Here is a 102,563-nt window from a genome sequence, read left to right as displayed (position 1 = left end):
CGAGGTTTGAAACTTTAATTTTTCCGCACACGCGCCCAAATTCAAGCGACACTCGATAGTTTTTATTTTTCACTGTCGGGGTTTGCACAGGGCCCGCGCACTGATAGGTTAATCGGAGAATTGCGTGACAAATTTGAATATGGGATGAGAGGCAGTTTGGATGGGAAAAGGAATCGGGATTGGTCAATGTTTATACATTTTCGCCCCACTTGAAATTCACCAGGATTTCATACTGAAGACCTCCCAATATGAAAGTTGTGCTCGAGAAGTTCTGAAATTAATAAACTTACAGTACCTTAAATATGCAACAAATTAATATTAGAACTAATATTATTTATTCAAAAGGTACAGGTTAAAACTCTAAGTTTTTCAGGTAGGTTTTGAATGTCCATTCAATGTGACTCCACCATACATTTATATAATACTCTTTATGTACTGCTAGGGACTCTATAACTTAGGTGGTAAAATTTACTTAATATAGGTAGTTCTAAGTTTATTGCACAAGTAATGATGATGATCAATCCAGGAAAATGCTCGTCATCTTTAACCCCTAGGTAAATCACACAATCTACTCTCTGGATAGGTTTGCAGCTGCAATTGACCGTGTTTCTATGAATGCAATCAAACGGGTCTACCTTTATTAGTAGAATTTTTTTGGTCATAATTTTATTTTGCATAACAACGCATGGCAGAAACTTCATTTCGCAGAAAATCATTTGGTATACCATCATTTGTAATACATTAAAAACGCATAATTTTGTAAGTCAGAATAATTTTTAGGCATAAATTGATACCCATAATAATTGAAAGGTAGAACCATCATATTGCAGAATGATCACTGTTCACAATCGTCTTTTGGCATAAATTTCATAGCCATAATAATTAAAAAGTAGAATCATCGTATCTCAGAAAGTTCACAAGTTAAAATCATCTTTTGGCATACTTTTCATGTCCATAATAATTGAAAGACTCATCTATCACGCAAGCATGCAGCATGCAAGCAAGCATGCAGCATGCAGCATGCAAGCAAGCAAGCATGCAGCATCCAAGCAAGCATGCAGCATGCAACAAGCAAGCAGCATGCAAGCAAACATATTTTCTGTCATGGCTCCGGCGCTGCGAGGCTCCGGCGGTCCCACGCGCACTAATCGTCGCAGACGGATTTCGCTCACCACCGCAGCTTCAGCTTGTTGGCCGGCCAGCCTCACCAGCGGCGGTTAGCTCGTAGCCGCCTGCTCCTCAGCCCGCGGGCCGCCTCGCCCCTCCGCGTTTACGCGATTTTAAATTGCACTCTAGGGGTAGGGCAAACAAGACTACGTGCAGTCGGTTTTGCAGCGAATCGGTTCTGTCACTTCACTAACTTTTGTAGTACAACATATTGACTGTTTAAGACAATATTTTAAGGTTAAGAATATGATTACACTTTATAAAAAGGACAATAATTATGCCTAATAATTATTCCAAATGATATTCTACCAAACAATCGTCGCTCTAAATAAACGTTATGTGAAACGATTTAACGATTATGCAAAATTAAGCTTTGCCAAAAGTAATTATGCCAAATAAAATTCTACCATCTTAAAAGTATGCCTTTGTAAATTCGGACATATAAACATTCGGCAAAACAATAATAATATTAAATGATTTTTATGCCATATGTATGTTCGTTTAAAGAAGATTCTGCCAAGTGTGTTGCCAAACAAATTTCGGAGCATTAAAATTCTGCCAGATAGAGGGAACCCGTAAATTGACAACTAGCATTTTGCACCGGTCTGTTTATTAAATAAAATTTATATAAAAATAAAGATTATTTCATTACGAACACGGTAGTATAGGGTTGCCTGCGAATAATCCGTCCAGAATCCCGGTTATCGAATTTTGAATGTTACAGCATTCATCTCGGTGAAGGTGAACCTCCTTTTTAGAAGTCTATTCATTGTCTACCACGTTTGTGGAAAATGTTGAAATAAAAAGCTCGCCATAACAAAACACAATAAACTTTATTTTTACAAATAACTTACCTCTTACTTATATAAAAGTATTTACAATATCACTTTTTCAAATATCCTTGAGTGTCGGATTTTCGATACTTTACCTATATACATGTAGTTAAATTGAAAAAATCTTTACAGAGGGAGTTAGTTATCTTCGCCAAATGATCATACGCCGGTATTTTCCGTTAAATTTCAATTAAGTAAAATAAAAATAACGGCTTACTCACATAAATAAGGTATACTTTGTCAAATTAGTTTATTACCTATAACCGTTGCGCTACAAGATGATACCTGAGCGATTACAGTAGGATAATTACAAAGTAAATAATACAAGTCCCAACTCTAGACAACGGCCATATCACATTATACTGAGACCGGTCTATCATCACTGACAGGACTATTGCAGCCAACAAACCAGGGGCCTTAGTCTGCTATTATAATATTACAATTGTGTCAGAATGGTGGAGCATTTTTTGGTGCGGGAGGGACGGAGCTATGTCGGTTGTATAGCTCCTTCCCTCTCGCACTGCTCAATGGTCGATCATTCTGACACAATAGGGATGATGACTGGGTCAAAAATAAATTATTAAAACTTTTCAATACAATAAAATATTCAAAAATAATCACACTCTCATTCATAAATGACAATGCCAGAATCTCTATAGAGCTTTGCCCCACCAAAAATATAGTGTACAGGCATGCCAAATGTAGCATTCTATTGCTGCTCTATTAGTGATAACTAAAAACATGATTAAACGCCTTTAGATCTTGCGGTTTCTATATAAATCTAAGAACTAGATATTACATTTAGGTTAGGTTAATTGCAGTTACAATGGTAGAAATAATTAAATTAAGTGCTTTATATTATTACAATGCTATCATAGGGTGTTTAGCTATGAAAGGCAGGAATGTCATCACCAATATCACCTTTAGTAATCCTACTTTTAATTCATAGTCATAACGAAACAACAATGTAAACAGAACAGACAGAGCGAATGTCAAATAATGACCTTTTGGACATAACTGACACACGCACGCCAATGACGTTTCGTTACATCTAATCACCAACGTTCAAACCCGAAATAATAATTAGAATTTATGCATTCATTATAATATATATTATAAAAAAATTAAATTAACTAACAGTATGTATTAAAACCAAATTCATATTAAAATCCGTACACATTACATTAATAAATATTTTTTTATTGAATGACTTGTTTTGTTCCTTGTGCAAGCGTACTAAGAAACGCAGATGGTCGCGATAAATACGGGAATTAGGCCTTGAGTTATTTAAATACTTTTTATTTCCAAATTTTTATCCGCAAGCTTATCAGAGTAATAATTAAGTAACCAAGGGTCTTATTTTCATTGCATAATTTTGATTAATTTACATTTCTTGTACATCGATGAAATTAAGTGGGGCAGGATCTGGCATTGTCATTTGATGAACTACTTAATTTTCGATTTTTTCTAACTAAACTTCTAAAAATAAGTCTGCTATTTGACGTCAAAAACTTATGACGTCATAATAGAGTATTTCATACAAAATTCATAGAAAATATCGTTTTTGACGTTTCGAAAAAAATATGGTTGACTAGTAGGAAACATGCCTATTGTAATAGCAGACTCAAGGCCCCTGATATAGTGGTGATAGCCCGACAAGCGCGCCGCACGATGATAATCGATGTCACCATCCCCCATGACAACAACCTCGTGAAAGCTGAACAAGATAAACAAATAAAATATCTTGACTTGGCTCACGAGGTTGTCGACATGTGGAATGTGTTATTATAACATTTACTTTGCTACACATTCCACGGAGGTCTCGACTTGTCGCGCACGGGTAGTACATATATAATACAGGTTTTTATTTACTTTTATTGAAGTGAACATTACCTGTAACATTTTATTGAATACAAATTAATTTTATAATGGTCATTAACCTTACAAAGCGTGAAACAAAGATGACTACCTCTGTTAAGAGGGCTTAATACGAGTTTGTTTTACGTTCAACGAAAACGAAACGAGCAAGATCGGCACTCTGATTGGTTGGTTCTTTGCCCCGACCAATCACAGCGCCGAACGCGGTCTCGATTCGTTTTCATTCAATATAAAGCAAACTCGTACTGAGGGTAAAGTTTTAACTAAATATTTAGTATGTATCGAAAATCCGATACCAAACTACCGTAATATAAATCAACAACCTGGCACATTTTAACATCTTTCAATACATCCTTTAAATATACAAAAATAACATAACATTGAACTCTTTTATGTAAAAGATAGAAATATACTTATTAAAATATCCTCTTATCTATGTATTTTACGGAACCCTTAAGCTAAGATAGGTGACACTTAACGACAGTTTGTTTTCAATAACCTGTAAGATGTAACATGTAACACCTAACAGTATAAGTAAGGCATTAGTTTAGGTGCTGCACGCTAAATTACTCTTAGGTAGTGGAGATGGTATAGGGATGGTTGGTAAAATGAAAGTGGCAGAAGCGGGAGTCGAATCCAAGTCCAGGACATACATATAGACACTACACTTTGATCTTAGCCAAAAGGCCGAGAAGATAGGCAACGCAAAAGGTTACCGGGGGTGGATCATCCCTTGACTTCTCCCGCCTTGGCTGAGGCGAGAGGGAGTGTCAAACTCTTACTGACTAAAAACCACTCCGGCAAAGCACGAGAAGGAACGGGGTAGTTTTTAGTCAGTAAGAGTCCGACAGTCTCGCCTCAGCCAAGGCGGGAGAAGTCAAGGGATGATTCTCATAACTCAAAAAAAAGGGACATACATATCGACAAATCAACATTGAATGTGTGAGAAGGGGAAAAGTATTTGTTCGTGTGTGTTTGTGCATTTTACTAAATAATTATAATTATTGTATATAGAATAGAGTCATGCGTTACTTTGCGGAAATCCATGCTACACTTTGTTAGTGTAGCATGCAGCATACAATATTTTTAGTTTTGATTCCGCTTGTAGATGTATTGTCAGGCTGCGGTGTGTGTTGGGTAGTTTCATAGGTCAAACAATTTTTTTTTGTCATTTCATTACAATAGAATATCCCAATATAATCGTACTTTCATTCATTAATTTGATGACATACTTAATTTTTCAATTTTTCTTGCTATTTTTTGCGAAATAAGTATGCTATTTGACGCAAAAAATTATGACGAAATAATTTGCAATCTCCTACAAAATTCATAGAAAGGTATCATTTTTGACATTTCTATAAAAGTATTGAATTTGACTAGTTGGAAACAACCGTATTAAATGCTCACGCAGCACGAGGGGCAACACTAACCGCCGTACTCAGTCATTTAATAGTTACTTAACCCAGTCCTTAGCGATTGTTTTCGGAACAAAATCGTTACTAAGGAATAGTTTAAGTGATCATTAACCTGTCGTATGCTGAAGCACTGAGCAGTGCGAGACACAATGTGTATTCTATTGTTGTCTCATATACTCGCAGACGAAAGGTTAAATGTATCTAAGTGCGGCTGTAACACACGATCCTAATCTTTAATTTTATTGTAACTTTCGTGAGACATACTAAATTAATTATTATGTCATCGGCTTACTCACGTAATGTTTTGACACACGACGCGGCGATTGTCGTTGTGTGTCGCGGAATGCTGCTCATGAATATGAGCCTCTAGCATGGCTTGAAACTAGTCGAGTTCCTCGTCAAACAGTTACGTGAGTAAGCCGATAACATAATAATTAATCCTAATCTTTTGTCTTCATTCGAGCTGCGAGAACCGCCGAGTCAACAACTGAAGATGCTCCGTGGAGGAGCGAAACATGTGTCGAGTGTATAGTAAAGTTGACCTTAGTGCTGCTAGTAATTAAAACTAAACATGTATTATATTGTTAGTGTAATCATACATGTGCAAGCTTGTGTATGTTGGTTACTCAATCACGTCAAAACGGAACGGATGGAGATGAAATTTGGAACAGGGGTAGATTATGGTCTGGAATAACACATAGGTTTTGTATCCTACATTCGATCTGATATTTGGTACACACTCTTAGTCTAGATGACCATACAATATTATAATGTAATGTGTCCACGACTGCCTCCGTTATGGATATCAAACGTAAAGGCTTGATTGGTGGAATAGAGTTCATTAAACACATAAAAAATATGCATTACTTTCTGTCTGTGTGTAAGCTCGTCTCCTCTAGGTCATACATTCTGTATTTGTCTGTATAATTTGGATTGCCATTTTGAATTTCAGTGTCGTGTACTTCTTTGACCAGCTCTGCCAGCTCCCCCGCGCCGTAGCCAAGTAGCTGGCGGAGATCGCACACGAATTTATACACAAATCTGTAACAAACAAACATACATACAGTAGGAACTCGATTATCCGGCTCCCGGTTATACGGATTCGCGATTATCCGGACTACCGACTCATTATATTAAAATTACCTACAAGTCGAATTTATACAAGTATTTTTACAAAAACGATCAACTGAGCAACCGATAACCGGTCCTCTGCTCTGTGAAAAAGCATTACAGTTAAATAAAAGAGTACTTTAGTATGTACGTACATGTATGTATGTAATCTAAGAAGATGTATCTCATAATAATTATTAATAAACATTGATTTTCATTCATATGTGTTTGTTGTTTTTAATAAATACATAACATCGTATTTACAACATAATATGTATGCACAAAATTCGCTTTTCGTAAAATCGATTATCCGGATTTTCGATTATCCGAATGCCTAACGACAATAATATTAGTCCGGTTAATAGAATTTCTACTGTACATTATATATCAAATAAATTAAAAACTGCTTCGTTGGTCGAGTGATTGCAAGTAAGACTGCTGAGCATGGGGTAACGGGTTCGATTACCAGTTCGGGCATAATACAACTAGGGCGTTTTTATGTTTATCGAAAAAAAAACAGTAGTAGCACAGAGTCTGGTCGGGATATTTTTAAGGGGGGAAAATCATCAAATGGCTTCTCCCACCTTTGGCGACGCGAGAGGGAGTGTCAGACTATTACTGACTAAAAACCACCCCGTTCCTACTGCTTTTCGAGCCAGAGCCCCGGTAAGCCCGCTAGGCAGTCCGCAGCTCCAGGAGTAGAAGCTAGTCTAGTAGTGTAACAAGTATGTGTATTCGCTCACCTCTTTCCTGAAACTTTAGCGATCATGTCGCCGTCATAGTAGTATCGCAGAGCTCGCGATAATTTCTCGTAGTTCATGGCAGGTTTGTGTTTCCGAGCGCCCCATAGCGAGGCCACTCTCTCCGGCTCCAACAACTTGAACTCGCCTTCCGTACCTGGAAACAAGTAATCTATAAGAAATATTTGTTTTGCTTAACGGTTTCAATCACCTGTATATTCTACCAATCAAGCCTTTATGTTTGATATCCATAATGGAGGTAGTTGTTGAAAACATTAAATTATAATAATGTATGGTCATCAAGATTAAGAGTGTGTACCGAATATCAATATCAAATAGATTTGAAGAAAATGCTACGTTGCTGTGGATACATTTGGCTTCCACCAATCATTTTTTTTTTTTGTATGGGACGATGCGTCCTATTGATGCGTGTTATGGATGGCTTCTCTACTATCGATATATCGCATATTCGAGCTGTGTATCTTCCTCGCACAGCTACATAGCCTAGTGGAAACGATCACATAGTTTCACAGCATAGCTACATAGCACATCTCTGGTAGAAAAGCACCGTAAAGGTTTGAAATCATAACGTTGGCCTTTCAGTATATTATGTTTTGTGGAACCCAGTTAATAATAGCTGTGCACACTTACCGTGCCACCTGATGACGTCATAGTACTCCGCGCTCGTCAGCAGTTCCAACAGAAACTGCCACAACTGGATCTGGCCGTTATTGCCGTTTCTAGATGTCACGTATGATGACCAGTCGTCCTCTGATGGTCGTATCACCACCTGTCCAAATCAACGATTATCATCATCAAACTAAATCTAATTACATATTAATTACGGAGAGTAGCGCGTTCATTTTTTTTTTTATGGAAGCGTGCAGACGTATTACCTGATGGTAAGCAATCGCCACCGCTCATGGACACTTGAAACACCAGAGGCGTTACAAGTGCGTTTCCGGCCTTTTGGGGGTTAGGAATTTGTAGTCCAGTCAATTTAGTATTTCACCTCGGAATTAGAGATACCCAGCTGTAATTTTGTATATATTTGTATATTGACCCCCTTAAACTTGTATCAAAACCTACATATGGTAGGGTGTAAGCAACTCTTAAAATTCAGGGTCAAAGGTCCCAAAAATCGGTTTTTTGGAAATAACTCATTTCCTATGGGTTTTTGGTATTTGTATTAATTATCAATATTGTAGAATACAAAATTCTCTACAACTTTTGTCTAAAATTATTTTTTTATACGGTGAACCGTTTTCGAGATAGAGGGCGGAGAGCGCGCGGCCACCGGTGCCTCCGGTCGAAAACGCGCCATATATAGTTGATGCACTATCGATCATTCAATGATTACAACTATTTGTCAATTTTTATTAAATACTAGCAAACCCGGTGAACTCCATTTCGCCACCAATGATTTTCCCTGTTTTCCTGCTTTTCTCTTGAATTTTTTGCTGAATTTTTAACCTCACGTAGCCCGAGACCTATCTAACGAATGCAAAACCGTGGAAATGGGTTCGTGCGTTCTGGAATTATAGCGCCAGGGTTCCGTAGCCAAATTGCAAAAAACGGAACCCTTATAGATTCGTCATGTCTGTCCGTCCGTCCGTCCGTATGTCACAGCCATTTATTTCCGAAACTGTTGGGCCTACGTAGTTGAAACTTTGTATGTTGATGTATTTCGGTAACCGCTATTCGAGATTTCAAATAAAAATTGATAAATTTCAAAATTAAAGGGGCACTCCATACATGGAACTGATTAAAAAAAAATTTTTATTTCATCTAACATATCCGTGATGGGTGTCTATGGATAGGTCTTTAATTTTTTTATTATTTATTAATATTAATTAGGTTAAAATTCAAACATAATTCCTATATTTTCATTAACAATTCTGCAATAACATGGGCAGGTAAGTGTTGTTAAATAAATTAATACTGAATAAAAAGTGGATACGTCAGGAAAAAATTGTAAAATATAATAAAATAGTTAATAAAAATTGACAAATAGTTGTAATCATTGATTTATCGAGAGTTCATCAACTATATATGGCGCGTTTTCGACCGGAGGCATCTAGTGTCGCTCTCACCCTCTATCTCGAAAACGGTTCACCGTATAAAAAAATAATATTAGACAAAAGTTGTAGAGAATTTTGTATTCTACAATATTGATAATTAATACAAATACCAAAAACCCATAGGAAATGAGATGTTTCCAAAAATCCGCAAAAAAACGATTTTGGGACCTTTGACCCTGAATTTTAAGAGTTTTACATACCATATGTAGGTTTTGATACAAGTTTTACAGGGTCAATATACAAGTATATACAAAATTACAGCTGGGTATCTCGCATTCCGAGATTCTTACCTAATTTAAGCTTATTTGACTGGACTATTTAAGGGTTGTTGGGGAATTGGGGATTGGAAAGATTGGGAATAACTAATTCTTGTTAAAATATAATTAGTATATAGGGTGACTGGTAATTAGTGAACGATATTTAAACACGTGATTGTACTCATGATTACAAACAACTTTCCCAAAGAAACTTTTTGTATAGGATGGCTATGGATGCAGGTGACGGCTTGTCGTTCTACGTGAAGGACTAAGAGCCTTTGTTCAGCAGTGGACGTCTTTCGGCTGATGATGATGAAACAAACAAATGAGGCAAGCTTCAAAATTTTTAAGTGTGGGAGATCCATGTTTCGGCACTGCTGGGCCGGCTCGACCGGAGTGATACCACGGCCTCACAGAAAACCGACGTGAAACAACGCTTGTGTTGTGTTTCGTTGTGTGAGTAAGGTTACCGGAGGCCCAATTACCCCCTTCCAATCTTCCCAACAACTCTTAAATTCCTAACCCCCAAAAGGTCGGCAACGCACTTGTAACGCCACTGGTGTTTCGGATGCCCATGGGCGGTGGCGATTGCTCACCATCAGGTGATCCGTCTTCTCGTTTACCGGCTTATACCATAAAGAATTAGAACTGTTTAAAAATATGATGGTATGTTAACGTACCTGCTTTGGTTTCTTCTTTATCGCAGACTGTGGAACTTCTAAAGGGTCCTTCACTGTTTGCTCATCACTTTGGATAACGGCTGCAAACAGAGAGTAGATAGTATCATAGATAGTGACAGGGTATGGACACAAAACAATATATTAAACACGTGTAATGGCGGATGGGCGAGTCTATCAGTAGAGCTGGGGCTTCTCAGGGGCGTGAAATACGGGAGTATTTGTATGTGGATTATACAATAGGGATATTGTATAATCCACATACAATAGGGATGATGACGGGGTATGAACATTAAAAATCTATTTAGTCCATCAGTTCGATAAAGATAAAATTAATATTAGAAATGTATTTTTTTATTTTGTTTTGTAAGATAACAATACTTAGTTTAGGAGTGGGAGCAAATACGTCATTTCTACGTATAAACGTGATTTATATTTATCTTCGAAAGTATTTGTTTCCGTAAGAATATAAAAAATACGTGTCTAGTATTTTAAAATAATCTATAAGACGGACATTAAAATAAAAATTAGTCATCTACCCTATCGCGAAATTTCATGATTTTTTTTTTGACGTTCGGCCGCTATCTCACCTGATGGTAAGTGATGATGCGGCCTACGATGATACAACAATTCGAAGTATGTGTCATTGAGATGCTTAGATTTTATTACAGGTATATCATATTTTTATTAGATTTTACTGGATAGCAAAGCAAACACATAGATAGTAAGGAAATAACGCGCGCAACACACTTGTAACGCCTCTAGTGTTGCGGGTGTTCATGGGCGGCGGCGATTGTTTACCATCAGGTGATCCGTCTGCTTGTATGCCATAAAATAAATATTGTTATATAACTTACCGATAAATTTACATTTCCTCAGTAATTCAAAATGTGTCCAGAATATATCACCAGGGTCTGAAGGTACCTTTTCTCTGCAAAAAAATATCACTTAATATAGTTTAAGTAATTTAAAATATTGTATTTTTTTTTCTTTGTTATCAATTTTCAACACTTTAACTGTATAATGTATTGGCTTAAGCTGTACAATTATGTATGTTTTTCATAAATAAATATAATATAAATCTCCCGATCGATTTCGATCACGGTGGCGAGTCTATCTAGTCTGACTTAAAAAGAGGACATTAGAAGTCGGTATTCATGGAAATTACTATTAATAAGATTCGCATAATATTAATAAGATTCATATTGCTTCGTTGGTCGAGTGGTCGTAAGTGCGACTGCCGGGCAATGAATATCAAGTTCGATTCCCGGGCCGGGCAAAAACCGATGAGCTTTTTTCGGCTTTTCTAAAAATGTCTGTTGTAGTATGGAGACTTATAACACAATTAATGGTGATAAGTGGGTGTACACTGTACAGCGGCATTACGTGTCGTAATGTGCACCTCTGCCTACCCCTTCGGGGATAAAGGCGTGAAGTTACGTGGCGTCAACGTAAGATTCTTACTCACTTGAATTGTACATTGTTGATGGCACACAACTCCTCGCCCGTAATGTTCCAGTCAGACAGCTTTATGCCGATCAGGTTGAACTGGCGCACCGCCCACTGGATCCACAGCTTCACATGCTGCACCGACCTGCGGGTGTCCAAGGCGAACTCACAATATTCATTTTCTAATACTTCTCCTCATCAAAATGTCCTGTCATACTACAAGTAAATTAACCATGAAATTACAAGTAGTACTCGTCCACAGAAGCATAATACAACTAAATATTTCAACGAAAACTAAAAAAATATATATATATGTTTTCAAACAAAATAAATAATTAATTTAAACAATTCTGTATGAACAGTTCCATGCTCCTTGACCACAGAAGAGCTGTAATGTTGTAGGTTGTCTAGGAATGTTACGGACATGCGGCGCGGCTGTTATAATGTCGTATTTGTAAAGAGTGTTCAAATTAGCTCAAAGAGAATAATTAAATTTTTGGCTTAACCGCTCAACGAAATAGGCCCCTATTTCGTTCATTTTTCGTATATAAGTCAGTTTTAAATCAAGTCAATAAGTCGGTTTAAATTAATCAAGGGGTTTCCTTATACGGTACATATTTTATTATTACATATTTCGATTTAAAAAATAAGAAGTAGTACTATAGCACTAACCATTCAGCAGGGTCGTCCGGCACTCGAACCCGGTGCTCGCTCTTGAACTGCGCGTCCACTACCCACTTGACCGCCGCGGCATGGGACACTGGCTCGGATACTTCCTCTGTCCGACTGGAAGCAGCCAGGGGTTCTTCAAACTCTAATACTGTGAACAAATCATCATCATCCTCACCATCTTATACTTAGAGACCGCCATCACAACTTCAAACCTTCAGGTTGGTTACCATAGTGATGTCACGTGACAATTGTCCTATTTTAGATCTGCTATAATTGAATAAATTTTGTACACTTTTATTTTAATCAGAATTTTTTAATTAGGGCTTTCTTCGTAATAGGAAAATGACAGCCCCATAACACAACAATAAAGCAGCTACACCTTTAACAGGTTTAGCTTGCCTCCCTCCGGTAACCTCACTCCCACAACGTAAGTGTTGTTTCACGGTCTCTCCGGTCGAGCCGGCCCATTCGTGCCGAAGCATGGCTCTCCCACTTAAAGTTGTGTGAGGAGTGACTGCACGGTTGGTGCGGTGGCTGGGCAACTGGCTGCCGCGCGACGGGTAGCGGGTTCGATTCCCGCACGGAGCAACTCTTTGTGTGATCCACAAATTGTTGTTTCGGGTCTGGGTGTCATGTGTATGTGAACTTGTATGTTTGTAAACGCACCCACGACACAGGAGAAAATCTTAATGTGGGGCAACGTTTAAAAAAAGGTGAAGGTGATAATGTTCTCCCCTTAAAAAAAACACTCACAATCATCGTCCATCTGGTTCGGTAACTGCACCAACTCCTCGTCAGGTTTCAACACGTCCAGGATATTTATCTTCCTCTCGGCAGACCTGATCTGGATGTTCACTTGTACCACGCCCTCGCCTCTGATACACTGCTCAACTAAGGTTTTGTGGTTTTCCAACTGAAACAATATAATACAAAATATATAACTAGACCGCTGCTAAGCTCCTGTTGGTCGTAGCGTGATGTTGTATAGCCTTGCTTGGGAAATGGACTATCTAACACAAGAAGAATTATTAATTCGGACCAGTAACTAGCTCCGGAGATTATTGCAGTCAAACAAACACACACTATTCAGCTTTATAATATTACCCAGTATAGCCGATAGGTAATACATAACACTGTCTTTTATTTTCTTTACCGCCTCTATTTTATTTTTTAAGTCGGGTAAAATCCCTGAAACTTATGTCTGAATAATACTATGCTGAAAACCGCATCAAAAGCGGTTCAGTCAAACTCGCTCGCAAACATACATACAGTCAAAAATAAAGAATTAACAATAACAGTTAAAAATAAAGTCGCTTTATCTGTCTTTCTATATGTGTGTGTCATCTTTATGACGTCTACAAAGAGTGAATAAAAGGAATGTTCACATGTACCTATAGTACATTTTCTACACATGTGCTAAGCTGCGAGCGGAAAATAGTATAAAACAAAGTCGCTTTCTCTCTCCCTATGTCCCTTTGTATGCTTAAATCTTTAAAACTACGCAACGGACTTTGATGCAGTTTTTTTAATAGATAGAGTGATTCAAGAGGATGCTTTATATGTATAATACATGCATAATATATCACCATTGCACCCACAGAATAGCTAAAGAGAGTAGAAGGGCGCCGTTTCTCCCACCCTTTAATTTCACTACAAGCAAGAGACCAATGCCTGAGCGGATTACCCCCACAAATAAATAACACACATAAAAACTCATGTATGCTAGGGCGACAGAAAGGTCGATTGTTGATATCGATAAAATTGAAGTAATCTTGTTTTTGTTTCAGAAGTATTGTTGAATATTGTGAAATTGTATTCATGCGAAATAGAAACCAAGTAATAAAAGTGAAATAAATAAAAAATACATAACTGAATTTTAAAACCAATTTTATTACTTAATAAGTTAAAAATAAGTAAAAAAATAAATCAAAGGCACTTTTGAACGTCAAAGCAAATATAATAATATTAATAACGTCTGTCTGTCGGTCAGTCCTCTAGTGAAGCTATTTTCTCGTTCCAAAGTGTAGATTCCTATGGAGAAGAACGAGCAAGAAAATCCATAGGTTATCTTTTTCAATCAGATTCACAATACAATTCATGGTTACATTGCTTTTCTTTGCATCGATTGCTTCAGCTATGTGAGAACAATGTAAAACTAATATTCAGTCAAAGCGATAGAAAAAAAAAAACCTTAAGAACAACAAAATTAATGCAGTCTGGAGCTGACCAGTCCCAGTTGACAGCGCCCGTTCACGAACATGACACGTACACCAGCACCGCCCAACTCAACCATATTGCAGGGAATCGAGCGATCCAATGCCCGTGCCACCGCCAATGAGACCTTTGAATGAGCATGACAACTCCAAGCTGACACAAATGCATTCTACTAGTCTAATTCAATTTTAGCTAATTACAGGGCTCTCATATTTACAATAATTTGTATAAAGTACAGAACACATTAAACTGATATGGTTATATTATTAAATTTTTTCGTTTTTTAAATTTTCGCAAGATGATATTTTTAATATCGCCATTTTTAGACAAAAAACTAATTTAATTTTAAGTTTCTTTTCCCTGACTTTGTTATTATGTAATAATCAACATCGAAATAAATGTTGCGAACAAATTGTGCTACATTTAGTAGGAATCCAATTAATTCTACCAGTTGTGTCAATCCACAATATTTTTCCTCCTGGATCTGTTGGAAACCTAAAACATATTAAAATAAATCATATGTCACATTCCATAAAAAAAAAATCCTAAAACTCACTCAAAATCTATATTACTAATTAGTCGTAATAAATAATATTATTTTAGTTATAATTATAATAGACTGTATCATAGTAACAATCGACATTGATTACAAATTTGCCCAACACTATCGATGTCATAGATTTTGAGGAAATGAACTTTTGTTTCGGTACTCGGGACTCTCGCAATGGACGTAATACATTGCTTGATTGCTCACGTAGTGCAAGATTGTACTCATCTATCGCAAGCAATGTATTACTATTAGTCTGCTTGCGATTATATCGTTTTTGTCTATAAAATTCATAATGCTAATGTTATAATTACAAATATCACAAATATTTTAATGTTTTTGGACTTACCGGTGAAAAGAAATTCCTTCTCGTGCTATGCTACACCCCTGGCTTCTTTTCCGACACGTTATAATAGCGTAAGACGGCATAATATAATATTTTTGCGGAGATACGTACGCTGTCAAAACATGACAGCGACTGTTAGCCGGTAAGTATGAGCATTTGAGCGCTTTGCGCGTTCGCTCACAAGTCACAACCTCGGCGCGCGTGGCCCGCCCACAAGGCCAATCCAGTCTTTTATTTAATCCATGATTGCACTCATGCGAGGCGGGGGCGGGTCGCTAGTTAGTGACATTTTAACTTACCATTTTAGCATTTTGCAGCCAAAATGTGTAGTCTGAGAGATCACATCCGAGTCTCCGCTCCAACATGGCTCGCAGACGGGACAAGTTCGTTCGGATGTCCATTAACTGGACTATCACCTCGTCTGAAACAAATTTTACGAGAATGGGTTATCTACTTATTAGTGTGTATTTTATTGAAAACTAACTCTGTGGAATTTAGGGTGGTTTTCGACCAGAGATGTGCTATGCTACATTGCTGTGGATGCGTTTGGCATCCCTACTATCGATACATCGCATACCTTTTTTATAAGGGGAAAATCATCCAATGACTTCTCTCGCCTTGAGCGAGAAGGAGTGTCAGACTTTTACTGACTAAAAACCACCCCATTCCTACTTCTGTTTGTAGTTTGATTATTGCAATGTGTCAATTCTTTGTGTGATCCACAAATTGTGGTTCCAAGTCTGAGTGTGATGTGTGTGTGACATTGTATGTTTGTAAACACAACCACGACACAGGGGAACTACAAAAAAAAAAAAACTAAGTGAAACCTTACCACTGCTTTCTGTACTTTGCATAGTGTCATCTTCATCAGGAGTATCGGAGAAAACTGCTAGGGGAGTTTGCAATATCTCCCCACCAGCTTGCATGAGACCTGTAATGTAACATTTTTTCTATTAGATAGAGCTACAAATGAGGACACGGATAACGAGAATGGTCGATCATTGAGCAGTGCAAGAGGAAAGGAGCTATACAACCTACATAGCTCAATCGCCCTTGCAGATAGCAGATTAAAGTCCCTGATGGTAAGCAGTCTCCACCAAAACCACCACTAAAGAAGTTAGTTATATTTGTTAAGCAAAGCCTCTTCTCATGTGGAGAAGGATTGAGCTTTAATCACAACAGTTGCTCAATGCGGGTTGATGATTTCAGAAATTCATCAGAATCAGAAGCCCAGGTATCCTCATGTTTCCCTTTACTGTTTGTCAGTGGTGTCTAAATAATCTTGGAAAATACATATAACTCGGAAAAAGTCACATTGGTACTTGCCACTGCACTGGTAGGTTTCGAACCCACAACTTCATGTTCGAGAAACGGGTCTCTTAAACCTCTGGGCTACCGCAACATTACATTTAATTAGAGGGCATTATTCATTTTAGTCAGATAATATGAGACAAAAAAAAAGGATAGTTAGGTACTATCATGAAGGAAGTACAAAGAGGAGATACCATAATGGATTGTGCACTGTGACGAAACATAATACTAGGCCCTGCCCAATGATATTTTATTACAAGTAAGGTGTAGAAAGATTATCAGAGCTCAGAAAGTGGCCATTAAAATGTGAACAATTGGTAACATTTTTGGAATATGGAACCGCTAAATGGAAAATAGGGAGGGGTATGATTTGTAACATCCTGCACTCTCCGTAAAGTGTCACTCACGCATTATGTTAAAGGGACCTCCAGTTATGACATCTCCTCTTTGTATTTCCTTCATGGTTACAATAACAAGATATTGTTTGTGTAATCATTTCTCAATTTCATATTAAACTATATGACTGACTGAGACTGAGACTGCCTCGTTGGCCGAGTGGTTGCAACTGCCGGGCAAGGGGTCTCGGGTTCGATTCCCGGGTCGGGCGAAGTATTACTGGGCTTTTTTCGGTTTTTCGAAAATTTCTCAGTGGTAGCGCGGAGTCTGGAAATGTGCCCGGTATATGGCAATAGGCTCACCACCTATTACATGGGACTTACAGCATAAATTGTGAAAAGTGGATGTACATTGTACAGTGGCATTACATGCCATAATGTGCACCTCTGCCTACCCCTTCGGGGATTAAAGGCGTGACGATATGTATGTATGTATGTATGCATTATTTTTATTAATTACTAAAGAAGCTGTTCTTTCTTTTCTTCTCTTCTCTTGCCGTGCTTGAGGCGAGTCGGAGTCAGACTCTTACTGACTGAACACTATCCTGTTCTAACTGTTCTACGCGAGGTCATAATTAGTTAATAGCTAGCCTCGTTTGTGTTTACTATAGCACTAATAAGAAATTTATATCTATTTCTTTTAAATATATAGTAAAATTATTTTAAATTTAATAAATACACGACCAAAACCGCAAGAATAGAAAAACATTCGAGAACAACAAAATTGAGGTTCTTGATAGAAAAATTCACAAGTTTAGTGTATATTTGTTGTTTTAGTACCCGTATAAATACAATGTATCTTACCTAAGTCTGATTCAGTAACGTACTGAGGTATTATAGATAGAGGATCAGAACTTTCGACCGTATTCTCATCAAATGCTGAATCTCCTTGTTCCATTTTGATAGAACGTACATTAAGCAGATCGTTTAGATCGGTCACCTCCATTTTCACACACAATAACTCACGAAAACACTAAAATAATATGGAAAACTATAATAAACAAATACAAAGCAATAATATATCGAACTTTTTATAAGTTTTGAAATTTTAGGAAAAGGAAATCGCTTGAATGTCCACTTCCGCGTGCGCCTAAAATGAAAATCCATAGACAACGTTCATTAGCTGTCACTTTTTGACAGTACATTACAATCGTCTATGCATTATCAAGTGTTGACCTATAGGAAAATTAAATGATATTATAAAGAGAGTCTCTTATGAACTTGTTATAAATTTTATAGAATATAAATGCGACTTTATTTTATAGTATAAAGAAAGCAGCCAACAGTCAATCCTAGTATTAGTCTTAGAATACTTTATTCTTTTAAACTTTATTTAACTGTCTCCTTTAATCTTTAGTTATGTACGAGTATGAAAACCATACCTAAGTAGAACTCTTCCATGTAAGAACTTATTGGATTTCAAATCTAACTGGCCACTATTACTCAATAAACTTGGGATGCCATTAAATATTATTTTTATTTATTTTTCTTCGTATTTTTTAAGGCTTTTGATACTTTTTTTCGACAATTATGACCTGTTTTAAAACTATGAATTGTAATAAAACCTTTTCCGTTGAAAGTATCATTCAAGCTTGTCCTAGCTACTAGTACTTGTAGCTATTTTTGAACTTTAGTTAACTTTTTGCTTTCATCAATAAACTTCCCTTGAGTGCGAACGAAACGGTTCGAATCCACGTTCCTAATCCGTCCACCCAGGGAATTTAATTTTCGTCGTGCTCTTGCCTCAGCCGGCGTATCAGCCGTATTAGAACCTAATGGTTTGGTACGTGATGATGGCAAGAGACAAGATGGTATGTCGTTGCTGCCTTGGAAGATGGGTAGGCCATTGGTGTGAGACGCTACATGTGAAGACACCCTTGCGCCATCTCATCTTTTAAGTACCGCTGCATGCACTGGTGCGGCCGTTTCTGCAGCAGAGAACCTCAAACGGCGTAAAATTCAAATCTAGTTGGCATCTACTGTTTTGTGCCTTTTTGTGTGGAAACACTAGGGCCATGGGGTCCTGGTGTACATACTGTTTTTAAAGAGATTGCACGTAACTTAATCGATTCTACACGTGAAGGCTGGCTATTTCTTCGGTCAGAAGATAAGCATTGCCATTCAACGTGGCAATAGCCAGTCTTCTTGGAACGTCCCCATTGATAGTGATGCGGACGAGTACTTCGACGCCCAAAGGAGAGACGCCTTTTTTAATTTATTTTTCTTTATCTTTCTTTTATTTTTAAGTTATAGTAAGTTAGGTAGAGACTTTCCAAGTCGGTGTGCTCCATTTTCTGCCACATCTTCGCTTCGCCGTCCTGGCAGTAAGCAGGTTGGTGGCCTAACGCAGTCTTTTTATTTTTTTAATATTTTTTTAATTTTTTGAGGGCTTTTTGTCCAACAAGGATATGCCAACCCCATCATATCTTATAATAATAATAAATTCCTTTGTTATATATATACAATGTGATAGGGGTGGGACTTCTAACCTGTTAAGGCTGAGTACTACATCTAATTTTATCGACAAAAAAATAATATGGGGTTGAACCCCTAATTGAAAATATTGAAAAATAGTGATTTTTTCGGTAAGATTAATTTACAAATGATTTTTTTTCTCACCAAAACATTATCAAACATATGAAAAAAGTAATGAATTAGTTAGCCAAGGTTATTAGCTACCGTTTGTCGTTTTTTTTTTTGTTTCTACGACGCATACAACCTTTGATATCAAAAAAAGTAAAAAAAATATTAAAATAGCCATAATTTTTAGGGGGAGGGGATTCGACCCCTTCGACCCCTGACTTTTGTCGATAAAATTAGATGTAGTATTCAGCCTTAACGGGTTAGAAGTCTCGCCCCTATCACATTGTATATATAACTTGTTTAGTATTATAAATAAAATTATAAATAAAACTATGAATCTGATCCTCACTGCTGAACAATTAACATTAACCTACACAATTTTTTTGCAGCTTTCGATTTAGGGTTTGCCAAAATGTTTTGAATCAAGCTTTAGAGGGTGGTAGTGTGTGATCTGAGGTGTAGACCAAATGAAAGACCGATGACGACTGAAAGTATATTGTTCCTTACTAAGACGGATACACAGTGCGCGTGTTCACATAATGAACAAAGAAATGAATAAACAATACCTATAATTTATTACATCCGAAATATAAACAGTAACTTTGTTTACGTTGCAACTTGACACGCCTTAAGTAGTACTTATACGCTATGCCGCTACACTACTCCCCCCCTTTTTAAAAGAAACACTTTAACAAAACAAAGCGGGGTATTGATTTAACAATCACTTAAAACAATATTATAGCTAAAACTAACAAACTAACAATAAGTATATTTATTATCAAGTACACTCTAGCTTAACAATTAACAATGGTTCGAAATTTAATAGGTTTATACAAATACACTTAAATCACTAATAAATCTTAACTCTAAATTAGACAGGAAATACAAATAACATTAACTTATTACTATAATATGTTTACTTAAAAATTAAAACGTACAGGTTTTTTACTGACTCGGCCGCTGCGCGTTGTAAGCAAAGGCGCAGATTCATTAGCGAGCGCGGAACGATTATCGCTAATCGCTGTTGCCGGACCTGTACTTATATCTATATTCTTATTATCTAACTTATTTTTATTACTAACTATGTTATTCGTTAATTCTTTACACATGTAAGCAGGTTTGAGTCGATCAATGGATATGTATGCCGTACGGCCAGAGAAATCTATCAAATAAGTCTTATCTTTTCTACCTAGGACTCTAAAGGGACCATCGTAAGGAGGTTCTAGAGGTCTCCTTACCCTGTCGGATCGTACAAACACATGCGTGCACTTGTCTAAATCCGGGTATACAAATAATGTGCGGGCGTCCCTATGTCGCATCGGCTTCGGTTTTAAGTTTTTAATAATATTTTGTAATTTCTGTACATATTGGGTATTGTCTAAAATTTTAGCGTCTGTATCGTTATAGAAATCGCCAGGTAAACGTAAAGGTGTTGCGTAAGTTAACTCTGCAGCACTAACACCTGTATCATCGCGATTGGCGGCACGTAAACCTAACAAAACTATTGGTAGCTCGTCTACCCAAGTCGTTGAATTTAGCCTCGCCATTAGAGCTGCTTTTAAAGAACGGTGCCAACGCTCGATCATCCCGTTCGACTGAGGATGGTAAGGCGTTGTTCTTTTCTTATCGATGCCTAAATATCGCATAAGTTCTTTAAAAACACTGCTTTCGAATTGTCTACCCTGGTCGCTTGTCAGCTTAACAGGGCATCCAAAACGTGCAATCCATCCTTCGAATATTACTTTGGCTACAGTCTCTGCTGTGATATCCTTTATAGGATAAGCTTCGGGCCAACCCGTTTGGCGATCTATTATTGTGACTAAATATCTATAATCTTGTATGGAGGTAGGTAAAGGGCCTACTATATCGACATGGATATGAGAAAATCGCTCTGCTAGTGAAAAATGTCCTAATTCAGTTTTTACATGTCTGGATACTTTTGCACGCTGACATTTAATGCAACTTTTTGTCCATTTGCCTATGTCACTATTCATTCCTTCCCAGAAAAATCTTTCCTTGACTAATTTTCGCGAAGTACGGATTCCTGGGTGACTTAAGTTATGAACTGATTCGAACGCTTGTTTCCTAAAGCTTAGCGGTATATACGGGCGAATCTTATTTGTTGACGTTTCACACGTTACCGGAAGGTGGCTTGTCGGTATCGCTATGTCTTTGAAAATTAAATTACATTTGTTATCGTTACATTGATTACGCAATAACTTTAAGTTCGTATCGTCCACTTGAGCTTGGGCAATCGCGGCGTAATCTAATACTGTAGCGCATGTTATTGTTTCAACCCGTGATAATGTGTCGGCTACGACGTTCTTGTCGCCATCTATATGCCTTATGTCAGTAGAGAATTCGCTTATATAGAGAATTTGTCTAACGCGACGCGGTAATTCATTATCAGAATTGGATTTTTTGAACATAAACGTCAATGGTTTATGGTCCGTATAAATAATCAAATGTCGTCCTTCTACCATGTTCTGAAAATATTTTATGGCTAAATAAATTGCTAAAAGTTCTCTATCGAAAGTACTATATTTAGTTTGCGGAGTTGACATTTTCTTTGAAAAATAGCCTAAAGGTATCCATTTATTGTTTATAAATTGTTGAAGAACGGCTCCTACGTAAGTGTTCGACGCGTCAGTCATGAGTGCTAAAGGAGTATCAGGTTGTGGATACGATAACGTCACTGCGCTTTGTAGCGCAGCTTTACACCGTAAGAATGCCTCGTTTGCACTTTCCGTCCATTCTATTTTTGTTTTATCTTTTTTCTTTGATTTTACTAGATATTGGTTTAAATGACTTTGATATTCTACCGCGTGAGGTAAATGTAAACGATAGAAATTAACCATTCCTAAAAATCGTCTGAGTTGTTCGACAGTTGCTGGTTTAGGAAAATTATTTATAGCGTCCATTTTTTCCTGTAGAGGTCGAATACCTTCCGTGGAAACTTCGTATCCTAAAAACTCGATTTTTGATTTACCAAATTCACATTTTTCGAGATTTATAGTTAAGCCAAATTTATTTAAACGACTAAAAACTTCTCGTAAATGCTGCTCATGTTCAATTTTATTTTTACTAAATATTGCCACGTCATCGATGTAGCAGTAAACGTAATCTAAACCAGATAGGACTGTGTGGTTCATAAACCGCTGGAAAGTTTGCGCTGCGTTCTTAAGTCCAAATGTCATTCGGGGAAACTCAAATAAACCGAAAGGTGTGATAATTGCCGTCTTTTCCACATCGGCAGGATTAACCGAAATAAAATGATATGCACGACAAATATCAACACGTGAAAATATTTTAGCGTTAGCTAGCGAGTACGTAAAATCATGTATTCGCGGGATAGGATAGCGATCGGCCTTTGTAATTGCGTTAAGCGCTCTATAGTCACCACAAGGACGTAACTGACCATTTTTCTTACTAACAATATGTAAAGGACTAGCCCACGCACTTTTCGACGGTCTGCAAATTCCCAATTCCTGCATTATTCTAAATTCTTCTCTTACCTTAGCGTAGCGATGAGGCGGCAGCGGTCTGCATCGTGCGTATACCGGCGGGCCGCTGGTTTCGATGTAATGTAATACAGAATGTTTCGGTGGCTCTTTAAACGAAACAGGTTTAGTTATATCGGGAAATTCAGCGAGCAGATCATGATACGGGTGACTTACATCAACAGTTTTGATCGACGACTCATTACTGCTTACAACGGAAGCTAAAACTTTTAAGTTTGTGACTTCGTCAATTAATCTACGGGCACTTATATCCACTAAAAGCTTAAAGTTCGCTAAAAAATCGGCACCTAAAATAGGCGCATTCACGTCGGCTATCACAAATGTCCACCGTAATGCGCGACGTAAACCTAAATATATCACTAAACTTTTGACACCATAAGTCTTTATTTTAGTTCCGTTGGCGGCAAATAGGTAATAGTCTTGACACTCACTATTTTTATTGTTTTTTAACACTAACTTACTAGGTAGCACTGAAATGTCAGCACCGGTGTCCACTAAAAAACATAAGCCACTGTTGCGATCCGTGACTCGGAGGCGGTGACTGGGTATGATGGTACAAACCTCCGCCGCAGTTGGTACCTGAGCTAGTTTTCCGGGGACGATTTCCAGGAACAAGGCTCATTGCATTTCTTTGCCTTTGTTCTGAACCGATAATGATAGAAACACAACCAGTCAGGGCTCTCAGGAGTTCTTCGTGACGCAGATCGTGCTCGGCTACCGGTTCTGGATGCTGATCTCGAACGATTCCAATTCCGTTGCTGCGGTCTCGATCTTGCGTTTGATCTTTCTAGTTGCTCCACCTTCATCGTAAGTTTGGCTATTTCAGCCATGATGAGGTCTGTTTCCTTGGACGTGCTTGGCTGCTGTTGGCTCACTTCGCTTACGTGTGTTGCGCGCGTGGTCTCAAATACATTGTCTGCAAGGACGGCCAAGCTATCTAGATCTTTTGATTCCGTGGCCGCCAAGACTGCACGTAACGGAGAAGGTAGATGACCTTGCCATAGCATTCTTAAGGTGTCGTCGGGAATCTTTTCTTTCGCCAACTCTCGCATGCGACGCAAAAGTTGCGAAGGTTTTTGGTCTCCCAGGTCCATCTCGCTTATCAACTTTTGTAGTTGTCTGTTTTTAGATTCCTCGTAAATAGAGAGAAGTCGTGTCTTTAGCGATTCAAACTTTTTACCTTCGGGTGGATCCATTAGAAGGTCTGTGACTTGCTGGATGGCCTCCTTGGTTAATTTCGACACGACAATGTCGAAACGCGAGTCGTCCGATAACTTTTGCGGTGCCAGCATGGCCTCTATTCGGTAAAACCAAACGCGGGGCGAATCGACCCAAAATTCGGGGATCTTCGATGTAAGTGTAATTGCTGCGAGATCCACTGATGACTCTACTGTACTTTTAGCCATTTTGTGCACTGTTTACACTATCACAACTACAGAAAAATAATCACGTCGGGGTCACCAATTTAGAGGGTGGTAGTGTGTGATCTGAGGTGTAGACCAAATGAAAGACCGATGACGACTGAAAGTATATTGTTCCTTACTAAGACGGATACACAGTGCGCGTGTTCACATAATGAACAAAGAAATGAATAAACAATACCTATAATTTATTACATCCGAAATATAAACAGTAACTTTGTTTACGTTGCAACTTGACACGCCTTAAGTAGTACTTATACGCTATGCCGCTACAAAGCCTACATCCAGCAAACGCAGACTTATCAACGTTAAAAAATCTGTAATTATGATTACCGTCCGTACTAGAAATTTTTCTATAAGTGCAACCTTTTTAGATTTCAAACCATTACTGGCCACCATTAGTCGATAAACTTCGGATGCCATTAACCCTTAATTTGGCACCGATAAAAATATTCAAAATATATGAATTTGACAAATGTATGGCTTCGGGGGTATCTTATAACGTCCTAGAAAAATGAAAAAAAAAAATCTACAATAGCCCACTGTTGGGAAAAGTGGTGTCCGTCACAGCGGACATTGCCAATTACTGAGAAATTAATGGTCAGATTTATATGTTCGCTGAGGCGGACACTGCCAAATTACGGAAAATAAAAACCATAATTATTTTTATGTTTTTTTATTAAAGACAAATACAAAAACGAACATTTTAGTACGAATTGATACATGATACATAATGCATACATTTTTGTGACCAATAATCAAGATAAGAAGGCATTACAACAATACCCCTAAGAACATGGATAGCTAAAAAGTCTCTAAATTCTTCGTCGGTTAGTTGAATTGACTTGCCGGTTTATTGAACTGAATATAAGTTGGTCTGCTCTATAATACTAGTAAAAATATCTTGAGAAAAAAAAGGTAAAAGAAACTCAAAGGTGAATCATCTTCTGGCAGATCTATGTATTTATCATCCTCACCCTCTTCTATTGTCGCTTGGTCTGTCTGCTAAAATTTTTTGGCGTTTTTTGTTCTTTTGGCTTGGACTATGGGTGCCTAGATATTGTTTTTCAGGGTACTAATAAAGAAGCTATTGTTGTTATAGGCGTTGCATGCAATGAAGGAATAGTAGATAGGGATGGAACATTTTCATAAATGGAGTTGCCAATTTCACGGACGTCAGAATCTGGTATAATATCAGCATCTTCAGAGTTTAATTCTTCATCGGATGTATAGTGTTAGGCTAGCAAGGGAATATGCAATTGATGGTGCAGGAAAAGACAGCGGGGTGGAAGAATTAGTATGTGCATCATGCAATTCAGTTTCCGAATCTGATATTTCGCTAGCATCGGAAGGTGCATGTTCCTTGGGCACTAAAGCAATAATTTTACTTGCGCTATTAGGCTGTTGGCAAAGAAAAACAATCAAACTCAGCACCATAAGCAAACAAGCAAAAGCACACACATTTTGGCGTTGTCCGCTGCAGCGGACATAGTGATAAAGTCGTACTTTTCTAAACAATTGGCAATGTCCGCTGTGACGGACAAAACATTTTAGTTACAAATAAACATCATAAAAATGTAATAAAGTGCGTATGTTTTTGTAAATAATGATTGACATGTTTATTATCTAATAAATAAATCTATATTGCAGTTTATTTTTCCACAAAAAATAAGAAAAACAATTATAAATACCTTGAGCAAAACAGGAGGCCGCCTTTTCACAGATATTTTGCGTCCCAACTGACATTTGCAATGGTGCCACTATCATTATGTATTTTTTTACTATTAGTTTATGGTATGAACAAACATGTAGTCCATTAGAAATCGATGAAAATGAAATAAAACCTTGGCAGAATTTATTTTAAATAAGTGTCCGTCACACCGGACATTACCAAATTAAGGGTTAAGTATTATTTTTATTTATTTTTCTTCTAAGTTCTTACGGCTTTCAATATTTTTTTTCGACAATTATGGCCTGATTTAAAGCTATGGATTGTATTAAAACCTTTTCCGTTCAAACCACAGAGAAACAGTTATAAACTTGTAATAGAATTACAAGTTTCAAGTTTCAATTACAAGTATAAAGTTATAAACTTGTAATAGAATTACAAGTTTATAACAGTTTCTGTGGCTTGTCCTTGCTTCTGGTTCTAGTAGCTGACTACTGAACCGATGGGCGGGAAATTGTGAAAGATGTCGAAAAGTGTACACTGTGTACAATCATAGAGCAACGCGGGCCTCGTACAAGGTCCGCGTTGCTTTATGTGTACAATAGTATTTTGGCCAAGTTTAAATCATATTTTTATTACAAAATAAAGGTGACAACGACTCATTGAGTGATAAATAACTATGAACGATTAAACTGTGAAATTTTGGATACCTAGCACTGAACAAGGCATCGAGTTGGAATTCTCAGGTAGGTAATTGAAGTCTTATACAATATTAGTTCTTTGTTTCTTCAATAGTTTCTTGGGAATCATTTGGATAGTATACATACGTGCCAACAAAATGGTAGGTAATTCTAAGCAAAGCAAATACATAATATAATTATATATACATAACAGTAACTGTTGCAACTTGCAACCAATTACTGTTATACTTTTTATGTTTGTTTATTAATCTTATTATCATCAATCATCATTATTAATCACAAGACATCCATTACTGGATAAAGGACTCTTTATTGAACTAAAATTAATGGATGGACACCAAGAATGAACGCGATACAACGTCACAACGTCCCAAAAGCCTACAACTCCAACTTGGAAACGAATAAAAAAAACCATTTGTCGTGTTGTCAAAAGAAATTGTTCAATACAATCCAAAATTGTATGTGAAAAATTATTTAATAAATGAAATTAACTGTAAACGGTTTTATTAATCAACCGGACCATGTAAATTAAACATGCGATAGCGTGCAAGTACATTTTCCAAGTCATATATTCAGTGTTAATCGTACATATAGGTTGTATATTATTAAAAATACATTTGCTAAAATGGATGGAACATTGGTCCTTCTTTTGCTCGCCCTGGTGATGCTGGTGGGGTCCTATGTAGCTGGGAGTATACCTTTGAATGTGGCCATGTCTGAGGTGAGCCTTTTCCCACGTTTACCACCTTTTTAATGATGAAATTTGACTAAAAATACAGACCAGCTGTGATCTACGTTTCGCTCCACTTTGCAATATTTTGCGAAATTAACATTTTTTTATAACCCTTTTGTGTCGTGTTTAGACTGTTTGTTAATTTCTTACCATGTTTTAGTGAATTTACACATATTACCCGAATCAAATAACAAAAAAATAATGTTATTCCAAACTATAATCTATCTTTTTGCCCAATTTCATTATGATCCGTTTAGTAATTTTTGCGTAATAAAGTACCTAACTAATACACACATTTTACAAAGTCACATTTACATTCATTGTATTAGAGGATAAGGTTTTAACATGCTAACATGTAAAATTATTTGATAATATATATTTTAGAAGAATTAATAAACATCTGGTTACATTACTATTGCATTAATAGTTTATATTATTGCATTATTAAACTGATAACATAAGATTGAGATAAAGCATGTTTTATGTGTATTATACCACCATACTCAGAGTCATTTAATGGTTACTTAACCCAGTCCTTAGCAATGGTTTTCAGAACAAAATTGTTACTAAAGAATAGTTTAAGTAATCATGAAATGTCTCGGACTATGATGGTTAATGTTACAGGGCTAGATAGCAACACTTTTAACCCATTACAGCATAAAGTTTATTATAGCACTTTTATGATTTTATTTGAATTAATTATTATTTCATTAATATGCTACGTCACTCCTTTAATCCCCGAAGGGGTAGGCAGAGGTGTACATTCTGGCACATAATGCCAATGTAGACCCACATTTCACAATTTATGTTGTAAGTCCCATGCAATAGGTGGTGAGCCTATTGCCATATACCTGGCACATTTCCAGACTCCGTGCGACCACTGAGGAATTTTCGAAAAACCGATAAAAGCCCAGTAATACTTCAATATTATTTCATAAATTATTTACAATATATTAGAATTTTGTAACATCCAATTTATATGAATGTTATGCTGTAATGGGTTAATAATTCAGTTAAAACCTACTTTAATTTTATAGTTTTATTATGGAATCTTGAAATTGCTATTTTTTTATTTGTAATTAAGTATTTTACTGCTGACACAAATATTGTTGAAGGCTATTTCTCCAGTAAAGTTGGTTGTCGTATTGTTGTAGTGTTGTCCGACATGCCCTCTAATGTTATAACTGCTCTCTTGTGGTTTCATCCACTGCTTGACTTATTTACATTCACATTATGATTTATAGCCTATATCGCCTACCTCAATAAATGAACTATCTTCCAATATTCAATTCTAAATTAACATTAATTATAGTTTACTCACATACATTAATGGAGAAAAGCTATACTAGTTTCAAGTCATAGAGGGATTTTTCATTATGAGCAGCGCACACAGACGTTAGTTGATTTAGTTTGTCTCACGATAGTTATTATAAAAATATTCAATTCTACTCAGTAATTCGGAAGATTAGTGTGTTCAATCAAACAAACTCTTAAGCTTTACAATGTCAGTGTAGACAAGGGACTACGCTTGGTCACCAATTTGGTGGTAGCAACCGCTGATATGCCCAAATCTTATTACCCCGAAGGGGTAGACAGAAGTGCTCATTACAGCATTTAATGTTCAAGTTCCACGTAATGGGGGGGGGGGGGGGACTCCGTGCTACTAATGACAAATTTTCTAAAACAGCCCAGTAATACATTCCCTGACCCAGGAATTTAATCCAAGACCCCTTGTCGGGCAGTCGCACTTCCAACCACTCGACTAACGAGGCAGAGATGTGGCCTACAATGATTTAACTAATAAAGATAGTTTACTGATTTTCCCTGTTTTCCCTGAATTTTCTTTGCTATAAACCTCACGGAGCCCGAGACATTTCCAACGAATGCAAAACCGTGGAAATCAGTTCGTGAGTTCTGGAGTTATAGCATCAGGAAGTAAAACCCGCCTTTTTTTATGAAACACGTATCACCTGATAGTAAGCAATCGCCGCCGCCCATGGGCACTTGAAACACGTTACAAGTGCGTTGCCGGCTTTTTGGGGGTTAGGAATTTAAGGGTTGTTGTTGGGAAGGGAAGATTGGGAAGGGGGGAATTGCGTCTCCGGTAACCTCACTCACACAACAAAACACAACGCAAGCGTTGTTTCACGTCGATTTTCTGTGAGTTCTCATCACTTATTTTTTATTATAGATAACATTTTTGTTTCAGGACAAGCTTCAAAAAGTAACAGTTTTTGGAGCCGGCCTCCTCGTGGGCACAGCTCTGGCGGTGATCATACCTGAAGGAGTTCGTTCCCTGTTCAGCGAACGGTCACATCCTACGGTAGTAACAAAGGACTTTACAGCGGAGCCACCGAGCCATGACGATGACTTACATTCAGTTATCGGAGTATCACTCGTTCTTGGTGAGTGCTTTTATTATTTGCCAGGTTTTGGGTAGGATAGGATGGCTAAGGAGTAGACGGATCACCTGATGGTAAGCAATCGTCGCTGTCTATGGACATCCGCAACACTAGAGGAGTTATAAGTGCGTTGCCGGTCTTTTGGGGGTTAGGGATATAAGGTTTGTTGGGGGATCGGGGATTGGGATTGGTAACTGGGTCTTCGGTAACCTCACTCACTAAACGAAACACAACTCAACCGTTGTTTCACGTCGGTTTTCTGTGAGGCCGTGTACCTACTGCGACCGATTCGAGCCGAAGCATGGCTCTCCTAGATTTAATATTTTCATAACTAACCACTCCGTCCTTATTACATTTGTTTAAACATATTTAATTATTTACAATAAACAGAACACATTTTATAAACATAGCGGTTATTTACTACATAAACATAATATATTTTATTGTTTTTTTTTTTACATTATCCATATTAAAAGTATTTAACTTTGCAAACACCTTAGACCAATTGTATTGTCATTAACGTAATACTAAATAAACAAAGAAATAAATAATTGTCAACACATATACGTCAGACCCATACCGATCATTTGATGATTTACCCCTCAAGAAACATCGTACTCATATTTGCACCATGATGATTTTACTAAATCCTGTACCATAAAAGCACAGATAAAAGTTCCAAAATATAATAAGTAACAATGTCCATTCAAAATCAGAAATATGCGTTAAATTGTACCTAAAATCCTGATATATGCATGAAAAGTGCGGGAGAGCCGTGCTTCGGCAAGAATGGACCGGTTTGACCGGAATGATACCATGGCCTCACAGAAAACCGACGTGAAATAACGCTTGCGTTGTGGTGTGCGAGTTACTGGAAGCCCAATTACCCATCTTCCTAATTCTCCAACGACCCTTAAATTTCTAATCACCAAAAGGCCGGCAACGCATTTGTAACGTTTCTGGTGTGTCAAGTGTCCATGGACGGCGGCGATTGGTTACCATTAGGTGATCCGTCTGCTCGTTTGCCGATTAATACCATAAAAAAATGAGCCAAAATATCTAAAATTCACCCTAAATCTTTGGCTCTTAGATGATATGTATCCGTTCCAGGTTTCGTGTTCATGTTGCTGGTGGACCAGATGTCCACGAGATACAACGACCAGAGTAATCCAGTGGAGAAGAACGTCACCGCCACTGTTGGCCTCGTGGTCCACGCTGCTGGTGAGTGAAAACATTTTCTTATGACCAAAATCCTATAAAAAATACGTATTAAAAAAATCTTGCCACGCACTAAGATTGTCTCCTGTGTCGTGCGTGCGTTTACAAACATATAAACTTCCATACACATCACACACGGAACAACAATATTGTGGATCATAATAAAAGTTGCATAAACCCGCTACATGTTGCGCGGCAGACGCTTGCCCATACGGGTCTGCGGATGACGAGAACGGGTAGCTCGCCGTCTGACTAGAATCAGATCTGAGCGTAGGGCGCCGAGCATTCTGCGCGGGCCTCTAAGATTCATCAGACTATTACAGATGAGGTCCAGTAAGGCTGAAGCCGGATACGAAGAACTGACGGGTTGCCGAGACTCCGCCTCGAAGAGCAGCAGTAGGAACGGGGTGGTTTTTAGTCCTTAAGGGTCTGATACTCCCTCTCGCCTCGCCCAAGGCGGGAGAAGTCATTTGATGATTTTCTCTCCTTAAAAAAATATTAAAGGGAACTCTTCGTTAGCGTGGCGTATCACCTAAACACACCCCTTACTGACACTGTTAGGTTAGGTGTCGGTCACTAAAACGCCACAAAAACCGATTGCCCAGCCACCGCGCCAACCAGTCAACCGTCCAATGCAACTGAACGTGGAACGCGCCGTAGATTGAGCAACTCTACTAAGAAAGTTGCTCACACAAATTGTAATAAAATTGCATAGTTATTGCATTTTTGGCAACAGTTAAATATTGAGGCAATATCAATAGCTTGATACATTCAACTACTGGTCTATAGACCTCTACATAATAGGTGTTTGTCTGCGCGGTTGGCACGGTGGCTGGGCAACCGGCTGCCACGCAACGTGTAGCAGGTACAAGTCCCACACGGACTCTTCTGAGTTATCCACAAATTGTTGTCCCGGGTCTGGGTGTCATGTGTATGTAAACTTGTATGTTTGTAAACGCACCCACGACACAGGAGGTAAGTAATCCTAGTGTGGAGCAATCATCACCATCATCATTATCAGCCGAGAGACGTCCATTGCAGAACAAATGCCTCCCCATTAATGTGGGGTAATATTAAAACAAAATTGACATTCTCTCTCACCCAAGGCGGGAGAAGTTATTCAATGATTTACCCTTCTTAAACAAAACATAAAAGATAATATTAGTATTCTTATGGCGGTTTCACCAACATCTAAGTTTCTGAGCGTATCACCTAAACTAACCCCTTTTTTTTGAGGGGGGAAAAAATCATCCGACAACTTCTTGCGCCTTGAGCGAGGCGGGAGGGAGTGTACTGGAGCTTCGGCTCGACTAGCAGGAGTAGGAACGGGGTGGTTTTTAGTCAGTAAGAGTCTGACACTCCCTTTCTCCTTGCCCTGGCGAGAGAATTTATTGGATGATTCTCCCCCTTAAAAAAAACTGTACTAACTATTTGTATAGTTAGTGAAGCCAGTCGAATGTGTTATAAAAGGCTTGTTACGGCTGGTGTAATCAGTGCTCTCTTATCAGTCCTGTGTTATCAGCAATTTTAACGTTACACTTGATTTTTTTAGCACGCACATTCGACTTCATGTAAAGCTATACATAACCAGTTTATCATAGCCTCACTTTGTATGATCTTTCATATGATAGTATACGTCAAAGTAATATTTTTACCCGACTGCCAAGGAAGGGTTTTTCGCGCGTATCTTGTATGTATGAGCCTAATATTCTTTATTACCTCATTTCTTCGAAACGGCTTGATGAATTTCGACAATCGGGGTATCGTTGGATTCGTCTTAATTACCCAAGTGTTCTTAGATATGTGACGTAAAACAAAAACCAACATGGCGGCCGTGAGGCGCCCTAGATAGGAGTAAAAAAAAAAAAATTTTTATTTGCTACAATATGGGTATCAAATTAAAGAGCTCATCATGAGGATTCCAAAATGGTATATCACTGACATATAGAAAAAAAATACTATGTGCAATTATGCCCGACCGCATAAAAATCTTTCAATATGGGTCCCGACTGTTGCACTCAATTATGTTTCGCATAAGATTATTATTTTTTGTGTATTGATTATGAAATTATTTAATTTTGTGGTAATAGCATTGCTATCTACACTTTTAGACTAAGCTTGTTTTTTACTTTTCAGTTTTTATTTAAAGTGTTTTTTATGCAGTCGGGTTTTTTAATTTTTTTAATTTATTTATTTTTTTACAATATTTGTCTGTCTGTTTGTTCTGGCTTATGTCTGAATTGGTTGGACTGATTTTGATGGGGATTTCATTGGTAGCTTAGCTGATGTACTAAGGTGTAATTTATTTTGATGCCGGCATTTTGGGGGTTAGGAATTTAAGAGTTGTCGGGGCCTCCGGTAACCTCATTCACACAACGAAACACAACGCAAGCGTTGTTTCACGTCGGTTTTCTGTGAGGCCGTGTTATCACTCCGGTCGAGCCGGCCCATTCGTGCCGAAGCATGGCTCTCCCACACTTGGAAAAATCCTTAACCGACGAGTGTGCATGAAAAGACTGATGACTGTTGATGAAGCGAAAGAGTACATAAGATTCGTAGCAATTGGCGTTCCATTTTCTCTGCCTACCTCCATGGGAGACAGGCGTGAGGTTATATATGTATGTATGTAATCTTTATATATATAATTCTTCTGTAAGTGTGTATGTCACTGAACTTCTCTTAAACGACTGGACCGATTTTGATGAAATTTTTTGTGTGTGTTCAAGGGGATCTGAGAATAGTTTAGATTCACATTTTTTTCTGCTGGACAATGGTTTTTACCCGACTGCGCCAGAAGGAGGGTTATGTTTTTCGAGTGTATGTATGTATGTATGTATGTATGTATGTATGTATAATTGTTTGGCACGCTCTGCAGCCTAAACGGCTTGATGGATTTTGACTTGAGAGGTGTCGTTAGATTCGTATTTACTGTGAGAGTGACACTGGATATATCAAAATTAAAAAAAAAACAAAATGGCGGATTTTTGGCGCTAAATTCGAATATTTCTCACTCTCTAGCCTAAACGGCTTGATGGATTTTGACTTGAGAGGTGTCTTTAGATTCGTATTTACTGTGAGAGTGACACTGGATATATCAAAATAATAAAAAAACAAAATGGCGGATTTTTGGCGCCAAATTCGAATATTTCTCACTCTCTAGCTTGAACGACTCGATGGATTTCCGGTTGATAAGGGTCGTTTGATTCGTGTTTTCTGTGAGAGTGACACTAGATATATCAAAATGAAAAAATAATAAAACTAAAAATAAATAAATAAAAAATAGTAATTTAAAAAACTAAAAAACCCGACTGCGTTTCTTTATAATATTAAAATGAAAAAACCCTAAAACAAGAAAGTCATCGTAAAATTTAAGCAGTCGGGACCCATTCTAGAAAGCCAGCCGTATGTGCCCTCACAAAGTCTTTATATTTAGAATGGGTCCCGACTGCTTAAATTTTACGATGACTTTCTTGTTTTAGGGTTTTTTCATTTTAATATTATAAAGAAACGCAGTCGGGTTTTTTAGTTTTTTAATTTAATTAATTTTTAATTTATTAGTAGTTGTTGATTTTGGATTGTTTTACATTGGATCCGACAGACGGCGCTAACATCGCAGTGTCAAATATTAATGACGTTAGATATTGTCATAACATTTGAATAATAATTTTCATCAATATAAGTTTTTAAACTGACATGGTCACTAACACTATGAGAGATGAGAAACTCATCAAAACTAATAAACATGGTAAATATCCCGTAATAAGTTCTAATGATAATTTTCATCAAAATGGTCCAGAATGTTATAGTTAATTAAAAAAAGTTTAAAATTTTCAAATTAAAGACGTGTAGACAGGACAACGTCTGTCGGGTCCGCTAGTGATACATATAAGAATGTTGTTTATTTCCCCACAGCGGACGGTATAGCTCTGGGCGCGGCGGCGACCACGTCGCACGCTGACGTGGAGCTGATAGTGTTCCTGGCCATCATGCTGCATAAGGCGCCTGCAGCATTCGGGCTGGTCACCTTCTTGCTGCACGCCGGACTTGAGCGGTAAGACTTTATCGACAATTGGGCAGTATCCTACTAGTCAAATTCAATACTTTTGTGGCGACACTCTGACAAGTGACGGATGACAGAAGTCGCACATAGACTATCGACGAGTTTTAAGTTTACATGCGAATTAAGACGGATAGAAAATCCCAACGAACAACAGTTGGGCAGAAAGCCCGCCAGGCATGATCACCTCGCCTGGTCGGAGGATCCTCCTTTTCTTAGGGAACTTTACTCGCTGTTCCCTAAACTTTTAACGAAATGTCATAAACGTTACTTTTCTATGAATTTTGTATGATATTGCAAATTATGACGTCATAAATTTTTTGCGTCAAATAGCATACTTATTACGCAAAAAATTGCAAGAAAAATTAAATAAATAAGTATATCGTTAAATGAATGAATGAAAATACGATTATTTTGGGATATTTTATTATATTGAAATATCAAAATAATTTATTTTTGACCTAGGAAACTACCCAATTGGGCAGTATCCTCCAATTAAATATTAAAACATAATCACACTCTCATTCATAAATTTGATGAACTACTTCATTTTCGATTTTTTCTAGAAATAAGTCTGCTATTTGACGCCATAATAGAGTATTTCATACAAAGTTCATAGAAAATATCGTTTTTGACGTTTCGAAAAAAGTATTGAATTTGACTAGTAGGAAACTAGCCTATTCTCCCGTTTTCCAGTACCACGTTTCTTGTTTCTAATTACCGTGGCCATCTTTATTTTAACTTAAACACATTATCTACAAAATATTTTACTATTTTAAACAAAACGTTACCCCGCATTAGGATTGTCTCCTGTGTCGTGGGTGCGTTTACAAACATACAAGTTAACATACACATGACACTCAGATCCGGAACAACAATTTGTGGATCACACAAAGAGATGCTTCGCGAATCGAACCCGCTACAGCTAGTTGGTTGCGCCCAGCCTCCACACCAACCATGCAGTACTGGTCTGAATGTTATATGTGTGTCTGTGAACTTGTATGTTTGTAAACACAGCAGAAAATCGTATTGTTTTTCTTAAAAAAAAAAAAATGTTATCTACTTATATTAATTATTATGTCCTCGGCCTATGTCCGAATACTCAAACGCTACTCAATTTGAAGACGCTCTCAAGACTAGTTCCTTCCCTATCAATTCTTTATAAAATGACAAAGATAGCACGATATTTAAGTACTACTTAAAATTGAGTAGCATTTCAGTATTCGGGCGTTACACACGTAACTGTTTGACGAGGAACTAATAATTCATTTAGTATGTCCCACGAAAGTTATAACAGAATTATAGGTACCATAAGAATTAAATAGAAAAAGAACGATAGATTGCCAAATCAATGAATGAAATTAATTATTGCGTTAAAAAGTTAAAACATTTTACTTTAGCTGACAAAAGTACCCAATGTATGTTACAGGAATAGAATCCGTAGACATCTGCTGATATTCTCGTGCGCAGCTCCACTACTAGCTCTGCTTACCTACTTCGGTATTGGAAACGAAAGCAAGCAGACGCTAAGCGACTTCAACGCTACCGGTAAGTTTAAAACAAACTCCTATGGGGTAGGCAGAGGTGCACATTACGGCACGTAATACCACTATACAATGTACACCTACTATACCTACACCATTTGTGTTATCAGTCCCATGTAATAAGGGGCGAGCCAGACTGCCGTCGTTGGTCGAATCGCAAGTGTGACTGCCGGACAAGGGGTCTCGGGTTCGATTCCAAATTTGAAATGGTCGGTCAAAGTATTACTGGGCACGGAGTCTGGAATTGTGTCCAGTATATGGCAATAGGTTCACCCCCTATTACATGGGACTTATAACACAAATGGTGAAAAGTGAGTGTACATTGTATAGCGGCATTACGTGCCGTAATGTGTACCTCTGCCTACCCTTTCGGGGATAAAGGTGTCACATTGTATATACATATATACTTATTAAATAGATCGTCAATTTTCTTTCAATGTGATCTATAACTTGTGTAATCCTTTTTTTTTTAATGGAAAATAAATAAATAAATAACATATTTTTCTGTATTACTATATTTTATATTTTTCTGTATCAATACATTTTATATTTAACACGTATTTTATCTTATTTTCAGGTATCGCGATGTTATTTTCAGCCGGCACATTCCTATACGTAGCTACAGTCCACGTGTTGCCAGAATTGACACACCCCCAATCCCACACACACACACTCCTACCCATGCAGGAGGGGGTACCCCCCAAAAAGGGTTTCGGGGGCCTCCTCCTCTCGGAAATGATAATTCTAACCGTGGGCGCGTTAATGCCCCTTCTCTTAACGATGGGTCACAAACATTGATCTACAAAAATGCTGGAAGGATTATGATTAGATTGTTTTTAAATTATAGGTATTTTTTTTGTGTTGGGACCATTTTTTCTAGGGGATGATTCTTGGGTGGACATTGTTTTTGGATGTTTGAAATTATATTATTGTTGGTTATCAAAATTATCAGTTATATACTGTTATATTCTGTGTACTTTCGTCTTATTACATAGAGACTCCCGACAGTCCACTTCTGGACTATGGGCCTCCTCTACATAAGATTGTCATAATCGACTGTATGGTTGCAACTGGCTGCCGCACAACGTGTAGCGGTTCGATTCCCGCACGGAGCAACTCTTTGTGTGATCCACAAATTGTTGTTCCGGGTCTGGGTGTCATGTGTATGTGAACTTGTATGTTTGTAAACGCACCCACGAGAGACGGAGAAAATCCTAGGCAACGATTTTTTTCTAATCTCCGCACTTGGCAGACGGGTTGGAGATCAAAATGGGTGCTACATACAATAATATATGCATTTCGTGCTACTCAATTGAGAAACCATGTCAGGTATACAATAGAAAATTATTTAAAAAAAATACATATTTTTTATGAAAAATAAGTTCAGTATAATTATCCCCAAGGAATCACCCCTGTTGTTAGCTTTTTGTATATTTTTGCTTTACACAATTTGACTTAGTATCGGTCTAATCAAAAATGATTTATTTATTTATTTGGAAAAACATGCATAATTTTACAGCTTAAGCCAATACATTATACAGTTAAAATGTTGAAAATTTACAACAAAGAAAAAAGAAATACAATATTTTTAATTACTTAAAACTAATTCATCAGCCATCCATCTTCTCTCTAAACCAAACATTCGCGACATACATCCTTCCATCTCGCTGCGAACAAATCACACTCTGGTGCGGACGTCAAGAGAGCATGATTGTTTTATATTTAAAGTACTAGTTTTTACTAGTTGCTGCGCTTGTGTTATCGGAATAGAATGTGTTATTCCAAACTATAATCTATCTTTGTGCCAAATTTCATTCAAATCCGTTCAGTAGTTTTTGCGTAAGAGTAACGAACATACAGTCTCACATTTATAAATAACTGGCTACTTCCACCCGGTTTCATCCACTCTGCTCGACTCCTATCGGGTCTGGGTGTCATGTGTATGTGAACTTGTTTCTCTGTAAACGCACCCACGACACGGGAGAAAATAGTACTACGTCAAAAAACTATGATATGAGATTAAAAAATCTAATATTTATATGTGCACTATGTATATGTTAAAAATATAAAACAATCATTTTTGATTAGACATAAGAAAAGACAAGAAATGTAATACATATACGAGTATATATTGCAACTGATTATAATTATTTTTATAATAATTATACATAATATAATAATATTATTGTAATAAAGGTGCTTTTAAACGAGCAATATAATGACTGACAATATTGCAAATATTGCCAGCAATATTGCAATTTTTATAACTCGGTTATTGCAGATTGCAGATTTAGACACCACTGACAAACGGTGTAGGAAAACATCGTGAGTAAACCTAGGTTTATAATTTCTGATTATAAGTTTGAAATTGACAACCCGCATTGAGCAAGCGTGGTGATTAATGCTCAAACCTTCTCCGTGTGAGAAGAGGATTTTGGTCACCAGTGGCCACTTATAGGCTGCTGATGATGATGAGGTATCTATAAATTGCTCATTTAGAAGCACCCATTAAAGATCAACATAGCAATAATAATTCCCTACAAAATATGAGTAATTCTTATTAATACAACTTAATATCTAAAATGTATCGTCGTGAGCTAATGTTCACATGTAAACAGCAGCTCATGTAGTGTAGATGTCCAGTCAACAAGGATGCAGCGAGGTTGACTGTCCAGGCGACACACGTACTTAGGTATCGTCATGAACTAACGGTCACATGTAAGCCAAAAATGTTCCCTACTCATAGTACTCATGCCCCAAATAAATTGACTGTTTTATGAAATCAAATGTTTTTTACAAATTGCGGACAAATTGTTGTGCATAGTATAATTTAGTTTAAGTAATTTTAATATATCTTGGTACTAAATAAACTTTTTTTTAAGATTCACATATTGCTTTGTTATAGACTAGCTTCTGTCACCGGTTTCGCTTGCGTTTCTATGGTAAAAAGTAGTTCCTGTATTATTCCAGACTATAATCTATCTCTGTGCTAAATTTCATTCAATTTTGTATAGTCATTATTGAGTTTATCACTACTAATAAAATTCCGTTATCTGTCACCATGTATGCTTAGATCTTTAAAACTGCGCAACGGATTTTGATGCGATTCTTTTTAATAAATAGAGTGATTCAAGAGGAAGGTTATATGTATAATTATCACGTGAGAAGCCGTAGGAAAAAGCTAGTTTATATTAAAGTAGTATGTGTCTACAGCAAGCTCCGAGCTCTAGAGTCTCTGATTCAATTCCAGGTCGAGCAAAATATTATTTGGGGTTTTTAAATTTAGGTAAATTATTTTTAAGTAAAATTGAGATTGGAATTAAAATTTTTGTTAAAGAAAGTTTAAAATTTTAAAATGGAATATTATTTTATAATTCGTTTTTAGACATACTGGATTAACTAAAAATCACGGTTTACTCACGTATGTTAATGTAGAAAACCTCTACTAGTTTCGAGTCACAGAGGGACTCTTAATCATGACGTCGCGCAGCCTACTTTTACTAGAAGAGTGTCGAGACGCTTTTCTCCATTTATTTATGTAAGTAAACAGTGATTTTCAATTAATTTAGTTTTTAGTTAAATTTTACTAGTTAGATGAGCCGTTATAGTTTGTTTTATGAACAGTACAAATGTCTATTCTATTGTAATAAATAATTAGCTAAAATATTAAATTTTATGCTAAAGTGAAAAGTGAATAAAATCAAGATCGTAATATTCAGATTTTAATGTACTGAATAACATACTTTTTTATATTATATCGGATAGCTCTTTTTTAGGAAGGAAAATCATCCAATGGCTTCTCCCGCCTCGGGCGAGGCGAGATAGTGTCAGAATCTTACTGACTAAAAACCACCCCGTTCCTACTCCTGCTTTTCGAGCCAGAACCCCGGTAAACCCGGTAGGTTGTCCGCAGCTCCGGAATATCGGGTAGCTAATAGAAATATAACAATATTCTTTCATAAAATCGCAGGCGAGTTCGAAAAAGCCTTTCAAATTAGTATTATGTGCGTTGCTGTAAAAATGGCCTAAATGTTATTCCAAATTTCATCTCGATACCTTCAGCCGTTGTGACGTGATTGAGTAACAAACATACACACCAAACTTCCTTTGATATTGGGAAGATTAGCTTTCAAATAATTTCATTATAAGTAGCGATCTGACTTAGATCGATATAAATACGAAAGTATTTGTTACCGTAAGAATATAAAAAAAATCGTGTCTAGCAAAAAAAAAGCAACGTCACGCCTTTCATCTCCGAAGAGGTGCCTCTTGAGAGGCGCACATTACGACACGTAGGTATTGCCGTGTACACCCACCCATATATACAGTGTACACCCACATTTGTGTTATATTGAAAAAAATACGTGTCTAATGTTTTAAAATAATTTACAAGACGGACATTTAAATAAAAATTAGTCATCTACCATTAAAATATTTTAATACAATTAGTAATAAATAGATATTTGTACTGTACATTTTAAATGTAATAATAGTTTAAATTATATAAAAATTAATAACAGTTGTAATTATGTCAGGCTGTGTATCTGAAAGATTATTATTTTTTAAATAGACATTTTATTTTCCCCCCTCCCCTTTTTTAGGTTAGTTTTTTTAGAACAAAAACTTGTGTTATTTTTGATTCTGAAAATTAAGTTTTTTATTTATATCTAGAAACATCTAGATTGGAATTGTCTGCACCATTTATTGATGGGACTACATGTTTATGGGAAAAATTTAATTATATATCAACTTTATCAGTAAAAATAAATAGCGTTTATAATATATTACAGTTATACCTACAATAGTGATTGAATTTGTCTTGTCGCTATCAAATTTTGAACTGACTATATGTTTTTATAGTCCAAAGACTAAAAATTGTTTAAACGGAACGCTCGCAAACGCAAAAAGTTTAATTTTCAAAAAATTAAGGAATTCTATGTGGTAATTTTTATTTTATGTAATACAATAGTTGTAATCAACTCCTTATAGGTGCTTTTCCACCAGAGATGTGCTATGCAACGTTGCTGTGGATGCGTTTGGCTCCTACCAATCATATTTATTGGTACGCATAGCATAGCTGAGTTCGTTTCCCCCATTACGGTGGAAACGAACTCAGCTAAGTTGTATTATATCTATAAGATGCGTGCTAAGGATGGCTTTTCTACTATTAATACATCGCATACTCGAGCTGCGCATCTTCATAGCACAGTTACATAGCTTAGTATCAGTGGAAACGGTCACATAGTTTCACAGATTAGTTATTATATTTTCGTAGCTTAGCTACATACTCTATATAGCCATATCTGGTAAAAAAGCACCGTAAAGCTGATGTTGCATGAATAACACGAAAACTAAAACTATTAAAATTATAACCTTTTTTTTAGCGTTTTTCGGGAGCGTTCCGTTTACACTCTGTATAAAATATTTATATCTAATCTAAAAAAAAAACAAATCTGCTAAATCGAATTTGGCTCTACCATCGTAAAGAGGTAGGTGAAAATTATTCTCGAAATAAAATCCCCAAAAGGCTGGCAACGTACTTGTAACTCCTCTAGTGTTGCGGGTGTCCATGGGCGGCGCTGATTGCTTACCTTCAGACCCCATAGTACGAGTTTGTTTTACTTTTAACGAGAGCGTATTCGGCATTCTGATTAGTTGATTAATTCGAGCCGGCCATGGGCGGCGGCGATTGCTTACCATCTGGTGATACGTCTGCTCAATGATAAACTCAATGATAAACTGGTTTTGTATAAACAGTTGTGTGTAATCGTGTATTTTGGAGATTGAAAAATTTAAATTAAGTTACATTTCGTTGATGTGTGTATGTATGTATCAAAAATATGTAGTTTTATGTAATGTACATACCTTTTTGTATATCTGCACTGTATTAGAATGTAAATATAAATAAAGGCTATAATTATTTATTTTTGTACTTACTTACTATCTAATCTCGCGCGGTTTTAAGGTACGCGTCCACAGGCCCGCATCGTACGCATCGCACGCAACGGATTTTAGTTTGTTTTGTATAGAAACTCATATAACTGCGTCCACTGATCCGCAACGTACGGACCGCATCATCGTCAATGCGATGCGTGCTGATGACGTCATACGGAATGCGTACGATGCGGGCCTGTGGACGCTTACCTTTAATCGCCGCTCCTTTTGATTGTATCGTGTCAGTTATTTGGCTGGCTCCGTGAGGTTTATAGCACAAAAAATTCAGAGAATAGCAGGAAATCAGGGAAAATCATTGGTGGCGAAACTTAGAGGAACTTTAGTAAATATATGTTCTAAGTGTACCTACCTAGACTAGGGAAAACCGGGAGACTTGCCCAGGTAGGAGAGTTGAACCACCTTTCAAAATTGTATTTGGATTTAGTGCGAACGAAACGTCAAAACATTCATTGGTCGCACTCAAGAGGCCAATCATAAGTATGCAACCATTTTGCATCCTAGTGGTGTGGTGCGTCAGTGACAATGTAAAACGTGTTTCTGTTGCTGCGGAGTATATTTTTTTGTTTTAAGTAGTTTTGTGATTGCTGTCGTATTTATTGAGGTACGTATTGTATGTTGATATTATTATATTGCCAAACAAATGTAGTTTGACGTGTGCTTAGTGTTTTTTCTCTACGATCAACGGTTTTTGTTTGTCATAAACTAAATTGGGAATTAGTGTGAGCGGGAGAGTTGCACCAGGGTGGTTGCGGGAGACTTGCTCAGTGGTTCATGTCTCCCTGTGCAGGGAAATTATACCTAATTAATATATTTTTTCTGTCTTAATATAATTTATTGTTTTTGCAGTGCCAACTTGTACGATGCTCGCAAACGAAAAAAACTCACAAAAATGGAATTGCAAAATGCCATAGATGAAATTAAGGGAGGCGCTTCTATTCGACAAACTTGAAAAATAAATATGGCATTTTTGAAACAATTTTACAAAAAAAACCGGCCAAGTGCGAGTCGGACTCGCCCATGAAGGGTTCCGTAGTAGCAAGTAGATGCCACAATATAAAAGTTATAAAATAACTTGGTTTTGCATAGTGTTTGTATGAACGACAAAGTTATATTTGCGGTTTTTGAAAATGTTTTATTTCTTAAAAACTAATAATGATATCTCGTTCAAACCAATTTTCGTTGTTAGTTTCTATTGAAATCTACAGCATATATTTTTTTTAGTTTTCTCACTCTCTTATTTTAAAAGTTAGAGGGGGGGGGCACTAATTTTTTCACTTTGGAAGCGTCTAACTTTCAAACGGTTGATTTTGACGAAAAATGGTTTTAGGGACCTTAATGCCTTTTTTAAAGCCCTATCCATAGACACCCATCACGGATAGGTTAGCTGAAAATTTTTTTTTTGAATCAGTTCCATATAAATAAATGTATCCTTTAATATTTAAATTGCCCTTTAATATTTAAATTTATTAATTTTTATTCAAAATTCGGATAGCGATTATCAAAATACATCAACCTACAGAGTTTCAACTATGTAGGCCCAACAGTTTCGGAAATAAATGGCTGTGACATACGGTCGGACAGACAGACAGACATGACGAATCTATAAGGGTTCCGTTTTTTGCCATTTGGCTACGGAACCCTGAAGAATGTTATGATGTTAATTACATTTTCTTTGATAGCAGTATTAAAAACAAGTTAATTACTGTATAAGATAAGATATTAAAACTATGATTGAAGCCGAAAATGATTTTTATTTTCCACAAAAACAATATGGTCAACTCTCCCCATACCTCGGTTCAAGTGTCCCTGTTGGTAGGGAGACTTGACTCATTTTTCATTTTTTAGTAAAATGCCAATAAAATGTTACTAGCGCATTTATTAGCAATATAATTAAGCACAAATATACCTACTAAAGTAAGGTATCACATAAGTGTATAATCGATTCTCTAAACCCAATAAACAAATAATTATGGTATTTTATATTAAAAGTGGTTCAACTCTCCCGGACTTCCCCTACGGTGTCTGCTGACTACAAAGCCAACAGTTAGCTTTGTTGATACCGATAGTAATATAAAATATTAAGTGTGGGAGAGCCATGCTTCGGCACGAATGGGTCGGCTTGACCGGAGTGATACCACGGCAAAATCGACGTGAAACAACGCTTGTGTTGTGTTTTGTGGTCTAAGTGAGGTTCCTGGAGGCCCAATTACCCCTTTCCAATCTTCCCAATGCCCGTATCCCCACGAACCCTTGTAATCCTAACCCTCAAAAGGCCGCTACGTATTTGTAACGCTTCTTTTGTTGCGGGTGTCCATGGGCGGTGGCGATTGCTTACCATCAGGTGATCCGTCTGCTTATTTACCGGCTTATACCATAAAAATAAAATAAAACAACCATCTTAATATTTCCTTAATATAATTTTGTATAAACAAATATAAATCTCAACCAATCACATAGTTTTTACATTTACTATTCTTACCTACATTATAAACTGATTATAAATAATAAACATAAATACATTATAAGCCGGTTTTACAATCTCATAAAGTCTGACAGTAGTGACTTAACAGGTGGAGGGGAGATGTAGAGGCGAGTCGAGGCTTCCACCAATCATATTCATTAGATAGCTTAGCTTAGTACTGGTGGAAACGGAGGCAGCTAAGCTGGAAGTAAGATGCGTACTATGGATGTGTGCTATGGATGTTTAAATCTTTTAAACTACACAACGGATTTTATGCAGTTTTTTTAATAGATAGAGTGATTCAAGAGGATGGTTTATATGTATATAACAGGCATAATATATCACTATTGCACCCATGCGAAGCTGGGGCGGGTCGCTATTTTATAATATTTTTTTACATGTAAAAAGAATACAATAAAAAATATCTTTCAGGTTTCATTTGGACGGACTACATTTCTTTTTATCCCCGAAGGGGTAGGCAGAGGTGAACATTACGGCACGTAATGCCGCTATACAATGTACACCCACATTTCACCATTTGTGTTATAAGTCCCATGTAATAAGGGCTGAGCCTATAGCCATATACCTAATAGTAAAAGTAACAATAAAAAACAATATTATCGCTAAATTAATATCAGTTCTATGTCTAAGCACCAAAATTTTTAAATTGAGCATGACTGAACCAGTTTCCCCTGGTCTCGCTTTGTATGATCTTTCAACACATTCGACGGTCAGTTTATTCTGGTTTTTGTATAGCTCAATAGGTAGAGTACACTTATAAAATCATACTAATTTTCATTACTAATTTCCTTTCAAAAAATGTTTAAATAAAAATTCGTTGGACGTATTTTACAATACGGGCTACTGTTTTTATTTTGCCCACCAGATGGCACTTAGGTAGTGTTAGGTGTGTTGGCCCAACCATTGCCTCTAGCTTACTGTCAAACATAATTTAAACATTGTTTTTTTTGGGAAACCGGCAAAACCACTACAAGTCCTGTACACCAGTATCTACAGTAGATACAACCATGAAAACACCGGAACATTGAAGTCCGGCGCGTCCCAGGGACATGAATGACTGTCTTGGATCCCGCAACGAAATAAATCAGATGATATCATTACAGAAATAAACAAAATAATTTCTTAAACATAAAGTAATCACTCTTACCAAATTTACAATTTGACAAACGCTACTTCAGTTCCATCTAGTCTAGACCAAAGAACGCAGTATCAAGTTAAGCTTATAAATAACAAATTGCATACCAAACTAAAGCGTCGTGTAATTTCAATTGAATACAAGAGCGATTATGGGTTGTAGCACAAAATAGGTTAAGTATAGAACTAGAGACAGTGTGATGATTTTCAGAACTTGGTGCAGGTAAAATAGTCTGAAACAAATTAAAAAACATATTAATTGATGTTTTTTTAATAAAGCAGATATTTTAACCAACTTCTTTTACTTTCTCAATCTGAGTTATATCTACACACTTCTGCAACCGGAGAACAAGAGTGAGTGAACAAACGAACAAAATAATATACTTATATACCGCATATGTACATATTTCAACGATCACTATCTCTGTCATAATTTCATTCCGATCCCTTTAGCCATTTTTCGTGATTGAGCAATACTTATTAATATTCACGTGTGGGAGAGCTATTATGCTCTACTGCTGGGTCGGCTCGACCGTAGTTATACCACGGGCTCACAGAAAACCGACGTGAAACAACGTTTGCGTTATATTTCGTTGTGTGAGTGAAGTTACCGGAGGCCAAATTACCCCCTTCCCAATCTCCCCAATCCCCAATTCCCCAGCAAAACCAAAATTCGTAACCCACAAAAGGCCGGCAACGCAATTGTAACGCCTCTAGTGTTTTGGGTGTCCATGGGCGGCGGCGATTGCTTACCATCAGGTAATCCCTTCAGCCGTTTTGACGTGATTGAGTAAACAAACATACACACAACCTTTCATATTTATAGTACCGACTTCATATAGACTTTCTATAATAATTTTGACGTGTAAAAGTGCTCTTTTGTAGCCTATTTACAAAAAGAAATTCATTGTTTCAGTATTAGTACCTAATATTACTTACTTGTTCCACTTTTTCCGGGCTTCCGGCAATGTTGAAAGATCGTCTTTAATGAGGTATACTCGCAGACCGACTAGGAAAGTTTCGCACATGTATTCCCAGGACATTTCGCCTATACTGAACGGAAACACGACGCGGTCGGCGTCAGACAGGGAGTTCCACATGTTTCTCACATTCATGTCAGAAAACTTCCAATCTTGTGTCGAGAAGTAAAACAAAATGTTGGCCAACTTCATCACTTTTGAGTATAATTTCAGCATTCTGAAAAAATATATAGCAATGTTAAATTTATATGGTGTACAACATCAACAGTCTGTAAGTGGGTCACTGCTGAGCAAAGGCCTCTTCTCACACGGAGAAGGTTTGTGTCACCACGCCTGCTCAATGCGGGTTGGCGATTTCAAACTTATAATTAGAAATTATAAGGCCAGGTTTCAACACGATGCTTTTCACCGTTTGTCAGTGGTGTCTAAATAATGTTAGTAAGTACATATAATTCGGAAAATGTCATATTCGTACTTGCCGTTGGTAGGTTTCAAACCCGCACCACCCCGCACTCTCAATTAGAGAAGCGGACGTCTTAAACCTACTGTGGTGTACAACGCCATCTAGTTTTTGTTTCGTGGAAACAAAGTTAAGTTTGTCTGAAGGGTATTGATTTTTTTAATGTATGTAAGTAGTTTCTCTGTCTGTTTGTCTGTCCGCTTGTCCGAATGTTTGTAACTATGTACTTACGCTCGTCTCTTCCCGGTGACAGCGCAGTAGGTGTCGATCATCAGAGCAGGCAGGTAGTGCAGGAAGAAGTTGTAGAAAAGGAACATGTAGTAGTTATTCGTTGGATTTAGTCCGTAGTACCTGAAATGAGTATTTAGATAAATAATCTAAAATCTACATTTAACTATACTTATGAATGCCTCATTGGTTGAGTGGTATCAAGTGCGACTGCCCGTCAAGAGGTCTCGGGTTCAATTCCCGGGTCGGGGTTGATTAATCGTATTGATGATAACTTTGCACCCAGGGTAATACATGGTAAATCTCTTAGCTGTAATTTTAAGATTCATTTGGTTTTAAAAACATATCATTATAATCGACTTAAAAAAAGAGACTTTTTTTTTTTTTTTTTTTTTTTTTTTTTTTTTTTTTTTTTTGAGGGGGGAAAATCATCCATTGACTTCTCCCGCCTTGGGTGAGGCGGGAGGGAGTGTCAGACTCTTACTGACTAAAAACCACCCCGTTCCTTCTCCTGCTTTGAGCCGGAGCCCCGGTAACCTTTTACGTTGTCCGCAGACTTAAATCTACTACTGCCGTCGTAATGACTGCAGTAGTAAACGTTTATTGAATTAAAAATATTATAGTCCAATTCCCCCCTTCCCAATCTTCTCCTTCCCCATTCCCGAACAACAATCCTTAAATTTCTAACTCCCAAAAGGCCGGTAACGCACTTGTAAAGCCTCTGGTGTTTCAAGTTTCCACGGGCGGCGGCGATTGCTTACAATCAAGTAATACGACAGATCGATGCATGTTTCATAAAAAAAAATAGGACTTACCAAACAGCCTTCGTAGTTGGTTTATCGATGCCATATTTGCGGTTCCTCGCGATAAATTCTCCCCAAGTCAGAGGGTTTTGTGCTCCAGACACGAAGTTATAGATCGGGATGTGTGACGTTTGACTGAAAATACAGAAAAAAAACGACTTATGAGTTAAGTAAAGAACGATTTCCCCTTTATCCCTGATCCTCAAAAGGCCGACAATACATTATTATTGTAACTCTCCTCTGGTGTTACGTGTGTCCATTGTCATTGGGCGTAGTAGGCGGCGCTCTGTAGTTTCTGTATACCATCAGATGTATGAATGTGATGGAAGCTAAATAAGTATGTAAGGAGCGTAGTAGGCGGCGCTCTGTAGTTTCTGTATACCATCAGATGTATGAATGTGATGGAAGCTAAATAAGTATGTAAGGAGCGTAGTAGGCGGCGCTCTGTAGTTTCTGTATACCATCAGATGTATGAATGTGATGGAAGCTAAATAAGTATGTAAGGAGCGTAGTAGGCGGCGCTCTGTAGTTTCTGTATACCATCAGATGTATGAATGTGATGGAAGCTAAATAAGTATGTAAGGAGCGTAGTAGGCGGCGCTCTGTAGTTTCTGTATACCATCAGATGTATGAATGTGATGGAAGCTCAAGAAGTATGTAAGGAGCGCAGTAGGTGGCGCTCTGTAGTTTCTGTATACCATCAGATGTATGAATGTGATGGAAGCTAAAGAAGTATGTAAAGAGCGTACTAAATACTCACTTTTCCTTGTAGTTTCTGGCAGTATACCAGGCTGAGGCGAGGATGGCATTGACGCAGAGATCCACTGGCACCATATCAGCTACTTTCTCCTGATCCATGTACATTGTTCGAAGAACCTGTGGGAAACAATACCTGAATTAATTCAACCATTTATAGTAGGGAACTTACTTTCCACAGGAGTTGGTTACGTTTGAATTAATCATGAAATAAGATTACACCAAAATAAGGTCGCATGAAGATTGAATCCTGAAAGATTTGGCTCTAAATCATTCATTGATGCTTAGTGAGATAGCGGACGTCTTGCAACTGTTATATTATGATGATGATGATGAAAATAGAGAGTCCTGCTTACCCCCGTTCCAATACCGATGACAAGTCCCGTAGGTCCGTACACACTGTCAGTCCACCCTCGCACAGGCTCCTCATAAGTAGATACAACTGTAAACAGTAATGTTTAGATGAAAGTCCATTCCATCAGGCTAATCAGAAAGCGGTCTCTGTTAAATTTAGAGTCTTTTACGCCCGAATACTGAAACGCTACTCAAATGTAAGTTGTGCTTAAATCTCGTGCTATCTCTATCATTTACAAAGAATTAGTAGAGACAGAACTATATTTGAGAGTTTCTTAAAATTGAGGGACGTTTGAGTATTTGACCATTAGTCGGTAAACGACACCCGATGACCCAAGGGAAGGTTAGTTTCGAGCTACTAGTTTCGAGTCACAGAGAGACTGTTCATCATGAGCAGCGTGCGCAGACGTGGCGACATCGCGCATCCTGTGAAAGTAGTAGAGCTTTTCTCCTTTAATTTACGTGAGTAAGCCGTGATTTTTAATTAATTTATAGTATGTCTCACGATAATTATACTAAAAATATAGTTACGTTTTCTCTCAAATCTTACCTATGGAAGGTCTGACGATGCAGATGGGTAGTCCTTCTCCATAAGTCCTGACAGCCTCTTCAGCTACGGCTTTGGTAAAGCAATAGGTATTCGGACGGGTTCCTAGAAGTCTGAAATTTAAGAAAATATGGTTAAATATTAGGAAAATCCATTTAAAACAATATTATAAAGAGGAAAGATCAGGGGGCTTACTCTTGAATCCAATTCCGATCGATCGACATTGATATTGTGAAATGTCATACTCTTGAGTTGCAACACTAGCGCCCAATGCATCCGTATTGCGTGGATATTGAATGAACTAAATGGTACTGAGTTTGTCTTGTATACTCCGTACTCTGAATGCTATTGTAACAGCTACGATTGGGGTTGTATAGGTTTGACATTGAATTAATATTGAGATTATTGTATTGACATTGAGATTGGTTTCAAGAGTAAGCGCCCTAGTTTGTTAGCATTGAATTTGGCTCAGAAACTACTGAACCAATTTCAAAAATACTACCACCATTGAAAACCTTACTTTTCAGGGAGTAACAACACAGACTGTTATGTACAGATATTATAATCAAGAGGATAATTTAAAGTATAAGTAAGTATACACGACTACAAATCAAGATATAAACAACCAGTTTATCATGACCTCACGTTGTATGACCTTTCCACACATTCGACGGTCAGTTTATACTGGTTGTTTAGATGGATGTGTAGTCTATGTATACCTTTGCCAGAGATATTTTGTATACTTACGTTGGCAAGATGCTTTCTACCAGTTTCTCGTCAACTTCTGAAATGGCTTCCAGTGCTTCTACCGACATTGGGGGCTCGTAGAATCTGAAAATAAACATGCGGTATTAGGTTCATTCCTAAATCTATTTAATGTGTATCACACATCTACAGCCTATATATTGCCGCTGGTGACCAAAGGCCTCTTCTTGTAGCTTAGCGTAGCTTGTTTGAAAGTCAAACAAATAAAAATATACAAAGAAAGAAAGAAAAAATGTTTATTTGCACCGGGCACGATGCACCAAAAAAAAAAAAACAAAACGAAAATTAAAACAAATATAAAAGTAATAAAAACATTCACGAATTATTCTTATTTATAAACAGGAAAAAAAGTACTACACAATATGAGAAAATAAAAAAAAGAATAAAAATAACATAAAAAAAATAACATAATTATCGGTCTGGTGAAGCACCCTAAAGGTTGCTTTTCCACCAGAGATGTGCTATATAGCTGTGCTACGAAGATGCGCCGCCGCAAAGTAGCTGTGCGAGGAAGATGCACAGTTCGAGTATGCAATGTATCGATAGTAGGGAAGCCATCCATAGCACGCATCTTTCCATATAAAAAACATAGCTTAGCTGAGTCCGTTTTAACCAGTGCTAAGCTATGTGTACCAATGAATATGTTTGGTGGAAGTCAAACACAATCACAGCAACGTAGCATAGTACATCTCTGGTGAAAAACCACCAGTATACGAATATTTTACGACATTCCTAAGAAAAAATGGGAAATCAAAGCTTTTACTTTTTAATAACAAAAACCTACTATATTTCAAGGTATTCCCAATCTAGACACACGGCAGTGTGTCCGCCAAGTTCGAGCAAAAAAACCGACACACCGGCCGTGGGTTATATTACACGAACCATTTCGGGCCAAGTTCGACCCACCTATAACTCAAAATCTATTTTATCTACGCATATGAAATTTCTAGTATCTGTCGAGATCTACTTACTTATCTAAAATACAAAATTTCATTAATGTACCTATTGTAGGTCTTGAGATATTGACGTCAGAAAATCGCTATTTTTACTATACACTCACTGACTGACTGACTCACTCACTCACTCACTCACTCAAAAATAGACCACTTCCAATGGTCGTATTGACTTGAAATTTGGCATGGAGGTAGGTCTATAGGTCAAGGTAAAGAAAAAAATCTAAAATGGCCAAGTGTGAGTCGGTTTTAAAAATAATGAAGGTGTAAATTCATACCCCTAAGGAACTAAAACAAAAAATTTATCTATATCTTCCAATGGTCGTACCGACCTAAAATTCGTTACGAAGGTTTGTATTTAGTCAAAGTAAAGTAAAATAAGAAAAAAAGAAAATAAACCTTACAAAAATAAATGAAATCCCACCCAAAACATAAATGTGAAAGGCTGCCAAGTTCGATAATATTGGAATGCTTCGCCTATAAAAGAAGTGAGATCTAAATAAGTACCAAGTTCCATACACAGACCTCATTTAAAAATGATATAACTTGGCAAGTTTTAATAGAAAATTATATACTTGCCAAGTTTGTTTTACTTTCTATGTACAAGTTTTCACAGTCAAGTAAATTTTCTATTAAAACTTGCTAAGTTATATCATATTTAACTGAGGTCTGTGTATGGAACTTGGTACTTATTTAGATCTCACTTCTTTAATAGGCGAAGCATTCCAATATTATCGAACTTGGCAGCCTTTCACATTTATGTTTTGGGTGGGATTAAAATTACTGGACAACTTTGCAAATTAAAATAGGCCGTTTTTGCAAGCCTTGAAAATATTTCATAATGCCGTATGAAGTTGTAATCCAATCCAAGTAAGTATTACTGAAGGTTACAAACAAGTAGAATGGTATAATAATCCTTATTTAGTCATTCAGAAAGCCAAAACGAGAAAGCTACTATTAATTTTTGGGATTTTAGACTATAAACATGCAAATTTTATACTCGAAAACGAAGTCATTATTTCAATGTCAACTAGTTTTGAGCTGCATATTATTATGTATGTAGAAAATTAGATATCTTTTCCTATTTTTAGAATAACTCTCTAAATCAATGGGTTGGTGGTTTAGCTGTGTTTATTCTTTAACTTTCTAACTTTTAAAAGTGCCATTATGACAAATGATCCGTCCCGACCGCAGTTATAACACGATCTATTAAAGTCAAGTCAAATTATTTATTCCAATTAAACCATAAGTAAATAGGTACCTTTGGAGAATGTCAACAAATAGAGAAAGTCTGTCAGTCTGTCCAGTGTCCGTAGCTAAATTACTCGTTCCAAAGTGTAGCTTCGTTACTCTTTTAAAAAATACACGTAATTTTTTTTAAGAGGTGAAAATCATCTTTAGTCTTCTCGCGCCTTGGGTGAGACGAGAGGGAGTGTCAGACTCTTACTGACTTAAAACCACCTAGTTCCTACACCTGCTTGTCGAGCCGGAGCCTCGGTAAACCCGCTAGATAGTCCGCAGCTTCAGAAATCCCCAATCCTTAACAAGGCGGCTAACGCAATTGTAACCCCTCTAGTGTTGCAGGTGTCCATGGACGGCGCCGATTGCTTACCTTCAGGTGATCCATCAGCTTATTGACATAGAGAAGTTTAATGTCACTTACTTTTCTTCAATGTGTTTGACTTGTGTGTTCGAGAAGGCAGTGGACACATGAGTGATTGCCTTCAGGTTCCGGCACTCCTTGGCCAACTTCAGAACCTCTTTAGTACCTTTCACGTTGATAGCCGTGGAAACTGACAGTTTCTCATCAAACTTCACCGTTGCAGCAGCATTTATAATTATTGTAACCTGTAACGACGTCTCTTGGTGAAAACTGTGAACTTACATTAAGAACAGTGCCATCTGTTGTTGATTAAAGTAAAATATATTGACTTGGCGAGGTTGACTGGACATCTACACTACATGAGCTGCTGTTTACATGTGAACATTAGCTCATGACGATACCTAAGTACGTGTGTCGCCTGGACAGTCAACCTCGCTACATCCTTGTTGACTGGACATCTACACTACATGAGCTGCTGTTTACATGTGAACATTAGCTCATGACGATACCTAAGTACGTGTGTCCCCTGGACAGTCAACCTCGCTACATCCTTGTTGACTGGACATCTACACTACATGAGCTGCTGTTTACATGTGAACATTAGCTCATGACGATACCTAAGTACGTGTGTCCCCTGGACAGTCAACCTCGCTACATCCTTGTTGACTGGACATCTACACTACATGAGCTGCTGTTTACATGTGAACATTAGTTCATGACGATACCTAAGTACGTGTGTCCCCTGGACAGTCAACCTCGCTACATCCTTGTTGACTGGACATCTACACTACATGAGCTGCTGTTTACATGTGAACATTAGCTCATGACGATACCTAAGTACGTGTGTCCCCTGGACAGTCAACCTCGCTACATCCTTGTTGACTGGACATCTACACTACATGAGCTGCTGTTTACATGTGAACATTAGCTCATGACGATACCTAAGTACGTGTGTCGCCTGGACAGTCAACCTCGCTACATCCTTGTTGACTGGACATCTACACTACATGAGCTGCTGTTTACATGTGAACATTAGCTCATGACGATACCTAAGTACGTGTGTCCCCTGGACAGTCAACCTCGCTACATCCTTGTTGACTGGACATCTACACTACATGAGCTGCTGTTTACATGTGAACATTAGCTCATGACGATACCTAAGTACGTGTGTCCCCTGGACAGTCAACCTCGCTACATCCTTGTTGACTGGACATCTACACTACATGAGCTGCTGTTTACATGTGAACATTAGCTCATGACGATACCTAAGTACGTGTGTCGCCTGGACAGTCAACCTCGCTACATCCTTGTTGACTGGACATCTACACTACATGAGCTGCTGTTTACATGTGAACATTAGCTCATGACGATACCTAAGTACGTGTGTCGCCTGGACAGTCAACCTCGCTACATCCTTGTTGACTGGACATCTACACTACATGAGCTGCTGTTTACATGTGAACATTAGCTCATGACGATACCTAAGTACGTGTGTCGCCTGGACAGTCAACCTCGCTACATCCTTGTTGACTGGACATCTACACTACATGAGCTGCTGTTTACATGTGAACATTAGCTCATGACGATACCTAAGTACGTGTGTCGCCTGGACAGTCAACCTCGCTACATCCTTGTTGACTGGACATCTACACTACATGAGCTGCTGTTTACATGTGAACATTAGCTCATGACGATACCTAAGTACGTGTGTCGCCTGGACAGTCAACCTCGCTACATCCTTGTTGACTGGAACAACTTACCTTGCTGGCTAACATCTTCCTATCTTCTTCGTTGATGCCTAATCCCGGCAGTTCCATGTCTCCTAATATCGGGACCACCTTATGGATTCCCTTTGGATTCTCCTCATGAGCTCTATGGAAAAGCTGAAAAAGATTTTATTAATGCATTAAAATGGAAAAGAGATCAAATACACGGAAGATATTACCAATTTGTAAACTTTCCAACGTTAAAGTATAATTACACTGAAGTATATTAGGGTTGGATAGCTATTTTACGTACTAGGTCTCATAAGTTTCAACCAACTGAGTGTTATTCCCGGTCATAGTTCGAAAGTTATCAATCACCTCCGAATCCGAATATGGATTAAACCTAGAGAGCGCCCTAAGCAAGCACCTCATAAACACTTCTAGATTTTTTGCGCCCTCTCCCCCCCCAACCCTCTATAGGCACGCGCGGGCAAAACCATCCAATGACTTCTCTAGCCTTAGGCGAGGTGAGAGGAAGTGTAAGACTTTTACTGACTAAAAACCACCCCATTTCTACTCCTGCTTTTCGAACCGGAGCTCTGGTAACCAACTAGGCAGTCCGCAGCTCCGGGTCGGTATCACCCTTTCTGGGCCCCATCTGTACCCTGGCACCCTGGGCACTTATCTAGCTCGCCTTAGGGATAATAGGGCTCTGGTTAACCATATGTCTAACAGTATAACAAAAAGGCAGATTATACTCACAAAGTCATCCATCATCTCGTGCAGTCGAACCCTGGGATCCTTGCCTTTCTTATTTCTTGCCAAAACATAAATCGTGTTGATGTCACCACAGGAACGAATCAGTTTTTCTATTAAAACTGAAAAAAAAAAACAAAATAAGGTTAAACAATGTACGTAATAGATAAAAATATGACTGTGTGTGTGTATGCAACAACGTTAAAAATCTATATTATAAAAATAAGTCGGGGTTTTCTTTCCTGACGCTATAATTCCAAAACGCATTGCATTCGTTGGAAAGGTCTCGGCGGGCTCCGTGAGGTTTATAGCAAAGGAAATGTAGAAAAACTTGCAAGAGAAAAGCAGGAAAACAGGGAAAATTATTGGCGGCAAAACGGAATTCGCCGGGTTTGCTAGTATGATATAAAACTTTTAGTATGCAGAAATCAGAGAACTGATAATAGGTGTCGCTAGTTTAGCGTCGGCAAAAATTGTTTTGCTATGAGTTAGCCATTTTAAACTTGGGCCCGGAAAGAACATACATACTAGTAAAAAGCAACGTCACGCCTTTGATCCCCGAAGGGGTAGGCAGAGGTGCACATTACGGCATGTAATGCCGCTATACAATGTACACTCACTTTTCACCATTTTTGTGTTATAAGTCCCATGTAATAGGGGGTGAGCCTATTGCTGTATACTGGACACAATTCCAGACTCCGTGCTACTACTGAGAATTTTTCGCTAAGCCCAGTAATACTTTGTCCGACCTGACAAGTGACATGTAATTATTTATACATTATATTTGACTAAGTGATGACGTCAGTAGATATATGTGTGTATATTGTATACTCTAATTATACATATGTCGACATTGACGTATAGCTAGCTATAAATATTTTAATTGCAACTGTATACAATGTGATAGGGGTGAGACTTCTAACCCGTTAAGGCTGAGTACTACATCTAATTTTATCCAACCCAACCTAACCCAAACCTAACCTTTACGTTTTTTTTTTTTTTTTTTTTTTTTTTTTTTGTCGGGGGGAAATCCGGAAAGGCGGAGGGGTATGCCGGACTCTTACCGGCTAAAACCCCCCGGTGTCTACTCAGCACGTGATCGTGGGGGGGGGCGCGGGAGTAGATTCGTCCGCAGCCCCATCACATGCCGGCCAGGTCCGCCCTGAATCTCTTGCACGGGGTAGGTAAGTTTGGACTACCCCGTGCATCGTCTCGGTGGCGCGCCGACACCCGCGCACGCCATCACCTCGGGTCTATGGAATAGGGGGCGGGGACTTCCCCAAGTCCCGCGCCCCTGGACCCATTCATGGGGGCTGGAAGAGGGCGTTGTCCGCCCTCTCCTGCGCCCGGTGCGCCTACTGCCGGGGAGGGGAGTCGTGATCTCCCTCTCCCGCTCCGCAGTTTCCTTCTGCGACATCACGTCCTCGCAGAAGGACACCACCGCGTCCCACGACTCCGCGCTGTCGACCATCTTGCGTACGACGGCCGGCAGCGACAGATCGCCTCCTATTTCGTTTGTGAGGGCACGGCGCTGCTCCTCCCAAGCTATACACTCGGCGAGCGTGTGTTGCGCCGTGTCCTCCCCGCAATGGACGCAGTGGTGGCACCGAGCGTTTCTATGCGGCACAGGTACTTGCCGAAGCATCCGTGCCCAGATAGCACCTGCGTCACCCTGAACGACAGGGAGCCGTGCTTCCTCCCGAGCCAGTCGTCGAGTACTGGCCGGATCGCCTCGACGGTAGCGAGGCCGGCGGTAGGGCGCAGAAGCCTTTGCCGCCAACAAGATCTGACGGAAAATCGGCGTCGAGCCCCGTGCGCGCTCTTCCTCGCGCCACGATACAATGACGCGAGTACTTTCGCCTCTAGGTCTCCGGCCAGAACGCAACCGCCTCGTAGGATCGTGCGATACCCGCGGACGACTCTGACGGCCATCGCCCTCTGCGGTTTACGCAGAATGGCGAGGGTGTTGGCCGTCAGGTCCATTGCCCAAACAGGGGCCCCATACAGGGCCATGGATCGCACGATTCCCACGTACAACCGCCTACAGGCGGCGCTCGGGCCCCCCGAGTTGGGAAGCAACGTTGAAAGCGCGCCCGCGGCGCCCATCAGCTTGGGCGCCAGTCGCCGGAAGTGAGGCCCGAATTCCCATCGGCTGTCGAGCAAAAAAAGACTCGACAGCTATTGACCACGATGTGCGAATGAAACACCATGGCCTCCGACTTGTTCAGGGCCACCTAGGCCCAGGCGCCGGATGCGGTTCAAAAATCAACGTCGCTTCCCTGTGCGAGCTTCACTAGCGTGTCATCCGCATAGCAAGTCAAGTCAGCGCCCGGCGGGAGTTCGCCTCGCAACACCCAGTCATAGCCGATGTTCCACAGGAGCGGTCCCAAGACCGATCCCTGTGGAACACCGCAAGATACGAGGTGCCGACCTGCACCGTCACGTCCCCGATAAATGACGCATCTACCCTCTAGGAAAGCCCCTACTGTGCGGCGGAGGTAGGAAGGCACGCGATGGTAACTTAGTGCCTCCCTAATACAACTCCAGGGTAGGGTGTTAAATGCGTTGGAGATGTCGAGAGACACCGCCAGCACCACCCCACCCTGGGACACCGTCTCCTCCGCCAGGGTCCTCACGCGCATGATGGCGTCTATGGTGGAGCGCCCCTGACGAAACCCGAACTGGTTGTCGTCCAGGTTCGGCCCCTCTCTGCACAAGTGGCTGACGAGGCGATTCGCGATAATGCGTCGAAAAGTTTGCCCGCCTCGTCGAGCAGCACTATGGGCCGGTACGCGGATGAGTTGGGCGCCCCTCCTTTCTGAGCAGAACCAGCTTCCCCTCCTTCCATACACTGGGAATATGACCCTGCTCGAGACATGCCGTGAAGATCCCTCTCAGCTGGGGCTCTAGCTCCTTCAGAGCAAGGACGAGAGCACGTCCAGGAACTCCGTCGGGTCCGCGCCGTGTTCTTTGCCCGGAGTCGCAACACGGCCGCTCTCATCTCTGCTTGCGTCACCTCGGGGACGTCGGTGCTCTCCTCTGCTGGAGAGTCTGTGGCTGAGGGCGGAGCCATCGCCGGGGAACGTACTCAGCTCGCTCAGGGAAGAGAGCCGATACCACCGCCTATGTGGATCCATGCTTTGGGTTACCCATGGACGCAACTTCCCCGTACCCAGCGGTGGGGCGTCCCCACGGATCCCTATCTAGGGACCCAAGCCTCCTCCCTGGCATACTTTGAGTCGGCGATGGCCCGCCACAAGTCTCCTTGGACGTGCGGTACGCTTGGTACAGCGCGTCCTCCTCGACGGGATCCCGTCGTCGTTTCCGGTATCGGGTGTACCGGCGGCGAACCGCGACACACGCTACGCGCAATTGCGCGATCTCGTCCGTCCACCAGTACACCTGGCGCCTTGCGGACTGTGGGCGGACGCGGGGCATGGACGCGTCACAAATTTGCGTCATCGCCCCGCGAAATCGCAGTGCCATCGCCTCGACGTCGACGGGGCCGGTCGTCGTCGACTCCCAGTTCCAGGACTGGACTAAGGCAGCTTCTTCGAGTATTTCCCTGTCGATGCGCTTGAGCGCCCAGCGCGGGCCGTCGTTAATCGGGGCTGTTGATTGGCGGCCGCTCGCGGTCCGGGCAGAGACGTCGAACCGGATGTATCGGTGGTCCGAAAGCGTCTCCACCTCCACAGCGACACGCCAGTCGCGGACTCGGCCGGCGGCAGAGGGGCTAGCAAACGAGACGTCCACTATCGACCCGCCCCGCTGCCGCACGCAGGTATATTCCGAACCCCGATTCAGGACGACCAAACCAGTCGTGATCGCCCACTCTTCTAGCACCTCGCCCCGGGGGTCAGTGACTGGAGATCCCCATGCCGATGACTTGGCGTTGAGATCACCCAGTACCAGAACGGGACGAGGGTGATGGCGACCTACGACGGCGCCCAGCTCGACAAGGAAACTCTCGAAGTCGGCGAGACTCTTGTTGGGGGAGAAATACGCCCCCACAATGGCGATGCCGCCCGAGACCGCAGCAACCCAGCCGCGGCCACGAGACGGGTCGATCAGAGTCCCGCCAATAATGGCCACCAAACCATCAGCGCATCCCAACCAGTTGTCACGGGCAGGGATGAAGTATGGCTCGGCGACCACAGCGACGTCAATCGACCACTCTGCAATGCTCTGGACTAGGAGGTCCTGAGCTCTGGCACAGTGGTTGATGTTGCCCTGGAGGAAATGGAGTTGTGCCATTATTGACAGTCCATTCCCTCGGCAACAGTCCTGGACCGGGAGTCGGCCGCGGAGTTACTGGCCTGCGGGGGTGGCGAGGTTTCCCCGGCAGGCTTAGAGCTCCTCTTCTTGTTCTTTTTCTCCTCGTTTGGGCCTTGTTGGTGGCGGGTGCACCACAGGCCCCTCCGCCCACTTTGTGTCCCGCCGGTTTCCCTGCAGCCGAGCAAAGGCTGCAGTTGAGCGCTGCGGAACACTGGGTCGCTTTGTGGCCGGGCTGACCGCAGCGATAGCAAAGATCACTACGGTCGATCTCGGCGGTGCATTTTGCCCGGACGTGCCCCTTCTCCAGGCACCGGAAGCACTGCAGAGCCCGGGGCTGCAGCAGTTTTACCCGCGCTGCAACCCAGCCAATCAGCAACCTGCCACTTTCAGCGATTTTCTTCGCTGACGCCACGGGGCACCGAATCCAGACCACGCCGAGTCCAGAGGCGTCAGCGCGTATATCGCCGGCCCGCACATTGTCTGGCGGACACTCACCACTTCGGGCAGCGGCCGCCACCACCTCCTCGGTGGTCACGGAGTCGTCCAGACCAGCAATCCGCAGCTCTGCGGTTTAACCCAAACCTAAACCTAACCCAACCCAAACCTAACCTAACCCAAACCTAACCTAACCCAAACCTAACTCAAACCTAACCCAAACCTAACCCAAACCTAACGTCATCGAGAACCGAAACAGACTTGTGTCTGAAATCGAGACTTCTTTGCGGAGAATCTCAGATTGGGTGAACTTAATTTGTTTCAGTTTAACCCTACTAAGACACAGGTGTTTAGCCCGGTATTAAAATTGGGTTACTTGGCATCAACATTTCGAGCGACGTCCATATCTGTGGCCTTCTAGAGGATAAGGCTAAATTATCCTCGAAAAAGCTTGGTTTGCTCAACAGATCAAGGCAGTATTTCACTCCAGCCTCCTCCTTCTATATAAGGCGCAGGTTCGGCCCCATATGGAATACTAGTCTCATCTGTGGGCGGGGGCACCCCAGTACCAGGTTCATCCTCTGGACCGCGTTCAGCGGCGTGCGAATCGGATTGTTGAGTGGCAGGAAATTTAAAACCGACTTGACACTTTGGCAATGCGTAGAGATGTAGCTTCGTTGTACATTATATCGCCTATACCACGGGGAGTGCTCTGATTCATGACTGTTCTCGCCGAAAAGTTCTTTATTATGAATGTATGTAATGTGTAGTATACATTAAATTAAAATACCTAAATAAGGGGGCGGCAAAATTGTCTTCCGCCCCGGGCGGCCGACACTCACGCTACGCCACTGATATGTCACAATTATTATGTTAAAGGAAATAGCTTTAACAGTTGTATATAGGTACATAGGAAGATAATTATCTTAGGTTTTATGTTGATCTAGGTCATACACTGTGTACAGTCATCCAAGGTAACCGGTATCCTTAGTACGAGTTGGTTTTACGTTTAAATTAATTGAAACTTGAGCGCATTCGACGGTCTCATTGGCCGGCTCGAATAAACCAACCAATCAGAGCGCCGAATGCGCACGTACGGTATGCACTAAACTGTAAAAACACTACACTTTTTAGAGAAGCGCAAATCATTCAATGCCTTCCCCCGCCTTGGGTGAGGCGAGAAGCAGTGTCAGACTCTTACTGAATAAACATCACCCCGTTCCTACTCCTGCTCTTCGAGCCGGAGCCCCGGTAACCAATCAGGTCGTCCGCGGCTAGAAACACTACGGTGTCGTTGTTTCACGCCTGGTGTACTGTGAGGCCGTGGTATCACTCCGGTCGACCCGGGTGCCTAATTTCTACATATTATGTACATCTTTATGTAAGTATATTATTTTATAAGCTTATGCTTGTGGCTTCGCCCGCGTTTCTATAGATTAAAGCGTTATTCCAGACCATAATCTACTGCTGTTCCTTTCATCGTGATCTCTTCAGCCGTTTTGACGTGATTGAGTAACAAATACATACAGACTTTCGCATTTATAATATTACTTATTGTATAGTAAGATAAAAAGTGGGATTTCTTAAGCAAGGTAGAATCTCTTCAATGATTGCCTAAAATTATAACAACATTAATAGACTTAGCAATCGGACTCTTATTAGGCAATCAAATATATGAGAGTATCGGAGGAGGTTTACTAAGAGGACTCGGTGCCCCTTACAGGTGTAGAGGGTGGCCACCGGGGTGGTTTTAGTGAGGTAAAAATCCCACACTCCCTACTCTTTTATACCCAGAAAGCTAGGCGTCTTTTGAAGGCTTCCAGTTATCAAAAAAAGAGGTAATTAAATAAAAAAAACATTCTTATCAATAAAATTACTACTTTATTTTAAAACTAAAGGAAAATAATGTAAAAATAATTGTAAAAAAACATACAAAAAGATATGATTCCGGCCAGGATCGAACTGGCGGCCTTCTGCGTGTAAAGCAGATGTGATAACCACTACACCACGGAACCACTTGGTAGAAGCGTCAAAATAGCTGTCCATTTACTTTGTATTACTTTTCTTAATTCTTATTTTTTGTTTCGTATTAATCAGATAACATAGAAAGATAAGAAGATTTATTAATAGAGTTTCATAGTATGTAACTGTATTGTGTACTAGTTTCAGCCAGCGGCTTTGCTCGCGTTAAATAAAAGTATCTGCCACAGTGTTAATGGGAGGTAGTGTTGTGTTTGAAGATTACAGTAGTGAAGAAATTTCGTACCCCGGACCAGTTAATACAATTTGAGAACATGAAGAAGTTAAATGAACATTGACTTTACTCTTCATAACGTGGTTCACAAATAACAAAGCGTCATTTGATAGCAATTGTTTTAATTGACGAAACGACCGAGATAGTGAAAAATACCTACTCTCTTCAGACTCTTTCATAACAAACGCAATAATAGACATTTTTTATGAAAATAAATTTTTTTCTATTGTAATCTTCAAACACAACTACATACCTGTAACATAACATACGGTATGGGGATCACTCATATGCATATGATTTAAATGAAACTACAAGTAGTATATGACACAAGCATAATACAACTAAATATTTCAAGGAAAACAAAAATTAAAATTTGAAATTTTCAGACAATATATTAAATTAATCAAGTATTAAATTCTGTATGAACAGCTCCATGTTCCTTGACCACAGAAGAGCTGTAATGTTGTAGGTTGTCTAGGAATGTTACGGACATGCGGCGCGGCTGTTATAATGCCGTATTTGTAAACAGTGTTCTTTTTGGCTTAACTACTGGGTCTATTTCGCTCATTTTTCGTATATTGTTAGCCAAGATGATAACAAATATGTATGTGGTTTAAATTAAGTCATAAATAAGAGGTTTCTCCATACGGTACAAATAAATTAACAAAATAAATAAAACAAAAAAAGCTTCAAATTAGTTTATTTCAATACAATACACACACACCACGAAACTGTAGGTTCTTTATAATTTTTATTAAAAAGTTGAATAAATTAATTTATATAATTTATAATATTATTATATAATTTATATAAAAGTAGTAAACGACATCACAATACAACTTTCTCGACGACACGACTCGCTTTCAAACTTATTCTGCCATCTGGGAATACGAAAAAAAAACATTAAAAAATATAATTAAAACATCATAAAAAATAACCTACATACATACATAACCTCACGCCTATCTCCCATGGGGGTAGGCAGAGACAATGGAACGCAAAATGCTACCATTCTTAGACATTTCTCAAAATAACATCATTAGATTAAAAACGTCTACTGTTAAGCTAAAGCCTCCATTTTAAATCGGTTTGCTATAATCACCAAACTTGGTAAATGGCTTTGGGGATTAGTACCTATCATCATCAGATGAAAAATGTATACTGTTGAACTAAAGAATCGGTTTGCTATAATCCCCAGACTTGGTAAATGGCTTTGGGGATTAGTATTTACCTAGGTCACCAAAGGGCGCAAAGAAAATAATACCTATATAATTTTCAAATCAAAAGCCTGATAGTGAAGTATCTACATTTGATAATTATAAACAAAAATACTACTGAGAAATATTCGACAAACTAAGAAAAGCCTAGTAATACTTTGCCATATTCGGGAATCGAACCCAAGACTTGTCCAGCAGTCGCTTCTTTATCGTTGGTCGAGTGCTTGCGACCACTCGACCAACGATAAAGAACCAGTATATCATGGCCTCGCTTTGTATGATCTTTCCTCACATTCGACGGTCAGTTTATACTGGTTATACATAGCTTGCAATGCTTGCCTTGTGTACTATGAAATACTTAAGTAATTGGTTCTTTTCTCAAAAGACCACTACAGAATCAACTTGCACGGTTCTCCGACATCTTTAATTGATTTTGTCTGGACTTTAAAAGAGACTATGACCTCTGAGTTTGTTTCGGCATTTCTTCTCAGAGTAGTCCGATAGGAAATGCCGGCCTCATCTAGTTATTCAAGAGATTGACGTGTAAAAGAGTTGCATTGTAACCTATTTGCAAAAAAAAAATCATTTATCATTAAAAAATATATATCTACTTACCTCATTTAAATACATACCACCGATCACCAGAAAACATGCTTCGAATACGTAAACACGTGGAAAATCACGATAAAAAAAAAAAACATGCATATTACAAAACACACATTCATGCTAAAACAATATATATTTTGGTATATTTTTATAGCTCGTAAGCAAGTGTCCCACTGCTGACTAAAGGCCTCGTCTCACACGGCGAAGGTTTGAGCATTAATCACCACGCTTGCTCAATGCGGGTTGGCGATTTAAAACTTATAATAAGGAATGATAAGCCCAGGTTCCCCTCACGATATCCGGAGCTGCGGACAACGTAATTGGTTACCGGGGCTCCGGCACAGCCTCCGGCTCGAAGCAGGAGAAGAAACGTGGTGGTTTTTAGTCAGTAAGAGTCTGACCGCTTTGGGTGAGGCGAGAGGGAGTCTCTCGCCTCACCCAACGCGGGAGAAGTTGAAGAAGGATGATTTTCCCACCTCAAAATAAAGATTTCCTCACGATGTTTTCCTTCACCGTTTTTGTCAGTGGTGTCTAAATAATCTTAGAAAGTACATATTATAACTTTGAAAATGTTACTTTGGTACTTGCTATACGAACCCAAACGCTCTTTCCGAGTTATATGTACTTTCTAAGATTATTTAGACACCACTGACAAACGACGAAGGAAAACATCGTGAGGTAACCTTTTTTTTTTTGAGGGGGTAAATCATCCAATGACTTCTCCCGCCTTGGGCAAGGCGAAAGGGAGTGTCAGACTCTTACTGACTAAAAACCACCCCGTTCCTTCTCCTGCTTTTCGAACCAGAAAACATGCCGGGCGCGAGAAAACATCGTGAGGTAACCTGGGCTTATAAGTACTAATTATAAGTTTGAAATCGCCAACGCGCATTGAGCAAGCGTGGTGATTAATGCTCAAACCTCCGTGTGAGAAGAGGCCTTTGGTCAGCAGTGGCCACTTGTAGGCTTTGGATGAGTGATGTGACCTTACCCATTGTATCCATTTCGACCCATAATTTAGCACAAAAAACACAATAGGTACATAACAACAAAAAATATCATAGCACTATCAAACACGTTTAATCATGCAAAAACACCAAGCAATCAGGATTCCTCCGAATTATGTCGATTTAATAGGTGTAGAAAAACAAACTATTATCGTCGTATCATCACGCCTTTTATCCCCGCAGTGGTAGACAGAGGTGCACATTACGGCACGTAATGCCGCTGTACTATGTACGCCCACTTTTCACCATTTGTTTTGTTTTCAAGTCCCTTGTAATAAGGGGTGAGCATATTACTGTATTCTGAAGACAATTCTAGACTCCGTGCTATTACTGAGATTTTTTTTTTAGGTGTAGATACATTTTAAAGTAAGGTTAAGTTAATGTAGTTGCGGTTTATTAATAGATGGGTGAAAAAAAATCAGTCAAGGATTAGGTACTATGCGAGAGTCAAAAGTATGGATTAAAAATATTTGTCGGTTAGTCCTCTAGTGGCTCTATTTGCTCGTTCCAAAGTGTAGAGAAGAACGGCCAAAACGGCCTGATTCGGAGCTGCGGACTACCAAGCGGGTTTATCGGGGCTTCGGTTCAAAAAGCAGAAGTAGGAACGGGGTGGTTTTTAGTCAGTAAGAGTCTGACACTCCCATTCGCCTCGCCCAAGGCGGGAGAGTCATTGGATGAGTTTCCTTTCATTGAAGAAATGCAGTGACCGCGTGCTCTCCGCCCTCTATCTCGAAAACGGTTCACCGTATAAAAAAAAAAGTTTACACAAAAGTTGTAGAGAATTTTATATTCTACAATATTGTTATTAAATACAAATACCTAAATCCCATAGGAAATGAGATATTTCCAAAAAACCGCAAAAAAAAACGATTTTTGGGACCTTTGACCCTGAATTTTAAGAGTTGCTTACACCCTACCATATGTAGGTTTTGAGACAAGTTTTAGGGGGTCAATATACAAGTATATACAAAATTACAGCTGGGTATCTCGCATTCCGTGATTCTTACCTAATTTAACCTTATTTGGCTGGACTATAATGCAGTTTGGGATTTTACCATTATTAAAATTGTTGCTATAAATAGTCGTCTGGCTCACTAATGTCAGGTAGGATATGCTAATATGTAATAATTATTTATAATTCAATGCAATTATTATGCACATACAAAAGTTATAAAAAGTTCTTGTTTGGTTGATTTTCCATTGAAAGAACTTCGAAACTACTGGACCGATTTAGATAATTCGTTTACCATTGGAGAGCTTACTTTTCAAGGAATATCATATATATATAGACACAATCTGGTATTCCTACAAGATCATGGCATAATTGAGAATAAATCAAAATTAGAAAGCTAGTTTTTAGTATTACACTATCACACTAATATAATATTTAAAATGTGAAAGTTTGTTTGGATGTTTCGATATTTGTCCGTCAATAACGATGAAACTACTGAACGGATTTTGATAAAATTTGGTATGCAGACTATACAGACAAGGTATGAGCTGACTTAGCTGACTAATATTATAAATGTAAAAGTTTGTTTGTTTCGATGTTTGTCTGTCAAACACGATGAAACTACAGGACGGATTTTGATGAAAGATATACAGACAGAGTATGAGCTGACTTGGGTGATATGACACTTTTTATCCCACAGGAACGCGGGCAAAGCCGCTGGCAGGAGGGAGTGAAGATTGATTTAAGTACCTATTTAAATAAATCTCATAGTATCGTAATGTTTGTCATAACACCGGTTTTTTAATTATACTTAAGAGTAGATAAAAAATACTAGTTTTTTATACATATACTTAAAACAAAATATATATTCTTTAGGAGTCATTTTTACATTTCAAGGTAACATATGCTTTAAGCCCGTTGTTTTGATGTGATTATATTTATTACCAACGAGTTTTTTAGGGGAAAATGCATCTTAAAACCTATCATTTATCTTATAACACATATTATCCTGTTGTCCGTCTGTCTGTCTCAAGGATTAATAATACATAACCTTTTGTCTGTCGGTAAGTGAGACACAATAGAAATCTCATAGTATCTCGCGTAGTTTTTTTTATGGAATAATCCGGTAAACGGACTGACGTTATCACCTGATGGTAAGCAATCGCCGCCGCTCATGGAAACTTGAAACACCAGAGGCGTTAAAATTGCGTTGCCGGCCTTTTAGGGGTTAGGAATACCCCCTTCACCAAAGGCCCAATTCCCCCTTCCCAATCATCCCAATCCCCGATTCCTCAACAACCCTTAAATTCCTAACCTTCAAAAGGCCGGCAACTAGTAGCTTGCGTCTGGTGTTTCAGGTGTCCATGGGCGGCGGCGATTGCTTACCATCAGGTGACCCACCATAAAAAAGTCAGTATTAGTACCTACTCTTTTAAAAGGTGAATGTTCGAACTAAACAAACATACGATTGTACTTTGCTATTTATATATCGGCTAAATTGACTTTGTGAAATGAATGACGATATGACAAACAAGTTTTTTTTCTTTTAAAAGCAGTCCATTTGACGCAGTTGTTCACCTGTTCGACTAGATCGTTCCGCGTTGGTATCAAAGGTCAATTCCAAGCGATCACATTTCGATTCGACTGTATTTAATTATTAAAAAAATTTTATTTTTAGTTAATTCGTTTTGGAATTTCACCTCCTTCCTGATGACAGATCGATCTCATATTTGGTACACACTCTTATTAAAATTTTGATACACAACGCAACGTCACGCCTTTTATTCCCGAAGGGGTAGACAGAGGTACACGTTACAGCACCTAATACATGATACTGCTATACAATGTACACGTACTATTCATAATTTTGTGTTATAAGTTCCATGTAATTCTCAAACTCCGTGCTACTAATGAGAAATTTTCGAAAACCCGAAAAAAGCTCATTGAATCTGTTAAACAAATAAAAATATGGTTTATACATATGTATTACTAGTATACGATTTTACAATAATTGTTGATAGATATAATTTAAAAAACCGACATTATTACCAGCGATTCCCCTTTTTATTAGGAAGTGACTCGAAACTAGTAGAGCTTTTCTCCATTAATGTGCGTGAGTAAACCGTGATTTTTTGTTAATTTAATTAAAAGAAGCTAGCAAATTACTAAATATAATAAAGATATCGAGAAAAACCAGTCCACATTAATATTCGTTCGAATATATTTAAATTGATTAAAAAATACGCGTACGTATATTAATCAATAAATTAATCTATTTACATAAAATTCTTCCGATACCGACGACAGCTGGGGATTTCACGAAAAAATAAAAAACAAAACTTTTATGTGAAATTGAAACCCTAATAAACCTAATAGGGCGATTCTTCACATAAAGTTAACCAAAAGTTAACAATTCTGCCGATTGAAAAAATTGTTTTCAATAAATTAACCTGCGACACTGCTCTAAAACCAATCCAAATAAGAATGACAATTTCCGAGAAGCATGGGAGAACCGTAAAAACACACAATTTAAAAAGACATACATACACACACACAAAATGCATTTCGCTATAAAAAAACACAAAAAGGTATGTATTTAAACAAATGCCCAAAATAATTGTAGACAGTCCACAGCTGAACTATGAGGCTCCTCTACATAAGAGGGGTTTGCCATAATCCACGTTATCAATAAGTTCAGGTTTATCAGAGATCTTTAACCGATCTCTGGCAAATGTGTAGTCCCTTACGACCGTAGGAATATAGGACGGATATAAATCTAAAATGATAGATTAACTATAGAAAGGCATTTGTTTAGATCCATTTCTAGGTCCAAAAGTTTCTGTTGAAGAAAAAATCTATCTATCTTATCTTCTTAGCTTAATCGCCCAATGTTTTACAAAATGCAATAATAAAGAATATTTTTCATTTTTCAATCTGTGGTCAAACGACATTTGTCGTGTTTTCATTAGGAATTAATTTTTAGAGGACCCAGTGCCCCCTCCATTCGAAGCTACATTTTGGAACGAGAGTCTAGCTTCACTGACGGACAGACTGAAGGACAATTGAATTTGACGTTTCAAAACTACCTGATTTAGGATTAATTGAAATAAATGCTTTGACTTTTGACTTACCCAAAAATCCGACACTCCCTAGTCTTTTATACCCAGAAAGCTGGGCGCCTTTTGAAGTTTTCCCCCGTAATAAAAAAGGTATTAATTTTTATCCAGGTATATCCATTATTTATAAAGGTATCTGAAATCTATAATCTTCTGGACAGAAACTTTTGGAGCCTACCAATAAAGCCATGCAACTTACCTTTCCCCAAAAATCCAGTGCCCCCAGTCAAAAACACACACTGATCCTTATAAAACTCTTGGATCTCTGTTTTTGGTCCTTTACCCTTCGTTAGCTTTTTCTTCTCTTCTTCTTTGGCGTCCAATTTATCTTCTTCCGCGTAGTAAGTGTCCTTCTTGTCAGGCACGAACTCGTGGTCTTCTGAGAAGTCCAGGATCTGAGCTGTTGGGTTCATCGCTTGGTTCTCCACCTCAGCAATGCGGACTGAGTTTTCTAACTCCTGTTGGTAAGAAAAGAATAATATAAGTGTGGGAGAGCTATGCTTCGGCACTGCTGGGCCGGCTCGACCGGAGTGATACCACGGCCTTACAGAAAACCAATGTGAAACGTCGATGTGTGAGGTTACCGGAGGCCCAATTACCCCCTTGCCAATCTTTCCAATCCCCGATTCCCGAACAACCCTTAAATTCCTAACCCCCAAAACGCCAACAACGCACTTATAATGCCTCTTGTGTTTCGGGTGTAGATGAGCGGCAGGGATTGCTTACCATCAGGTGATCCGTCTGCTCATTTACAGACTAATGGCCAAAACTCAATTTACTTCTGGAAACTCACATGGAGATTATCCTGCAGCTCTTTGCTTAGATTCCTGACGTTTTCCAGTTCCTTCAGCATCTTGTCTGTGGGTTTCCCATAGACGTCGATGTCCACCTTCTCGCCCTTCACCTGGGCGTCCACCCATTTCTCCATCTTCTCGTGGGTGACCGGGGTCTGTGCTAAAGATGCGTTCTGTGTTGCGGAGCTCATTCTGTAATGGGATACAATAGGGGGTTTAGTCTTTCTTCATCATCTTTATCCAATGCCTAGCAGGTTACCGGGACTCCTGCTCGATAAGCTGGAGTAGGAACGTTGTGGGTTTTAGTCTGACACTCCCTCTCGTTGGATGTTGAAGTTGTTGGATTACATTTTCCACCCATAAAACAAAATATCCACTCCAATTTACTCAATATTCAAAGAGGAGATGCCATAATGTGATTATGCACTGTGACACAAAATGTCGGCATAAATATTATAAGTAAAAGGATGTACATCGCTCAGAAAGTGGCTCATTAAAATGTGGACAGTTGGCAAAATTTTTATATTACCAAAATGATGGAAAATAGAAAGGGGCGTGGTTTGTAACGTCCCGCGCTCCCCGTAAACTGTCACGTATTGTGTTAAAGGGAAATCCAGTTATAACATATCTTTGTATTAGCTACATGGTAATTCGTGAGTAAATTACCTAAGTACACCTTTCGAAATAAGGCAAGTCATAGTGCTAAGCATTTATTATAGACGGCTAATTGACAAGCTGTATGCATTCAAGTGATCAAGATATGCATTAAATATATTGATGTAAGTTAAGTTACTAAAATGTATGATTTTGCAATACTGCAATGAAATATTATATATTAAAGATAAAATCAGAATTTAAAGGTATATTATTCCTAAGGTAATGATTATATTATCATATAAGATAACATATTGGATAAAACGTATCAAAATTTAGAAGTGGGTTTTAACAATCTACACAAGATGGGCATTAAAATAAAAATTGGTCATCTTCCCTATTGTGTTCTGATCCGGAGCTGCGGACTACCTAGCGGGTTTACCGGGGCTCCGGTTCGAAAAGCAGGATTAGGAACGGGGTGGTTTTTAGTCAGTAAGAGTCAAAAATTCCCTCTCGCCTCGCCCAAGGTGGGAGAAGTCATTGGATTGGATGGTTTTCCCCCTCAAAAAAAGGCAAACTAGTCAAGTCCTTAGGGCGCCAGGTAACAGAGGGCCACTCCGAGACGCGTGTGCCCAACTGCCTATTGTGTGACGGCGGGCCCAAAATAAATTAAGGGTGCCTATAATGTAGCCTTTTTTAAATACGGAAGGAAACCTTCAAAAGGCGCCTAGCTTTTTAGGGAGAAAGACCACCCCAGTGGCCTCTAATCAAACCTGCTTCAGTGCCCCTATGGTGCAACAACTGTTACGGAACATCCCTATAAAAAGCCTAGGGTGCTCTCTAGGTTCAATCCGCCTCTGGTGAAAAGCGTTTCTCATACTTATTTGATCATGTTTCTGTCTAACTCATATATTGATCATTTGAAGTATTTTGTATTCAAATATGTCAAAATATGTTTCCGATCCGGTCTTACGACGCCCGTGGCAGCAACGGTGGAGACAAATGTATTCTCGTCTGCCACCATGCATCATACAGATACTGATCTGACTAAACCACACTTTAGATTGTTAAGCATAAAAAACTTTTAAAACCGAAAATATAACCCTATGTCAACATGGCAAGCGTTACGGTGTTTTTCAACCAGATATATGTAGCGAAGATGTAATATTAAGCTGTGAAACTATGTGCCCGTTTCCACTGATACCAGGCTATGTAGCTGTGCGAGGAAGATTCACAGCTCGAGTATACGATGTATCGATAGTAGGAAAGCTACCCATAGTATGCATGCATCTTTCCATATAAAAAAAAAATAGCTTAGCTGAGTCCGTTTACACCAGTGATAAGCTATTTGAACCGATGAATATGATCGGTGGAAGTCAAACGTATCCACAGCAACGTATCATAGCACATCTCTGGTGGAAAAACACCCGTATATGAGTAAAACGTGCATCTTTACCTGCCCCATCGAGGATGCGTCCCAAGTGACATCATTCACAACATTTTCTTTTATTTGTTAACTAGCTGACCCGCGCAACTTCGTTTGCGTGTATCCCGCTACTTCGACAAATACAGTCAACGCACCAACACATATTGGATACTAATTTTCAATTCACAATAACTTCTCTTTCCCTTAACCGCGTTTAAAATATTAAAATGTTTTTTGGTTTCTGTGACTCTTCTTTGATCGCCCCCCCTATCAGTTTTTGGAAAAAATATTTAAGTAATGTACAGTTTTTTTTTGTCTTATATGTATAGATCAAAGTCGTAGTACCTACTTTTTAATATTATTTATAGGGACGCTGCCCCCGCCGCCGCGGCCGGCCCGTACCGTGCCGCAATACTAATATCGTGATATCTCCTAAACTATATGTCTAAATAACACACTGTAAACTGCAAAAATAATCTAAATTAAATGCTCGTGATGATGAACTTACTTATTATGATAAGGATATATGTATTATTGGTTATATCACCAGTTAAACATCACCCAACGAATTAAATGTTTTTTTAATACAGAAAAGTAGTTTTTGTGACTTAAATAAAAAAGCTGGATATATGTCATCGCGGACTTTTTTGTAGAACTAATAAAGACCAATGTTTTTGCTATACATTGTTCTTACTTGTATCCAACGGTATAAGCGGCGCACGCACAAATGCAATCTTCAATTAGATTTTTTTCTGACTTCTTGGACATAAATCGCTATTACTCAGCTAATATAGTTTCAATGTATTTCAATTATATATAAAAACCTGTCGGAGAAAATACTCTTTCTATTAGTGAAAACCGCATCAAAATCCGTTGCGTAGTTTTAAAGTTTTATGCATACGAAGGGACTACAGACAAAATGGGCGACTTTGTTTTATACTATGTATAGATATAGAATAGACACCAGAAACGCATAAATTTCTTAACACACGTTTGCCCTTTAAAAACATTGCATTATTTATTTTTAAAACGTGTCAAGCGTGTGTCCATTTCATTTTATAACCAGAATTCCGTACAACATTTAATTTTAAAAAGGTATTCATCATCGGCGCAATGCTTGTATGAGTAAAAGGTTCAGGTTTATCAGAGAGCGCTGCTGCCTGGTCTCTGCGTGTAGCCCCTTAGTCGGGTATATGACACCCGCAGGAAGTGATATTGACAAAATATATTGTACTCTACCGTCACTCAGTCACTCCATCCAGTGTGGGAGAGCTTCGACACGTATGGGCCGGCTCGACCGGAGTGATACCACGGCCTCACAGAAAACCGACGTGAAACAACGCTTGCGTCGTGATTCCTTATGTGAGTGAGGTTATCGGAGCCCCAATTACTCCCTTCCCAATCCCCGATTTCCCAACAACCCTCAAATTCCTAACACCCAAAAGGCCGGCAACGCACTTGTAACGCCTCTGGTGTTTCGGGTGTGCATGGGCGGTGGCGATTGCTTACAATCAGGTGATCCGTCTGCTCGTTTACCGGCTTATACCAGAAAAAGGAACCCTAAAAACCCAAACTTTCACTTGCAACAATATAATGAAACTGGTTTTATGAAATGCAAGTTGCACATTTAATATCACGTAAGGCACTCCCCGAATGGGTAGGCAGAAGTAGGTACATAAGTCTACGAATACATTCGTACTACTTGATGATAACGTCACGCCTTTTTACCCCCGAAGGGGTAGGCAGAGGAGCACATTTCTACCCTTCCGATTTTCACTTTTCACCATTTGTGTTATAAGTCCCATGCAATAGGGGGTGAGCCTATTGCCATATACTGAGCACAATTCCAGACTCCGTGCTACTCTACTACTGAAAAATGACCTAATACATATCTTACTAATATTATAAATGCGAAAGTTTGTGTGTTTGTATGTATGTTACTCACTCACAGCAAAACGGCTGAAGGAATGGGAATGAAATTTGAAACAGGGTTTTTTTTTGAGGGGGCGAAAATCATCCAGTAAGATCTCCCGCCTTGGGTGAGACGAGAGGGAGTGTCAGGCTCTTACTGACTAAAAACCACCCCGTTCCTACTCCTGCTTTGAGCCGGAACCCCGGTAACCTTTTACGTTGTCCGTAGCTCCAGAGAGCAGGGGTAAATTATGGTGTGGAATAACACATAGACTACTTTTTATTCCTTGGGAACTCGAGCGAAGCCAAGGTAATTAAACGAAGAAGCCCTTTGGCTGAATATTGGTGTTACATTGGTCTCATGTAATTCAACTAACGTAACAATGTAACCAAGAATTGTATTGCGAACCTGATTGAAAAAGAATAACCTATGGAGTTTCTTGTTCGTTCTTCTCCATAGAAATCTACACTTTGGAACGAGCAAATAGAGCAACTAGAGGACTGACCTCTTCCATTGGCCTCTCATATTGGCTTTGACGATCAAAAGTGCCGTCCCGGTTTATTTGAAATCTATAGTATACTGATATTATAAAGCTGAAGAGATTTTTTGTTTGTTTGTTTGAAGGCGCTAATCTCCAGAACTACTTGTCTGATTTGAATAATTATGTTTGTGTTGGATAGTGCATTTATCGAAGAAGGCTATAGGCTATAAAACATCACGCTACGATTAATAGGAGCTGAGCAGGGCGGGTGAAACCGCACGAAAGTAGCTAGTCTATATATATAAAAATTAATCGCTAAAAGTGTTGGTAAGCGCATAACTCGAGAACGCGTGGACCAATTTGGCCAATTCTTTTTTTGTAATATTCGTCGAAGTTCAAGGATGGTTTTTACGGCGAGAAAATATCAAATAATTGACGGGAAAGCCCTAAAAACAGCCCTTTTCTTTATCCCATACAAACGTTTTCTAACTAATACGTAGACTCAATTTGAGCTTTATTGCTATTGGATAAAGTTCATATTGGATAAATGCTATTGGATACTAAAAAACAAATGCTATTGAATCCCTACTAATATTATAAATGCGAAAGTAACTCTGTCTGTCTGTAATTACGCTTTCACGCCTAAACCAGTGAACCGATTTTGATGTATTTAGAATAGACCTTACTTGATACTTTTTATTGCAAAAAATAGCGGAGAATGGGTAAAAATAGGGGATAAATGGTCATATGGAAATTCGTCATTTTAAAAGCTGTAACAGTAAAACTTTGTATTTAGATACTTAATGAGGAACGAAAGAACATGGGCTACTTTTTATTGCAAAAAAAATAGGAGAGAATGGGTAAAAAGAGGGGATGACTGTTCATATGTAAATTCGTCATTTTAAAAGCTGTAACAGTGAAACTTTGTATTTAGACACTTAAAGATAAACGAAAGAACATAGGCTACTTTTTAATTAATAAAAAGGGTAGAAGGCGTAGAATGTTTGATAGAGGAGATTAATGTTTGCTTGAAAATACGTCATTTTCGTAATACGTTGCCTGTGGCTTCACTCGCGTTCGATTCTTATTTAAATACACATATACTTATTTAAATCGCCAATATCCCTACTACCATACTAATGTTATGAATGCGAAAGTAACCCTGTTTGTGTTGTTTTATGGAATATAACAACGAAAAAATGTATTTTTTTATTGATAGGCAATATATAGGAAATTAAAGGATAATAATATAGATAACCTTGGCTACTTTTCATCATGAATATAAAATGGAATGGAATTCTATGGAATACATATCTTTAAAAATGCTAACAGTAACATATTCTCAAGTAATTCACATTTTACATGACATACGGCAGCATTTTGACCACTAACACTACCACGCGGACGAAGTCGCAGGCAAAAGCTAGATGTTTTCAATAAACGTTCATGTCAAATATTTGTTGTTCATCCTGTCAAATACTGTAAATAATGATTGACATTTATGCATAAACTATTTTAAATGGGTGAATAAACAATTGTCTGTATTTTTTTTTAATCTATTGAAAGTGTTGAAAAGTGCATTAAGCATTAATAGAAATTCCTCAAACATCTATGCGTGCGTTCAGAAATAATGAAAAATTATTAACAGTTACGCGTGTGTTCAGAAATTTATTTTATGTGAATTAAAGTTTCTATTCACGTTTTCGAACAAACGATCCTCTTTCAATATAGTCTATTGGTGTGAATGACATTGACATTCGTATTGCGCGTTTTTTAAAATATGCAAAATTAAATGTATATTTTTCAATATTTCTGAGAGATTATCTTAATATTGTTTCGAGTTTTAAAGACTAAGAAGATTTTTATTTGCTAATAAGTGTTTGTTAATCAAGGTAAGTTCACATCTTCATATTGATTTTTAGTAACATTTGGTGACTACACAATACTACAATTTGGTATACATTTTATTTTCAGTTGGAATTTCGTTTTTAACAATGCTACCAACCAGACGTACAAGCTTAGGCCGCAGAACTCGAAATACGGCAAGTCAAAGAAATATAAGAGCAAATCAAACTGATGAGCAACGCGAAGCGCGAAATGAACTTGAACTGAATCGATATCAAGATAGAAATGTTGTGTTTAATCCCCACAAAGCTGCATTCCGTTATAATGTGGCAATTGATTACAGTTCAGAGCAAATTGTTGCTATTGGACTAATGAACATTGTGTGTCCACATTGGGATTGAAATTCAAAAATGAAGCCTCTGGATTGTGTTGCGCCAGCGGCCAAGTCAAATTGACGCCATTGGTACCGCCACCGGAGCCACTACATTCATTGGTTAATTTTTTGACTCATATCCAGCAGTACAATAATTGCTTTCAAATGACATCATTTGGGGCAACAAAAGTTATACGAGACAATTTTATGCCTACTTTTAGTAAGTAAGTATAATGGCAAACGTTTTTTTTTTAGTTTTAAAACCATGTAGCTGGTGCATAATATGTCGAGTCAGTGATGTGTTTATTTTGTAAACAATAAGTCAAATACATAATAATAGTCTATAATCCGAAGACTTAATCAACAACATTTTATAACATGTTGTATTTTATAGTGGCATGAGCAAGATGTTCTTGGTAAAGCCTACTACCTAAAGCTGCCGTGGAAGGCTGTTTAATGTCGAGGTTAAAAGTAGTTTTAATTTGAAATGATGTAAAGTATTGTGGCAGTATTTTGCGAGCCACATGGTGGTACAATTTGCTATACAATTACCTGTATACATATTTATATTCTTGCAGATTCAGGGATTCAAATATATCATCAAACAGGTTCAGCCATTGCCAGTGCCTGTTGAAGACTGTACATTTTTTCAAATATCTTCGCCCTCTCCGCTAACTGTCGTATCTCACAAACTGACGTATCTGCACTGACATTAAATAGATACCTTAGGGCTTTAGGGCGACTACAACATTAAAGAATAAGCCAAGACCTATATAAAAACTTTTTAATTCATTGATAAAGCCAAAAATAACGCATCTACAGTAATTTTACTGTAACGCCCGACCGAAAAACGGTTGCCCTGGAAAAACATCAATTGGTAGTTAGGACAGTTAACCGGGAGGGTGACGATATATTTTATGGACAATTCAGCAAGAGAAGTCGATCAGCGTTGCGCACACAACAACTCAGTAAAAAGATCCATTGTAATGAACAACTTCAAACATGTTTCCATCAACACAATGAATTAGTTGCATTATTCACAAATGCATTAGACCGCATGCCATCAGATAATCACAAAATTGTCATCAGAGCCGATAAGGCGCCTGCAGGACAAAATGCTGGACATTTTAATGTGCCAACAATTGATAAAGAGCGCGCGTGGTATTTAGCTCAATGTTTACTTAAAAATGCCAAGTTCTTCAATAGCGATTTGTAAAAATATTAGTGAAATTATTGAATCCTATGGAATAATCACTATTATGAAAATATATTTTGTTTTTTTTTTAATTAGTAAAGTCCTTTTCAGGTATAGTGAGATCAGGAAATTATGGATTCATTTTTATATGGAGGATATTATAGATTCCAGTTCAAATTGAATAGGACTCTCACATATACAGGACTCATACATAGCTCAGCTATACAAAATAAAGTAGAGCATCATTGCTACGCGAAAGCGGTACGAAGTTCGCTGGGTCAGCTAGTAAATAATAATTTTGACTGTGACTTTAATTTAATAGGATTGTCACTACGACAAAAAGCCGTGAGTATTTTTTTTATAAATACGTAGCAAGAAGTATTTTTAACAGCCATGCAGTAATTATTATATTTGCTTACATAAATTACGAGTGCATTTTTGTTAAAGAATACCTTGAAAGCGCTTTATTTTGAAAGTGAACGCGTTCTTAAGGTCTCTTTGTGAAAATAATTGTTAAAAAACTGGATTTTTTTTTTCGTAATTGCATCACAGTTTGTGCACGGTCGTGGTTGCCCGGAGGTTTAAGACGCCCGCTTCGCATGCATGAGAGTGCGTGTTCGAAACCTACCAACGGCAAGTACCAATGTGACTTTTTCCGAATTATATGTATGTACTTTCTATGGTTATTTAGACACCACTGACAAACGATGAAGGAAAACATCACGAGGAAACCGGGGCTTATAATTTGTAATTATAAGTTTAAAATAGTCAACCCGCATTGAGCAAGCGTGGTGATTAATGCTCAAACCTTCTCCGTGTGAGAAGAGGGCTTTGGTCAGCAGTGGCCATTTATAGGCTGTTGATGATAATGATGTTGTATTTAGCAAAAAACCACAAAATTAAAAAAAAAATCGTGTTATTGTCATATTTTTTTACCCGACTGCTTAAACAAATCGATTATGATAATGATTACAGTTTTTGTCAATTTTACAATAATAATTAATATGTATAATTCAATAGTAGTTTAGTATAATTAAATTACAACAAAACAACATACTTATTTTTTTTATAAGCGTAACAAATTATTAAGTAATTTGGAGGAATGTGGGGGGAAGTCGTTTCAGTTTGACTTAGATCTTGACTACTACTACTCCTGCTTATAGCTGGAGCCCTAGTAATCTGCCAGGTTTTCCGCAGCTTCGGCCGGACATAATCCTGTAGCTACATCAACAGGGTCGACCACAGATGGGGCCCAGTAGGGCTGATGGGCATAATAAGGACGGGTCGAGACCCCAGCTGCGGACTATCTACCAGATTCACCAGGGCTCCGGCACAAAGAGCAGGAGTAGGAACAGGGTGGTTTTTAGTCAGTAAGAGTCTGACGCTTTCTTTCGCCTCGCTCAAGGCGGGAGAAGTCATTGAATGAATTTCCATTTGATGAATTTCTGAAAAAAGCAGGATCGACTCCAGTTTTGGTGGGGAGTGATGTGGCGACACATGACAATGACAGATAACAGAAAGTCGCACATAGGCGATCGACGAGCAAATTAACGGATGACGATATAAATCCCACATCGTATAATATGTGAAGTTTACACGCGAATTAACATGGATAGAAAATCCCAACGAACAACAGTTGGGCAGAAAGCCCGCCAGGCACGACCACCTCGCCTGGTCGGAGGATCCTCATTTTCTTAGGGAACTATAAAGTCAAAAGTCAAAGTCAAAATTATTTATTTCAAATAGACCAGGAAGGCACTTTTGAACGTCAAAGCAAATATTAATAACGTCTGTCTGTCGGTCAGTCCTCTAGTTGCTCTATTTGCTCGTTCCAAAGTGTAGATTCCTATGGAGAAGAACGAGCAAGAAACTCCATAGGTTACACTTTTTCAATCAGGTTCACAATAAAATACTTGGTTACATTGTTTCGATTGCTTCAACTATGTTCTATACTCTCTACAATCCACATTTTGCCTTATTATACCCATTAAATGAATAAACTGTGATATCGTGACACGAAACGACACATGCCTGTGTTAATTTTAAAAATAAACAAATCATAAGCGATGTACTTATGTGTATATTTGTACTAGTTAGGTAATATTCGTAATTTATGTACCGAGGTGCTAATTCATACGCACATGATCACATTATTTATCATCACATACCTAATCACTACAGTAATCCCAAATTAAATATTAATGCGCTTGATTTTGATGTCCGTCTTGTAGATTACTTTAAAATATTAGACGCGTATTTTTTTATTTCTTTTTTTTAAGAAACACGCCGGGTAAACGAGAAGACGTATCACCTGATGGTAAGCAATCGCCGTCACCCATGGACACTTGAAACACCAGAGGCGTTACAAGTCCGTTGCCGGCTTTTTGAGGGTTTGGAATTTAAGGGCTGTTGTTCGGGAATCGGAGATTGGGAAGGGGGGAATTGGACCTCCAGTAACCTCACTCACACAACGAAACACAACGCAATCGTTGTTTCACGTCGGATTTCTGCGAGGCTGTGGTATCACTCCGGTCGAGCCGGCCCATTCGTGCCGAAGCACGGCTCTCCCACACTTAAATAACTTCTTTCTTATGGAAACAAATACTTTCGAAGATATGTACAATTGTACATTGATTTGAAATATCACGTGACGTCACTTTATACGGACATTTTATACGTAGAAATGACGTATTTACTCCCACTCCTAAACTTTGATTAATTTTATCTAAGTAATTTTATTTTATATGACAGAAAAATGATATCTGCTTTAGGGAATATACTTCGCATCGCAAACTTACGAAAAAATGATATCTGCTTTAGGGAATATACTTCGCATCGCAAACTTACGAAATAAATAATTTTGACTTTGACTTTGACCTTACTGAGCTTGAAAAAGAAGTAATAACTAGTTAAGTACTTGTATAATTGTTTGTTCACAAAACATTGGCATATAATGTTCACAACTATGTGTTAAATAGTGACACACGAACAGATGGACACGGGCAAATCATCATTCAGACCGTGACCGTCCCATGTTGAACTATGGAGCCCCACATTACACATAGACTTGTGTGGTTAAGTGTGGGAGAGCCATGCTTCGGCACGAATGGCCCGGCTCGACCGGAGTGATACCACGACCTCACCGAAAACCGACGTGAAACAACGCTTGCGTTGTGTGTGTGACTGAAGTTACCGCAGGCCCAATTCCCCCTTTCCCATCTTCGAAATTCCAGCAACCCTTCCTAACCCCCAAAAGGCTGGCAACGCACTTGTAACGCCTCTGGTGTTCATTCAAGTGTCCATGGACGGCGGCGATTGCTTACTATCAGGTGATCCGTATGCTCATTTAACGGCTTATACGATAAAAAATAGGGATTATAATACCATGTCGTGTGACAGAGAATACATTTATGCCACTCGTCTAGTCGGTGTCATATACCCATTTATGTGATTATAGTATCGTCATGTGATGATCTCTACCTATATACTTATTATCTAATATATAACTATGTATTTACCTTGATATAAACAAGCGAGGTACATAATAACAATATAATTAGTTTTACCTACAACTCAATTTTTTACGATTACTAAGCAGATTTTGTTTCTTGTCCGACTCACGTACGTCAGCTAAAGAATGCATTTTATTCAAATAGGAAGTAATTTGTTTGAGATGTTTCTAGACTACTGCAGTTGGGTAAAATTTCTAAGTTATTTAAAAAAGAGGGGGTTCTCATCATGAGTGGACATTATAGTCAGGGATTGGGATTTCATAAAAAAAATATCTCCTAGAAATATTTATGAATGTTAATGAAAAACTAAATCGAATTTGTTTTTTAATACATATTATATTATAATTTTACTACCTTACCCCGCGACATCGCACGCGTTAATTAAACATATAAGTAAACCTTCCTCTTGAATCACTCTATCTATAAAAAAATACTGCATCATAATCCGTTGCGTAGTTTTAAAGATCTAAGCAAACATAGGGACAGACAGCGGAAAGCGACTTTGTTTTATACTATGTAGCGATACGACACAAAATGGATGTGTTTTAGCACACTAATTAATAATAATAACGGTATTAAAAGATACTTTATTTTATACATATAAGGTGTTCTAAAAGTATCTGCCACGGCTTTAATGGAAGGTAGTAGATTTAGATTTCAGCCATGATCGTCCCACTGCAGGGCAAAGGCCTCCCTATCCTCCTTCCATTTCTCTCTGTTTAAAGCTTTTTGCGGCCAATCCTTGTCATAGATGTCGAGTTCGTCCCGCCATCTCCTTTTGGGCCTGCCGCGACGTCTGTGGATGTTGAGTGGGCTTCACTCAGTAGTGAGTTTTGAAGATGTAGGTACAATAGTAAATATAAATTATTGATTATAAGTAATTTTTTTCATACAAAAATGTCTATGTGTGTGTTTATTATGAAAGAGCTGTCTCTTTCACTGTCTCTGTCGCTTCGTCAATGATAACATTTAGACATCGTGCGTATTTGTGAACCACTTTATACAGAGTAGAGTCAATGTTTATTTAACTTCTTTATGTTCTCAAATTGAATTAATTGGTCCGAGGTACGAAATTTCTTCACTATTGTAATCTTCGAACACAACACTACCTCCCATTAAATCCGTGGCAGATACTTTTAGAACACCTTATATAAAATAATATATTGAAACATTAGTTTCTAGTGAGCCAACGAATTAATGGTAAATATGCTAATTTTAATATACAATGTCCTAAAATATACAACCAGTTTTTAATTCGTATATGCGTATATGTTTTGCGTATAATATAACGACATATATACTATATATTATCATTTTTTTTTACTCCCCAGAACCCTCTTAATACGTTCTGATTTATTTCTTTGTTAGGTATAAATATATACAAGACAGTCGTTCATGTCTCTAGGATGCGCTGGATTTTAAGGCATCGGTGTTTTACATCACACATCAACAGCTATAAGTGGCCACTAATGACCAAAGCCTCTTCTCACACGGAGAAGGTTCGAATTCTACTCCTGAGCTTTGACTTAACAATCCGGAGCTGAGCACTACCTAGCGTATAACCGGGGCTCCGGCTCGAAAAGCTTGAGTAGGAACAGGATGATTTTTAGTCAGTAAGAGTCAGACACTCCCTCTCGCCTCGCCCAAGGCGGGGGAAGACATGGGTGATTTTCCCCCTTAAACACGTTAAGTGCGGAACAGGGTATGTAAAACCTCGTCTATGTCGCGCTTGTAGTGCGGCGAGGAAAAACATAGACTTCTACTACCGCTACTGTCTTTTCTATTTGATTTGGGATTGACTGGTTTAGGATATGGTTCAAAACGCCTCGTACCACAGTTAATGGAATGTAAGTACAGTAGGAACTCGATTACCCGGCTCCCGGTTATACGGATTCGCGATTATCCGGACTACCGACTCATTATATTAAAATTATCTACAAGTCGAATTTATGCAACGCAACGTACATGTATGTATGTAATCTAAGAAGATGTATCTCATAATAATCTATACTAATATTATAAAGCTGAAGAGTTTGTTTGTTTGTTTGTTTGTTTGAACGCGCTAATCTCTAGAACTACTGGTCCGATTTGAATAATTATATTTGTGTTGGGTAGTGCATTTATCGAGGAAGGTTATAGGCTATAAAACATCACGCTATGACCAATAGGAGCCAAGCAAAGCGGGTGAAACCGCGCGGAAGTAGCTAGTTATTAATAAACGTTGATATACATTCATAAGTGTTTGTTGTTTTTAATAAATACATAACATCGTATGTACAACATAATATGTATGCACAAAATTCGCTTTTCTTCGTAAATTCGATTATCTGGATTTTCGATTATCCGAATGCCTAACGACAATAATTAGTCCGGTTAATCGAGTTTCTACTGTATAGCAAAACAGTGTTGCAAGGAACGTGTTGAAAATAGTGGTGACTTATACGATTGTATCTTTGTTCCCGCAATATTTATTGCCCGGTATATATAAGTACTATAATATAGATACGTAGCTTGCATCAAGGTGAACTACTAATCGTCAATGCACATCATTCCTCATTTATATTGCACCCATGTCATGTCAAGTTCACTGACCATAGAGGCGCATGACGCTAAAAAAACCAGTTTATCATGGACTCGCTTTGTTCTATCTTTCCGTACATTCGACGGTCAGTTTATACTGGTTATACATAGCTAGATGCACAGAGCTATAGGTACAAACCAGTTTATCATGAACTCGCTTTGTTCTATCTTTCCGTACATTCGACGGTCAATTTATACTGGTTACTTATAACTCGATGCATGGAGCTATTCAGAACCAGTATATCATGGACTCGCTTTGTATCATCTTTCCGTACATTCGACGGTCAGTTTATACTGGTTTGTTTAGCTGTGCAATGTTTGTGATTATGAGTAAACAGTTGATAGGTATGTATGTGTGTATATAATGCAAGTTTAACAGGTTTGAGTCCTGTTCCATGAGATTTTATGGCGGACCAAGTAGGTATTCCCATCCTGTGCAATTTTAAACTTGTAGTAGACTAGTTTCTGCCCGCGGCTTCGCTTGCCTTCCCGTGTAATACAAAGTAGCCTATGAGTTATTTCAGGTCATAATCTATACCTGTTCCAAATGTCATTCAGATGCTTTCATCCGTTTTGACGAGATAAAAAGTATCCTATGATCGTTTCCTGCTTTAAAGCTATCTCGTTACCAATTTTCAACCAAATTGGTTTAGCCGTTGTTGAGTTATAAATAGTGTAACCAACACTACTTTATCTTATACATATAGATACTAGCGGACCCGACAGACGTTGTCCTGTCTACACGTCTTTAATTTGAAAATGTGTCGGATCCAATGTAAAACATTCCAAAATCAACAACTACTAATAAATTAAAAATTAATTAAAAAAACATTGTCCAGCGGACCAAATTGTGAATCTAAACCATTCTCAGATCCCCTTGAACACACACAAAAAATTTCATCAAAATCGGTCCAGTCGTTTAAGAGAAGTTCAGTGACATACACACTTACAGAAGAATTTTATATATAAAGAAGATACATTATTGAGGTAGGTTAAAGAGGTAGGCTCTGTAATCTGACTTAGGGCTCTTGCTTAGTTTACTTTAGGGCCTAGCGAGTTTACCGGGGCTCCGACTCGACAAGCAGGAGTAGGAACGGGGTGGTTTTTAGTCAGTAAGAGTCTGACACTCCCTCTCGCCTCGCTCAAGGCGAAAGAAGAAATGGAATGATTTTCCTCCCTCAAAAAAAAAGCGGTGACTTGACCGATTATATTATCTCTTTGTTGACTGAATGAAAATTTGTTGGGTATGGAAATTAAAAATTTAGTTTGTCAGTTAGGTACTGAAAATTTTATGAACACGTATTTTTTTTATTTTGTCATACATATAAGATAACGATACTTAGATAAAACGAATATTAGGTAAAAAAAGGCATTGAATGATTTTCTCCCATCAAAAAAAATTAAAAATAAAATAGATCAATCTGCTAGTTTCCTTTCATAAATAATTTAATCATTTACGTAGTAATGATAGTCATTGTCATTGTTAACCAACGTAACGGAAAATATACAACAATAGATTACGAGACTGGATTACTTAATTACCTGTATTGGAAACAAAGGTAATTCATTTACAATGATTTTACAATCTATACTAATATTATAAAGCTGAAGAGTTTGTTTGTTTGATTGTTTGTTTGTTTGAACGCGCTAATCTCCAGAACTACTGGTCCGATTTGAATAATTCTTTTTGTGTTGAATAGTGCATTTATCGAGGTAGGCTATAGGCTATAAAACATCACGCTATGACCAATAGGAGCGAAGCAGAGCGGGTGAAACCGCGCGGAAGTAGCTGGTCTAAGATCTTTCCATATTTTGTGTGCCAATAACTTTACACCTTCTTTCATGGTAATCTTTCTATTTTTATTTTTATAAAAAACGTTGCCCCACACTAGGATTTTCTCCTGAGTCGTGGGTGCGTTTACAAACATACAAGTTCATATACACATGTCACTCAGACCCGTTGCGTTGTGTGAGTAAGGCCGCGTTTCCATTGACGCGGAGCGGGGCTCGAGAAGAGCTTAGCGGTGCACGAATTGACCAATCAATGTGCTCGAAATCTCCGCACCGCTTCAATGGAAACAGCATGAGCGGGGCGGAGCAGAGCTGAGCGGATATTCATACAAATATACAGCGAGACGATGCGGTGCGGAGGACAGCGGGGCGGTGCTGTGCGGAGGACAGCGGGGCGGTGCGGAGCAGCGCGGTGCGGAGCGGACTGTGCTTAAGACAGGGATAGTGACACTAACACGACGCATGCTAACGTGTGACAGAGACATAACCGAGTACCGAGTATTGCCGAATAAGTACGAAGATTCACGAAGTAACCAAAAAGGGATGTCCAAGTAGCGTGTGTGAGGGTGTTGTTTAATCGATTTTCTTAAAATCGATTACTATGAAACAAATTACTTATCAAACAAAAATATATTTATTTTCAATGTTATATTGATGTTTGAAATTTTCTTAAACAGTCGTTACTCAAATAGTCGTTAATGATAATTGATATTCAAGTAAATCATAACTTTCAATTGAGAAAATACTTTCTTTTAGTTTTATTTTAATGTCGAAATCGAAATATCGTTAATTAATGACAAAATTAAATATATTTGTAAATCTTATTTCGTTTAATATATCATATAAAAAAACAATAAACTCTAAATAAAAATATCGATTGCGATATTTGATCGATAAAGGGTCTATTGTATTTAGACATGGGCAATCTCTCAATATGATTCCAAAAGTATGCTCCGCTCCGCCTCACTCCACTCCGCTTTCACCGGTCTTCACCGCTCCTCTCCGCCCAACTCCGCGTCAGTGGAAACACTGACCACTTTTCACCGCTCGTCACCGCTCTTCTCCGCCCCGCTCCGCGTCAATGGAAACGCGGCCTAAAGTTACCGGAGGCCCAATTACCCCCCTTCCTCAACAACCCTTAAATTCCTAAACCCCCAAAAGGCAACGCATTTGTTACGCCTCTGGTGTTTCAAGTGTCCATGGGCGGCGGCGATTGCTTATCATCAGGTGATTCGCATGCTCGTTTACCGGCTTATACGATAAAAAAATGATATGCAAACGAAACTGTAGGAACAAAGCTAGTTTTATAAAAAGAAAAACAACTAGAATAATACGGAAATACAAAAATAACGTCGCAGTTAACTGGGTATGAAATAAGTAGTTTGGCATTGTAAATAAACAAACATGATATTATTATGACAAACTGTATATAGTGATTACAGACAGACAAACATTACCTATTGCTAAACACGAGGTCACCGGACTACTCTCACACATCACAACACATCAGTCCGGAGCTACGGACTACCAGCGGGTTACCGGGGCTCAGGCTCGAAAAGCAGGAGTAGGAACAGGGTGGTTTTTAGTCAGTAAGAGTCTGGCATTCCTTCTTAAGGCGGGAGAAGTAATTAAATGATTTTCCAGCTCAAAATAAATCATCATCCTCTCTCGCCTCGCCCAAAACAGGAGAAAACATTGGATGATATTCCCGCCTCAAAAAAAAAAACAGCCGCCAAAAGTCGGTCTGTTTTGTAACTGGGTGGTCTAACTGTACATAGAATAAAACAATGAGATTAGTAGTTAACATTCAGAGAGCGTAGTTAATATTTAACCTTAGTAGTTATGTAAGAGGTTAAACGATTATGAACAATTGGTTCAGTGACCATGTTTGGTTCACTGTGACTCATATTTAAACGATACACCCGCGATACTGTGGGATAAAAAGTGGCCTATGTGTTAATGAAATGTTGAAATCATTTTATTTTCTGTAAATAGGCTACAAAAGAGCACTTTTACACGTTTAAAATTATAAAAAAGAAACTCTAGATGAGGCCGGACTACTCTGAGAACAAATGCCGATACAAACTCAGAGGTCATAGTCTCTTTTAAAGTCCAGATAAATCAAGTCAAAATGTGAGAGAACCTCACGTCTTTTCTGTGGAGGAAATATTCCAGACCTGAATTCCAATCCTAAATAAGGTTATTCCAGACCATAGCCTTTTTCTGATGACGGGGGAAACCTTCAAAAGGCGCCTAGCTATTTAGGGATAAAAGACTAGGGAGTGTGGAATTTTTACCACACATCTACCGCCTTGAGAGAGTGTCAGACTCTGACTTAAACCCACCCCGTTCCTACTCCTGCTTTTCGAGGCGGAGCCCCGGTAAACCCACTGGGTAGTCCTTAGCTCCGGTGGAACACTGTTACGCTAATGCCTACTCCCGCCCATATAATATTGGTATACATTTGATCACAATAAGATATAAGATTACCTGTCGAGGCGATTGTAATTTTTAATGAGCAGATACATGTAGATTATTTCAAATTGTGAGATCAGGTTTTATCAACTTTAAGAAACAGGAACTTATATTAATTATTTTAATTTGTTAAATTCCGCGCGGAAATTAATTCGGTTTGAAAATGAGACATAATGATACCAAAAACATGTTGCGGTCACCTTGATTAAGAATATATTCATTCATTGATCTATGTGGAATTTTGAACAGGGGTAGTTTATTTATGGTATAAGCCGGTAAACGAGCTGACGGATCACCTGATGGTAAACAATCACCGCCGCATATGGATACTCGAAACACCAGAGGCGTTACTAGCGCGTTGCCAGCCTTTTGGGGATTAGGAATTTAAGGTTTGTTGAGGAGGGATTGCGAAAGGGAGTAATTAAGCCTCCGGTAACCTCACCCACAACGAAACAGAACGTTAGCGTAGTTTCACGTCGGTTATCTGTGAGGCCGTGGTATCACTCCGGTCGAGCCGGCCCATTCGTGCAGAACCATGGCTCTCCCACACTTAATTGGCGTTGGTGATTTCAAACTTATAATTATAAGTCCAGGAAGCATACTCTTGAATCCAATTCCGACATTGCTATTGTGAAATTTCGTACTCTTGTTTTGCAATACTAGCGCCCATTGTATCCGCATTGCGTGGATATTGAATGAACTAAACGGTATTGAGTCTGACATTATATTCCGTACTTTGAATGGTATTGTAACAGCTACGATTGGGGTTGTATAGTTTTGACATCATAGTTATTGAGATTTTATTGGATTGAAATTGCATTGACATTGAGTTTCAAGAGTAAGCGCCCTGGTTTCCTCACGATTAAATGTACAGTCGTGTTTAAATGTATGTACTTCTCTAGCTTACATTACATTTATAGGTACATACTACGGTCTAAAATAGCAAAAAATACTACAAAAACAATCAAATTTGTTACGTATAGGTACAGATATACCTATAGGTCGATGATTACTGTTTCATAACGAAGGATTTTCCATTATAAACTGACAGTAATCAAGTCCACACGATTTTAGTGAAAAACCCGCATCGAAGTACTATTATGAACAATGTGTTATTAATGATTTAAAATGCCATAGTATGTATGTCTGTGTTTCTGTGATTCCCCGAAGGTATATTCAAGATGTGTGTCAGTACATAGTTTCTTATTGTATAACTAGCTTCTGCCAGCGGTTTCGCCCGCGTTTCGCATAAAAAGTAGTGGCCATGCTTCGCCACGAATGGGCCGGCTCGACCGGAGTGATACCACGGCCTTACAGAAAACCGACGTGAAACAACGCTTACGATGTGTGAGTGAGGTTACCGGAGACCCATTTATCCCCCTTTCCCTACCCCTAAATCCCCAACAATCCTTAAATTCCTAACCCCCAAAAGGCCGGCTACGCACTTGTAACGCCTCAGGTGTTTCGAGTGTTCATGAGCGGCGGCGATTGCTTACCATCAGGTGATACGTCTGCTCGTTTACCGGCTTATATTATACCGGGCATACCGGGGCATACCGGGGCTCCGGCTCGAAAAGCAGGAGTAGGAACGGGGTGGTTTTTAGTTAGTAAGAGTCTGACACTACCTCTCGCCTCGCCCAAGGCGGGAGAAGTCACTGGATGATTTTCCCCCCTTAAAAAATATCATAAAAAACGCATTGAGCAAGCGTAGTGATTACTGTTCAAACCTTCTCCGTGTGAGAAGAGGCCTTTGGTCAGCAGTGGCCACTTATGGGCTGTTGACGATTTTTAATACCTACATATATGTATAAACGAATACATAATGTGTTTGTTATTGTAATTTTTTAAAACCAAAAATCCGGAAAAGTTTTTGACCAAACTGGTTATCGTTTTAAAACCAGTTTTGTATTAAAAAAAAACTACTAAATGTCAAGTCTGACCGTGAGTCTAAATTATAGCGGCTTTTGACAAAAACGTGCAATGAACTGTGTGACGTAACTGCTGAGTAAAGGGCAAAGGGTCTAAATTCGTTTCCCGGGTCGGGTATGATATGCTAAATGAAATTATTTGATTATTGACAAGTTATTTTAGAGTTTACTCAAGAATTGGGGTTTGAAGTTACCGGTTTGAGTCTCGATTGAGACATTTGTTTTATGGAAACTTTTTCGTGTTTATATAATTTATCACCCACTGCTTTTTTAAAGTTTTTGAGGTTTTTTTTTTATAATGTGGCATTAAAAATACATACAATTAGAAATAATTTATTAGACAAAACAACGTTGAACGGGTCAGCTAATTAATATAATAATTATAGATTCTCTAAGATGTGTTCATGTGTTCTCATCCCAAAATCAGGTTTATCAGAGAGCTGTTGCTGCCCGCTCTACATCTGTACATGTGTAGTCTCTTAGTCAGACCTTAGAACACCCGCGGTAAGATTAGGGGTAGTAATCACTACATAGTATAAAACAAAGTCGCTCTCTCTGTCCCTATGTCCCTTTGTATGCTTGAATCTTTAAAACTACGCAACGGATTTTGACGCGGTTTTTTTAATAGATAGAGTAATTCAAGGGGATGTTTATATGTATAATACATGCTTAATATATAGTACGTTATATTTTACTAAGTATTTCAAGCAACCTTGTGCTTTTGATGCATAAAACAAATGAAAGATATTTTAAATTTAAACTAGAATGTTAATAACAAGGTTTCATAATGACCGGAAACCTTTCAGATTGGCCGTGAAATGTTAAAAAGTAAATATAAGTGTAAGGCATGTTCATACACGTGTATTTTAATTTAAAAACTATATGTAGCAGATCGTGATGGAAGCTAAAGTATGTAAGGAGCGTAGTAGGTGGCGCTCTGCAGTTTCTGTATACCATCAGATGTATGAATGTGATGGAAGCTAAATAAGTATGTAAGGAGCGCAGTAGGCGGCGCTCTGTAGTTTCTGTATACCATCAGATGTATGAATGTGATGGAAGCTAAATAAGTATGTAAGGAGCGCAGTAGGTGGCGCTCTGTAGTTTCTGTATACCATCAGATGTATGAATGTGATGGAAGCTAAATAAGTATGTAAGGAGCGCAGTAGGTGGCACTCTGTAGTTTCTGTAGGTATACCATCAGATGTATCAATGTGATGGAAGCTAAATAAGTATGTAAGGAGCGCAGTAGGTGGCACTCTGTAGTTTCTGTATACCATCAGATGTATGAATGTGATGGAAGCTAAATAAGTATGTAAGGAGCGTAGTAGGTGGCGCTCTGTAGTTTCTGTATACCATCAGATGTATGAATGTGATGGAAGCTAAATAAGTATGTAAGGAGCGTAGTAGGTGGCGCTCTGTAGTTTCTGTATACCATCAGATGTATGAATGTGATGGAAGCTAAATAAGTATGTAAGGAGCGTAGTAGGTGGCGCTCTGTAGTTTCTGTATACCATCAGATGTATGAATGTGATGGAAGCTAAAGTATGTAAGGAGCGTAGTAGGTGGCGCTCTGTAGTTTCTGTATACCATCAGATGTATGAATTTGATGGAAGCTAAATTAGTATGTAAGGAGCGCAGTAGGTGGCGCTCTGTAGTTTCTGTATACCATCAGATGTATGAATGCAATGGAAACTAAAGAAGTATGTAAGGAGCGTAGTAAGTGGCGCTCTGTAGTTTCTGTATACCATCAGATGTATGAATGTGATGGAAGCTAAAGAAGTATGTAAGGAGCGTAGTAGGTGGCGCTCTGTAGTTTCTGTATACCATCAGATGTATGAATGTGATGGAAGCTAAATAAGTATGTAAGGAGCGCAGTAGGTGGCGCTCTGTAGTTTCTGTATACCATCAGATGTATGAATGTGATGTAAGCTAAATAAGTATGTAAGGAGCGTAGTAGGTGGCGCTCTGTAGTTTCTGTATACCATCAGATGTATGAATGTGATGGAAGCTAAAGTATGTAAGGAGCGTAGTAGGTGGCGCTCTGTAGTTTCTGTATACCATCAGATGTATGAATGTGATGGAAGCTAAATAAGTATGTAAGGAGCGCAGTAGGTGGCGCTCTGTAGTTTCTGTATACCATCAGATGTATGAATGTGATGGAAGCTAAATAAGTATGTAAGGAGCGTAGTAGGTGGCGCTCTGTAGTTTCTGTATACCATCAGATGTATGAATGTGATGGAAGCTAAATAAGTATGTAAGGAGCGTAGTAGGTGGCACTCTGTAGTTTCTGTATACCATCAGATGTATGAATGTGATGGAAGCTCAAGAAGTATGTAAGGAGCGCAGTAGGTGGCACTCTGTAGTTTCTGTATACCATCAGATGTATGAATGTGATGGAAGCTAAATAAGTATGTAAGGAGCGCAGTAGGTGGCGCTCTGTAGTTTCTGTATACCATCAGATGTATGAATGTGATGGAAGCTAAATAAGTATGTAAGGAGCGTAGTAGGTGGCGCTCTGTAGTTTCTGTATACCATCAGATGTATGAATGTGATGGAAGCTAAATAAGTATGTAAGGAGCGTAGTAGGTGGCGCTCTGCAGTTTCTGTATACCATCAGATGTATGAATGTGATGGAAGCTAAATAAGTATGTAAGGAGCGCAGTAGGTGGCGCTCTGTAGTTTCTGTATATCATCAGATGTATGAATGTGATGGAAGCTAAATAAGTATGTAAAGAGCGCAGTAGGTGGCGCTCTGTAGTTTCTGTATACCATCAGATGTATGAATGTGATGGAAGCTAAAGTATGTAAGGAGCGTAGAAGGTGGCGCTCTGTAGTTTCTGTATACCATCAGATGTATGAATGTGATGGAAGCTAAATAAGTATGTAAGGAGCGCAGTAGGTGGCGCTCTGTAGTTTCTGTATACCATCAGATGTATGAATGTGGTGGAAGCTAAAGAAGTAACCTGTAATGAACTATATAATAAAATCTAAGTATCTGAATGACACCCACTTCTAACGGTTGTATCATCGCGAAACTAGGCAGTTGTGTGTAGATTGGATGACAATACAATATTATGGCACCATCGAACTGGTCTGATGATGGAATTGGAAGGTGGCTGATGGAACCTAGGACTGCCTACCTACTAGCAAACATAATGTGGAGTTTTGGCTCATTAGATATGTCCATTTCTCCTGATGGCGCAGAAGCTAATATTATTTTGTTTTTTAATTTACTTAGTTACAAATGAAAATGGTGATTCCAAATTCCAAATTCCAAATAAACAGTAATACGCGCGTGAGTTTATAATTTATTACAATATCTACTTAAGTCGATCGATTTGAATTTAAATTTTCAATTGTGGTTTGTGCGGGCTCATTAACCGCGGGGTTACGGGTTCGAGACCTGGTAAGTGACATTGTTTTTCTGTGAATAATTAATTTGAAACTGTCAATGTTGTATTGTAAGTATATATATGTTATATACAGTAAATCTGATTAATTGAAAATTATTAATAATAACCACACGTTTTGGTAAATATAAAAAATTGTTTGTTGAACGTAATATACAAAGGATGTTTTTCTACCAGGGATGTCCTATGTTGTTATGCTATGAAGATGTAATAACTAAGCTGTGAAACTATGTGACGGTTTCCACTGATACTAAGCTATGTAGCGGTGCGAGGAAGATGCGCAGGGGCCTTAGTCTGCTATTACAATTGTGTCAGAATGGTCGATCACTGAGCAGTGCGAGAGGGACGGAGCTATACAACCTACATAGCTCCGTCCCCAGGACTAAAGCCCTAGGTTGAGTGTGTGATGAATCGATAGTAGGGAAACCATCCATAGCATGCACCAACAATACGTATCTTTCCATTAAAAAACATAGGTTAGCTGACTCCGTTTCCACCAGTGCTAAATAAAGCGCTTTCGCGGAGTAAATAGCTCATCCCTAAACGTTTATTATGACAATAATTAAAAAAATAAATATAATTTTTAATTCTTCCATAATTATCATATTTTTATTGCCTACCTACAATAATTAGGTACGATTTTGTTTTTATATGTGTTTAGTCGTATTTTTGATCGAAGTAGATTTCCTGTTTATACAAGGTTATAGAGGTTTATTCGCAGTATAAAAGGTTCAGGTTTATCAGAGAGCGCTGATGTTTGGTCTCTGTCAAATGTTACCCAGTGGTAGAATAGCAGTGGTACAAATTTAATACATATTATACTCTATACATATAAACTAATAGTTTTTATATGAGCAACTAGCTTCTGCCAGCAAATTCGCCCACGTTCCCGTGGGATAAAATAGCCTATGTATTATTCCAGACCATAATCTACCCTTGTTCCAAATTTCATCCTGATCCCTTCAGCCATTATGACGTTATTGTGTAACAAACATACACACAAACAAATATAAATAAGAAGTAAGATAAGATGAGTGACAAATAAATACTTTGACTTTGATTTTGACCTTGGCTTTGACTTTGAGGTTTTTATATAAGACGCGTTAGGTTATGAGACATAAGATACATAATATGATACATCAGGTATATTGGAAGATATACATTTTAACTAATATACCTACCTAGTTATACCTAAAATAAAGATGAAACTAGTTTCCAACAAAAACTGGTTACTGAGATCCGTCCAGTAAGACGGATAGACATTCCTACGACACGGCTGTACCATCACGCTGTTCTAAAAATATCGTAAAACCACTTGACCAGGCAACCATAGTACCGCCTCAAATATTTCTTCTTCTCACCTTTTAACCCTTCCCTGGACTTCCACAAATAATTCAAGACCAAAATTTTGCCAAATCGGTCCAGGCGTTCTCGAGTTTTAGCGGGACTAACGAACAGCAAATATACATACAAGATACATATATAGTATAGTAGAAATAGAGCTTATAATTTGTGTTTTAAAATCTGCTGTTTTCAATAATTGTAAACCACCTCTTAACTAAGTGTTGCTTAGCGTGAGGGAACACCTAAATTAATCCCTAACTTGTACGGAGCTGCGGACTACCTAGCGGGTTTACCGGGGCTCCGGCTCGAAAAGCAGGAGTAGGAACGGGGTGGTTTTTAGTTAGTAAGAGTCTGACACTCCCACGCCTCACTCAAGGTGGGAGAAGACATTGAATGGTGTTCACCCCTTAAGAAAGTAAAATAATAAAGGAATCGCTGATATTATAGCCGTTTTCCCCCTAAACCAGCTCTTAACAGAGACTTACTTAGCTTAAGGGACCACCTAAACGAACCCCTTATTGGTGAAAAGCAAAATGTAGTCAATCTTAGATGAGGGGTTCCGTAAAATTTAGAAGAGGTTGGTAAAAGCAAGCATTCAGCATCAGGTCGGTTTTTCATTAATCATTACGACTTTGGCCCTACAGAGGAGTAGACAGAGCTTCCTAGACTAATAAATAAAATTGGAGTGTCTGTTTGTAATATTGAAATGACCGTTAACATACGATACATATACCCAAAATAATAATTTTCATTTATACATATATACATATTTTATTATGTACCTGTATAAAAAATATTTCTTTTTTGTTTGTTCTTAAAAGAGTTATTTTAATATTTTTTTTTTGGGATTTACCTATAAGGAAATATTTTAGAGTAAAGTAAAATAAAAGTAAAAAAAATAAATCGAAAATAATTTTGACTTACCTTACGAATTTTTTCTTTCACAATTTCCTTTTTTTTATTATCACTACAAGTAAAGTACTTGCGTACTTTTTTTTAATAATAATTAATTATTTTTATGAAATAATTATTATTGTGGTTAACACTCGTCAGCTTGCCATGAAGGATGGCTCAGTACTAGGCTGCGTGTGCGCAACAAACTGTCGAATAAGGATTATGGCATAAAGGCCAGGCGTGCGCAACCTTTGGCTTGTCAGCAGAGAGCGTCGATTTTTTTTCACACTTTTATTTAATTTCACCTGTTCCGTTGTCTTTCTGCATGTTTGAATTTACTTTTATTAAAAAAAAAAAAAACGTCGCTTCACACTAGGATTTTCTCCTGTGTCGTGGGTCCGTTTACAAATATACAATTTCACATACACATGACACCCAGACCCGAAACAACAATTTGTGGATCACACAAAGAGTTGCTCCGTGCGGGAATCGAACCGTTGCACGGCAGCCAGTTGATCAGCCACCGCTTTAACCGTGCTGTAAAAATTTTGCAAGTTTTTTCCGATTAAGCTAAAATTTTATATGCATGTGTAAATCGGTAGACAACCCGATATTATTATAATATTGGGCTGATCTGATGATGGGGCTGGAAGGTAGCCATAGGATCTCCTTAATTAAAAGACTGGACTCGTTTGATTCTTCTTGATTCCAGGTCTAGGTATGATATGATTTCGGATGAACTTGTATGTTTGTAAACGCACCCACGACACAGGATATTTTTTTTATAACGTTGCCCCACATTAGGATTTTCTCCTGTGTCGTAGGTGCGTTTACAAACATACAAGTTCACATACACATGACACCCAGACCCGAAACAACAACATGTGGATCACACAAAGAGTTGCTCCGTGCGGGAATCGAACCCGCTACCTGTTGCACGGCAGCCAGTTACCCAGCCACCGCGCCAACCGTGCAGTCAAATTATAGCGCAGAGCTACTTTTAGGCTCAGCCGTATTGCAAAATAATAAATTATTGTTTTAATAATATAGGTTAAGTTTTGGGGAACACTATTAACGTAGATAGGGAACGCGATCCTCTTCTTCCTTGAGGGTCTCAGGGCATTGTGAAATACAGACTCTCACGAGGCGAGATGTAAGGCACCACATTTAAAATACGATTTTTAATAAATCATTTCTCAAAATCGTCGTCTTTAAATCCGTCAACTGTTTTCAAAATCCAATTTGAATAACCAAGCAAAACAAAAAATATACAGCTAAAAATGTTCTCCTAAAAATATACCAATTAAATAAAAAAGAATCATCAATTCATGTTATTTTTTTTCTTATTATAAATAACTTGGTCCGAACGTGCTACAACTCTGCGTCCGCGCACGACCCGCGTCTACCTCTGTATGACGTCACCGCACTCTAGATCAAAATACGATACAAACATACACTATGTTATTGTACCATATAGATACTCGACTTTTTATGGATTTTCCACATATATGTATATTTTTAGTTTAGTTTAAAATACACTACAAATCATATAATAAAAAACCAATATAAACTGACCTATCCCATAAAAAATAAAAAATTAAATTAAAAATTTAAAAAACCCCCGACATAAAAATTAATTTCCCTTTAAAAAGTAAAAAATAATAAAAGAAACTTAATCTTAAAGTACCTAAGAATGTACTAATAATTCTAAAAAAAAATACGTCTCGTTGGGGGACCGCTCCTAATTATTTTTTACTTATCTACGATTTGTTCATAAGTATCACATGCTTGGTTTTAACATTAAAGTAAATTGATGTTTAAGTACGGCGGTGTACAGTCCGTATGAATGCGGTCCCCCAACGAGACGTATTTTTTTTTAGAATTATTAGTACATTCTTAGGTACTTTAAGATTAAGTTTCTTTTATTATTTTTTACTTTTTAAAGGGAAATTAATTTTTATGTCGGGGGTTTTTTAAATTTTTAATTTAATTTTTTATTTTATACTTTTTATAGGTAGGTTAGGTTAAGTTAGGCTTAGTATATTACATATACTTACTATATACATTATTACTTATTAATTACTAGTTTTTGTTTCTATAAGTAGGCTAAAGATTATATTGGTGCAAGATTTTTTGTTTATAATAAAACGTTAAATAAAAAAAAATATATTTTTGTTATTAAATTTTTAATTTAATTTTTATTTATTTTTATTTTTTATTTAATTTTTTATTTTTTTAATACGAAAACATAATATCTTTCAATATCTTCTTTCAGTGCGGTTTAATTTGAGACCCCATCCCAGTATATTTGCAGACCTTCGGCTAATCTCCCCACTTTCACCGCCCATAACTTTAAAACGGCTCAACCGATTTTCATCAAACATGTCTAAGAACACTCGCACATAAGTCCCCTTTCATACGAAAAAAACTAAATTGAAATCACTGCATCCGTTCGGGAGTTATGATGCCACAGACAGACAGACAGACAGACAGACAGACAGACACGTCAAACTTATAACACCCCTCTTTTTGCGTCGGGGGTTAAAAAGAACAAATTCATTCCGTGCTGGACAATGAGCCTCTTTTATAAACAGATTAAAATTCATAGCATGATGTAACAAATATTTTTTTCCAATTCTTCCTCTAACCTTTCCTTGATGAAAAACTAAGGAAAAAAGTGGGTTTTAATGTAGATTCCCAAGAAGAAGATATTTGAAGTTCTAAGATAACAACTTTGTAATCATCATCCTTTGTTCAAGACGTCCGTGAAGTAGGTACGGTACGTGGTACGTGTTGAACAAAGACCTCCCCCTTAGTCCTCCACGTAGAACGACAAGCCGCCACCTGCATCCATTGGCTCCCCGCACGCTCCCCGCCACTCTAACGATGTCGTCGGTCCATCTAGTGGGAGATCTCAATTTTGTAATATTAATATAAAAGATAACATTTTTATAGTATAAGTCTGTAAACGAGCAGACGGATCACCTGATGGTAAGCAATCACCGCCACCCATGGACACCCGAAACACCAGAGGCTTTACAAGTGCGTTGCCAGCTTTTTGAGGAATTTAAGGGTTTGGGAAGATGGGGAACGGGGGGTAATTGGGCCTCCGGTAACCTCGCTCATACAACGCAAGTTTCAACGTTGTTTCACGTCAGTTTTCGGTGAGGCCGTGGTACCACTCCGGTCGAGCCGGGCCATTCGTGACTCTCCCACACTTGCAAATGTTTTGTCCCACACTTTTGTTTGTTTGATCGCGGCTAATCTCCGGAACTACTGGATCGAATTGAATAAATCTATTTGGAAGGCTTATCTATTGAGGAAGGCTAATAGGCTATAAACAACTGCCAATTTTCATAACCCTACAATCTTTAGAAGATTGTTTAATAAGTTTACTTAGATTTGATTACATAGTTAGATACATACATACAGATCGATCTAATAATAACGTGTTAAAAATGACGCTTCGACCAATAGGAGCAGAACAGCGGGTGACACCGCGCGGCAGAGCCTAGTTCATACAAACCGGTTGCTAACCTTTGCTGGTGTCATGAAAAAATAAAAGTTGTGTTTTATAGCGGTCCTGAATCCGGTTCTCAGGTCGGAGAAAACATTTTTGAATACATACAGTTTCTTTTTATACGTGTAACAAAATACCCATATACATCAAGAAGCGCTGATGAATACAGGTTGAATAGAATCTCTACACGAAGTTTCAGCTTAAAATACGTTTTAAAAAAAATTGTACCAAATACTTGGTATCGCATGGTTCTTGATTTCAAATCATACAAACGTGTCGCAACACTACAGGGATCACTCGGTAATATTACGAAACATTTCTTCTGTCAATCTGATCGCCTAGTACCTGTCTAACTAATTTTGATTCGAGCGGCGGCGCGATTTCAAAAATTCGTAACTTGGAACCATGAAAACTTGAGTTTAAAAAACCCTTCCCGTATCGTTTGTTATGCTATCTAGAAACCGTGCAATTGATATGTATACCCCCTTTTTGTTACACGTTGTATAGCTTAGCTTTTTTTGGGGGGTAATCATCCAATGGCTTCTCCCGCCTCGGTGACGCGAGAGGGAGTCGTCAGCCTCTTACTGACTTAAAACCACCCCGTTCCTACCCCTGTTTTTCGAGCCGGCGCCGCGGTAACCCGTTAGGTAGTCCGTAGCTCCGGATCAGGCATCAGCCTTACTGGGCCCTATGTGGACATACTTAGCTTGGAACCTGAAAATGTGTCCTATGTAAGAAAATTATACATATAAAGGCAATATGCTCACTCTCACCCCTATTCGATCTCGACCTGGCTCGACGGGAGTGATACCACGATCTCACAAACAACCGACGTGAAACAACGCTTACGTTGTGTTTCGTTGTGTGAGTGAGGTTACCGGAGGCCCAATTACCCCTCTTCCCCATCTTCCCAATCCCCGATTCCACAACAACCCTTAAATTCCTAATCCCCAAAAGGCCAGCAACGCACTTGTAACACCACTGGAGTTTCAAGTTTCCGTGGGCGGCGGCGATTGCTTACCATCAGGTGATCCGTCTGTTCGTTTACCACTTTAACTTTATAGTATTAGGACTTTTTTTAAAGTTAAATTTTAACAACATACCGGCAACATTGGTGACAATATTTTTTTTTTTAAGCGAAATTAAGAGTTTAACATGCAAAGCAAAGCAAGCGTAATAAAAATATATTGTTACATTATGTAGATTGATCACGGAAATGTACACTTATGTACATATTACAGACGGCACATAAAGCCATACAAAACCAGTTTATCATGGTCTCGCTTTGTATGATTCTTCCACACATTCGACGGTCAGTTTATACTGGTTACACAATCTGATGTGAGTGTACCTAGTTATTACTTATTTACTCGACATTAAGGCACTAAGAATACCAAGGCTGAACATTTTAATAATATTCGCACTTGAATAAAAGCATTTTTTAAAAAATTAACCGACTTCACAAAAAAAAAGTTAAAAATAACTTTAATTTCGGAAGTCGGTGTTTCTCGGTATTATTTGTTTGTTACACCGACTTCCGAAATTAAAGTTATTTTTAACTTTTTTTTTGTGAAGTCGGTTAATTTTTTTGTAAAAAGTATTTTATTTCACACTTTTTAGTTGCGATACTCAGTATCGCAACTAAAAAGTCGGTTAAAATTCTCTATCTCAATAACTACTTTATTTATTTGTATTGTCACAGTCACTTAATTAACTTTGTTGTGATTTCTATGTGAGTATGAAGTTCCATTGGCCATTTCTGGTCTTCTTCATCAGTTCCACCTCTTCAAAGGTTACTTTTTGACTGTAAATGCTTCAATTCTAGATGAATATACCAAAATCACTATATAGTTCCCTGTAATATTTGAGGAGTTCCCTCGATTTCTCTAAGATCCCATCATCAGATCCTAACTTGGTGACAATGGGACCACCTCAGAACTATCTACTTTCGAACAAAAAAATAACTTTGAAAATCCGTCGACAATTGACGGAGTATAACTTTATTGTGATTTCTTGTGAGTATGAAGTTCCATTGGCCATTTCTGGTCTTCTTCATCAGTTCCACCTCTTCAAAGGTTACTTTTTGGCTGTAAATGCTTCAATTCTAGATGAATATACCAAAATCACTATATAGTTCCCTATAATATTTGAGGAGTTCCCTCGATTTCTCTAAGATCCCATCATCAGATCCTTACTTGGTGACAATG

The 102,563-nt window shown here is 38.5% G+C and overlaps 3 protein-coding genes, 2 long non-coding RNA genes and 1 other non-coding gene across 18 annotated transcripts; 3 read left to right on the top strand and 3 right to left on the bottom strand.

Annotated features, from left to right (window-relative positions):
- Positions 1-5,625: 5,625 nt before the first annotated feature.
- On the bottom strand, positions 5,626-18,193 carry LOC118280318 (DNA-binding protein Ets97D). Its single transcript, XM_035600282.2, has 11 exons — positions 17,897-18,193; positions 16,219-16,317; positions 15,686-15,807; positions 13,033-13,192; positions 12,280-12,427; positions 11,627-11,752; positions 11,016-11,089; positions 10,162-10,241; positions 7,795-7,933; positions 7,147-7,300; positions 5,626-6,334 (listed from the first exon to the last, which is right to left on the bottom strand). Exons 1-11 carry the CDS (start codon positions 18,036-18,038, stop codon positions 6,157-6,159), a joined length of 1,422 nt encoding a protein of 473 aa, XP_035456175.1. The 5' UTR covers positions 18,039-18,193; the 3' UTR covers positions 5,626-6,156.
- A 9,208-nt stretch (positions 18,194-27,401) lies between these two features.
- Positions 27,402-42,865, top strand: LOC118280275 (zinc transporter ZIP9). The gene is made up of 6 exons (XM_035600237.2): positions 27,402-27,708; positions 29,930-30,125; positions 31,233-31,343; positions 35,253-35,391; positions 36,827-36,945; positions 37,519-42,865. The coding sequence occupies exons 1-6, from the start codon at positions 27,613-27,615 to the stop codon at positions 37,737-37,739; spliced, it is 882 nt and encodes a 293-aa protein (XP_035456130.1). The 5' UTR covers positions 27,402-27,612; the 3' UTR covers positions 37,740-42,865.
- A 2,429-nt stretch (positions 42,866-45,294) lies between these two features.
- On the bottom strand, positions 45,295-97,034 carry LOC118280227 (fatty acyl-CoA reductase wat). The gene is made up of 14 exons (XM_035600132.2): positions 96,867-97,034; positions 71,076-71,268; positions 70,482-70,740; positions 56,430-56,545; positions 55,722-55,844; positions 54,022-54,206; positions 51,388-51,471; positions 50,644-50,753; positions 50,096-50,181; positions 49,744-49,859; positions 48,996-49,118; positions 48,184-48,303; positions 47,452-47,709; positions 45,295-46,745 (listed from the first exon to the last, which is right to left on the bottom strand). Exons 2-14 carry the CDS (start codon positions 71,265-71,267, stop codon positions 46,643-46,645), a joined length of 1,875 nt encoding a protein of 624 aa, XP_035456025.2. The 5' UTR covers position 71,268; positions 96,867-97,034; the 3' UTR covers positions 45,295-46,642.
- Trnav-uac (transfer RNA valine (anticodon UAC)) lies at positions 63,076-63,148 on the bottom strand. Its single transcript has one exon. It is a non-coding gene; the product is annotated as a tRNA-Val (tRNA).
- Positions 76,167-79,191, top strand: LOC126912005 (uncharacterized). The gene is made up of 2 exons (XR_007706614.1): positions 76,167-77,381; positions 77,464-79,191. It is a non-coding gene; the product is annotated as an uncharacterized LOC126912005 (long non-coding RNA).
- Positions 90,730-96,822, top strand: LOC126911995 (uncharacterized). Of its 13 annotated transcripts, XR_007706590.1 has the most exons (7): positions 90,731-92,354; positions 92,438-92,730; positions 92,887-92,987; positions 93,067-93,145; positions 93,301-93,458; positions 93,617-93,774; positions 94,009-96,820. It is a non-coding gene; the product is annotated as an uncharacterized LOC126911995 (long non-coding RNA). The 13 variants fall into 13 exon arrangements; XR_007706595.1 differs by lacking the exon at positions 93,067-93,145 and having other exon boundaries at positions 90,730-92,354; positions 93,538-93,774; positions 94,009-96,821; XR_007706594.1 differs by lacking the exon at positions 93,067-93,145 and having other exon boundaries at positions 92,966-93,066; positions 93,222-93,458.
- Positions 97,035-102,563: the final 5,529 nt, after the last annotated feature.

The sequence above is a fragment of the Spodoptera frugiperda genome, chromosome 21 (assembly GCF_023101765.2).
Source record: "Spodoptera frugiperda isolate SF20-4 chromosome 21, AGI-APGP_CSIRO_Sfru_2.0, whole genome shotgun sequence".
Taxonomy (NCBI): Eukaryota; Metazoa; Arthropoda; class Insecta; order Lepidoptera; family Noctuidae; genus Spodoptera; species Spodoptera frugiperda.
This window is presented reverse-complemented; position numbering and strand designations above follow the sequence as displayed.

Bases quoted from the DNA above. Each gene is read 5' to 3' on its own strand.
- LOC118280318 (XM_035600282.2), bottom strand. From the start codon at position 18,038: ATGGAGGTGACCGATCTAAACGATCTGCTTAATGTACGTTCTATCAAA. The intron at 15,808-16,218 runs GTAAGGTTTCAC...AATTTGTTTCAG, and splicing joins GCAAAGTACAGAAAGCAGTG to ACGAGGTGATAGTCCAGTTA. The intron at 11,753-12,279 runs GTTAGTGCTATA...GGACACCCGCAG, and splicing joins CCGGACGACCCTGCTGAATG to GTCGGTGCAGCATGTGAAGC.
- LOC118280275 (XM_035600237.2), top strand. From the start codon at position 27,613: ATGGATGGAACATTGGTCCTTCTTTTGCTCGCCCTGGTGATGCTGGTG. The intron at 27,709-29,929 runs GTGAGCCTTTTC...TTTTTGTTTCAG, and splicing joins TGAATGTGGCCATGTCTGAG to GACAAGCTTCAAAAAGTAAC. The intron at 30,126-31,232 runs GTGAGTGCTTTT...TATCCGTTCCAG, and splicing joins CGGAGTATCACTCGTTCTTG to GTTTCGTGTTCATGTTGCTG.
- LOC118280227 (XM_035600132.2), bottom strand. From the start codon at position 71,267: ATGAGCTCCGCAACACAGAACGCATCTTTAGCACAGACCCCGGTCACC. The intron at 54,207-55,721 runs GTAAGTTGTTCC...ACGTCGTTACAG, and splicing joins GGAAGATGTTAGCCAGCAAG to GTTACAATAATTATAAATGC. The intron at 47,710-48,183 runs GTAAGTACATAG...ATATTTTTTCAG, and splicing joins GTCACCGGGAAGAGACGAGC to AATGCTGAAATTATACTCAA.